This window comes from Beta vulgaris, chromosome 5 (genome assembly GCF_026745355.1).
Source record: "Beta vulgaris subsp. vulgaris cultivar EL10 chromosome 5, EL10.2, whole genome shotgun sequence".
In the NCBI taxonomy this organism is placed as follows: Eukaryota; Viridiplantae; Streptophyta; class Magnoliopsida; order Caryophyllales; family Amaranthaceae; genus Beta; species Beta vulgaris.
This window is the reverse complement of record NC_079206.1, coordinates 64,253,583-64,397,761: the sequence shown is the minus strand read 5'-3', so window position 1 is coordinate 64,397,761 and position 144,179 is coordinate 64,253,583. Positions and strand designations below refer to the sequence as shown.

Genomic DNA, 144,179 nt, shown 5'->3' with positions numbered 1-144,179 from the left:
CACTCAAATTAAATAAAAAGAAGGCATGTGAAGTGGGACCATGAAAGAAATTGATGTTTCCAAGTGGAAAAAAAGACAAATCAAACTTATGATGACACATTGTTCTCTTTTTTCATTAAATAGATGTTATGTGCAAGTTGAAAAAGATGTTGCAAAGGCAATTTTATGAAAATGACTTCCATTAAAGAGATAAGGCAATTGGATAAAATCAAGGAGACTTTGTTTCGTTTCATGCGAGGTATATAAGTAACAAAGTAAGTAACAATTGATTAGTCCTTTTATTATTCCATTTTTTGTACCATTTTAGTTCCAACTCTTTTTCATGACTTCTTTAAGCTGGTTGGAGTAAATTAGAAGAGTGTTTGAGAAGGATGAAGTGATGGTTGAGGAACATATCTAGAGGCTATGTTGGTTTTTTAATTTTTTGACCTCATTTATTATTTATTCTTGTTGGAATCAAATCGGATTAAATAATGATGAAAATAAATTCGGACTAGACGAAATAAGTCTTTCCTAATTTCGTATTAGTAAAAATAATAGATTTTATATTTTTAAAAATTACAGGTTGAAACAAATAAGATGTAAATATGTTATTCTGTATAAATAGGAGTAAAAATATTGTCAGTATTTAATCAAACTATTAGACTAAACCAAATTATTACAAAATCCAAAACACATTACTTTATTTCTACAACTTTTATCATATATCCAGTGTACCATGAGTCTATGAGCATGGTACATCCTAGTTAGGCTATTTTTTTTCTCATTACTCATTTGAAACCTCTAATTATGCAAAAAAAAAAAAAAAAAAAGAGTTACAATAGGGAGATTTCTAAATAAACAGCGAATAACCTTCGGTGTACCATGCACATAGAGCACCCGAGTGTATAATAAATGAACTCCTTTATTTTAGTTGAAGAGAACTAGCCTAACATCACTAGAAATCTTAGGGAAAATAATGTTTGAAATCTGCTCCAATATACTATATCCATTCCCAAATAATAGTTCACTTTGACTTTTGATAATATTTATAAATTTCAATTTGACATCATTTGTTATTTATGGGTAAAGAAGAATATAGTCATGTAGGATCCTTGTTTGATTCGTCCCAAATTCCAATATGTACTTCTAATTTATACAAATACAAATGTAGATATATTAATTATTGTTCAACGCTTTATATTATCATGTATGAAAAGTGTAAGTTTAGCTATTATTTAAAAACGGAGGTAGTACATACACGAAAAGAATTAATAAAAAATAAGTCCTCTTTGATGCAAACTTCGCTATGGTTGATTACTAGGCAGCTTTGATGTTGCTCTTCTGGTTGCTCTTTTATGTTTTGACCCCGCTATGCGCCAAGGACTCAAGGAGGGAAATCTTAAATACATTATTTTCCTTGGTTGAGAGCTTGAAATGAAGGAGGGAACTCTATTGCCCTTGCTAAGGATTTATGAACGTTTTAATATCTTAAAATCACTCATAAATTAATTCAAAATGATGTCTTATTCTAGTGTTTCCGGTTAAAAAATACTCTATACTAGTCCAATTATTGTAAGTCGATCCCCATTACATCATGTACTTAACTACAATATGAGTATGTACCCAAAAGTGTATAGTCATCATTTGCTTGTCTACATACGTTAATTTTATTTATGATTTAAGAGGAAAAAAAAAAGCGAGATCCTAAGTAGAGCATGGACCACAAACTCTTGTGAAATGTAAAGTGCTACTCCTTTCATTTCAAAATATAAGACATGTACGATGTTTGAGGTCACACTTTGAACGTTAATTGCTCTCAATTTACGTGGATAAAAAATTTAAAAAATTAATGTTATTATAGTATTTTTCAGGACGAATCCAAAGGTATAATTTTTAGAGAACGTATTGTGTCGGACTCGTCCGACCATAATCTTGGTCGGACGACTTTCAAGTGGTTCCAATTTTTTTTCAGGTAGTCTTCATTTTTTTCAGGTGGTTCCAATTTTTTTTCAGGTAGTCTTCATTTTGTTTTCAGTTAGTCTTCTTTGTTTTTCAGTGGGTTTTTGTGCTTCAGTTAGACTTACTTGGGTTTCAGTTGGTCTTTATTCTTTTTCAGGTAGTCTACATTTTTCTTCAGGTAGTCTTCATTTTGTTTCAGTTAATCCATTATTTCTTTCAGTTGGCCCATTATTTCTTTCAATTGGTCCAACTGAAAGAAAAGAAAGTCTAACTGAAAGAAAAGAAAGTCCAACTAAAAGAAAACAAAGTCTAACTGAAAGAAAAGAAAGTCTAACTGAAAGAAAAGAAAGTCCAACTAAAAAAAAATAAAGACCAACTGAAAAGAAAACAAAATACTAACCTCTGCTTTCTCTCACTTTCTCCTTCTTCTTCATTCCTCTTAGAACTGAAAAAATTCAAAGCCCTGGTTTTCCTCCAAATTTAGTGTTTTCTGCTCACTCCGAGAAGACGGTACGAGATCTGATTCCAAGTACTTGAATAATCCATTGTTGAATGCTCTTATCGAGAAGTCGAAGCAAAGTCCAGGAGATAGTACTATATCTATCAAGTGTGAGGTAGTTCTCTTCGATCACCTATTGTGGATGCTTGAAAATGGTGATCCTAATCTTGCTGCCTATGATTCCTTAGAAGAACTTGCTGAGCTTTATTTTCAGTAATCATAAGTTGGGTGCGTTCTTAAACATGGGAGTAGCAGGATGAGAGGAGAGAACTGGGCTCAGCCCGTCTGACGAGAATATTAGGTCAGACGGTCTGACCCAATACTTTCACTAATTTTTATTTATCATATTATGAGAGATATTTGTGGTTAAAGCAAATTTTCGTAAAGCGTGAATGTCTTATATTTTGAAAGGGAAAGAGTACATGATATAGGTTATATTATGAATGTAAAATTAGTCACAATAAGTAATAATTATATTGATTCGAAGAATGATAACAAAATTCTGGAGAGTATTTTCTCCAGTTTCCTCATATTTATCCTTATTTCTTTGTTTTTAAAAGTAATGAAAACTAAAAAAAGCAACGAACCCAAAATACTTTGCTTTATTTTAGAAAATTATGTGTTTCAAAAGCTCTTATGTAGGTTTTCTAAAATTTACATTTATAAGTATGTGGATAGTACATGCATTGATTCTTAATAATATGGACGTGGAGTAATATTCATGTAAATTTAATACTTATTTATACGAGCATTTTTAACCTTAATACACATAAATAAAAAATTACATTAATAAATGAGGATTTGAAAATTTCACTCTTATGCCCTTTTGTGTCTAGCATATGGATCATGTTTAGTGGAGTTAATGAGTCAAATTGAACCCGAGCATGGGGTTGCTCACTTCAACTCGTAACACTTGTATTACCTGAACTCAAATCGAATCTGAAACATTTTTTAATTTAAAATTTCAAGTTCAACTTCTTTTCAAACCAATTTGAGCTTATCATATTCAATGAGATTTTTCGATTAAACTTATCACCAGTTATTTGAACATTTTTATTGTTAATTTCAACTTCAATCTTATTTTTCATAAATTTAAATAAACAAAAAGAATATTTCGAATACGTTTACAAATTTCTCGAATCGAACTTTGTTAAACTCGAGCATACGGCTCATGAAAATTTCGAATAATGTCACCAATATATGCAGCGAAATTGAGCATGAAACGATCTCAATGTGTAGGGAACATCAATGGCATAACATGTAATGCAAAATTGAAATACCTCGAATTTGAGACGTACGCATTAAACTTAATATTGTAGAGCAAAAGTTGCTTTATAAATTAGTATCAAGTGGATTCTTATATTAATAGTTAAAGGCCCGAGACAACGCAACTATGCCGTCGCTTCTTCCTACCTTTTACCAATGAATGTCCTCACACTTCAAAGTTGCAACAACTACCATTTTGTTGCCTTTTCTTCCTATAAACTTCAAGCTAATATCAGAAGTGCCAAAATAAGGGAACGAAGTTTTTAGTAGGCACTTTAATGGATTGACGAAAAGATTCTAACTTTGTTTAGTTATTATATGTATATCCCTATTTAAATTTCCTATTCTTCAATGATAATATCATTGTGTAGGGTACTAGGGTGATATATGAATTATGAAGTCATGAATTTTTTTTTCAATGGGAAGTAAAACATATGACCACATTCATAGCAGGGAGAAAAAAGAACTAAATGATGTTATATGATGGATCTAAAATACAAACATAAAACATAACCTTTGAAAAAAAACCATATAATTTTTAAAAGTTAAGTGAAATTTGTCAACTATGTGCACACTTTTATACGACAAATCTAGCATTACTGATAGAGTATTAAACTATTTCTAGAACTCCAATCATCAGCTTAAGCGTTTGGTTGAGTTGGTCCTTTGACATGGTATCAGAGCCAATGAGTTTGTTTGTACCAAAATTATAATTTTACTTTTACATAATTATAATACATTCATAAATTGTAATGAGTTGTCTTTGCTCACTTGACCACTTTATCTTTCTTAGAATGAACACTTTTTTAAACGCGATAATAGTTCGAGTTTATTTGATATACAATCAAATATATACGTAAAATCAAATACAAATAGGAGAAGTATACAGAGTTATAAAATATTAACTATGGGCCACTATTTAACTATGGGCCACTAGTCCCCTCTAAATCGTAGAGTTAAATCATTTAAAATTATTACAAAAAAAAGTATACATTTTCTATATTATAGTATCTAAATGTATTTTGTATGTAGTATTTAAAAATTATTTTCTTATTCATTTGAAGAGTTTCAAATAAACATATAAACATAATTATATACGAGATAGTTTATATTAGAGATATTTATTTGAAATATGAGAAAAATAGTTAATGTAGTCTACCTATATGTGTGCCCTATTATGAGGTCATTTGGCCCCAAACTATAAAATGTTAAAGGTACTCCTATAAAGAAGAGAGTTACAATAGTAAAATTTGATAAAATCCATGCATGAATGGGGGTCACGACTCAAGACCTAGAAGGACACAAGTTGCCCTACTTGGCTTTTACACGAAAGACGATCTTTTTATGTGAGGTATACCTATCTACTTTTTTTTTACATCATTTATGATTAAAATGTGGGGGTGAAATAAAGCTGCAAAAAACCATGTTAGTGCATGATACAAAATATGACTATTCTTTTACATGATCTCCTATACAAAAGGCCTACCATCTACTTTGTCTTGATTAATGATGATGAATATGTAGGCGTAAAAAGCTACTGTTACCTTACCAACATATGTTAGTGCGTGAAGAATCTTTGAAAATGGAGAACATATTGATGGAACGACGGGAAATGTGTAACCAAATTTCTCAATTTTTAGATGATGTGATTACGAATTTTAGTCAGAAGTAACGGTATAATGTTCCCTGCCATTTCGAAAAAATAAAATATACGAAGTACTCCCTCATCCGTTCATTTTTTTTTTTTCAGATTTTTCACCAAGTAGTTTTAAAATTTTATGAAATTTATGAGAGACTGTTTTTATAAGAATTAATTGAGTATTTCTTAAGTTTGTATATTGTGTACCATATATCTTTAAGAATTAATTGATGTTGATTCTGTTAGTTTAAATGACCTTAAATCACTTGAACTCCGGCCTAATTTGTATATTAACCTAAATTATGCCAAACATGTCCTTTTATAATGATATAAATCCTTTTTTTTCATGCGATCAAAATAATTTTAACAATAATTAAAGTAACTATTAGAAAAATTTTCTGCTTTTAAAATACTTTATTGGGTAATGTATGAAATATTAGGAGAATTAGGATAGAGCGAGGTCAGCTGATTTTAGGTCATTTAGTAAACATAATCAACACTAGTAAGTTATTCAGTGTGTTTAAGGGGTACCTGGTGAAAAATACGTTCTTTTTATTTTTACTCCCTATATACCACTAGGGCACTAAAATTAATTAGGCAACAGAAAATAGGTAACCCGTCCTCTTGTCTTCTCTTGTGAAATCTTCGACTCTGAAAAATCATGCGTCCTAACTTAAGAACAGCAGACAGTTCCTTGAGGAACTGTTGAACAAGAAATGTAGTCATGAATCATCGCTTAGGAACTGTTGTTGAGGGTGTATTGATTTGCCTGGAACATTTGCTCCATGCTATTCATTACTCCACCTTTGGAACTCGTTTAGACAACTTGTTCACTAACATAATTTCATAGCAGGAACGGTTCCTTTGTTCAAAGGAATTTATTCAAAGGAACGGTTCCATAGTTCCAATTCAATAACTTCGTTCTTCTCTTAGAGTTCCAACTCAGGAGTTTCACTTATTATCTTTATCAAGCACTATTATTGACTCATGAACCTTGCACAATATAAACCTTGTTAGTTATTACTTTAGTTTGTCATCATCAAAATCACAGTGGCTCAACACAAAGACTTTATTTTTCCTTTTTGTCGGATTAAGGAGCTCACTAGTAGAAAAATGTTGATTTGCGTCGCACAGCTGAAAAAGCGACGCATAAACATCATTTGCATCGGATACTAAGGAGGTCCGAAGCAAATTATAAGTCATGTGTGTCGTACATATGGTGCATTCGATGGATCACATGAAAGCAAATGGTTACGATTTGCGAATCCTACGATATGCGTCGGATATACTTAGCCCACTCGACGCAGATCTTGGGCCCAATTATAAGAGGAACTAACTATGTGCGTCGAATGTAAAGCCCATCCGACGCACATCGTCCCTTCTCCTTTTAATTTTCGAGGCTTTTCAAACCCCTTACACCATCTCTCTACTTTTCAAACCCTAACCTTACACCATCTCTCTCTCTCTCTCCTTCTCTCCTTCTCCCACTCTTAACCGCCGCGTCGCTCCACCTCTTCTACTTTCTCTATCTCCCTTAGTCCCTCCCCTTTTTCTACTTTCCATCTTCTATCATCCAAAACTTAAGAACAGCGAACAAAATTGAAGATCTTGAGTACAATCGCGAACAACGAACAGCTTATCAGCTTCTTCGTGCGTCTCCGGCGACTTCGTGCATCTCCGGTGACTTCGTGCGTCTCAGACTGGCTTCTTCCTTCTTCAACGAATTTCTATTCTTCCCTCGTCAAACGCCCATTTTCATGCAAACCTATCATTTTCTCTCTCTTAAAACTGTCAGCAAATCAATTCCTCTCTTTTTTCCCAAAATCTCTTATTCTTTCGATTGTTTCCGATCTCCTTGATTAATTTCGGTAAGATCTTCGACTTTAATTCAATTTCTCGCTCTTTCCTCTTTTTGTTAATTTTGACATTGGTAGAATTTTAATTCTAGTTTTCTTTAGTTAATTTATGGATTTACTTGCTATTTGTATTAGTTTTTCAAGAAGTCTACAGCAGTACAAAGTTGAAGAATGAGATTTTCAAGCAAGGTTAGGTTTTGTTTTCATTTTTTAGGAAGTTTCTAGTATTGTACATTACTTTCAATTTTTTTCTAGATCTGGTAAAATTGTAAGCCATATGTGTAAATTACATTTTTTATAATGTAATTAAGTTACTTTCATCTTTTCTTTCTTGATTTTCTTGTAGTTACTGGATTTTTTTTCTTTTTGAGATTTGATAAAACAAAAGAGTAAAATTCATGGGTTGATAAGCCTCATGTGCATCGGTTATTGCACTACATGCGACGCACAAGAGTGGGCTAGGCTGTTGGCTTGGCCATCTGTGTCGCACTTTACTCTTCATGCAATGCAAATGATTCTTTTGCCTCTGTGACAGGGGCGAGGAGTCATCTGCGTCGTATGGTAGGTAGGGTCCAACGCAGTTAGCTAATCAAATGTGTCGCGTCGTGTTCCGACGCAGATCCTGTATCCTGATCTGCGTCGAGCCCTGTGGCATCGGCCTCTTGTCCGGCGCAAATAGACGTCTCGCATCTGGCGCAAATCGTTTATTCTGTACTAGTGGAAACTGTTTTGCGCAAGCAGAAGGAAATGGCGTTGTTGGTTTGAGCACGAGGGTAAGGGAGAGGTGCAAAGAGGGGGGATGCGAGTGAGAGAGAAATAGGAAAGAGGGGGTGAGAAACATATGATAATGAGGGTTTTGGGGTGGATGGGTGGCTAGGAAAGGGGTAGTGGTTTTGGTGGGAGGAGGTTGTATGGTGGGGATGTGGGGAAAGAGCGAGGAAGTAGAAACAAGTTTTAGAGGAGACAGAAGTCTAAGGGGAAAAAAAATTACCCATTGTTTAGGTTGTTGATTTACTGTCACTGGTCACTGAGCTTAAGAAAGCTAATATCTTCTCAAGCTTTGTTTATTTTAATTTAATCAAAATCAAAGTCTAACTTGTTTTAAGAAGACATGTCAAAGATTGACTTATTCTTGGTCATATTTTTAAGAAGACGAAGACAAGTAATTCTCATACTGTATAAATAAAGATATATGAGAGACATAACTAACTTTGAATGAATTTAATGATTAATAAGAAACTGCCTTCAAAATAAATATGTACTGATTAGTACCAAAATCTGCGTCTATAATATTGGGTTTATGAAAGAAAACAATGCGTGTATCTTTCATATTTTAAAGCTTCAACATTCATTGTATTTTCTTAATTTGAACTTATTCTTGTTGTACGGTTTAGTTTGGTGCATTCGTTTAAGATAATTTTGAATGCAACCTAATTCAAGCAACTACTTATTTCTTGGGACATATCGTAATACGTTAGTACACTGTTTGCAAATTCAACAATTAGCTAGAAGTAGAAGCATACGACTTGGTTGGGCTCAATGTGATGAAATATTTTATTTTTTGGCATAATTCCTTAGGCCAAACATATTTATCAGGGTAGAAACAAATTATATCGAGGACTCTACTGTAGTCTATTAATTTCTCCTGCTATGTCTATTGAGTTCCAAGTTTTTTTCTAATAAGGGAGTAGTGTCATATAAAAGTATTGAGGGATCGGCAACTATAACTGTGGTGGTAGTTTTTAGTTGTGGAAGTAGTTGTTAGCTTATTGGATAATATTATAATATTATCCAATAAGCTGTGCTGGTAGTTGTTAGTGGTTGGTGTGTAACTGTTAGCTTTTAGCTGTCCAAGTAGCGGTACAAGATATTGATGTTCGGTAAAATAGGTTGTCAAAGTAGTTGTTTACAAAGTAGTTGTTACTCAAACAAAACTTTATATATATAATTTATGAGAACGTATTGTGTCGGACTCGTCCGACCATAATCTTGGTCGGACGACTTTCAGGTGGTTCCAATTTTTTTCAGGTAGTCTTCATTTTTTTTCAGGTGGTTCCAATTTTTTTCAGGTAGTCTTCATTTTGTTTTCAGTTAGTCTTCTTTGTTTTTTAGTGGGTTTTTGTGCTTCAGTTAGACTTACTTGGGTTTCAGTTGGTCTTTATTCTTTTTCAGGTAGTCTACATTTTTCTTCGGAGTGTCTTCATTTTGTTTCAGTTAGTCCATTATTTCTTTCAGTTGGCCCATTATTTCTTTCAGTTGGTCCAACTGAAAGAAAAGAAAGTCGAACTGAAAGAAAAGAAAGTCTAACTGAAAGAAAAGAAAGTCCAACTGAAAGAAAAGAAAGTCCAACTGAAAGAAAACAAAGACCAACTGAAAAGAAAACAAAGTCCAACTGAAAGAAAACAAAGTCCAACTGAAAAGAAAATAAAACACTAACCTCTGCTTTCTCTTACTTTCTCCTTCTTCTTCATTCCTCTTAGCTGATACTCCATACTCATGTTCAGACAAAAAATGTGGTAACGGCCGGAATCTTTTACTAGAAGAATTGAATAGAGTGAATGAAGAAAACCCTCAAGTCCCTAATACCCAAATGTTGTGTGGTATAGGAACCTTCCATCGCCTCGCAATTTCGAACCCTTTGGATTCTTGAAATGGGGAAGCTCTTTGAAAAATCTTCACTTTTTGTATTGTGTACACTTTCAGACTCTGAGAGCAAGATCCTTCTTTCGTGTTCTAATAATAGATTAAAGGTGTAAAGATTGTGAGGACGTGTCATCTGCTTGATCTTGATCGCCTTCATGACAGGATCGTGGGGTTGAAGATTTTGATGAAATCCCTAGCTGATGATCCTTGACTTCCCTCAACTCTAGTTGGTATTTTGCTTTAAGCCATCTGAGCTCCCACTGAACTTCATTTTCACAATCATTTGTGAGGGGATTGTGCAATGAGACGGTGTTTTGAGGTCACCGGGTCAGCCCGTCTGACAGTAAGTATTTGGTCAGACGGACTGACCCAATACTTTCACATAATTTATACACCACTGTTTACTATCCCAAAAGCTACATATTGAAGCTTTTGACAAGCACTACTAAAACAGTACTTATACCACTAAAAGTTACTTACACCACCATCTTACCAAACACTAGTATTTTCTTTAATTAGTGTTTTAACCGAGTCAAGACACAAAAAGCTACTTAAAAAGCTTGTGCCTTTACATGCCCATAGTTAAAAGTCGTCGTATAGACGTATAGTAGATATACTACTATCCTCTTCGATTATTATTGTCGTTCAATTTTACGTCCCAACCATTAAGCCATTTTTCGTGTAATGGGGTGTAAGCTCTATTGTAATTTGTACACCAAGGCCTATCTAATCTTGGCTAGAAACCAATAGATAAATAAGGATATTTTGTCTAGTGGTTAAGATTGAGGTACTGTGGACGATAGGTTACAGATTCAAATCCCCCCCTTCCCATTTTTTGTACTGTCTTTGTAGTTCATATAGATAAATGAGTATAATTAGTCCATAAAATAACGTTGGATGTCCTAATTAGTAATTATGCCTTAGATATGTACACTTGAGTCTATGACGTGGACTCTGTAGTTTTACTAATTAATCTTCATTTTTCTATATTTGCTTCGACGTAAGAACAATTTTTTAAGAAAATCAACTACTATATTGTCTTCATCCCTTAACAACCTTATACATAATCACTTGTAGACCTAATGTAATAAATTAAAACTATGTCTACCCTAAGATCCTTTTTTTTTTTCCTAACCTACCTTATAATGAGAGAAATGATCAAGAGCGTAACCAAACTTCTCAGAATTTAATTCATAATGACTTATTATAACTCAAACTTCTCATAAAATTACTTAAACTTATCTTATATGTATATATCGAAATTAGTTTTTTTTAAAGTGAAAATTCATTCATTAATATGAAGTCATATAACATCTAAAATAGAAGTTATAAACTAAAAGGTTGATCAATCCCTTCAAAAAAAAAAAAAAAAAAGGCTGATCAAATTGAAAGAAACTTGATTCGAATTGGCAAAACCACGATCATTGAGCAGAATAACCTTTCTAAATACCCTTTCTTTCACATCGCTGTCTGATTCAACTTTCTACAAGTGAGTCTAACGATCTAATGTAGTTTTTGATGTAGAACTAGAGTTACTTTAATCGATTGTAATACGCGAAATACTGATTGTTGCAATCCCGCACAAAATCATATCAACAAATCAAAGTTTGTAAAGTGTTCTAACATTATCACTTTGCATATTTTTGACACATCAATTTTTCATAATTCTTTCTAAAAGATGATTAGATATATTAATGGTCAAAATTGTAGGTTGACAAATATATTGTTCAAACCATTGCAATTAATATGAGACGAGAATAGTACATAATAATAATAATAATTTCTTGTATATACAAATAAAAATAAGAAAATGTTATGCACATTCACACATAGTTTAAATTCTCGCCCTTTGTAAAGTTGGATCCAAATTCTCCACTTATAATGGATATTCGTCTTATTAAATTACTATTTTGATACTCTTTATGAAATTTGATTGCCAAGATAAGCTCAAATGCTCAATAATACGGGTGTTACAAGGAGTTAATTTTCTTTCCACATCACAGAAACTAAATACTCATTTTTATACGCCACACAATCACTCTGGACAGAGCTGACTGATCACAGTAAGAAAGAGGTACTCTTCACTAAAAGACAGATTCAGGTGTCAGCTTATCGATTAATCCCACACGAAGAGGGAACAATAAAGTAATGATTGGTGCTTTTAAATAAAAAAATATGTAGTAAAAATTTGAAAAAAAAAAAAAGAAAAAAGAAAAGGATGCATATTAAGGAAATCTCAACTTGTCAAGAATGAGATTGATCCGAGATTTTCCTGAAATTAAGAGGGAAGCTCCAATCACTAGGCTATCATTCACGCTGATATACACTATTAACTGCATGTCTGCATCATAAGGATAGTTACTATTTACACCTTACGTATAACGTATAGAAATATATGCCCCCTTAATTAATATATATTCTCTTGCAAACCAGAAAAAAAATCGTTTATGCTTTGCATACTCATTAAAAAATTCTTTTTTTGTGATTTAGAAATATGTTTGAAGGTTATCAATTTTCTTGGAATCCAATAGGTGACACATACTAATGTGATTCACAGTTAAATGGCTTGGTTAATAAAGTTAGAAATAAAAGAAACAGTAATTCGTAAGGTCTATTCCGTAAAAATAGCTTTTAGTTTTCATCTGTGAACTGTGATCTCCTAGTTGTGGAGGTAATTTTTAGCTTTTAGCTGTGAAATTGATTGTCTAAAGTAGAAGTGTACGGTAAAAATAGTTATTGACAAATTTTTTAATAGAAGAATTCGTAGTAAGCTTTGATTTTGCAAAGAATAGAAGAATTCATAAATGAAATCCCATTGAAAATTTTACAATGAAATCCCACTGAAAATTTTACTTTCCTTGCATGATAAATATAACGTGTACATTTTTTGTAAACAAAGAATTAATTGTTGGACTTAAATGATCTTTCGGCTTTTTCCTAAAGAGATCGATGACATTACATGACTATAATATATGAAATGGTATAGCTTTCAAATAAAATGATGTGGTTTGGTGGTAAAATGATTATCCTATTAATATAAGTAAACATTCAAGGGATCAAAACTTGCTAAACATTTTTTTTTTTGTTTTTGCAAATTGACAAATATTCCAATATACTTTCACAAACTCCAATACAAACTTTGACTATTAGTATCGCTAAAAATATATCACTTGATAATTGACACTGATTATATATATTTGAACTAGCAATTTACGCACGCGATGCGTGCCTTATTTTTTTAAAACACAAATTCTACCTTTTTTGGGCATTAACAAGGGTAAAATTCGATCCATGATCCCAAGATTGTAACCGAAAGTATAAACTAATTTAAGTTTTTTTCATTGTCTAACTTCTAAATTTTGTTTTCACACGTTGATATTTAAAATTTTCATAATTTTTAATTTTGTCCTTTTCTAAAATTTAACATTTTTAGCTTCAATTATATTTGAAATCAAATTTTAAATTTTTCATACACAATTTGATATTGAAATCGGTTTTAGAAAAATAAAAATCGTTACTTTTCGCAAATTAATGTAGTTTTTTTTCTAAAAATGGATTTTTGCAAAAGTTCGCAAAAAGTTTGATATTGTTTTGTTTTTCCAAAAATGGATTTTTGAACATGGATTTTTTGCAAAAGTTTTGGGCAAAAGTTTTAATATTGGCATTTTTTTTAGAAAAAACGAAATTTGTTTTTATATGAAAATGAATTAAATATAAGTCTGATTGTATAAAAGCCCTTTTGAAGTCATTACTATCATCTCCATTTTTTTTTAACTACACAACAGTCGACTAAGTTGCTATTGTTTATTTCAACTAATGTGAAATAATTTTGAAGGTTAAAAGAATTATTTATCTTTTTGGAAGTTCGCAAATTGTCGATGAATGAATGTGTGATATTGCTGTGAAAATCTTATGTTTTTCTCAAATTTGTGTTTATAGGTAACTTTTGTGAGTATGTAATTGTGAATGGTTCTTGAGAATAGTGATTTGTAAGTAAATTTTTGAAAATATTTTTTGTATGTATTGACATTCTAGGTTATTGGTTTTAGTTTGTATACTCCCTCCGTTTCCTAAAGATCTTCCCACTTACTGTTCCCACAGATACCAATGAAAATCAAGTTGTGTGGGGCATGGTGTGAGTAAAGTAGGAGAGAGAAAGGGGTTAAGATAAATAAACAAATAAAAAGGGGTTAAAGTAGGAGAGAGAAAGAGAGTAAAATTGAATTAATAATGTAATGGTGGACCATATGATAGTGACATGAGAGGGTAAATAGGGAAATTTGTTTTGCCAAATAAGGAATAAAGCAAAAGTGGGAAGATCTTTAGGAAACACCCTTAAACGGAAAGTGGGAAGATCTTTAGGAAATGGAGGGAGTATATGTTAATTTTAAGTTTTAATAAAGTTTTCTGATTATTTGAGTGATTTGCGTGATTTTCATAACGTGATTTTCTCAATTGTGTGAGTGATTTGTAAAGTTTATTCTTTTAAGTGATTTGTAAGTAAGTGTTGTAAATTAATTTTCGGTAGTTTTCTTTGATTGCCGATTTGATTTTGACATTCCTTTTGTAATTAAGAAAGGGAAGGGGGCAAAATAGGCATCTCAAAAGAGGACACCATTGCTCATCCCTTCCCTTATATAATAGATATATTAATGGTCAAAGCTTATTAAGTTGACCATATAAAAATATGTTTCAATTAAATAAGAACGAATGAAGTACCTTTTTGAAAAAAAATTATAATACAATTGATTTAAATCTAGTACGTAGGAGTATAATGTCAATATTATTTTTTTTATGAGATGGAATATACAATATAATGAATAGTAGATTTTAGTAAAATAAAAAAATATTATTTTTGATTAGTAATTTCGATTATCAATTATTGCATACAACCTTATGAAAAGTAGTATTGAATATTTATAGTAGATAATATAACATTTTAACAGAGGACACTTCTCTTTCAAAAGAGTTGTCAAAGGTCGACTCGTGGTTAAATCTATTCAACTTTACATTAAAAGAAAAAGGAATTCTTGATCATATATTATCCAATATAACTTGTAGCTTAATGTTCCATTATTTTGCTACTTATGGTGCAAATAGTAGTTAACATTGTCAATGCCATATGGCTAAACCATATATATAAGTGGCTGAAAGTAAATCTAGTTGGTAAAGTCTTGTATAGGTATACCCTGAGGTGAAATCTCATTACATTATTGCTTCATTACTGTTCTATATACCTTAAAAATATTATTGTGCGGTTTTCTTAATTAGACTAAGGTGTTTTCTCTTCGCCTTAAAAAATTATTTTCAAGTCAAAATATGATTGATTAGGTCCAATCAAGCTCAAACATAAGGTTAAATTAGGTGTGATCAGGCTCAACAAAACTTAATAAATTTTGTTCAAGTAAAGAGAATCACACATATTTCGTTAATATGCTTCTTTTAAGTTTATTAAAATTCCGCTCCCATTCTCAAATAGTTATTTGATTTACTTTTCTAACTGTATTAAATATACGCATTTGACCATAGTTTTTCTAACAAAATTGTTAAACCCAATTTTTTTTTTTTAAATACACATCAAGACAAAATCATCCTACACACTACGTTTGGACATATTTCATGGACTTAAAATTACATAAATACTTTAACCTTTAAAAATTAAACCAAACAATTATTTAAAACCCGACGAAAATATCTTCTAAAATTAATTTTGAACCTTGAATTATAATTTATACAAATATGAAAAATTAAGTAAATGAAAATAAATTTTTCACACAAATTTCCAAACAAAAACAAAAACTGAAAATGACCCACCTCTTTTTCTTTTTTCTTCTTGGTGGGGACTAATGTTAATTGACACTCATCATCTCCCCTTTTTATAAAGGCACACCCAAACTGAAAAACTCCTCACTCTTTTCCAAGTTTTCTCTTCTTTTTCTTTAAACCACCAAAGTTTCTCTCTTTCTCTCTCCTCTTTTTCATCTACAAAAATTCAGCACATCCGTGGGCAGTTTCACAGGAAAACACAAAAATTAAAACAAATAAAAAGCTAACAACTGAAAGTGGATAAACTCACACCTGCGAAATTTATGGGTTACTGAAAAAACCCACCAACCAAATTTTAAGAGAGAGAAACCAAAAACAACAAAAATAAAAATACAAGTAGTAGTAGTAATAATGTTAATGAGTGTTTCTTTTTATTGGGATCAGGAAAACTAAATTCTGCAACTGAACAACAGCAGCAAAAACTCAGAAGAGAAGAGTTTTTATTTTGGTTTTTGCAGATTTTTTCAGTACTAATACTAGTAGTAAAGCTCAAAAATTTTCTCTCACATGGGTGTTTGTAATTGTATTACATGTGAATTTAGGTGGTCCAAAAAAATGATTCTTTGATCTTGGTTGATTAAATTAGAAAGAGTAACAAATTAAAGTTTTGATCTTTCAATCAAAGCAACCATTTTTTTTGGTTTTATTCAGCTGAATTTGTCCTCTCATTTTGGCTGTTTCTTGGGTTGTTGAAAGATTCAATCTTTTTTGATCTTGAGCTTGATTTTATTGTGATTTTTGAGGGAGAAAAAAAAGGAGCTTTTTTTCCATCTCAAAAAAAAAAAAAGTTGAGAAAAGATCATATTTTTTGGGGTGTAAACATCTGTAATTTCCCAAGATTGCTTCTTTGTTCAAGGTAAATTTAACTGAATTTTAGTTTTTCTTGCTTTCATAATAATATTTATTTATACTAATTATTAATTAACACAAAGTTTATGTTTTTTTTTTTTTGTGTTTTTAAAGGTAATGCTGAGGAAAAGATCTAGACCAGTGACAAGTACACAAGGAATAGTTGGTGATCATAGCAACAATTCATGGATTTCTCCTGAAAAATCAACAAAACCCACTTCATATTTCTTCAATTCTCCAAAATTTTTCAAGTGTTTCTTCACTTCTTCTTCTACTTCATCATCAGCTCCTTCTTCTACTGTGAATGATCCAATAATGAGTCCTACTTCAATTCTTGATACAAAGGCATTTTCTGCTTTTGCCAACTCTTTTTGGGTTGTTGACAACAAATCCTTCAACAACAACAACAAAAACCCAAAAACTTTGTCTACAAACTCACAACACTCATGGGAACAACCAAACAACACAAAGGGAATTGGCCTTGCTCTCATTGATGAAACCAACAACAGCAACAACAATATCATCAACAATAACAACAACATCAACAACACCAACAACTCAGAAACCAGCAACACAACAACTTTCAAACAACAGAAAAGAAAACTTGTTGTTTTTGGTTCTCAACTCAAAATCCAAGTACCTCCTTTGCCTCCTTCCTCTGTTTTCCCCTGTTTTTCACCTGAATCACCTAGAGAATTTGGTATTAAAACTCCAAAAAACAATTTATGGCCTTTTGGAAACAAGGATTCCCAAGTTCATCCTGAAGAATTCCCTACTAATAAAATGATTCCAGGGAATGATAACCTTTCCTTGAGTGACATGGAATTATCTGAAGATTATACTTGTGTTATATCTCATGGTCCTAACCCTAAAACCACCCACATATTTGGGAATTGCATTGTTGAAAGTTGTTGTGGTGTTGTTGGGTCTTCTTCATTTTCAGCAAACAGAAATGGGTATTTGTCCAATTTTGGGAATTCAATTCCTTCACAAGATAATTTCCTTAGGTTTTGCAACCATTGTAAGAAGAAGCTTGGTGAGGGAAAGGACATTTACATGTACAGGTATAGCAATTCATTCTTACTACTTGTCTCTTAAAATTCTCGCATAAAAGACAGAAGTGTTTCACATATTTCAAAACGGATGAATCATATTATATATATGTTCTTGGTTGTTAATGTTTTTAGATATTGTTTCTTAACTTTTGATAGAAATATTTAGTTAATCATGAATTATGTGCTCCTTATTCAAGAATTACCTTAGATTTCATGCCTCATAAAAAAATGAGGAGTTAAGGATAAAAAAAAAAAAATGTGATCTTGAGCAATAATGTTAGGAATTACTCTAAGTCATTAATTAATAAGCATAAATATATTTAGTCTAGGATTAGATTTGTATTGGTAGATTAAGTTTTATTCCTATCCATTGTTCTTCAATTATCATGTCATGGTTAGGAAAAAATATGCATCTTGTAATCAAGCTTGTCATATACTCTTACAAGATGCACATTATTACAGTCTTTGTCCATATTGTTGATCTAATCAATCATTGCACCTTTTGGGATTTGGGCTATTGATCTAGGCAAGTAGGCTAGCCATTGTACATGGATCAGTACTTCTTCAACAATTATTGGCAGTTGATGCTAAACATATACTTAGTGGATAATTTACCCATTAAAAGAAATTATATAACGAATTAATGCTACAACTTATACTTCCTCCGTTTCTAAATAAGTGCAACATTTGCATAGTATTTACTATTCACAGTTTAAACTTTAATTAGCTTTGGTGATTTACATTTTAGGAAAAACATAGTCATGTGAGATCTTGTTAGATTCGTCTGAATGTGAATTTTTTAATATCAACTTTTTATAATTTTTACTTATTGATAATTGAAGATATTAATGGTTAAAATGATGCATTGGCAAACGTGCAAACAAGAAATGTTGCACTTATTTAGAAACGGAGGAAGTATATGTTTAGGATCCGTTTTATTCAACTTATTTTGTCTTATCTTATCTTATATTTCATCCGTTCCATAATAAGTGAAATATTTCTCTAAAAAAGCTCTCACATAAAAGAGAGAAATGTTTCACTTATTATGGAACGGAGGAAGTATGAATTTATCTGATCTAATCTTATCTAATACAAATATATTAAAAGGCGTGCGAGAACAAGAAATTGTGTCACGTGGTGCTCTCCCTAGGGAGTTTTAGTTCATGTAATCCATGTACAATAAAAAAAATTAATAAATTGCACAGTATAGAATTTGATCCCGAGACCTCAAGTACATATACAAAAAGTTTTAACCACTAGGCTAAGTTGTATTTAGTGTTATTATCATAAAGAATTATATTAATAAATGAAATGTTTTCTTACCCGAGGCATAGCCCGAGCCTAATAACTAGTTTTTTTTCTTCTGAATTGAGTGAGGATAGGTTAACAGAACATATGACATGATATGGTCAGATCTTATTTTATCTTATCTAGATCTTAAATAAATTAAAATAAGTTGAACAAAACAGGATCTTAAGAGATAATTCACCCGTTTTAAAAAGACATTTATTGTTGGATTGGTTTCAACTTTCAACTAATCATTAATAGAGAGTAATTTATCTAATAGGTGGATTAAGCATTTTTTTTCCAATAATGCTCCATTTGTTTGTTATTAAACGTTCTAAAGTAATTATGAATCGTATATGACTTTATTGTAATGTATCAAACTTTATACTAAAAGTACTCATGTAATGATGATCATATGAGAACACTTTAATAAGATCGACCTCGAGGGTGATATTTTTCACATCATTATTACATATTATGATCAAAAGACAAAGTTACAAATATTCTTTTTGTGACAAAAGTTTGATTCAAATATGCTTTATTGTTATGAAACTTGTAACAAAAATAACTAACGTTACACTGTTTTTTTCATGAATGCAGAGGAGAAAAGGCCTTTTGTAGTCAAGAATGCCGCTGCCAAGAAATGCTTTTAGATGGAGTGGACAACTAGAAGTTTATTCTCAAAGAACTTCAAACCAAAATTAGCTACCTTAAAAAAAAAAACCACCCAATTTTCCTACTATTTTTTATTATATAATGACCTAGTTGTAAGTTGTAACCTTTTTTTTTGTATTTTGTGTATCTCTATTGTCTCTTAATTAGAAATTTTGTTTAATTATCAAGAAGAGAAAGAGAGAGAGAGAAGAAGAGAGATGCTGAGGTATGATAATTAATGTGAAGGAAAAGTGTAGAGTTGATTTTCTCATGAAAGTGATGACTTAATTTTGATTCTCAATCTTAATCTTAATTTTAATTTTCATAGTTTATTTTCGCTTTCAGTATAAGATGTTGATAACAAGTTACGATCCTAAAGCATCTTTACGGATGATATATAGGATGGTATATAAGATGTACGTTGATGTTACAATTTTGAATTTTTCTTCTTTTTTGATAGAGTATAGATTTATTCATGGGGCCTCAACCATCAGCTTAAGCTTTTGGTTGAGTGTCGTTTGACATGATATCAAGAGCCAGCGTGACAAAAAGGTCACGGGTTCGAATCTCATCAACTCTTGCGTGAGGAGACATGATAGAGTATAGATCTATTCCTAGAATCTCAACTATCAGCTTAAACTTTTGATTGAGTTGGTCCTTTCATAATTTTGTCTTTGAATTTGTTTATTTTAATGCTCAATCATGCATTGTGAACATTATATATATAGGCATAATGGGGCCCTTAGTAACTTATTCCATTAAAGCTATGGCCTGTCTTGTTTGTCCATCTTCGTTGATCAATAATTATTTCTAGAGACTCATACATTATTATTATATTTTTTGTCGATTTTACTTTAGTTGAGTAATCATCCAAACAACCACCAATATTGATAAGAGCCAAAAAAGATGACATAAACAGGAAATTCAATTATTTGGTTTATGATATGATTGAGTAGGTAAAAAGAGACGTAAACATTATTCCCTTTAACAATTTTAACGTTGTAGTAAGATATATTTTCAGATAACTCATTAAGAAGAATTTGGATTAGTCTTAAATGTAAAATATGATGTTTTATTAACTAGTGTTTATCCAGATCTAACAAAAGTCACCCTTATGCCATAACTCAGTTTCACTTACATGATCTAATCACTGATTTTGACATAAGTGGAAACTGAGCCAATTTATTGATATTAATATGAGTTATATAATTTGATCTATCATAATATAATCTAATTCACAACAAATTTGAGTATGAGCGATTCGACTTGCATATTAGTGACTTATTCAACGCAAGATTGAATAAAATAACTCATCATATAATTCGAACGACTTGTTAGCGATTACTCTAACTATCTAATTGTAACGCTTCTATAGTATCATGTCACAATCTAAACGAATCCAAATAAGTTTGTGTGTGTACCCTTACTTTTAATATTTCAAGTATATGTCTTTATAATGTATTTCATTATCAAGTACCAGTCAAGTATTGTAAATTTAGACTAATAGTAATCTAATATACAACGTTAAAAAAAGAGTTGTAACTATATACACCTGTATGATATGATAGTTACGATATAAGCTATTAAATTACGTAAATTACAAAGACCAAGAACCTTAAAAGTTATAGACATCGAATTTCATACGACATTTATTTTAGAATGAAAATAGTATATGTTTCTCATGGAATAATGTTATGATCCTTTTGATAGATTTAAAGGAATAGTAAACTTTTATTATTGGCAAATTCATACTAATAAAGCATCACAGCTTTCGATTTCTTGTAAACATTATATATTGTATTGTAATAGAACTTAAAGAGGTATATATACTCCTTGTATCCTCTATACGAAAATGAAAATCAAAGGCTAGATACTTGTTTGGGCCCATTAAATCCTTCCAAGGAAATCATGCCACGTGGCACCGCCACCTAAGGATCGTGGGTCCCACCAGAATCATCCTTTGAAAAGGTATCATCAATCCCCAAGTGAGCTGTCATGTCCAGCACACCACTTTATAGAAATTCTCACCACTATAAATACCTCTTGTCCCATCAATGCAAAGGTATTGAATTCTCACCTAACTAACTTGAGTTTCTCACTCTAGACTCTCTCTCTACCTCAATCATCAACTGACTTGAGCGTCGGAGGGGCGATCCCGGAACAACCCCCGGGGTAGTTTTTCTGTGTTTTGCAGGTTTCCGGTGAACTGATAACCAGCTCTGCTCGGACTTAAGGACTTGTTCAGCACAGATCATTAACCTCAATTTCTAGACAGAAACAATACTCATATAATTGACTTCTACAAATAAGAAATTGACTCCATGAGAAATTGAATAAAAAAAAACTAATTTAGCTAATTTTTTGCACGAGACATTCTCACATTTACACAAAAACCTGCACGCAACGGGTGTATTTTAATTTTATACAATATGGTACCGTTTATATATACTGAAACATTTATAGTTAAATGTTTTCATAGGTTATATATAAAATATTTATTATTTTATTACACGAGGTTGATGCGGTTGAATAGCGATATATTATTTTTCACCTTGTATCCTAAGATATAGGGATCGAATTTTGTTAAGGTGTTAATTCATATGTGAGCTTATGCCACATTAAAGAAAGAGAGGGAGCATGACTAACATATAAGCTTAATAGGCTACTTCTCCTATTTTCAATTGGTTTTAGGATGGAATTATCAATTAACCTCATTTGAGCTTATGTGTGGTCACTCTCTCCTCAAGTGTGGGCATGTGTGTGCAGTAAGCTTAATAGGTTACTCCTCCAAGTGTCAATTGTTTTTAGGATGAAACCTCATCTGAACTTATGTGTGGTCACTCTCTTCTCAAGAGCGGGCTTGTGTGTGCAAATCCAATTACGTATTCATCATCATACGACTCATTTGAGGGGGAAACTTCCCCTCAAATGAGCCCTTTTATCTTAAAAATAGAATATTTAATTTATTCACTTGGTGTTCTAGAGATAAGTGTAATAATAAATAAGAGGATTAATTTAAATTTTCAAACTTCAATTAGGTGCTCTCGAACTTCTGTAGTGGTTACCTATTCGTATCTCATAAGTATTACCGTTATAATTGTTCTTATGAGTCGGTAAATAACTTATAGGAAACCGTATCTAAAACGTTTTTAGAAGATCTTTTATCCGGTTGTTCATTATTATATCCATATAATTTTAATTTGTAACAATTTTGTCCCTCCTAATTACAAATAAAATTATCTTTGTACAAAGTTGTCTTTTCTAATGTGATTAAATTGATTAAACTAGTTATAATGGTACAATACCCATACACCTAATATAATCTACTATGTAAAACCCATGGTTACAGTGTAGGCGATAATAAGTTGTAATTTTTTTTATGAAATCAATGGTTTGAATTGCATGTTTAGTAATCAAGGTCCACGTATTAATAATTTAACATATACAATCAATAATTTGTTGCGATTGATGCTCTATAAAAAAAAGTTTAGATTTTTATTCTCCTCTTGATGTATAGCATTGTAAAACATTATAGTAAGCATTGCGTCTTGGTCTCTTATTCTTGAGGGTGCAACCTTTCATAATTACATACTTGCATTACTTAACATTTGACATGAGTTATTGTCTTTACTTGAATACTTGGGGAATTTAGGTTTTCATTCATTATAAGTTGATATAAAATTCAATTTCAATTAATGTAGATTTTCTCGATATAAAAAAAAAAATCAATCAACTACCTCTTAAAATCTAAATTTCATTAGGTCTTAGGCCAACTATTTGGTGGGTTATTCCCCTACATCACCAACATAATATGAGCTATAATAGCTAGCCTTTGTTCAAGGATTAAGGGATTGGTAGCTCCAAATTGTTAGCAAACTTGTCCTACATATCAATGTCTAGTCACTTTAACTTGAGCTTTGCAAATTATTGTGTTTTGGCCTTTCATAATGATCCTTGATGGGAAATATTTTTGCTTTCGTTCCCCTTCTATGATCATATCATCTAGTGGGCGACGGGCATGAGTGACTCGTCTAACATATAGCTTAAGGGCACATTTGAAGCTTTCAAATGAGCAATAAGCAAGAAAACAGCTTTGATGGTGAATCTAAATTTATAAATAAAAATATATAGTGAAAAATGTTATCTTGACTCTTGAAGAGCCTAAATTTAATCAAAACGTTCTTAGTGTTATCTACATCTCCTTGAGTACTCCTTCACATTACTAAGCTATATCTACATCCTTTTTCTCTACACAAATCATATGTTGTCACCCAAAACAACAATCTTTTTCCAATTTTCCATATAATAGATTTTTTTTTTCTTTTTTTATATTTTTTGCATATAATAGATCAATAGGAGGGGTATCAAGAAAAGTGAAATAAGATGGAGTATGTGCTATAACCACTTGATTTTCCATACATTCATACACCTAATTAACGAAAGATAAACACTTAATTTTCCATAGCATCATGAAGCCATATATGAATCTTTAAACAATGAAGAATTGAAACTTTAGATGATGGACATGTTCCTAGCTTATTTCCACTTCAGTTCAATTTAGTTCAGTTTAATTCAGGTCAGTTCAGTTCAACTCTGAACAATACTTTTGTTCTCACATATCACTATTCATTTCAGTTCAATTCAATTCAGTTCAGCTGTTTTTGCCGAAGAGAACAGACCCTATGTATAGAAATGAATATATTATTAACTCCTAGTATTAATACATTTTATGTTAGGAAAACAAAAATCAATCTTCATTAATTTAATTAAGATTATGAGTTATATAATTGTGAAATCTACATCAATTAGGTGTGGAAAATACCTCTCAAGTCCCACCTTTATTGAAGTGGTCCAAATAAAATGTCTCAATCTTATTACTACATCAAATACTTAAAATGATGGCTTCCCTTGCCCAATTTGGTAATTACACATCTCAATTATCATTTATTATTCTTGTTATTCTTCTATATAATGACTTATTAGTTGAACCATATACTTATCCTATTGGCCGCCTACTTAAGATTTAAGACTATACATGTCTTAAATATCTCTATACTTCACAGATAAGTCATGTACCAAATTACATCATTTACCACCTTAATTAATCAAGATATATAGTTGTTTTTTAGGCTCATCCCATGTTCATTATTCACTATTAAAGCAAACTTGGTGTCATACAGCTTGATTAATATTCCAAAATACTGTACTTGATAGGAATCCTTTTATTTTACATTATACTCGTATTTGTCCTTAGCATAAACAATAAATGTATACTTAGCTTTCGTAATGACCTTCAAAACAAAATTTAAGGAGACTATTTGAAAACGCAAGCAATTCTATTAGTTTTAAGTACCCTCTATTTCACATGTCTTGAAATGAGATCGTTTATGAACTCTATTGAGCTCATAGAGTAAATTTACAACTTTTAATGGACATTCGAATAAACTGTGTACATACGGTAGAAATAAGATTACATTTTGTTAAAATTTTGCTCATTTACCAAATAAACAAAGAAAATACACAAGAAGAAGGAACTACAAATGAAAAAATGACTTTTAAAAGACCTTTGACTAGGCCTGGACATGGGACAGGCCTATTCACGAGCTCGGTCCGCGGGCTTAAGGAAATGTCGGGCCCGAGGCCGTGAATTTCCAGATTTTGTGTGTCGGGCCTGAAATTTTCAGATTTTGTCCACGATCCGATCCAAACCCGTGGGTCGGGCTCGTGCCTTTTGCGAGCCTGGCTCGTGTTTTGTGTTGTCTTTTTTGAATTTTTGACAGTTTTATGCTAAAAAACAAAGAAAATGGGCGTTCGGCTCACAGGCCATCTAGACGGGTTTGTATCGGTGCGGGCATGAAATAAAATTTCTTGACTGTGACAGGCCCACGTAGCGGACAATGGGTCGAGCCTCGAGCGGGCTCATGCTGGCCCGACCCAAGTCCACCTCTACCTTCAACAATCAACATCTCATGTCCTCTTTACGTCCGAGTGTATTGTGAATGTGTTGAGCCTTTGACATTCATAAAGCTTATATTATAGTGGCAGGCACCTAGCTACTTGGTCTCTATCGATTAAAAATGTCGATAAAGAAAGAAAGATTCATCAATATATCAATCATTCTCCTTCTTGACGTGCTAGAATTTTTAATCACCAAAGAGATCAATTGAAAAGAAATGGAATCAAATGGTAATATGTATAATGTGGTAAGTGTAACGCAACCATCAACAAATTAATTAGGTTGTACCATTGTTTTGCCAAGTATATATCTTGGATTTGACGTTTGAATACAGATACGTATCAGACAAACTAACACAATAGTTATTATTAGTATTTTCAACGATGATATATTGATATCGTCCTTTAAAATAGATTAATTAAAATACAAAAGATATTTTCTTTTTGAAAAATACATATAAACAAGTTGAGGTGGCTACGTGAAAACATATTATTATACATTTTAACTTCTACATTTTTAGCTTCATTTTTTCTAAGGAACGATGCCACGTGGGGACTTCGCGTAGAGTATTTTATGTTATGTAATCCACATTATGTAAGATTCGATTTTGAGATCACAAACATATATACTAATGTCTTAACCACTAATTCAAGTAATACTTAATGTTATTATTTCAAAGTAAATATTATTAAATAAAAGATATAATTACCCGGGGCGTAATCCGTATCTAAAACCTAATTAAAATAATCAAAAGTCGAATCTAAAAATACAAAGGTGTATTATTAGTATAGATGTTTCTTTTGTTTACTAAGACAATCATTACAACTCTACAAGTTTGCTACTAGCTCTTGAGGTCAATTTTAAGCTTTGCCAAAATACATGTCATTTATATCCTCAATAGTCAATACCTATCTGTTCGAATATGTAGTTTCTTACCGATAGAGAAAAGGAACAGCGTCATGAAAAACAAAGGAGAGTTTTGAAGATAAATGAAACCCTCTAAAATCCAAATTTTGTTTAGTTGGCAAGAAGAATAACATAATAAAATTGCCTTTAACAATGCTTGTTTCGTAATTAATACTCCTCTATTTATTCTATTTATTTATTCACTTAACTAACTTTAAGTTTACATGCGAAAAAAGAATTCCATATATACCATCTTTTCTTTAGAAACCTAATTTATACTATTAATGTTTCTTAAAATAAAATAGTCTCATAATTAACATATTAGATGATATATTATATTCCTAATGTTTCTAATACCCTTTTGTAGAAGTAACGAAAGTAACACAAACGATACATTTCAAGAATATTCTTATATCGAAGTCGATGTGCAAATAATTCGCTACGATCACATGATCATGTTGTCAAATGAACCAAACTCAACGATTTGTTTATTTATTTTCTTGATGAGAATTTTATTCCTCCCAAACCCATCATATATTTGTTGAACACAAAAACCCTTATTTTCAAACCTGACAAAGTTTAGTAGAATAGGAATGACATTCTTCTCAAATCTCTTGTCAAATGTATTAGTCGAATGCGATATAATATCCTTTGTGGGCATCTTCTCAAATATATTAGTCAAACAAGTGACATTAATCTTATCGAACTTCTTGTCAAATTTGTAAATCGAATGAAATGAGAGACGCCATTCTTTTCAAAACTCTTGTGAATTATATCAATAGTTGATTATGAATTTTGAGTAATGATTTGGTTAAATTTGAGGAGGGGTTTTAGTTTCATGGTTTGATTTTTTTTTTTTCAATTTTCTGAGTAAATCGTGCTCTTGCTTTCAATTTAATTCTTGAGGCCAACTAGGCATAATGAACGTTGATAAATCAACTAGGCTCTGATACCATGTTAAAATAGATTGAAAGGGAAAAGTTCACATTATTATTAACCCAGAGGAGATATCTATAATACATCATATAAAACCTAACTTAGGTAGAACAAGAAAAAGATATCCTAAACTAAATATAATACTAGTAATATATTTAACTAATATCATAAGGAAATTATACTCGTTTTCTTAGTAGTCTAGGATCTAATATAATATACTTACCATAACTCTAACTAGTTTTTATATGCACGCGATGCGTGCGAAAATAAGTAGAATTTTTTTTAAGAAATGTAGAAAATTAAATTAATTGTTAATTATTTAATAAATTAGGGATATTTGAATTGTTGATGGTTTTCTTTTTGTAATGCCTTTTTTTATTTTTTTAATTAATTAGGTAGTTTCCTTTTTATTTTTAAATTAAAGTAAGCAGTTAGAATAGATATGTAATGAGGATAAAATGGGATTTTTAATATTTTGGTGTCCTACCTCTCTTCTCATATAGAATAGAGATACTCCCCCTCAATCGTAGGGTACTAACACGAACACTACAATTGAAAAATAAATAAAAGAATTACTAGAAGATCAGTAAGACATGAATCAATAATCAACGCCATCAATAACCACCCTTTAGGATTACGGACAACCAATAAACACCATTTTGGATTAGGAGACAACCAAGAAATACCCTTTTTAGATTATGGACAATCAATCAACAAACCACCCTTTAAGATTAGGGGCAACTAATAAATACCATTTTGGATTGGGGACAACCAAGAAATATACCCTTATTGAACTAGATATCCTAACAACTCTACAGATAGGGATATAATACAAGACTCCTACTAAACATAATACTCCAATAAAGATGTCAAAATTTGAATTGTTGATCTCTATTATATAAGCCAAGGGGGGAGTTATGATGTCCCCCTTTAAAAAGTCATTTTTGTCCTTAGCTAAATATATAATTGGATATTCAAATTTTCTACAATATATCCTTTCCTAATTTAAAGACGGGGTCAAAATTCTAATGATAAATTAAACTAAATAAGCATTAACAAAGTAACTTGATACAATTTAAAAAATGGTTATTTAATTAAAAAAAATTAGAAATTTAAATTCACTATAAGACTTTATATCTAAATGTTCATTACAATTTCTAATTACTTTACATTAGTTTGTACAACAATAATTATAAATCACACTTCTAAAATTATATTTAGATAAAAAAATTTAAGAACATATCCATAAAATCGACGCATCGCGTGCATAAAAAGCTAGTTCTTCTATGAGGCTCGCCAAGTTTGATGCAAGAATCGGATTGATAATGTCTTCGATTACAGATAATATTAAGATGATCCTTATACGTGCAACATTAGCTCATGCCCAATAACCAAAATAAGCCTGATTCATATATTCGATCGAGATCAATCTATATGACATTGGAAAACAAGCCCAATTCATGTATTCGTACGAGATCAATCGATTATGACCTTGGGCCTAGCACAAAAAGCAGTTTTGCATGATGATTAAACTCTCTTCAAATTTGACTCCAAGAATAAGGGAGTACATGAGATGAGAATACCTCTAATCTAATCAAGATCTAATTGGTTAAAATTCAGTCAAAGATCAACTTGAGTAAGCTTAAATCGAATCGAGCTTGACTTGAGATGTTTGTGATCTGAGTTGAGCAATACAGAACTCAACTCGATAACTCGTGACGAACTCGTTGGAAGCTCGTAACAAACTCAAATACCTAATTATCAAATAGTATATATTGCAGAATTCTCAAATACAACATATCATTTAGATTTGGATGTTAATAAGATAAGTAGAACCTAGTGCTCGTTTGGTTGTAGGCAGGCGATAAAAATTACCACGGTTTTCTCATTTAGGAAGTTGTTTGGTTGATAGGAGGTTGATAAAATGGGTGCAATGGAAATTTCTTGGGAAATCGAAATTCCCACGAAATGTGGGCATTTAATTACCCTCCCCTCCCTTGATCAACCAAAATTTATGGGAATTTACCAAGGATGTCTTGACCTAGTGACTAGTGGTTAAGATTGAGGTGATGTGAACGATAGGTCGCAGGTTCGAATCCTCCCTCCCTTTATTGTACTTTATACTGCATTTATGGTTCATATGGACCCAAAAAAAAAAAAAGAATTCATGGGAATCTGCAAATTCATTGATGTCAACCAAACAAATTTAGGCCATTTTCTAGAAATTACATAAGGAAAGTAATTTTTTAGGAATTGAAACTTACTACGTGAATTAGATTATCATATATACCAAACGAACACCTAATCTAGTGGCGACTGGCGAAGGTACTTCTTTTCTACAAACATGCTCATTTATCCAGCCTGATTATTATAACATGTTTTTTCTAATTTGTTTGCATTTTCTCCTTGAGTTAAATGCATTAGTAGCGCTTCAATTACCTTGTTTCGTTCTACAGTTTGTTCTTACCAAATTACAATCAACCTTACTCGTACGTTAGTAATGATAATGCCCCTTCATGAAGGACCGACATCTTCCAATAACACCTTTGAGAAAAGGGAATGTTAATTACCTTTCACTGTCCTAATACCTACTTGCCAATCCAAATTGTCCTTCTATCTGTGATCACATTACTTATTATTAATTACTCCCTACTAAAGACCCGTTCGGCATTACATGATTCACGTCAGTTTTCAATTTTTAGTTTTAAGAATATAAAAATCATATGATATAAGAGGAATAATTATTATAATATCAAACATGTTCTGAAAATTGACAACAGAAAATTGAAAACCTTTTTTTTCTGATTTTTATATTTTTGTTTAAAAAAATGAAAAGTGAAAAGAGAAAACAGTAACGAACAAGCCTTAAGATTAATGTGAGATCCAAAGACATATAGAAAAACCAGATCTTCATTATAAAGACAAACATTTAGAAACCAAGTATTGTGCTATATTTTCTTCAATTTATTCCAAAAATCAAATCAAATCAGACCAAACCTTAAATCAACCAAATCTAAGAGATCCAAACCACACTAGACCAAAAATATTCAGACAAGATATTTATTTTTGAAACTTATCACCATTATAACTAGTAGCAATAGTTACAGCATCGTCTTGCTCAAACAAAAAAAAAAAGTTGAGATGTCATAGTTTAAATCATTACCACACCAATAATAAAAACCAGCCCAGATATTTTCCTACGAAAGCTAAAAATTCAAACAAAAACATATTATTTCAAGTGAACAAAACTTTCATTCAGACTGCCATATAATGTGACAAGTAACAAACCTCAAAGGATCAATAAATTTCCAAACATAAACTCAATTATTTTGTCAAATTACCAGTCATTAGACCTCTTAACAACTTTAGGCAGTTTCGGAGACAATGAACATCTAGACAGCCTAGACTGTACGGGCTATATATGGGATATATTGGGTCGTCAATGCAACCAGCTATAATTTGATAATGCGGCACCTAACCTTACAATTACAATTATGTTAGTGGGTGCAAGTTATGTGAATTTGCTCATAAACAAAACAAATCCCATTCTAATGGAGAAAATCAAAGCAAGTCCTTTCAGGTATATCCATATGAGCCATGAAAACAGTACAAAGTACAAAGAAACGGAGAGGAGATTCGAATCTGTAACCTATCGTTCACATCACCTCAATCTTAACCACTAGACCAAGACATCCTTGATTAATAAAATTGAATATTGATAGGCCTGTAAGAATATAATTAACCAAACTCCAATTTTACTTGTATTGAATGAAAGGTAAAGCTCGGTATGCAGCAAAAGTAACATTTTTCTGCAAATAAAAAACTTCCAATTAAGTAGCAAATTCAAATGAACGAGTCTCTTGTCAAACTGTCTAACCGATCAAACCACCAAGTAATGGTACCATCAACATTAGGTGAGATCGTGAGACTGTTGTAACAAATCTGAATATAGACCATCATAATCAACATATCTCAAGCAGAATTGTAAAAAAAGTCTTAGCATAAACTTTATAAAAGCAAGCGTCTACAATGATAACGATACTTGATCTGAGAACGTAAAAGAAAGTTCAACTACATAACCAAGGAAGAAGCATAAGAAACATAGTTCATACGACAAACTAGGTATACTGAAGATACGAAGTACACAAGACGAACAGCCAAAACAGCAAAGCGTACAACAGACCATTCCACGTGGTCTACGTAATTTTCAAAAGCACGCTCCAGATCCTTCCTTCACCAACTGATTCATCAACTGCATGAGAGGAGAGAAAACGGTACTTAGTAATCACACGACTTGATAACATTTGTAAGTGTTAATAACCAATAGAGGAGTAAGTGTACCGTTTATCTTACCTTTAACGAATGCTGTAGATTGCCACGAGCCATACGAAGAAAGGAAAGGAGGTAGCATCGTCTGCTAAGAAAGACTAGAAATTGAGGGGAGGAAGTGCGACTGAAGCTAACAGAAAGAAGTTCAGACTGCAGAAGAGAGACTACAAGCATTTTTCTAAGTGCTACGCCATCTTTACCTCTCAAAAAACCAGTAATGAAGGCGTGCACAGATGACCTGACACTACTGTTAACCAGAGTAAGAAGCTAACTAGAAGTAGAATATAATAAGAACTAAAGAGAATATCCACAAAAGGATAATGCAAAGCTACTTAAGGCTAGGAAAAATAAAAGATTTAGCTACAGAGGAGTATGGTAAGAGTTAAGAAAATTATGAACCTAGAAATTATCAGATGAAGAAGAGAAGAGAGAATTTTTGAGTCAATGAGGATAAAGGGTATAAGAAGAAAGTCAAGAGATCAAAGAAACCAGTATGTTCAGAAGTCTACAACTCTACAATGTACACAGAAACGTTAGATTTCGAAACTGTAGCTAAGAGTAATGGTCAGAGTAACTTGACGTATATTAGATAAAGAAATTATCTAGACTTGGCTAAATCAAGCTAACCAAGTCGAAAAGATTTCCCCTCACAAGTCCAACGGACAAATGAGCTTGCTAATTCACCCACCTCTCATAGGCGTGGAATAAATTGTCACATCTTTCACTCTTCTTCTACCTCCGAAGTTCCGGAGAAAATTAATCACCCAACAATGCCACACCCCCTCCACAATTACTTCCTTCTACAATCAAACAAGTAAAACTACATAAACCACCACTTATCAGTAAGGAACTTAAAAGCCTGTTGACTACCAGCTGCAACTGTGTGATCTTGTGCCTTTTCTACCATAACTACTAGAACTTGAAATCAGCCTAACTCAAAGGCAGTTTATTTCCCTATATATACACATCTATTACTATAGATGTACTTAGCGCTGCATACCAGCCTCTACTCAATCATCAGCAACATCAAGATTGAGGATACGGCGAAGTGTCTTAGTAGCGGAATCATCATCGCGCAGGAAACTGAAGGGTGATCGAGTAGATTCACGAGTCGGAGAAGCAGGGGCCGACTTAGGCATTGGCTGCAAGTTCAGATCAGACTCTAAAGCAGGCAGCTCAAGTGACACGGTTCTTTTTGGTTTCACAGAGAACTTGGGCATGGGCAGAGAACTCGGAGGGGGTGAGTTCGAGTAAGCAGGTCCTGCCCACAGCTCCGAGAAAGACAGACTTTCCCTCGCCGATGTCTCCTTCTTACCATCCCCCTTCAAGTTTATAGGGATCGGGCTACTCCTCACCGTGTTTTTCAAAATCTTGACATCCTCACTCTTCGCTTTCCCACCACTCTTAGCACATGGGGTTAGCACTTTTGGCGACACGAAACCCCGGTTCATCACCGGAGTGCCGTAACTCTTACAAGGGCTAGGAAGTAAACCCATCCCAGATTCAAAAGTCCTACAATTAATATCCCTAAATCCACCAGTAGGTGATGAACCAAACCTCATTGGACTGTTACCCTTTCCTCTACCACTGTAATATTGGTTCCTGTGGTGTGCAACAACTACTAGGGTTTCCATCTTAAACAGCAGAAAACTCACACAAATTTCACCAAAATCACTGACAAATTTCCTCCTCTTTCTCAAGTTACTATGATCACAAATCTGTTACAAATCTCTTTATCTTTATCTTTCAACAAACTACTGTCAGATCTAACCAAAATATAACCAATTTCTAAAGCATCAAACAACAACTTTCAAGACCAAATAAACAAAACCCGGAACAGAAACTTCTAGATCTCGAGTATTCCACCACAACAACCGGAACAAATTTACCGTTAAAACTCAACCAAAAATCAACAAAGTTACCCAGATTTTGGCCGGTTTTTTTTCCTGATCAGATCCAGCAAACAACCCAAAAATGAACAGATTCAAAAACTGCAAAAAAAAAAAAAAAAAACAAATCAAGATCAGAAAAATCAAAACAAACCCACATCATAAAAACTCAAATTAAACCCAAAAAAACAAAATTCACACTCACCAGATCTAGGAGTGAGATGAGAGAGGAGAGAGAGAAACCCTTTGGGGATCGTAGCAGAGAAAGATGGAAATGGTTATAGTTTTGTGGTGATGGTGGTGTTACTTTAAATATGAGAGTGAATAATGAGTGAGTGAAAAAACAGAGGAGAGAAAGTGAGAGTGATGGAATGAAAGGAGAAATGAAGATATGAAGGAAATGGAAGGGTTGGAGACTTGGAGGGTGGTGGGTCTGGTCAAGAGTGGTGTGTGGGGTGGAGAGGAGTAGGTTTGTTTTTGGTTACTAATTTGAGTATTTTTTATTTTTTTATGTCAGTCATGAAAAAATCATAAAATTATTATCGGTTTATATATCCTTCGTTTTTTAGATGACTCGTTTTTACTTTTGATACAATTCACGTGTGTGAGCAGCAGCCAGTAGGTGATAGCCTAGTGATATTGGCATTACCTCCAATCCCGCAAGGGACTTCATCTTACCTTAAAAAAAAAAATCACGTGTGTAATTTGACTCTTTTTTGTGATTTATATTTAACAAAAAATATAGTCGTGAGGGATTTTGTTGTATTTGTTTTAATGTATTTTGTCATAATATAATTTTTTTGTAATTTTCGCTTATTGATAATTAGAAATATAAAGTTTTAAAATAGTGGATTGACATATTTGACCAAGGGAAAAGGATCAACTAAAAAAACAGATATACCGTTCACAACACATCAATCTTAACCACTAATCCAAGACATCCTTGGTGATATTTTATGATTTGTAGAGACCTTATATTAAGGATATTTTTATTGGCTCTCATTATCTACTCACTATTGTTGATAACCAATCTCGTATGTATTGTACGTAGGTTCACTTAGGGATGTGTACAAATCAGTTCGGATCGGATTTTCTGATTCGGTTTCCGGTCCACCATCCGGTCCATTCCAAACCCGAAAAATTCCGATCCGGGTCGATTGGACCAGAATTTCTATTATTTTAGAACTAAGAAATTATAAGGTATAAAATTAGAAATTTAAAACCTACTATTTATTCTTTTAGGATTATTTTTATTAAAATTATTAATTTTGAATATATATAATTTATAAATATATTTAAATAAAATAAAAAAGATTTTTAACGGTCCAAGAGGTCCAGGATCGGAAAGATTCCGGTCCCGATTCAAGAATCCCGAATTCCAGTCCATCGGTCCAGCCGATTCCAGACCGGTTCTGAACCGACGCACACCCATATGTTCACTTACTTAAAGATGGTGAAGCACTTTTTTGTCTAAGTAAATTTTGTGCAATGGTCCAAAATCAATTTGCTAAGTGTGCAAATAATAAGAGCTGACAATAATACATGGGATTTTGATGCATGCATAAGTTTTTTCTAGGGCCTCCCTTCAACAAAATGGTCGAGTATGATGAGAGCAAGCATTCTACTATTTTAAAAGTGATCTCAACGCTTAGGTTTCAAGCATCCCTTCCAATTGATTTAAATTTTGGGGATAATGTGTACAAGTTATTGTATGTCATATATCAGACTTTTGCCATGTTTTTATGATGGGAAAAATATCCTTTGAACTATTATTTGGTTTCCCTCATTGAATTTGTTAAGAGAGTTTTCTATTGTTTGCATTTGCTCATAACAACAACATGATCAAGGAATTAATTTGACGGAGAAAGGGAGTATTAGGCTCCGTTTGGTAGCGCGTAAAACATTTTCAGTGTAAAATGATTTTCATGAAAAACAATTTACAATGGAAAACACAATTCCAAAATTAGTTTTCCGTTGTTTGGTTCGATGTAATAAAAATGATGAAATCAAAGGAAAATGAAAGGGAAAGTAAGGAGGTAGTGAGAAGAGTGTACAAGAGAGATAAGGAAAATAGTTTCCCCTTCATTTTGAAAGGAAAATGGTTTTCCATCATTGGGAGAGTAAATTTACCCCAAAGGAAAATGGTTTTACACTCTTTTGCCAATCAAACAATGTAAAACTGAAAATAGAGGAAAACAGTTTTCCGGAAAAACGTTTTACGCCCTACCAAATGGAGCCTTAGTGTTGCTCTTAGGCGTGGTCTTCCCAACTTATTTTCAGTTCAGTTGCAATTATTTTAGTTCAGTTGCAATGGGTTCGGTTCATATCCGATTATCATTTTTATTAGTTACAATATAATTCATTTCAAATCAATTAAATTGCAATCAGATCGATTCAATTCAGTTATTTTGTGCCTAAAGAGAACATATCCTTAGCCTCTATTAATGCACGCAGATGAGGTTGCTCCCTCCTCCGCGACTAACATGGCTCCTAATCTTACTATAAATGTAATCAAAAGAGACAGTTCTTAATTGAGTGGAAAACATCCTGTCTAAGAAATAATCTTACTGTAATCCAAGAAGGGCCTCCTTAATAATGTGTCATGAATTCTTGCTTGCTTCTTTTTCTTTTTTTAATCATAATAATAATTGCTTTTTTACGGTGACATACAGCTTAAACACGTTGGGTGGGGGACTATAGTCTATAATTGTGTATAATTGTGGGAACAAGGGTAATCTTATAATATGCAGCTAAGTTACGAAAGTAGAGTAAATTGGAATAGAATTACTCCCTCTGTTTCAAAATATAAGTCATTTACGCTTTACGAAAATTTGCTTTGACCACAAAAATCTCTCAAATACGATAAGTAAAAATTATAAAAATTATACCGTTGGATTCGTTTTGAAAAATACTATAATAATATTATTTTTTAAAATTTTATATCAACATAAATTGAGAATAATTAACGGTCAAAGTTCGACCTCAAACATCGTGCATGCCTTATATTGTGAAACGGAGGGAGTACTTTGGATTGAGGTTCATATAGTCTATAGAGTATTAGACTATAGTGATAGTAAATGGCATATGTTGTATTACTAATTACCCATTATGGTGATAGGTGGATCTACTTGTTGATATGTTAATTTTTTAAAGAGAAATTTCATTAGTTGAAGCCCAAACGACATTAAAATAGGTGTTAGAGAAAAATAAGATACAATTAAACAAGGATAAATCAAATTCGTCTTCGAAAAAATTATAATGAACCAGATCGAGTAATACAACGCAACCCCCTTGTATTTGCTGAATCAAACAACTATTGTTGAGGAAATTTATCATTATGACATAGTTTGGTGAGAGTATCCATGATCGAACTAGAGATTTCAATACTTTCATGTTGAGTCTCGAACTTCAACAAATGAGAACAATTTCTCATACTTAAAGACAAAAAAAATCATACTCACAACTCCATAAGGAAGAAGGAGATTTCCACAATAGAGTTTAAAATCTCTACAATAGGGTTTTAAAAATCTCATAAAGAAAGAATAATTTATTTAAGAAAATGAACTGAAAATGAATTAAAAATTAAAAATAAAAGGGGAACCAGGGTTTATCATGGATGAATCAATGGCAGCCCCTAACTGATGAAGAAGGGGTAAGGGAGAGTAGGCTTTGAGAGAGAGGGGGCTAGGGTTGATATGTTAACTTTTATCATATTTTTAGTGTATTTTTTGCAAAATAGCATGAAAATTTGATATTTTTTATTATTATTTTAATACATAGTAGTAGAAGGATGGTCATTTAGATTAGAGCTTCTTGATAAAATCATTGTCATTCTTTAGGATAAGATATTGGGTTTTCAGAGTGAGAAGAAAGATAAGAAAAAATTTTACTGGTAAGAATCGCAACTAGCTAGTTAAATTTACTAGCGTATGTAATTTTAAGGTCATATGTTGAAGCCTGTATCCATTATGCCAGAGTTTATTTGATATACAATATATATAGACAATATAGTATTCCATTTAATGTAAAACTAGTTATTAGGCACGAGCTATGTCCCGGATAAGAAAAAAAAATCATTTATTAATATAATACTTTATAATAATAACACTAAATACAACTTAGTCTAATGGTTATAACTTTAATATATGTACTTGAAATTTTGGGATCAAACCTTATACTGTCCAATTTCTTAATTTTTTTATTGTACATGAAGTAAAACTCCGTAAGGAGAGCGCAATGTGACACAGTTTCTTGTGTTCGCACGCCTTTTAATATATTTATATAGATGAATGATATATCAACCAGTCAATATGTGTTTCCAAATGGCATGACATAAGAACAATCCCCTAATTATTTTACTCCATTTCTTTACTTGTTTCGAAACGAAGTAAGGAAATGGTGCATATATTATAAAACATTTAAATAAGAAAAATAGTATATGTATTATAAAATGGATGTGACATAGAATATTTTTGTCGATCGATATGCAAGAGATAGAGAGAGGATGGCGACCTAAACATGGCGGTTGTGGCGAGATGCTCAACCTAGGGGTGTAAGTTATTTGGTTAAAAACCGAAAACCAAACCAAACCAAACCAAATTAGTAATTTGGTTTGGTTTTTTTTGAAATTCGGTTTGGTTTGGATTCAAAAAAAATATTTTTTCGGTTTTTCGGTTTGGATTGGTTTTGGTTTTGGAAAACCGAAAAAACCGAATTATTGTCTATTATTTTTTTGTGTTCTTTTTTTTTAATATTAATTACGAAAATACAAAAATATTGTCACTTAAAATACAATTTATCAGAAAGTTTGGTTTAAATTCGGTTTGGTTTTTATCTTGGTTTGATTTAATTTCATTTCGGTTTGGTTTGGATTTTGGAATATGAAAAAAATTGGTTTGTTTTGGTTTGGATTTTGAAAGATAAAAAAATCCGGTTTGATTTGGTTTTTGGTTTCATATTTTGGTTTGGTTTGGTTTGGATTGAGTCGAATTTCGGTTTGGATTTGGTTTGGAAATTTCAAAACCGAATTTATTTCGGTTTGGTTTGGTTTTGACCTAAAACCAAACCAAAAACCGAACTTACACTCCTAGCTCAACCGGTTGCATCCGGTAAGCAAAAGTAGTGAATAAAGGGGACGTGTTTCCATTTTGGGGGCCTCATATTCTGATATTCATATTCTGAAAAGACGCAAAATTATCAAAGTTATAGCCTATAACTTATAAGGGGTTCTTTGCTTGTGGCATGTGGGGGTACAAAAAGTAGAATACTCAAATTACTCATAGCTTGTAGTCTTATCAGCTTTAGCTTTTGTAATTCGCACGCCGAAAGCTACACAAAACAACAATTTCATCTTCACATCTTAACATTTTTAAATGAAATTATCTCATAGGTTAGGGTTAATTTATCCCTCAAATTTAACTCTAAATTGAGATTATGACATATCAGTTTTCTACTAATTTTTGATTTTACACTTATTTCAATTTTATATTTTACTACTCATACTTTTTTTAGACTCATTCTACAAAAAAAAAAAAAAGATACATGTCATTTTTTTATTGGTCAAAAAAATATTCTTTGCATGACAAGAGTCTTGAATAGCAAAACCCAACTCAAGACGACCTATCAGAGACTTTGCCCAAATATAGTCGAGTCTTGTTGCATTTTGCCATAAGACTCCTCTCAAAACTCTCAATATTCTTACCATAAAGATATTGAGCTTTTTAAAGATATCTCTTTCTTTTTTAGTACTCTACATGTTACTCCATTGTTATATACTTTAATTTTCTTAAATCCTTTTTTCACGTTTTTTTATTCCTAAATAATGGAGATTCAATGTCATTAGCTCCAAATACAATTATATAACAGTTATAGGAGATTAGGAGTAATACTTTTCATCAAAGAATCAGTAAATTATGAGTTTAGTATATTGATAAAACTCAATTTCATAATTGCTAGTCCTTACTTCGTTTTGTAATGGTTGTTGCGCTTTTATGTACATATTTGTTAAGACATAACTTTTTATCATTAATATAAAGTATAATTTTCATCAATAAAAATAATAAAAAGTTGATTTAATTATCCTTTTTATAAGCCACATTAATTTAATCAACTCATTAATCCTAACAAAGTATGTAGCACTACTATTATGGAAATACTCTTGATTAGCTCACGAAGTATAGCCATTTCTCATACTACTATGAATACTAGATATACGCCATATGTACATGTTTTTATTCTATAACTAGTTATTAGGTCCGGGCTATGCCTCGGGTAAGAAAAAATTTCATTTAATTTATTAATATAATACTTTATGATAATGACAATAAATACAACATAGCCTAGTGGTTAAGACTCTAGTATATGTACTTAAGGTCTTGGGATCAAACCCTATACTGATGGCTAATGCAATGGATATGTTTAATAACATTAACTAATTACAACACATATTTGTAGTTTTGTGAAAACATGGATCACTAAGAGATGTTTGATGAGATTGTGATTCTTTGAAAATCCTTACATAAGGTAAGGGGCTCGAGCCAGGCTTCAACATATTTATTTTTAAATAATGACTGCTTGACTTTGTTGGTTAACAGACACGTGACAAAATTATGGTGGCCAGAGGAGGATGCCACGTGGCGCATCGATGTTGTTACGCACGCCTTTTAATATATTTGTATAGACTAGTATTTTGGTCGGGACAATGTCTCAGATCAGTTACAATAAACAAATATTTACTCAATTCTTTTTTAAATGAAACACATGACCTCTACGCGGGGATGTATGAGAGGATAGAGATAGAGATGAAGAAAAAAAGGGACTCATGTGATGAGGAGAGAGATATATAGAAATGAATACCAAATAAAGTAATGTTTCATCTATTTTGAAATGGTCTAAAATGCTAAATGTTTTAAAACAAAGGAAGTATGTTATCATTTTAATTTAAATTTCATAATTTATTTTGCCACTTTTTGTATTTTATCCATTAAGAAATCGAAAAGTTTATGTCATGACGTGGTAAGTAAAAAAATTGAAAGGTTTAAGTTTGAAAATAATAGCTTAAAAAGAATTGTGGTAAGAATATGACATCAATAGTCTCTTGTTGGTTATATAATAAGAGTATTCGAGATTTATATACTTGTTTAAGCCTTTTTAGTCAAGTATATTTATTATAAGACTTTATCATATTTTATTTCAAACATTAAACAATAAAGTCATACTGTATAACTGTATTGATGGTTAAGCTCTTGCTTTTCATTTCAAACATCACGTGCTTGATACCTTGTAATTACACAATATTTGTATTTTTTAAAATTGTGAGATACACATGGACATAAAACATTTGTATTAGAAGTTTGAATATAATATCATGTGACACATAAACTTCTTTAAACACAACTTTTAATATATTTGTATATATTTGGAACCTTTATCTCCATTTTCTTACCCCGAATCTCTTTTGTTGTTGCCTTGTGACTCTATCTCCTAAAATCATGGCCATGCTAGGTATATAGAGTTTTGGGTACCAATTAGAGGTTTCGAAGTCATTTTAGATCATTGACCAATCAAATCCCCAATTATTGGTATTTGGTAATTAAATAGAGAATTGATACAATAGTTTTTACTCAAAATGTTATTTTGATCAGAAACTTGTGGGAGATATTTTCAGTGATGGGGATTTGATATATTGAGATAAAATGACCTTTTGCGAGGGTCCCTCCAAAAAAAATTTGCTTCTATTTATTAGCTATTTACTAAACTCTTTAATTTTATACAAACACCTATAATTATTAGCTAGCTCGTTAAATCAAATGATACAAGTCATACAATCAGTTATCAGTTTTAAACTACTTGTTTTCTCCTAACCAGTTCATAGTCAGTCATAGTGATGTGTAGTAAAAAATAAAACCCAAAAAAATTACTCCTATCATACATGTATACTATTTATATATATTGTCGTTAAGAGAGCACTATTTTCCATCTTTTGGCAATAAAGTTGATTTTTTTCTCCACTGAGAACCCCTTTGGTAAGAAGAATGATTCTATCAAACCAACATCAACTCAGGTACACAAGTCAACGCTTGAAAGTAAAGGGTATAAGAGAATCCCTACTCCCATGCACTAGTAGGTAGTGGAGTTTGAACTTGTAACCCCCAAGTCATAAGGTGAGTTCCTCACCACCTCCACCAAGCAAGATCGATTACATAAAATTGATTCATTACAATGATTTGTGAGTATGTATTATCTTTCAAATATCTAAAGGTGATACGTATGGTCATTTTAAGTATCTAATTAAAGGTGATATGATTTTTTTTTGAGGGAAGGTAATATGGTCATTTTACGGCTCTATTTTATTCAACTTATTTCAGAAAAAATATGATCAAATAAGATCAGATATGATACGACGTTAGACACAGAGAATAAATTATCTTAATTATAAGATAAGATAAGATAAAATCAAATTAAATAAGATCATATCATATAAGATTTATAAGATCTTATAAGATAAAATAATATAAAATGAATTGAAGCAAACGGATCATAAGTGTTTAAAAGGTAGAAAATGTGAATTGCGAAAACTTTTAGAACGCTATATTGAATTCTTAAAAAAGAAGACTAATGTAACTGAAAGTAACGTGATTGAAGATTATGGATGGAATAGAGTTCTTGCCTATAGATTTGTATCACTGATAAAATAGCTTTAATTATAATCAAAGTTTAAACTGATCTTATCTATATGACCAGCACAATTTTATCCAACTGATGACAAGGCACATGGTAGATATATATGATTATTATATATTTATTGACTAGGTGAAAAAATATCTTATGAGTTCCAAATCTTGTACAATGTATTAACTCGTCTAACTTTGGCAAAAACAAAAACAAAAAAAAAAACTTGAGAGGCAAAATTTAACTGAGAAAAGTAAGAAAAAATACCACAATTAAAAGGTTTCTTCTCTTTATTTTGTTTTAAGAAGAAAACAAAAATAATTCAGAAAATTTCAGAAAAAATTAATAAAAATTTGGAGACTTCATAAAAAGCTATAAAAATTATAGAAAAGTTTTTTTTTAAAAAGAAATGATCATACTTTATAAGAAGACTTTAAAAAAAATCCTTCCGTTTTTTTACATGTTACACTTTCTATTTTAGTAAGTTTCAAATTAGATGTTACACTTTTATTTTGAGTAATAACTTCTCTCTATCTCTATTTTATCACATGTTCACATGAGACCCTTTTGTTTTTTTTTTCTCTCTTTTTCCTCTCCAAAAATTGCCTAGAAGTCCGTGACTTTGAAAAATATAACATGTAAAAAAATAGGAGTATTATAAAATAAGATAGGTAAATCGGAGTAAAAATAAGGTGAAGATGAATAAACCCAATATGCTTCTAGTAGAGTATGATCTTACAACTTTAATTTAGTAAGATTTAAACATTCATTACTATACAGTCTGTCTGTACTTGATAAATGATAAGCCTCATATAGATATATTTAGGAGTGTGCAGTTTTGGACGGGGACCGGAATTTGATCGGGTCCGGTCTGGTCTCCGGTGCATGAAAAGTTGTGGATCCGGGTTTCCGATCCGGTTCAAATCCGGATTTTTTTTAATAAAAAAATACAAATTCTGATTCACCGATCCAACTGGTCCGGTCCGGTTTTGAACTAATGCACACCCCTAGATATATATCCTAATATCTGTTTTAAAAAATAGTATATCCTAATATCCGACTAAACTATTAAGTTCGAGAGGGAGTAGGTCAGCTCCAAGATATTGATTCAGTTGAGGTCTTGAGGATGACATTCACGATCGAAGTATTATACTAGCATAATATTGTCCCTTAGCTTTCAAGTTCCAAATAACTAGCTTAGTTAATTATATAATACTACTAAAATACTCATACTACGTAAATGTTAATGCATGAGATCATGAGAATGCGACGTTTTTAAGTATTTTTTTAAATTTAAAAAGATAATTGATTCGAAGACTAACTCCTGGTCTCCTGCTATACTATTGACTGCAAGATACACCAGTTCAGAGGCTGGGTACAAGACTAAACAGTCCATAAGTAAATACCCCAATATATTATTGGGATGAGGATTTGAACCCTATGCAACGTGCGTCATAAAATTTGGGGTCATACTCTACTGAACTATCACCTTTCTTGTTTTTAAGTATTCTTTAGTTTGTAAAAATATTTTATTTGCTATACTCGTTATAAAAATTCGTAACAAACGATTACTTGGCGGAGTTTTTTTTGATATGTCTATCTGAACTCATTTGCATGAAAATGGACCCATTACATATTTTCCATATGTAGGACCAACCTCTTCATTTATCTCAGGTCTTACTAATTAAATTAATGCTATGTTTGGGAATGAGCATTTCATTTCTAAATGTGGAATTGGACCAAATGACATGTTTGGGAAATCCAGAAATTTGGAATTGGAATTGGCCCAATTCCAACCAAATTCCAACCACTATAATAATAGCCCAATTTTAAGAATTCTGAAATTCCATGTGCAAGGGTGTGATTTGCAAATTCTAAACCCTAACTATTTTCTACTTTCCTCTTCAAGTGTTCAACATATTCCTAACTTTCTCTCTCCTCAATTATAAACCCTAACTTTCTCTTCTCCATTAACGAATCTCTTAGCTTTCTTTTCCTCCATTAACGAATCTCTAGCTTCTAACTATTTGATCTTCTCTCTTTAAATTCTATGGTAAGTCAAACAATGGAGATGGATTTGAAATCCTAAATTTGAAATTCTTAAGTTTACCAAACAATGAATTTGATTTTAAATTCCATGATTTGAGAATACAAATTTCAAATGAATCATTTCAAATGAAATGCTCATTCCCAAACACTACCTAAAGAACTTGTGCGGTTGCATGTAAGGGTGTAAATGAGCTTAGCGGGCTTGCAAATTGTTCGAGCGCAGCTCGAAATTTTCTAGAGTCGAGCATAGCAAAGTTTAATCCGAAAAATTCGTGAACAAGCTTGAAATGTGTTTTAGCTATACTATTGTCATATTATAGAAAATAAATGGAAAGGTATATGTAAATTGTACACAATACTTGTGAAAAACACAAAGTAAGTAGTTTAAACCTATATATATAATATATTATAATTTTTTAACTCAAATTGATTGTTAAGATAAATTGAACTACAAAATTTAAACTCGAAAAAGTTCAAGACTTGGCTTGAGTTCGATTAAAGGTGTTACAGGCCGAGCAGGACAATCGTAGGCTCGATCTTTGTTCGATTCGTTAACACCCTCCTACTTCCATGTAAGAATTACTATTTCCTTGAATAATCATTTCTTATAAAGTGATAAAGGTTGTTTTGTTTGATAATGGGAAGAAAAACTCCCCATGAAAAGTTGTACTTATCTAGCGGGACATATGTATGTAACTTCCTCCATTAGTACATTTAATTTTGTGGAAATTAGAACTTTCTAGAAAATAAAATTTCCTACATTTTTGTCAACCAAACAACTTTACTTTATCTTACCTCCCAAAATTGATTAAGGTAATAATATAGATTACAAAGATTACAAAGATTACGAGGGTGTTTGACAAATAGAGTTTTGGAGCATAAATAATGTTTGGTAAAAGAGAGTTTTGGAGTAAAATCTCTCAAAATGAAAAAGCTCATAATAAGAGTTTTTTCTTCAGAGAATTAGGTAAAAGACTGTTCAATGAATTTTTTGCCTCTAATAATAATACTGCACAATACATATGATTAGTAAAGTGAGGTTGCGTTTACTAACCCATAAAGGAACATATGGAGAAAGATTCTACTACATCGACTACTATAATAGCTATTGCCGTGATATGTCATGTTGGTAACGGGTTAGGCTACAACTTTTTGCGTGCCAGTTATGAAAAAATTTGCCCATGCGGCAGGCCCATATAGTGTATCCACATTCAGAACCCCCCCCCCCCTCCATCCTCAACCCAATACAATTCTGGCTCTAACCCTCCAGCCCCACTACAAAAACTATGATTAGTTCATGTCAATTGTAATAGGAATGGTTAAGCGAGTAGCCCATTGATAGTTCTTAAACTACTTCTAGGAGAAGTTATTTGGATAGTCCTAAGATCCATGATTTTGTCATCTATAACATTAACTAGTTCGTGTTTCGGGCAATGCGTTCCAAATTGTTTACCAACGTGCATTTGCAATGTACAAAAATTAATATGTCATTGTGTCTTTAAATGATTCCCCCCCCCCCAAAATAGACCAACTGAGTATTGTAGTGTAGTTGGTTAGCACTTTAGCATATCAAATGAGAGGTCAGGGGTTCGAGTATTAAAACACACATTTTTATTGTTTAATGTCTCATTTGATTGTGTGAAGGAGGGGAAAGTATATATAAGACTACTCTAGAACTCTTGTTCAAAATAGGAATAAGCTAATTAAGTTATGAGTACAATTCCTTTCGTTTCATAATATAATGTTTGTTTCTCACTGAGTGGCATATGAAATAATAAATAAATAATATTGACGGAAAAATTAATTTTAGGAGAGAGAATGGAGAATAATGGGTGAAAAAAATTGAAAGTGTAACTACTTCAACACTTGGGTTGAATAAGAAAAGGAAAAGCAAATCCCAAAGAGCAAATAAATGATGGTGGCATGGTTTCTAAGGCAATTCAACAAAAATAGGTGATAAAAATCATGTGGGAGCCCAATGTTTGGAGCTCCCACCTCCCAATCTCATGGTCGGGAGTTCGATTCTCATCAACCCCGTATTTGGGGTGTTTGTGTGGATTTATGCTTCTGGGTATAAATCCCTAATTTTCAGTCTTGGGAAGTTTCCTTATAGGACTTTGTACAGATTAGACCTTTGTGAATTTGAAATATTAGGTTATGTATGAACAAGTCCCACTTATCAGGAGTACATTTATCATACATTCGGGTGTACCATTTACACACTCAATACTATTTTTTGCTCATTTAGAGGATTTAAAATGAGGAATAAGAAGAAAAAAAACTTGGTTGTTACATAGAGGTGGCAAACGGTGCATAAAGATTGTATGCCAGTCAAATCGTAATTGGGTTGAGTTCACTCGTGTTCCTGTGGCTTGGGTCCGTTTTATTCCGAATTGAGTCCATGTTTGGTGGCTCAGGTCGGGTACTTAGAGTCAGGTATGTTCAAAATTCTTTTGCTTTGTGACTTTAGCAATTCCATAAGTTTGGAGATTGTTTCATACATTGCCCAAAAAACTATCAAGTTTTACAATTCATAACTAACAATATATTAATAAGAAATCTATATATATCTAAAACCCAAGACAAACCAATGTCATGTTGTCACATGTACTCTCCCTTCCCTCACACAATCAAATGAGACATTAAGCAATAAAAATGTTTGTTTCAAGACTCGAATCCATGACCTCTCATTTGATATGCTAATGCACTAACCAACTACACTACAATACTCATGCTGGTGTTTGCGAGGGAAAAATCATTAAATACAAGATACTGTTTCTAATTTTAAAGACTTCAAATGCATATTGATGAATAATCAGGGGCGTATCGCCTGGGACAACCGCAAGAAATTGATGAGGTCGTAACTTGCTTCTGTAATATATTCTTTAGTTAATAGGTACCAAGCACATAACTGATATTGAATCCGGGGTTAGGATCAATAGATTTGGTTCAGGTTATCTCCAAGTACATGTCATATTCAAGTTTGGTTACTTTCGGGTCGAGTTTAGTTATTTCTAGTTTTAGTTCCACTCCCGATTGTTAGGGTCTGTTCTCTTCGGCATAAACCAACTGAATTGAACTAAAATGAATAGTGATATGTGAAAGTAAAAGTACTATCAAGACCTGAACTGAACCGAACCGAACTAACCCGAATTGAATTGAACTGAAAATAAGTTGGGGAGAACAAACCCTTATTTTCGTGTGGAACTAGGTCTCAGGTCAGGGGTGTTAAGGTCAAGTATCGAGGTACATATCCATTTTGCCAGTTCCGAATGGACCACGCGCACGTTACATACAAGTTCGAGTATATGATAAAAGTTGTACCTCTTACATTTTCATCATTACATGCACTCAGGTGTACCTCGCAGCATGATATACAACTATTATCTAATTAAGCTTGTTTTACTTCTCAAAATTGCTATGCATCTTGGTTTTTTGATGTATTTTTCTCATTCTTCATCCAACTTTATTTGGTCATCAAGCAAGTCTATATTTTTTTTACTTTTGAAAACTAATTTTCTTATTAAAATAATTAGTATTATTTATTTGTTTATTCTTAAAAAATACTTTTTGCGTTCCATAACAAGTGAATTACCTACTATTTTAGAACGTTTCAAATAAGTGAAACATACCTTAGATGGAAAAAAATAGTGACAAATGACAAGAGTAACCATCACAAACTTGTGTGGTTTGCTTTTCTCTCTTCTTCTCTTGATAATAAAAAGAGTATTTTATAACTTTTTGGCTTTTAAAAATGCGTTTAAAAAATACTTTTTGTGTTCCATTATTATATTTCACTGATTATGAAACAGAAGAAGTATATAAATATTATTTAATCATATGAGTTCATGACAAAGATTTCGTCTTGTTGCAAAGTTGCATGAACAAGCAAAAGTTAAAGGTCCCACCTCCTCAAATTCCCAAAGGATCATATCATAAGGAAATCACAAAAAAGGCCCCATTTTCCCTATAAAAATAAAATAATAAACAAAAAAAAATCTATGTGTATATATTATCCTACTTTTACCATATCTATTTACCAAGTATAAATTCCTCTTTTTCGTTATCTCCTATAAATTCAATCACACACAAAAAAAAAAAAACACCCAATGAAATCCCCAAATCTCCAACTTCACCCATAATCAGTTAATCACTCTTAGACTTCTTCCCTCTTTTTTATTCCCTTTTATCGATTATCAATCAAACCCTAATTTCAATATTCAATCTCCCCAATTTATCGAAAATTAACATCATCTTCTACAAATTAGGGTTTCCAATTTCCTCCAAATGAAGGTCCACCCAATTCCAAAGAAGCGCAACATAACCCTACGATACGACATCGCATCATCATCACCAAATTCATTAACAACACCTTGTAGAGGTCAAAAGAAGCTTCGAAGACTCCCACACATCTTCGCGAAGGTTCTAGAACTTCCCTTCTGTTCCGACGCTGACGTGGCAATCGAAGAATCCGTCGACTCGTTCAAATTCACGGTGTTTGACACGGATGTGGGGTCCGATGTGGTGGCTGACACGGTGGAGATTTATCCAGGTGTCACCAAGATAGTGGTCAGGAGTCATTCCATTGCTGACGTGTCGATGACGGAGCTTGAACTTGATTTATGGCGGTTTCGTCTGCCAGCGTGTACTAAGCCCGAATTAGCGACTGCCACGTATGATGGTGGTGATTTGGTGGTGGTCGTTCCTAAAGAAGAGGAGGAGAGAGAAAATGGGAGGGAAGTTGTTTGGGGTGAGGGCAATCTTGTCATTGTACAGTAATAATGGTGAGAGAGCTTTAATTCTCAAGCTTGGTTTTTTTTTTTCTTGTTTTGATTTATCTCTTGTTTGAATCATATGTAATGTGGGAAAATTGAAGTTTGAAATTCCAATTATGTCCTCAGTTTATTATTGTTTGTGGAAATTGGTGCCGGATTCTGACGTGGGTAGATTACTCGCTCCTAATAGACTACTAAAATAATAATAATTGTTGTCGATAAGTTGGATTCCACCCTACATTACGATTTAAGACCCATTAGGTAAACTAAGTTTTATTCTTAATTTTCTTTGTATGTGATTATGATTGATTAAAGAGCAAAAAGTAGAGTATACCCTTTTTTTTATGATGGATTGTAAAGTTCATAGGCTTTTTAGTGGAATAATGTTTTTATTCTCATAGATTGTAGTAGTAGGCATATTATGGTCTAGGCTTTTTAGTTGAATAATGTTTTTATTCTCATAGATTGTAGTAGACTAGTAGTAGTAGGTTTAGGCCTTCTTCTTTCGCACTTATTTTCAGTTCAGTTTCGTTGAGTTGAGTTCAGTTACTCTCTGCATTTCAGTTCTCCCAGTCCAAAAGAATAGGGCCCTATTATGGTGGTTAACTGGTTGTACAGTAAATTGGTTGATTGTTTTGAGGAAGCTTAAGGTTGTTATAGTAGAATGCCCACTGACAGCGGTATCCATACTAGGTTGTTATAGCTGTTATAGTTTCATGTTACAAGGGGGAGATTAAATATGGGGCATTGGTGTTGTTATACCTCATGCCCTCGCTTACAGGGTAAGTGTTGAAAACTGTCAAACATAGTTAGCCCACTCGTTTCACTTGGCCATGGGCTACAAATTTGATCAGGGTGGCATGTTTTTTCCCTGCTGCTAGACATTGGTACGGATGTCCTGTAATCACGGTGGCATGGGCCATCGCGGTGAAATGGTTCGCCATTTATTGAGCAGTAACATGTTGATTTGAATTTGAAGCCGTTGGTTTTTGCATGTGAGTGGAGCCTTAAAGGTGTGAGGTCACATATGGGGTATCTATCTTTGATAGAAAGAGATTTATGGTTAGATGCCATTCATCTATAGAAGTATTAGATAGGAATAGGTTTTTGGCTAGATGCTATTCCCTGTCGGAATTCCAACTTTGTTTCAATGTCCATGTTTGTGATCCTCTGTATTCAAGTGTTGCATTATTGTGCATGATGTTGGTAAAATCTTATCAGTATTATTGTATGCATTTGTTATGATATGTGTTTATGGTAAGATTCGAAGATTCTGCTTCACAGAACCTGATTTCATTTGTTGCTTGTAGTATAGATATGTCACTCATGTTTGGTCAGGGAATTTGTTGTCTTGCTCTGTTCCCCTGTTCATGGTGGCTGATTAGTGATTATCAAGCCTTTTGTAGTGTTTGGAGATGCTAAAGGAGAAAAGTGCCGAATGCTTGAAAGTTGAAGTACGTATGGAAGATTCTCTCTCTTTTTTTGGTTGCTTGTGTTATGATTTTCCTTTAAGAGTTTCATCTTTGTCTTAAAGGTACTAATCACATTTCTTAATCTTAGTGCCATTAAGAGTATCTATCATGTGATGCTTTATGTTTTCTATGGAAAGATTGCCTTTTCTGAAACTCTCAATCCCAAACGTTATGACTTATGACCATTTTGTATCAATTGTGGGGGAGTTCTTGTTATGTTGCCATTACTTTATGCTCTGAAATAGTGAAATTCCATGATGCTTTACTTTTCTGAATGACTTGAGGCTCTCCCTCTCTCGTTGGTTTTCCGGGTTTCGTCATGTTTGTTACAAGTTTCTAGTATTCGAAGAACTGCAACGGTCCCGTAACATGTACCGCAACGGACATCGCCTTTTTCACTACGTAACTTGGTGACAATGAAACAAAAGTAGAGGTGGTCCTTGGTTGCCAAACGCTCTATTCAGTATTCATTGTTACAGGAAAGCTAGAATCCCTGACCCACCATTTCTCAATCTATCACAAATCACCATCACATTTATCTTCCATTACATGATCTTCTGGTGAAATGACACCATATGTTAAATAAAATCTTCATTTCTTATCTCTCTTTTTTATAGTATTTTGGCGTTTCATTGTTTGAGTTCATATGCTGTGGAGAATTCCTTGGTAAAGTTTCTCAGAAGCTGCATTCTTTGGCTGCATCCTACTGTGTGTGACATTCATGCTTCTTTTCTGGGTCCCTCATTTAATCATCGTTGCGATTGTTTAATCTTTTACTTAATACTTTAATGATATCTAATTATGAGGATGATCTTTTTTTTTTTTGCTTGTTGATTATATATGTGTCGTTTTTGATGGACGGTTATAGGTCAGAATATATTAGCTATATCTTGTACTTCATGCTTATTTTAATTTTAGTCAAGAGTTGTTTAGTATGTCTTACGTTTTTCCTCTTTTAGTTCGTATATGTGTTCCACGCCATTTCTTTCATTTGATAGTAGGCAAAAGATGAGAAAGTCACTATCTAGTGGACTAGTGGTAGTCAAGACTCAAGAGCAATTTACTAGTACGACATTGGAATAATAATTTGCAACCTCATTCCAATGTGGGGTCGGTTGCATGAATTAAGATTTTGTTTTTGGTGATCGTCCACAAAGATTGCGTGCCTTAATTTCATTTTCTTGTCAACTAATCTATGTCCTGATTCTTGATAGATTTAATTACTATCAATTTCAATGCTATAATGACAATTTTATGTTATTCTTGCTTTTTTAAGGTAAGATGAATATCCCTTGCATAAGTGGGGGGAAGTGAGGATCTCACTTTTAAAGGGGAAAGAATCAAATTCTTGTTACAAGGGTGGAATGAGGGTTTTTAACTAATTGGGCCAACCTTGATTGTTTTTATACTATCCTTACGGACTTAGTTGTGTTTGTATTTTCTGGTTGGAAATGCAATCAATTCTCTCTTATCTTATTTTCAGTATTCACCACTCGAACTCCAACCTTGTTCTAGATATATCATTCTAATTTATATATATTTGGCTTCACTCTTTTCATTTGAAAAACCTTTACTTGACTACTTGAGTTTGTTAGCTACTTCTATTAGATTTATTTTCCCTGATAGAAACTTACTTTATCAAATCGTTCTTTTACGAGTTGAACCTGGTGTACAACTTATATGAAATTATTGGCATACGAGTTTCTCCAAAGATCTAGACTCGTTGCCTCGTCGGCCCTTAGTTTTCTTTTTCCCAAAACTTGAAAGTAACGGAAGCTGAAAAGAACAAAGCCTTCCACATCAATGTGGCTTCCTAGTAAATCTTGCTCTTCAATCCTCACCTTTGTAGTATACAACAGGACTGTGTCAGTATATGTGTGTGGTCTTCCTTTTAATGTTTTCACTTGGCTGGGTTGATAAAACAACACTCTTTTAAACGTTTCTTAAGAAAAAGCTCTTTGAGATATGGACATAATAACCAATGCGTGGGGGGAATCAGGTTCTGTCTATTATGGATTTATGGGTCCGTAGAAATTTTGGAAGAGAACCTTTATTCTGTGGATGCATTGTATCATGACAATCATCATATCTTCTAATTTATGCCTATCTGACATTGTATCTGCCCCTTCTCTGTTCTGGTTTCTCCTGCTGGCTTGCTGGTTGTGCAGTTGTGGCTTACCTTGAAGGTTAACATATGTGCTGTGTAGAGGTGCAGCACTGCGAGGTTATGTGGGTTGATTTTAGCCAGCTATTTTCTTGTCACATGAATCCGTGGGAGGTGCTTTTGTAACTATAGTACTTACCTAACTAAAATCTAGCCAACTAGAATCCGACAAACTCCCACATGACACGACAAATATTACATATTGATTTATTTGCCAGCTTGCTCGCTGTACTTCGATCGAATGGGCTCGAATTTGCAATGCTAACTCATGGTAGAGAGTAATATAAGATCATGGAGAGCCGTTTAGCAATGTTCATTGGCATGAGTCAGATGATTTGAGATGTCCTTTGGGTGAAATCAGTAGGTCAAGTCATTTTATCTTGATGATTCCTGGGATGGGTCAGTGCGTGTGACATAACACATAAGAGAATAAGCCAAAGGATGTAAGACAATGGTTGGACTATCATGGCTACCGGTTATCTACTAAATGCATTTCTACCCGTTTCTTTAATTCTTGTTGTGATTTTTCCATTTCTCTGCCTTTTATTGTATCATATGTACACAGTGCAAGACATTAATAAACAATTAAAAAGCTGAAAAGCCAATAAAAAAAAAAAAAAGTTTAAACAAGTTTTGGTACGGTTTAGTTAAATAAGAAAATACATATTAGGTGTGTCCTTCCTGTTAATATGTTATCTAGCTTGTCCTCTTATTTGATCGTAAATAAGTATGAGGAAATACATGATTGAATGTTCATGTGAAGGTCCAGTTTTGGTCTTTTTATTTCATTCTGAAAACTTTTTATTTATTTTTGTAAGAACTATGACTGGAATGGATATTGAACAACTTATATTAGAGAAATCGTGGCGTGAAGACACCCTTAGTTGAATTTGTCTGGTTACGAGCACACAAACTCTTAACAAACAATTTTCAAGCATACACGACTATTATTTTTCCGGTGTAGTAAAGAGAAGCAATTTAAGATTACTTTTGTTTAAGCTTGGATATGGAATCAAGATATCAAATAGCAACTCAAGATGTGTATTTGGGAACTTAGTAATGACCTCCCAAAAGAATATAATGACATCTAAAACCATTTGTTTCTGTTATGTTCTATGAGCTATGACTAAACAATCATGAAATAATCATAAGCATTTTTATTAGTTGATCAGTAATTTAGTATGTAGGACACTAAAACGATTCCTCAACCCACATACTCTTTTGGAGTGTATAACTCCTTGTTGACCACCTACTACAATCTTCACCTCCATTGATTCCATCAACACAAATATATACCCTCATTTTCGAATTCGATGGCAGTCTCCAGCTCTAGTCTCCAGAATTAAACTTTGCTAGATCCATAATATAGTCACATTATAATTATTTGGGATTTCAAGGAGGATATATCATCAACTACAGTTTTTTCCATGTTGTTTGGTTGACAATTTAATTCATGGTAAGTCTAATTTTCAAGTATTACGTAATATCTTTTCTAGAACGCCTAATCGCTATATGACATTCTATTGATGTCAACATCTAGGGGAGATTCCAAGCACCTTGGAAGATTATACTGCTTACAAAAGATACAAATCTAGACGTCTAATGCCTGTGTGATATTAACATTTCAGTATATAAATCAGGATGCAAATCAAATTGTCGATTTTGTTGCAAACTAGGCCACTTTCATAATTGAAAAACACACAAAAGTTTAACTAGGCGAGTCTCATATGTTTGACAAACCTTGTAACTTGCAAGTTCAGTCAAACTAGATGACTTCAAAAGAAGCGGTTCTTAAAGAATCTGAATATAACTTGATCTGAATAAACCTGAATCTGCTTAAGGAACTTATCGCAGAAAAGAGACTAAATATATATGGACTAAATTAAATTGACTACTTTGGATGTGATAAGGATGACACAATTGCTAGATGCACACGATACATAAAGCATATACAACAAACTTACCCATATATTATACACAAGGTAAAAATCAAAGTACAAAAATTAAGAGCCATGCACATTTTGACATACACCCACAAATGAAGTACAGGATCTTTACTTCCCGCTAGATCCACCTTGATTCTTGAAGGTGAGATTTTTTCACCCTCTCCCCTCTCAAGTCTCAGCTTTGCTTGAACTTCACTATATTTTTAATTCCTGACATAATTTGGACTTGGACTCGGGTCCATATTACCACCAACTAGGGCTGTGCAAATACCAGAGTCGGACCAGAATGTGGATCGGATCAAAATCTCCGGTCCGGTCCTCGGTCCACAAAAAACCTAATTCCGAGTTTTCGGTCCGGTCCAACTCGGAAAATTTCAATCCATACCGATCGGACCGAAATTTCTATTATGCGCAAAAAAAATATAGGTTAAAAAAAAATAAAAAATTTTAAACCTACCATTTATTACTTTAAGACCGAATCAAATTTTAAAAATTCACCGGATCCGAATTTTTTTAATCCTGTCCCAATCCAAAAAAAATATAAAAGATGTCTAGGAGGCTCTAAGTTAGGTAATAACACATGCACCAAGTCCAAATGGTACACATAACATATACACACACTTTTTTCATTAAAAAATTGTACAAACTACGCATATGGCCATACACACAATGACACAAGTCACAAGTGGTATGTGACTATTGAGTGGTGTGATACTCGCAATTGTAAAATAAGAATTGCAACTCCCATCGATGAACAACGCATCCACGTGTAGCAAAAAGTTGCAGTCATAATATTCTTAAAGGGACACTAAGCACACAAATGAAACCTCCACTTGTCAAACGATCACCCTGCCTTCCTTATTCTATTGCACCACTTACAATATCTATCTTAATTCTTAACACTCACTCACTCATATCATAGTACACAAAAGTTACATTCCACAAAGTTTTTCATACTATCATCAGATCACTAATTTTTGAGCAACAAATTTACAAACTTATCAAGCTCAACAAAATATCAACAACAGGGAAAGTAGTTAAAATGGCGCATGATCAGCAACGACGAGGAGAAGGGGGAGCTATAAAGTACGGTGATGTCTTTGAGATGTCGGGCGAGATGGCGGAGCAGCCCATTTCGCCGAGGGATGCTGCGGCGATGCGGTCGGCCGAAAATCGGGCTTTCGGAAAGACTATCAAAGGTGGTCCAGCTTCTATTATGCTTGAAGCTGCTAAAAAAAATGTTGAAGCTGGTATTGTTGGACCTGAATCTGATGATGCTCATACTTCTCACCAAGGCCTGGTATTTTCTTTACATTCCACTTTTTTGTCTACTCTATATCTAATGCATTATGCATGCAACGATGTCAATTAATTGGTTAAAGTATTGGGAGATGGACGATGGTACTCAAGATCTGTTATCAAATTCCAATTGTATCATTTGCATGTATATGTATAAATGTATTATTGAATAATCTTCCTTTTAGAAACTGTGAAAATTTTGGATGATAACTAGCCTAGTTGGTTAAAGTCTTAGGAGGTGCCACCCAAGACATGGAATCAAATTTCGTCTATGTCATCCATTGTTCTTGTGGCTCTATCTATACCCAAAAAAAGAACTTGTGAAAATTATTACTTCCTTCGTTTTTTTTAAATGATCCGTTTTGACTTTTGATACTATTGTCTATTGACATGTATAACTTTGACTACTTTTTGTGATTTATATTTAAAGGGCAAATATAGTCGTGGGATTTTGTTAGATTTGTCTCAATATATATTTTCATAATATTAATTTTTTATAATTTTTTCTTATTATAATTAGAGATATAAAAGTTTAAAATAGTACATTGGTACGTGTGCACAAGGGAAATGGGTCAACTAAAAAACGGTAGTAGTATATGAAATATATATTTACACGCCCAAGACTAAATATAGCGTTTTCCTTACAAGTATATACAAATGTTACTATGGAACAACTAGAAGTAGAACGAAGTTACCCAGGGGGCAGGACATACCAGGGTCTTGCAAATGAGTATTGACTATTGAGAATTGTGGGATTGCTAAACTTAGTTCGAGCCTCGAGGCAACATAATATGGCATTGATGTCGATGCTGGTCATTTTTTAGGGTCCGAGGAATGCGCAAAAGCTAGTACTATTTAAGTACATTCCATGAAGGGAGATCGAATCTAGGACCTAATGTACTTCCTAAATCAATCTTTACTACTCATCCTATTCTAAAGGATTAGCCATGTATTCTCATCAATAAATAAAAAGTAAGCAGTGTATATGTCACTGTGAAACCTCTCTCAGACTGTCTCCATGCTTTCAACGATATTAATCGTCAAATGTAGATTTCGGAGGCTGAAGAAAACAAAGCAAATGGGCTTCCCCCCCTGTTGGAGTATGAGGTTAAGATTCCAGTAATGATCTCAACCATCCTAGGACCTTGGAGTGACTAAGACCTCGAAGTTGGATAGTCTTGAGAATTTGATCATTCATGAATTTATCTTTCCCGCATGCTTGTATATGAAGTAAGATATATACTGTTGCTGTGGCACAGTTTTAATGCTGAGATACTGTGTTTTTTATGCTCAAGGTAGAGGGAAATCCATGGCATGAGTCCCAACCATCACACGCGCAGATGGAATCAGCTCTATCAGTGGAAGGAATGGGAGATATTGGTGCAACTGGGGTAACCATGGGAGAAGCATTAGAAGCAGCTGCTGAGGCTGTAGGGGACAAACCTGTCGATCACTCTGATGCAGCTGCTATACAGGTCGCAGAGATGATCGCCACAGGAACTAATGCTGCTCTTGGTTCCGGTTTAGGCGCTGAAGCCCAGGCTGCTGCCACTGTTAACGAACAAATGATGTATGATGAAGACAAGACCAAGCTCTCTGATATCATCGGGGTAAATTCACATTTACAATATGTTAACAAGTAGTTTCAGTCTTTCAGATCAGTGGGTTCTTCTTTATTACTACCTCTGACCACAGATAAATATAATGATCTGATTTTACTTTTACAGTTTCCATTGCATTACCTCGATCATTAGTTAGTAAAAATTGTGAAGAATCTAGTTAGAAGTTTAGAACTAGGATGTGAGAATCTATAAGTTCAAAACATAAGGTCGAGCGAGACGTTGTTTGTGGATACAGAGAGTATAAGCTAAATGAGCTCGAAACAACTTCTTTATCCAACTCTTAATTCTGAAAAAAAATATTATGTGTCTAGTGAATTGTTCTATCCATGAAATGAACTTTGTTGCATGAAATGTTTTTTCATGGTAATCTAATCTCTGACTCTCTGAGTACACATATAGGGAGCCACAAATAGTCTTACCGACGATAAGCCAGTAACAAAGTGGGATGCAGAACGTGTAAAAGCAGCTGAGCTGAGAGGTAGTGCTGAAGGGGTGATAGGGTCGCACCGCGGTGTTAAGCAGTCTACGACTCCTGGTGGTGTGGCAGAGGCTGTGGAAACTGCTGCCAGGATCAACCAATCTGCTAACTGAATGTGCAGCGCTTAGTACTGATGGCTATGCATATACATGTTGATCACATTTTCTTTTCTGCTTTTTGCATTTTTGTTCTCCACATGAGATGTGGATATGATGTGATATATGTAGTTAAATGTTATCGTTCAACAGGGGTATGTTGTATGAATTGGGGCTTAAATGTGTTTTCTGATCATCAATGGTGCAGGCCATGAATCACAAATATGAACTGTCTAAACAGATTGCAAGATTTGCACTGATGGTGTTGATTAGTGGTGATCAGTTACACGGTCACACCCAAATGGCTCTATGTTAGTTTTACGGAGTTGCATAAAGTCGCGATGACATAATATGAGAGGTCACCCTTCGAGTTCCGTCTCTGCTGGTGCAGCTCTTGCAATGTAGTCTCCTCGTTGTTGCACTGCAATGACCAACAAATGCTTGGAATATGAGGCAAGGGACTCTACCAATTTGGTCTTCTCGACCTGTATCCGATTTTATTGGGTGGCTCTCAAGAAGCGCTCAATCTGCAACTGTGACTGTTCTCTTGCCCCTGTTTTTAGGAAAAAGAGAGATGGTTGTAAGTTCTATTGACTATCAATTTAAGAATAATATCAAACAATAATAGAATATCAAATAATAAAGCAGGAAAGAACACACCAGAACTTTTACGTGGAAACCCAAGAACTGGGAGAAAAACCACGAATCTGCACTAGGAATCGATGAATATTCAAGAAGATTCAATAAAACGTCAAGACTCTTCTCATATGCTTTTTCTCTCTCTAATCTGTGTTTAAAGATGAAGAATACATTAATCGTAATTAGGGCACCTATTTATACCCTCATTAAGAAAAACCGGAAAAATAACGCGTCGTACTTTTCCCCACAAAACCGCGAGTCGCGGAACTGGCCGCGAGTCGCGGTTCTGGCCGCGAGTCGCGGTCAGCTCTCGCAGTTTTGCCAGTTTTGCGTAAAACAGTCATAACTTTCTCGTTTCTCACCGGAATTGGACATATGACCTATCGTTGGAAAGCTCTCGGAACAAGCTATCACCTCCACTTTGAATCACCTCAAAATCATTAATAGATTGAAAGATATGCCCATTCAAAGTTAGCCTTATGTCTCAAATGACGTTTTTTCTTTTACGCAACCTCATCTCCATACCCATACACCTCCATGAGTTTCATATCACGCCATATACCCAACAATGGTTAGTCTAGTAAAGGAAGTGAACTTTTCGTTTTCACAGTGGGACTGGATATGATTTGTAGTTTTAAGTCAAGGAGCTGGAAGTTTGGTTTGTGGTTGTGCTATTGTCTTAAAATAGAAATTATGGGGTAAATCTTAACCAAATATGGTGAATTCGAGTTAAGACTTAGGGGATGTTGTTAAGAGTACAATTAACATGTGAGTTATAGAATAGTTGTCGGAGTTTGAAAAATCAAAGAAAAAATGACTAACATACAGATTAGTGGGTTTTATTATTTATCATCAATTGATTTTAGGATAAGAGTGTCAACTTTGCATGTTGTCAGACTTTCTTCCGGTGTGGGTTTGTGTTAGGCTCAATAAAGTGATGTATTAGCGAGTTCACGCAATTGGATCCTCTTACGCTAATTTGTTCATAAAAGAACATAATGACAATTGAGCATGTGTTGTTTGTGGAGTTATTGAAAAGGGAAATAAAGAACATAATGACAATTGAGCATGTGTTGTTTGTGGAGTTATTGAAAAGGGAAATTTCTAACAGTAGACTTCTATTTTTGAGAATTTCCCATGTAGATTTAACTTCTTTTTTATTCTCATTATATTGTTGGGCTTTAGGTTTTTCAATTTACTCAAATGTAGCATTAATTAGGTTTAAATGTTAATTTCATGGTTTGTTCTGTTAAGTTTTGCCTAAACCTACTAATCATGATTTATTTAGGTCTAGACTTTTAACTGACTAACAAATTTTTTTCCCTCTAATTTTAATTTATTCCTCCAGCCTAACTTCCATTATGGAATTCGTTGCCTTATTAGTGTCACTCACCTTCCTTGTTCTTTTTTTAAAAAAAAAAAATAATCCATGGCAAATTCATCTTCTTACTTCATTACTGTATAATATTTTTTTTCCCTTGTGTATGCATTTTATATTGCAGAAGTCTAAAAATAATGAACTTTACTTTATTAGAAAAGCACATGAAGAGTATGCATATTACTAACAGTTTACAGTATACTAAGACATGTTAGTATTTATCATAAAGATTAATATTGACCTACTATTTGAAACTCTCAAAAATAAAAGCGAGGCCAAAGGTAACTTAGATAAAGAGTATGATTTTAATTATTAAGAGTGATTTGAAAAATTAAGCTGGAAGATCAATTGAGTATATAGTCCTTAATAAAAGAGGATGAAATTGAATTAATAATATGTATATCGTTGGATGCTTAGATCAAATTCTATTCAACTTATTTTTTTTGCTTATTTAAACTTACTAAATCTTATTAGTTATTATGTAAACTTATATAAAATTCACTTGTTTATTTTTTTTTTCTTTTGACGAAGGTTATTATGTTTTTTAAAACGAAAGAAAAATTAGGGAAGATCTAAAGAACTGGGCTATGATCAAATTACGAATTATCCGGAGAGTTAAACCAATAAGTAAGATTAGAAGCAGTGTGCCCCCATTGAGCCATCCAGTCCTCCGTGCTATTCGCTTTCAACCATGGTTGATTCACACCTCACCAAACAATTTTTAATCTTCACCTGCATATAAAATAAGCAAATTAATAGTTCAAGGATTTTTCTAAAACCTTTTTACTAAATACCAGTCAAATTATCACCTTCAAATCAAATTTTAAGTCCAAAAGAAATGGCACCTTTGATACAATTTCTTAAACACAAAGCTTCAGCCACAATAAAGGAGAAACTCGGGTTTAGAGAATTAGCCCCACTAAATCTAACTTCACAATTCTCATATCTAATAACAAATCCAAATAAAGTAGTACTATCTTTTATTTTGACCCATCAAAATCCAGCTTCTCAAAAAAGGAGGAGGCGACCAAACATTATCCTCTCGGACTTGAACTTTGGCTAAAGAAGGAACATAACTACACCTCAAGATTTTAACTAAGCTTTCCCCATCCGTAACAAGTTTATCCACAAAGGTCCTGATCATAATCCCCAACTTGGGCCGATAAAAGCATACCAAATAAACCACTACACAATAACAAACCGACCTATTTAAATTCATCATAGGAACAAACAAATTTAAGATTAAAATAATACTCAATAAAAGACATATCAACCTAAATTGAAGGAGGGATAGGATAGACCACCCCTAACGAACAAAAAGCTCCTAAAAAACATCAACATGAAATGGACAAGAAAATATTTAGAATGAAAATTGTAAAAAATACATTATAATGAAAGAAAAACATGACTCACTTCTTCAATCTCATGGAATATAAAGTAAAGAAATGGAGCCGTTTCAGAGTAGAGGTGGGCTAGTAAAATGAGGACACTTGTAATACAAATACTACCTTCCAAAGAGCACACTTGTCAAGTCCTAGTAGCTAGAGTACAACATGGTAACATACACCTTTTCTCTCTTGATAACCACCTGCTATTCTACTAAGTTACTAACCTAACATTAAATTGTTCCCAAAAACTTATTTCTTCAAAGTGATTTACCACATGTTATGTTACCAGCTTTCTCAACAGAACCACATTTTCTCTTAACAAAACTTGAAATTAAAGTCCGATCTAATTAACATATTTTAGCAATTTTTGAAAGGAAGAAAAATGGCACACGAAGAAGAGAGAGCAGCGATCACAATAGGAGAAGCACTAGAAGTTGTCGCAAATCTCGTCGGCGATAAACCCGTCGACGAAAGCGATGCTGCCGCCATACAAGCTGCCGAGATGCGAGCCATCGGCGCCACTTCTCCTCCTGTTACTGGTCTCGGCCTTCAAGCTCAGTCTGCTGCTATGGTCAATGCTCGCAGAATTTATGATAAGGACAAAACTACCCTTGCCGAAGTTATTGGGGTTAGATTTCAATCATCATTCACATTTTTTTGTTTGTTTATGTGTGGGTTTTGATATATGGGGCATTACGGCGTTTAAAGTCGGACATAACTACATTTACTCACTGAATAGATTACCCACTTCTAATATATTACCGATGTTAAGTTTAATTTACCCGCTTGATTAACCAAGTTTTACTGTTAGATTGCATATAAACATTAAATATGTTTTTTTTATAGTAGTGGTAAGTTAGGAATTTATAATATAATAACTCATCGTTGGAGATGAGTAATGCTTATATATTTGATTGATAGTTTATTGGGGTTAGATTTCAATCATCATTCCCACTCTTTTTTATTTATTTATTTGTGGGTTTTGATATATTTAGGGTTGAACATAATTTTATCTATTTACTGAATGACCAGATACATTACCCACTTCTAATAGATCATCAGATTTTATGAGTGATGGGTAATTTACCCGCTTGGTTATCGGTTAAGATTGCATATAAGCATTAAATACGTTTTTTATAATGCATCAATGGAGATGAGTAATGCTTATATATTTGATTGATAGTTTATTGAATATTACTAGTTTTGAATAAATTGAATATTACTGTAAACGCTAATTAGGGATTGTAGAATTAATTACTAAATGTTGGGGTGTGTAGAATGCAACTGAGAAGCTAGAGAGTGATAAGCCGGTGACAAGGAGAGATGCGGAGAAGGTGAGAGCGGCGGAGTTGCAAGGGGATGTTGAAGGACTCGTTGGATTTGGTGATGCTCCTAAGGAAGCTGTCACTCCGGGTGGCGTCGCCGAGGCGATTGCCACCGCTGCTACTATTAATCAGCCTCTGTAAATCATAATGTTCTCTTATGTTGGTTTATACATTTGTTTTGTGTTACATTGTATTTTGGTATGGTTGACATTGTGGAGGATGAGTTTGTTGTGGTTGTTGTTTCACATGGTTTTTGTCAAGTGGAAACATTTTGGTGTTGGAGGTTGTATCGTTGCCTCGTTGGTAGTTTTCACTATCGTCTCTTGTGTGATATGTTGCACGCTTTAATGAATTAGTGGACGTTCTAGTAAGATGTATTTAATGACCGTGATAACCTCGTATATGCATTATCAATAGGCTCATTTGGATATCAAACGACAATGTCTTTCATGTCGAAAATTCACATTGGTCTCTCCAATAATCAATAACTCAAGATTCATTTGAGATGCATATCAACCACCTAATGACTATGAAATTGGAACTCTTAGCATCATTGATCATACCAAACAAGGAACTTATGGTATATTTTGAGCACACTCGAAATCGATTAAAAACCAAAATAGATCCGATTTATTGACTAGAATGATAAGCTCTTCTTTCATTTGTTGAAACTTGAAAGCAACATTTAGTTTACTTAAAGAGTCATTGTTTCTTTTGTTGGTGTAGAGAAAGAGGTAAGGGTGGTTACACGTAGGTGATTCAAAGTTTTCTGCACTATTTTTCAAAACTTATGACCAAATAAATTAATTGACATTCACATTCCAAAAAATCATTCTCAAGAAGTATCACATAAATTTCTGGCAGTAATGATGGTGTACTGGGCACGGGCCCATTTATGTTGCTACTATGATGAGTGGGCTTTTATTAATGAAGTTAATAGGATCTGACCAATAACTGATTCTGATATGGGCCTCTCTGTCGATGTTGTTATAGGGAAATGACAAAGAGAGAATATATCCCAACTCTCAATCAGGGTAATGGCATATCTATACAAATATTTAAAAGACGTGTGTGATAACGTATACACGTCACGTGTTACATCTGTTACTCCATTAGAATTGTCCCATGTGTATATAAGTCATGTCGATTAACAAAAGTAAAATTAGCTTGCAACAAGATTTGAACCTGTGACCTATTACTATTATAACATGACACACTTACCATCTCAACCAACTTTTAATCATATTTTAAGTGTCCACAATAAAAATTTAAATCACCATCTAGGAAAATACATAATACAATAAGAAGTCACCATAGAATCAACCCTCTTGGTAAAAATAAACCTGGAGGCCATTGCTTTGCATTATGAAAAAAGAAAACCTCACTTACAGAACTACATAAGTGGAAGTAAGGATGTGTAAATCAATAAACATTAAAAAAATCAAAAAATTTATTTAGCATGGAAACTCTCATGAAGATGATGTTTCTCATTTCTGCAACTTGAGAGGACAAAACTTCTTCGAAAGACCAGCGAGCTTCCTGCCTCAATGATCTTCAGTCACAAAATGATATTTTCCCGACTAAAAATCTCTTAGCTAACTCTATAGTCTATGGCCTATTATATACATCTTTTGTCGGTAATAAACAAAATTTCAACAAATTTCTATGCAACAATAGTTATTTCATCCTAAATTTTGGGTTTCACAAGAAATGAACAAATGGAGTGTTCAGAGGCTTTTTCGAGGCAACACAAATGTGCCAAACACCTGCGCAATGTTACAAGTCACATCGGCTTTCTAGGAACGTGTCGGGAGAAAATATGACCAGGCCTGGAGAAATCAACAAATGTCCCAAAAACAGCCAAAATTGAAGGTTATAACACACATTTTCGGATTTTCACGGGGCTAGAGCTCCAAACGCCACAAGATGCCTCCTACGGACATGGCAGGTCATTGCAAAAGAGTCATGTGAATTGGAACGAATATGTGGATGCCTTTATGTTCATTTTGAGAAAATTTTGGGTTTAACGAGAAATGAACAAATGGACTTTTCGAGGCAACACAAATGATGCCAAGCACCCGGGCCGGACAATGTTACAATTGATGTCGGCACTCCTAAGAATGTTTCGGGAGAAAATAATGACCAGCCCGAAGAAGTCATAAAATGTGCCAAAAACACCCGAATTGAAGGAATATACGCTTTCGGACTTTGCCGGGGCCCGAGATCTGAACGCCACGGGGTGCCTTGTAGGGACATGGGAGGTCATTGGAAAGGAGTCAAGTGGATTGGAAGAATATATAAATGCTTTTACGTTCATTTTGAGGCAATTTTGGATTTCACGAGAAATGAACAAAATGCGGTATTCATAGACTTTTCGAGGCAATGCAAATGGTGCCAAGTACCCGCGCAACGTCACAAGTCCGTCTACTTTCCTAGGAACGTTTCGGGAGAAAATATAAAGAGGTCAGGAGAAGTCCTAAAATGTCTAAAAAACATCCAAAATTGAAGGTTATAATACACGCTTTCAGACTTTCCCGGGGCTCCAGCTCCGAACGCCACTAGATGCCTCCTAGGGACATGATAGGTCATTAGAAAGGAGTCATGTGACTTGGAACGAATATATGAATGCTTTTACGTTCATTTTGAGGCAATTTTGGATTTCACGAGAAATGAACAAAATGCGGTATTCATAGACTTTTCGAGGCAATGCAAATGGTGCCAAGTACCCGCGCAACGTCACAAGTCCGTCTACTTTCCTAGGAACGTTTCGGGAGAAAATATAAAGAGGTCAGGAGAAGTCCTAAAATGTCTAAAAAACATCCAAAATTGAAGGTTATAATACACGCTTTCAGACTTTCCCGGGGCTCCAGCTCCGAACGCCACTAGATGCCTCCTAGGGACATGATAGGTCATTAGAAAGGAGTCATGTGACTTGGAACGAATATATGGATGCATTTATGTTCATTTCATGACAATTTTGGGTTTCACGAGAAATGAACCTATGGGGGTGTTTAGAGGCTTTTCTAGGCAACACAAATGGTGCTAAGAACCCGCGCAACGCTACAAGTCACATCGGCTTTCCTAGGAGCATTTTGGGAGAAAATGTGACCAGCCCTGTAGAATTCCAAAAATGTCCCAAAAATAGCCAAAATTGAAGGTTATAATACACGCTTTCGGACTTTCCTGGGGCTCAAGCTAAGGACGCCACGGGATGCCTCCTAGCGACATGGGAGGTCATTGAAAAGAAGTCATGTGGCTTAGAACGAATATATGGATGCCTTTACATTCATATAAAGGCAATTTTGGGTTTCACGAGAAATGAACAAATGAGATGTTAAGAGGCTTTTCGAGACAACACAAATGGTGCCAATCACCTGGGTCGGGCAATGTTACAAGTGATGTCGGCACCTAAGAACGTTTCGTGAGAAAATAATGACCAGCCTGGAGAAGTCCAAAAATGTACCAAAAACAATCAAAATTGAAGGTTATAATACACGCTTTTAGACTTTCCCGGGGTCCGAGCTCCGAACGCTACGGGATGCTTCCTATGGCCACGGGAGGTCATTGGAAAAAAGTGATGTGGCTTGGAACGAATATATAGATGCATTTACGTTCATTTTGAGACAATTTTGGGTTTCACGAGAAATGAACAAATAGGGTGTTTAGAGGCATTTCGAGGCAATCCAAATGGTTCTAAGCACACGCGCAACGTTACAAGTCACGTCGGCACTCATAAGAATGTTTCGGGAGAAAATATGACTAGGCCCGGAAAAGTACAAAAATGTCGCAAAAACAGCCAAAATTTAAGGTTATAATATACGCTTTTAGACTATTCCGGGCCCGAGTTCCAAAAGCCATAGGATGTCTCCTAAGGACATGGGAGGTCATTGGAAAGGAGTCATGTGACTTAGAACGAATATATGGATGCCTTTACAATCATTTCGAGGCAATTTTAGGTTTCACGAGAAATGAACAAATGGGGTGTTAAGACGTGAGAGGCTTTACGAAGCAACACAAATGGTGCCAAGCACCCGCGCAACGCTACGAGTCACGTCGGCCTCCCAAGGAACGTTTCGGGAAAAAATATGACCAGACCCGGAAAAATCCAAAAATGTCCGAAAAATAACCAAAATTGAAGGTTATAATATACGCTTTCAGACTTTCCTGGGGTCCGAGCTCCGATTCCTCCGAGGTACATGGTAGGTCATCAGAAAGGAGTCATGTGGTTTCGAACGAAGATGTGGATGCCTTTACATTTTTTTCAAGGCAATTTAGGTTTCACAAGAAATGAACAAATGGGGTGTTAGAGGCTTTTCGAGGCAATCAAAATTGTGCAAAGGACCCACGCAATGTTACAAGTCACGTCTGCACTCCTAGGAATATTTCGGAAGAAAATATGACCAGATCCGGAGAAGTTAAAAAATGGCCCAAAAACAGCCAAAATTAAAGGTAATAATACACGATTTCGGACATCCCCGGGGCTCGAGCTCCGAACGCCATGGGATGCTTCCTGTGATCATGGGAGGTAATTGGAAAGAAGTCATGTGGCTTGGAACTAATATAATGATGCATTTACGTTCATACCAAAACAATTTTGGATTTCATGAGAAATGAACAAAAGTGGTGTTTAGATGCTTTTCGAGGCAATGCAAATGGTGCTAAGCACACGCGCAACGTTTCAAGTCACATCCTCACTCCTAATAATGTTTCGGGAGAAAATATGACTAGGCGCGAAAAAGTAAAAAAAAAAAGGTTAAAAACAGCCAAAATTGAAGGTTATAATACACGTGTTCGAGCTTTCCCGGGGCTCGACCTCCGAACACCACGGGATGCCTCCTAGGGCCATGGAAGGTCATTGGAAAGGAGTCATGTGGTTTGGAATAAATATACGGATGCCTTTATGTTCATTTCGAGGCAATTTTAGGTTTCACGAGAAATGAACAAATGGGGTGTTCAGAAGCTTTACGAGGCAATGCAAATGTTTCTAAGCACACTCACAAAGTTTCAACTCACGTTCGCACTCCTAATAATGTTTCAGGAGAACATATGACCATGCCCGAAAAAGTCCAAAAATATCACAAAAACAGCCAAAATTGAAGGTTATAATACCCACTTTCGAACTTTCTTGAGACCCGGGCTCCGAATGCCACAAGATGCCTCCTAGGGCCATGGCCCAAGGGTGGTCAGTGGAATGAGTATACGAATGCCTTTAAATCCATTTCGAGGCATTTAGGTTTCATGAGAAATGAACAAATGAGGTTTTCAGAGGCTTTTCGAGGCAATGCAAATGGTGCTAAGCACCTGCGCAATGGTACAAGTCACGTCGACACTCCTAGGAATGTTTTGGGAGAAAATATGACCGGGTCCGGAAAATTATAAAAGTGTCGCAAAAACAGCCAAAATTAAAGGTTATAATACACGCTTTTGGACTTTTCTGGGGTCCGAGCTTCAAACGTCACGGGATGCCTCCTAGGGACATGAGAGGTCATTGAAAAGGAGTCATGTGGCTTGGAACGAATATATGGATGCCTCATGCGTTTACGTTCATTGCGACGTAATTTTGGATTTCACGAGAAATGAACAAATGTGGTGTTCAGAGGCTTTTCGAGGCAACACAAATGGTGCCAAGCACCAGCGCAACTTCGCAAGTCACATCGACTATTCTAGGAATGTTTCGGGAGAAAATATGACCAGAAGTCCTAAAATGTCCCAAAAAAAGCCAACATTAAAGGTTATAAGTAGTAAAAATTAAAGGTTACCGAATCCGATTAAAATTTAGCCGAACTAATACTACTTCTGTTCTTTTTCTATTACAACAATGTGTTTGGACACAATTTTTAAAGATTTAGGACAAATGAGTAGTTTAGCATAAAAGTAATTATAACTCTCTAATTAACTAGAGTAGGAGAGAATCATCCTTAGAAAAAAAAAATTAGTTTTATAAGGCAAAGTAAGTAATTAATGATGGTTTTAATAAGATAAAGTAAGGACAATATTGTCAGTTAAAGTTGCTTTTATACAAAAATTGGAATTGTTGCAATAGATGTGAAACTACCCAAAATAGTTATTATTGTAATATAAAAAGAATGGAGGAAGATATTGTAACCTCGTCTCATGTACGAATCTATAATATGTAAACTTTTGTGTATTATAGGAGGTTTAATTTTGTGCTTTACCATTTAATACTACCATACATCATCAATTCTAAAATAAGTAAGATGTTGATGGAGATTGTGGAATTAAAGAAATTAAAGACATAGAAACAAAAAAATTTGGCCTATGTGCATAAAGAGTGGGTCTTATAAAGACCATCTAATTTTAATAAAATTAGGCTTTTTTTTTTTTGGTAAGATGAAGGGGACTCACTTGAGGGGGATATGGAAATTACTCAAATGAGTCTTATGAGGTTTGATCCCTATACCTCAGGGATAACAGATGGGAAGCAATACCACTACTCAACCACCTCAACCTCAATTAGACAACTATTCAAGGTCAATATTAAGAAGAGAACCTAGCACTTTTTGAATACAGTGAATAATTTAAGCTATGTCGATCAACAAAAGTAAAATTAACTTGCAACAAGATTTGAATCCGTGACCTCTTGCTATTATAATATGACACAATTACTATCGCAACAAAATTTGAGCCCATGACCTCTTGTGCTATTATAACTTTAAATCATTGCCTCGGTTGTGTTATAAGCGGCTAGCAAAGTCGGAATAGGAGCATTCATCTTGAGCTGGGGAGTTTAGATCCAGTAGAGTTAGTAAATAACTCTACCACGTAGAGTTTAACAAATCATAGCCATTGATTTTAAAATCAATGGTTTATATATTCTTTCCCAAAACTCCCCCCTCTATTTCCCCCAAAAATCCTCCCCCTCCTTATCTCTTTCCATAGAATCTGAGTCGTTGATTTTAAAATATAAGAATAGGATTCAACTCCACTATGTAGAGTTTTCATCAAACTCCACTGAATCCGAATCCTGAGGTGGGCTTACTACTTAGAGTAAGGCTTTTAGTTGTCAGATTATCTATAATTGTGAATAATGTTAAATGTAGATAAAAATATATAAAGAATGGATCAATCAAGAGATAATAGGATGTATGTGCCATATGATAGAGATGAAAGTAAACTTGACACTTGTAAAGCAAGGAACTAGGTGAGAGTCATGCTGGCATCTCAAACTTAGCTCCCGAAAGTCCACATGTAAAATACTCCATGTTTCTAGGCATACCGTTTAAACTTCGCATGTTTATCTTTCACCGCTTATTATATTAGATCACCCATACAACTTACTAGTTAGTACATGGTACAGACTACAGACTACAGAAGTTATAAACGATAACACAAATAATCAAAAATTAAAGCCCAAGTAAAAACGTAAAAAATGGCTCAAGAGCAACCCAAACGTAGTGGCACAGAGCAAGATCAGCAGCAACCCATCAAATATGGGGACGTTTTTTTGGTGTCTGAAAAGATTGCTGATAAACCAATTGCCCCACTTGATGCTGCTGCCATGCAATCCGCTGAGAACCAAGTGTTGGGACATACCCAAAAAGGTGGTCCGGCCGCTGTCATGCAGTCGGCCGCCACTAAGAACGTCCAAGCCGGCGCGTTACCTCGTGGTTCCGCCACTGATGTAGGGAGAAACCAAGGCATGACTGTTACTGAGAGCATTGTTGATGGTCAGCGAGTTATCACTGAGTCTGTTGGTGACCAGGTACTATTTACTGAGAGCATTGTTGATGATCAACGAGTTTGCCTAGATATGTATTTTCGTAATATCAACTACTCTCTCCGTTCGAAAATATAGTTTTCATTTTTTTTCACGGTAATTTATGCAAGTAGAATTTAAGAGGAATATTAAAGATTTTTTGTTTATTTAAATAAATATTGTATGAGAAAAGATGATTTTAGGAGAGAGAATGAAGAATAATTGGTGAAAGAGCATTAATTGTAACATTTTGCTTGAATAAATGAAAGAAAAATCAAAATTCAAGAAACAAATAAATGATGGGATACGGTTTTCTTAGATAAATTACGGAAAAATATGGAACTAAATTTGGAAATAAGAATTATATTTTGGGATATCCAAATTGGAAATGGGAACTATATATTTTGGGATGAAGAGAGTATTTATATTTTTATTAAATAAGAAATTAGGAATATCAGAGGTTGAAGGTGTGTTTTGGAAATCGGGTAAAAAGGAAAAAAAAAACATCATACTTTTGATAAACATCATACTTCTTTCATTTTGAATTCAATACAATAATTTTACTATTTAACTATTTACACTCTTTATATTGACTAAGATTTGTGATGTATACATAACAAAAAATAGTTAATTGAGACCTTGTTAGATTTGTTTCGCGACATACTTTTATAAAATATATTTTTTATAATTTTTATTTATATGTAATCATGGATATTTGTGATCAAAATAATGTCATGACATATGCAAAAATAAATTTGTTCCATTAATTCGTAATGGAGGAAGTATTCATATTATATGAGACAAGAGTATATTTTTTAGTTAGTCAATAGGAAACAATGACACACCATGATACCACATAAGTGATATACAAAATGTGGAACAAAAGATTTGAACTAGGGGATGAGGATTGATTACTTCACCAGGCAACTTCTTGTTCTTATCATTTCATTAATGCATGATACATCTACGTACAGGTTGTAGCTAGATACGCCAACCCGGATCCAAATCCAATCCCGGAGAAGATGGTGGCTCCACCATCAGCACTGGACCGCGACGCGGTGACCATAGGAGAAGCTCTAGAGGCAACTGTAATATCTGCCGGGGACAAGCCCATAACCCAAACTGATGCTGCTGCCATTCAAGCCGCAGAGATGCGGGCCACAGGCCGCACCGACACTCCGCCTGGTGGGCTTGGAGCGGAGGCGCAGTCCGCTGCCACCAGGAATGAACGAATCATGCGTGATGAAAATAAAACCACCCTTGGAGAAATTCTTGCGGTAAATGTCATACTCCTTCCTCAACATTTATGTTATAGGTGCATGTAATTTTCGTGGTATGTAGCATTCTTAGTTATATATTACTTCCTTCATGACATAATATATCGCCTATTTGCCTACTTCATTTTGCTGGGTCAAATTTTAAAACCTTTGACTGAATATTATCATTTCGTTATAAGGTGTAATTTCATAATATTAATTTTTTATATTTTTTAATAATACAAAATTAAAGATCTTAAATTTTAAAGTTACATTTCGGAGACCGCGTAAAAAAAAACAACTAAGTACTATATTATACGACGGTGGGATGGTGGGAGTAGTAAAAGTTGATTCATATTGAAAATAAATATCATAACGAATCTGACTGGTTTTGTTTAAAGTTTGATCAAGTTTTCTTACTTGTGAACCTTATTTTTTATCTTGTACGTGCTTGTGAGTCATGATTATATTCAAATATAGTTACATATTAAGCTCATAAAACATTTTTCATTAGATTTCATTAAACATTTTGTGGTAGTCATATAATATTAACATACATATATATGGATTGTTATTAATGTACTATCCTTCCATTTTAGAGCAACACCCGAACTTTTCTTTCAGGGTTTAGCTATAACTGAAAATATGTTGCTAAGGAGCTATACTTATATAAGTATATTATATGAGTATAACGAATCTAACTAGTTTTATTTAAATTTTGATCAATATGTTGTGAATTACTTTTATGAGTATATTAAAAGCTAATATGCATTAATTTTTATTGGAAACTATTAGATGATAATTTTGTGTTGATTTTCCGGAACAATGGCTCGCAAGAAATCGGAACTAAATTTACATTTGAAATTTGTGTGAGTAACTATTAAGATTTGGATGCATGCACTTAATAGGATGCAACAACAAAACTTGGAGATGATAAACCTGCAACCATACAAGACGCAGAGAAGGTGATTGCGGCAGAGATGAGAAATGACCCCAAAATGGCTACCAACCTTGGCGGAGTTGGCGAATCAGTGGCGGCGGCAGCGAGGTTGAACCAACAGAAGTTGAAGGAATGAATGGCGTTGCTAACAAGCATTGTCTAGGTAGAAACTAGTATCACTCCCATAATGCAGCGTCCGTGGTACAACAATAATGGTGTAAAATATCATCAACTGTGTAGAAACTATGCAAGTTTTTGGAGTTGTGCAAATTAGCCTCGGATCAGCTAATTGTCTTGTTTTAGGCAGTGGTAATAATCATGTATGTACGCTAAGTATGTAGTTCCTTCGTATAAAGTGTACGAGCTTTCACTTTATTGTGTATATATAGCAATACTTTTGGTGTTGACAGTTATTGCTAATGCTGTTTCAGATCTTTGCAATATATACTTGGAGTCGAGCAAATGACCAATGATGTAATACTTCTAGGTGGTATTACTTCAATATTGAGCAAGTACTGTAGCTTGAAACACGTACCAATGTGCCATGTATTTACTACTCGGGCATTAAACGTAAACTTAAGCCTAGCTAGTTGACTATTATCGCATGATACGAAACGGGCCGTGCCGGGACGGCCCACGTGCCAAAACCGCGTGCCTCGTGCCACAACGTGTCGTGCCGTGCCAAAATGGGCCAAGAAATGCTCGTGTCGTGCTGTGCTCGTGCCAAGTTGTAAAATTTAAGGCCATGCACGACCCGACCCACGTGTCGGGCCGGACCGGCTCGTGCCGTGCCATCGTGCCTTATACAAATTTGATATATTATGAAATTTTAACTAATATAAGCGTGCCAACTTGTGGGCCGGCCCGTCGTGCTCGTGCCGGATTCGTGCCAAACTTTTAGAATGTTGTTCATGCATGGCCCACGGCCCGCCACTCGTGCCGGTGTGCCGTGCCGTGCTCATAGCGAACTCGTGCTGGCCGAGCTCAAATTGTGCCGCGCCGAGTTGGCCCTCGTGCCGGTCCGGCCCATGCCCAGCTCTAAGTATATATCATCTATATCCAACAACTTATATCCAACAATTAAGTTGTTGATCTTTAAATGAAGTTCATTTTCTCGCTAGGTTCGCATATGATAAGAGTGTATAAGCTTTGGTAGTTAGGTAATATGGGCTATAAATGATGCATGTACACAAGGAATGTCTATAAAGAAACAACAATAAATCGTTTTTTTGACCTTTTTATCGGATGGTTGCAAAAAGAATTTTCGAAGAAAAGAGATATTTTGACTTATAGAAGTAACACGGCCACGGGTAACCAGTGTTACTGGTTACAAGGGGAAGTACGACTGTAGGAGAACGCCTGCCTCTACAACATAGAAAGCTCGTAGAGAAGTTTTAGAAATTTATGGGGGAAATTTTAGCTAGAGAGATGTTTGAGAGAATAATGGAGAGAGGAAAAGTTATTATTGCATCATTGATGAAATAAATTATTACAACAGCATAATAATATATTCCCTCCGTTTCCTAAAGATCTTCCCACTTAATGTTCCTATAGATACCAAGGAAAATCAAGTTATGTGGGGCATGGTGTGAGTAAAGTAGGAGAGAGAAATGGGTTAAGATAAATAAATAAATATAAAGGGGTTAAAGTAGGAGTGAGAAAAGGAGTAAAATTGAATTAATAATGTAATGGTGGACCATATGATAGTGACATGAGAGGGTAAATAGGGAAATTTGTTTTGCCAAATAAGGAATAAAGCAAAAGAGGGAAGATATTTTGGAAACACCCTTAAACGGAAAGAGGGAAGATCTTTAGGAAACGGAGGGAGTATATAGTACACAATCTAACTAATCAATGGTGATGTGTACAATTTTTCTAACAAACTTAACAACTTTGTAACTAATTGCTTAAGCTAGGAAATAAGCTGCTGATGTGTGACATTCATTACCTCGTTGGTATTCTAACTCGGTGGTTTGATTATAAAACATGTAATAATACGGATTAAAGTATATATGTTGCATGTATTTGTTTATTTAATTCATGAAAAATAATTATACTCGACATATATCATTTTTGTGGAATTGGCGTATATAAATTTTTAGTCAAGAGACATGTGATCTAACGAAGATAATGGTAAGGAGAGCACCCTTCCAACCTCAAAGTTGGGGGGTTTAATTCCCACTAGAAGTACTTTGAAAGTAGGGATTCCCCTTACTCTTACCCTTCCCCCTTACTCTCAAGTTCTTGGCTCATTACGACCCGAACCAGGTCCGGGCCACTTCTTCTTACCAAAAATAAATAAATAAAATAAATAAAATGTGATCTAACTAAGACAAATACAACACGATTTCACTCATTTTTCTATAAATAGAGATGATGAAGCATATGTAAGTGTGTCCAAAAATTGGGTACCCAAACTCATGTAGATTATGAAAAATAATTCTATATCATTTTCCTTTTTTTTTAATATAATCCCAATAGTTTTCACTTTTAACCTATAATTATTTTCATCATTTCTCTACAGAATCAACACAAAACTCTTAGACAAGAATGTATAGTTCACGTGACAACAACTATGACCTAATAAAAGAAAAAATTGTCATATAAGAACAGTAACATATATACTTAAACATCAATTATCAAACACTAATTTTGTTTAATAGGAAAAAGAAACTTATAGGCTGTCTTACATAAGGCCTTACGTCCATTACAACCATACACCCCAATCCTCCCATTCCCCTTCAATTTCAAGTAAATGTTTGGAGTAGGAATTGAACTCTAAACTTTGTTAGGACAGACTGCAAAGCTCACCACTTAAACCAACTCCAATTCCTTACTGCATTCTAAATTAGCCAAGCAGAATGTCTTGCCTTTTGACACTTGCCCTCCTAGACCAGGTGTCCAATACAAATTTTCCATATCTTTATCCAACTTTCATTACAAACTAGCCTATGTCTTGCATATATAAAAGACTAAATACATGCATGAATGAAAAGACTACAATTTTAACTCTTTATTTTTAGCTGAATTAAGTTGTTATAATCAACATGGCCTTACCAGGGAATAATGAGAAAAGCGCTCCAAACAAAAAGCTATATGAAGTCGAAGACCGAGAAGAAAAGAAACCCACTAATCTTGAAGAAGAAGCATATGCAACTATGAGAAGAAAGAATGAAGGCAAAAATCAAGAAAAAGGAGGCCAAAAAGATGTAAAAGATATTGTCAACCAAGAAGTTGAACACCAAGTGTTCCCTTATTCTACTAGCACTTCTTAACTAAAATGAGATTAGTGGTGCATGCTTTCTCACGTATAAATTTTAGAGTAACATAAATTTGTGGGAGTAGAAAATAATATGATATATGCTCTTGTACTTTTGGATGTTACATAATATGAGTAAAGGCATGTTGTTCCTACTTTATTTTCTATTTTAATTTGATTCAGTTCAATTAAGTTACAATCGGTTCAGTTTAATTATAATCAGTTCAATTAAGTTATTTTATACTAAAGAACCGACCCTAATTAATGGATTATGAATAGAATATATTACCTCCGTTTATTTTATAATTATTTAGCAAAATCATATTATTTATTTTTACATTTCTTCAATAAACAGATTATATATAAAAAATCATATAACATAGTGAACTAAGAAAATAATTCATACTACTGATTTTTAAGGAGATAAAAAGTAAGATGGAATTAATATATACTTACTACGGTGAAATTATATATCAATATAGCAAAATGTCTTTAAGTAATATTATGCTATTTTACCAGTTATGTTTTCCAAATATTAAAATAAATAGTTAAACCTAAATTATTGAAAAAGACGGTCTAATTTTAATATAAAAGTAGACTTAGTCATCAAATAAAATAAACTAATGATCGAAAGAAATTAATTTAATCACTATTATTATTTTTTTTTTAATATTAGATCTATCAGGTCTTATTTTAATTTAAGGGTTATGTTAGGACTATGTATATCATTTTCATTAATTTAAAAATATGCGATGTCTTGTAAAACAACTCTTAAACCTATGCATTAAATCAATCTTGACAAAAACTATGGTATTTTGATCCAAAAACACTAACTGGCCACATGTTAGATTCTGCAATCATCCTAGTGTCCACAATCAATAGTCTCAAAGCTAAAGAAGCCAAGTGTTACTCATACTTCACCGTCTTAAGTTCTTTGCAAGTATACTATAAAGCTTTCTCTTTATTCTTTAGCTAACTAGAAAATACTAATAATCCATCCTTTCAAAAAATAAAATCCAGAAAAAGAACATATATTAACTGACAAAATGGCCCAAGAGCAACCACGAAGAGAAGCAGTTGGGCCAGAGCAAGAAGAGCCCATCAAATATGGAGATGTGTTTTATGTATCAGGTGAAGCAGCAGAAAAGCCCATTCTACCAGAAGATGCAGCCGCCATGAAGTCTGCCGAGGAAATAGTTATGGGCCATAGCCCACTTGGTGGCCCGGCCTCTCTTATGCGATCTGCTGCCCATTCTAATGTGCAAGCAGGCCTTGTTGACCCGAATTCACGTCGGACTACTGAGGGTATTCGGGTCACTGAGTTTGAGCCCAAGAATCATGGTACTCGGGTTGTCACAGAATTGGTCAACGATGAGGTTAGGTTTTTTTGGTCTCCTCTTACATGTTTAGTTTGGAGTTTGTCTAGGCAACCAACCGTTTGAGTTTCTTAGGGGATTCAAACGGGGGCAATTTGGTCATTTTAAGCCTTAAAAATTTCACACGCGTGTTGTTTGGTACCAATGCTAGGTTAGATTGGTACTATTGTCCGAAAATTTTGATACCAAAGTAAGGTTGCTTGGTACCAATCCTGATAACAATTTGATACCAATGCCAGGTTATAATGGTACCATTGTGTAACTTTTTGAGTGTTTGAGTCTTTTTTGGACTCAAACAGTTGGTTACCAAGGCTTTCTCGTTTAGTTTGGGTGGAAGAAATACACCGTCTGTTACTCTGTTTCTATTTTGTTCTATGCGGGTATGTAAATATATTTTTTTATGTTAAATATTTTTCTTTATATATTAGTAAAAATTTATAATAATTAAATGTTAATAAAATTAGGACCGTTCTATTTTATAAGTTCGGGGCGAAATAGAAATTTTTAGTCTCTTGTATATAGCCTAGTGGTAGAGTTTGGATTTTACACAAATAATATATTTTAAGAGTAAATATAGTATTTCATGTAAAGTTATGTTAGCTTATATTTAAGTACATGGCATTGGTACGTGTTTAAGTATTTTATTTATGTTCGAGTGTCAATGTTTCGATACATATACTTGAGATAAAATGAGGAGAAAGTAAAAATTAATTTAAAACTAAAATTTAATAATTCATAACATATTAGAGTGGTCATTTGTCATAGATGACCCTCCAAAGCGGGGTCATTTGTCATAGATGACCTCTAAAAGGGAGTTATTTGTCGTAGATGATCCCCTTAAAAGAGGTCATTTGTCATAGATGACTCCCCCAAGGATAGGTTAGTTTTTTAAAATTTTTTGTTGTATTTAGTTTTTTTTTTTTTTTTGGCTAGCATACCCCTATGCTAATACGAGGCAACATTCAAACAAACAGGTAGTAGGGCAATACGTTGAACCAAAATTTGTGGGAGTCCCTCCTACTGAAGGAGCAACAACAGTCAACAAGGGGGGAGTCACAATTGGAGAAACACTAGATGCTGTGGCACGCTGCGCCGGTGACCAGCCCATTGACAGAGCTGATGCAGCCGCCATTGAGGCGGCCGAGAAAAGAGCAGTCGGCAATGATCTCCCACCGGGCTGGGGCCTTGGAGCTGAGGCTCATTATGCAGCTTGTTGGAATGCTCGAGCACCCCAAGAAGGATATATGACTACTATTGATGATGTCCTTAAGGTAACCTATATTCCTTCCATCTAGAATTAATAAAATCAGATTATGTGGGTTATACTGACTTCGAACATGATATGTTAATTTATACTCGAATTTAACTACCTAACTAATACTCCATGTATAGGGTCTGTGATGTATTGCTCAAACTGGTCCATTATAAAAAGCAAATAGAAAGTTCAATTGTGTAATGATATATATGTACGAAATGAGTTCATAAAATTAATTGTATTTTTTCTGTTGTTTTTTTTAAAAACCAATAAATTAGAGAGGTTGTAATTGTTTTTTTAGTTGAGGGTATAATAGAGTTCGAACTATTATATAGGATGCTAGTCACAAATTGGTGCGTGATAAGATAGTAACACGTGAAGATGCGAAAGAGGTATTGGAAGCTGAAGTCAAGAATGATCCAGAAATGGCAACAACCATTGGTGGCGTCGGAGAGATGATGAGTGCAGCTGCAAGGTTGAATCAAACTTAAGAATCATAAAGTTAGTGATGCTATTCTATAGTTTATGTGGGCTTTTCTTTATTTTTGGTAGTATAGGTTCACATGTTCCTAAAGAAATAGTCTGTATTTTGCGTTCATAGAAAGCATGAGAGTCCATGTAACTTTCTTAGAAGGATTCTTATGTACCATGTATCCTACGAGTACTAGGTGTACGTACACATGCCATGCACAATCTATTTCAAGTCTTTTGCTTTTGGTGTAGCAAAGTCTCGTTTATCAGTGATGCTACATTGTCGTTACAAGGTGTTAGAGCACAAATAGAATGTGAAATAAGAGTAAAATTTCCATCCAGATATAAAATAAATCTAATGAAATTGTAAATTTTAAATCGGTAATTTTGACAAAGCACATGTAAGGAAGCAAGAGAACTTGCATGAAAATCTTCTGCTTTTGGTGTAGCAAAGTCTCGTTTGTCACTTATGTTACATTGTTGTTACACCGTCAGAGCACACGTTAGAGGAGAATGTAAAATAGGGGTAAAATTTACCTCAGGAATAAATCTAACGAAATCGTACATTCTAAATTGACACATTTGACGAATTACTTGTAAGGAAGCAAGAGAACTTGCATGAAAATCGGGAACAAAAGAAAGCAAACCACGATGAAACTATAAATAGAAGAACCTAAAATACAAAACCAAAATCATAAACTTTGGTACCAAACAAATTCCATTTTTGCTACAACCATAAATTAAGCAAGCATCTACTTGCACATTTCACGGCATCTAATTAGAAGCGCAAAATAAGCTACATGTCAAACTTATACACACAATTTCACAAATAAATCCCAACATATATACCAAAAAATAAGGTTTGATCTCATTGTTTTCTTTATAGGAATAATCTTGCATCATAATTAGGAAATTAAGCACTTTGTGTAGTATAAATGTCTAATGAACAACATCAACGAGATGCAATAGCATCAAATGAAGAGCCTATAAAGTATGGTGATGTGTTTTATGTATCGGGCCAAGTATTAGCCAATAAGCCCATATTACCCGAAGATGCGGCCGCTATGGAGGCAGGAGAGAGAACAGTTATGGGCCAAATCCCACTTTGTAGCCCAGCCTCCGTTATGGAAGCGGCGGCCGCCATCAATGTGCAATCGGGCTCTATTAGCCCGAATTCGGGCCCGGCTAATAAAGGAATTCAAGTTGTTGAGACTGATATGAATGGTATTCGGATTGTCACAGAAACAGTTGATGATGAGGTCATTTCTCTTACCTTGGGAAAAAAATGTGCATGCTTAGATATCATTATTGATGGTCAATAATAGATTATTCTCATTGGATCATCCGATTTTGACTGCATTGGATATAGTCAGAAAAAGTAAAAGGATCAACATCATATTTTTCTAAGAAAATAATATAATTTTTTTTGGAGCCCTTTCCGAAAACCTCATGATACAAAGAATTTAACTCTGGGTTGTTTTAGCACGGATAGTACACTCAATTAGAGGCCCACCAAGCACTCCAACCTCCTCCCCTTTTCCCAGCATTAGTGAAATAATGCTTCCATCAAGATTTGAACATGTGTGAGAAAGGAAGCGATACTATTGAACTCTAAGGATCCTTGATAAGAAAATATATATTATAGGCCAGTATAACCAAGCCGAATTCAAGTACATAAATCTATTATATTTGGTTTAAAGTGAATAGGTTATATTCAATTATCAGTTTACCAACTCTGTCTAATGGAAGATATCTTAAATAATCGAAGCTAGTTTGGTGTTAAGACTTCGCATAAACACTAATTCTACTAAATCGTAATTGATATGTAAATTTAATAGGCATTCTTATTTGTGCATGACCTGGTTATTGGGCGGGTCAGGTCAGGGTCAGTGCGGGTCGGAAGCGGGTCGGGTCATAAGAGGGTCGCCTCATAAAGGGTCGGTAGCGGGTCAGGCCAAATGGATAAAAGGCTTATAGCGGGCCGATAATGGGCGGGTCGGTAAACGAGCAAGAAAAACAAGGAACAAGGCAAGTATAAATGAATGCGAATCCGAATATGTAATTGTTTTTACAAAACTTATTTTATTTTTTGAAATTATTGGGTTTCTTTGTTGACCCTATAATGGCACTATCCAATAATGACCCTGTCCAATAAAAGCCCTGTAAAATTGACCCTAACCCTTTAACCATTGGGCTACCCTGTCCAATAACCACGTCTATTTGTGCATTAATCATTATTCTCATTTATGCTAATGAGTAATCTATGTTGTCCTATTAATTATTAATGATGTGACAAGTTGCATTATAGTAGAATTTGTAATTGGAGTAGGTAAAATTCTCAAAATAAAATTCGTGATTTATTTTGCCTTTCTGTTATATCGAGTCAGGTAAAGTTCACCACTTGAATCGACTTGAATTATGATATAGGCTTTATTAGATTTAGCGCATGATATAATCCAATATCATCATTAGAATTTTATTATCAATTACCATAAAATGAGTAGCTAACTATTGCATATTAACAAATGAAAGGTTTGATTTGCATAAACAGGTAGTAGGGCAATATGTTGAACCGAATTTTACAGGAGTGAATTTGACTCCTCCGGCACAAACACCTGAAAGAGAGTCGGTCACAATTGGGGAAGCATTGGAAGCAGTAGCACTTTCTGCCGGCGACCACGCCGTCGATAGCGCTGATGCAGCTGCCATAGAGGCTGCCGAGAAAAGAGCTCTCGGCACTGACACATTGCCTCACGGTAGCCTTGCCGAGGAGGCTCACCATGCAGCCGCTTGGAATGCTCAAATATTGCAATGTGAAATTAGAACTACTATGGATGACATCCTAAGGGTAAGTACTAGAACACAATTGTTTATTGGCATCACTACATGAAAAAAAGTTAAGAATTATGTAGGTTATTCTTTTACAAAAATCTCCTCTTTATGGTTGGCTTAATTTATTTAGCCTCCTATTTACTTGATTGTGAATAATGTAACTATAATTATCCTATCGTAACAAAGTAAATTAGAAAATGAGCTCCAAAAAAAATAAATGCGTCTTGTTAGTATAAGTATCTTTGTTAAATTCTTTTTAAAGCTAACAGATATTAAATAAATGGTTTGAAATAAATTTATTGTCTAATATCTAGTTTGTGGCAAAGCGTGTTATCTTGATGATTGGACCTATATGATTTTATTCTTCTTTTATTGCAGACATATATATGTGATATTAGATAAGTTATGATGGTATGGATAAGACGATCGATTTCTTGTTGTTTATCATAATGTTACCAATTCGAGGTTTGCAAGAACTATATTATTGATATAGGAAAGAATAATAATATTACGTCTTTTTAACATAACAAACTAGTTATTAGGTTCGGACTATGTCCCGAGTAAGAAAAAATTTCATTTATTCATATAATACTTTATAATAATAACACTAAATACAACTTAGTCTCGTGGTTAAGACTTTATTACATGTACTTGAGGTCTTATGATCAAACCTTATACTATGCAATTTTCAAATTTTTTTTATTGTACATGAATTACATGAACTAGAACTCTCTAGAGGAGAGCGCCATGTGGCACTGTTTACTCCCTAGAGGAGAGCGTCATGTAGCACAGTTTTTTTTGTTTATGCACGCCTTCTAATATATTTATTTATATAGATATCTAACGTAAGTTATTTTTATAAACACGATTAAATTATCCTAAACACGTGTGAAAACATTATCATTTTTCTTATTACATAAATACTTTCTAATAGATCTAGTTTAGTACAAGTGTGAATGTAAAAATAAAACAATTCGATGATTATGTACTAATATAGATGTGCTTGATACATATGTAGGATGCTAGTGATAAATTACCGCATGATAGACCAGTAACACATGAAGATGCCAAAGCAATATTGGAAGCCGAGGCTCAGAATGATCCAGCAAATGCTATCACTGCTGGTGGTGTGGGTGAGATGATGTCAGCAGCGGCAAGTTTAAATAATCCTAAATCTTAATTAGGGTATTTAAGGGATTGGTTAATCAAATTTTAATTGTGGTGTATATTTATGCTGTGTTATATACTTCATATGTACAAATCAAATGTTTATTCTAACAAGCACATCTTTTTATTAGAAGCTTTCTAGTTCTTTGGCTCTTTTTGTATCCCAGTTGATGATGATAAGTGTACAAATTTTAATGATTTAATTTTGTGTATCTTGTTTTCCTCATCCGCTTTGTTGGTACAAAATCAGTTTGTTGACCTTGCAAATTAGTTAATGCACATCCAATAGTTTGATGCTGAATGTCACGTACGGGAGGCTTAATCCCTGGTGGTTACCGATTTTAATTCAATAAAACCTTGCTAAAGTACTTGTTGCAATTTAATTAATGATTAAACTACAACGTGCATTAAGTTCAGGCGAAATACAATAAATAGAGCAAGCAATAATTAATCTTTTAATTAAACCAAAACCTTCTCATACATACTACAAACTTTAAGAGATTTTACAACACATTTGAGGATAAACCATGCCCGGACAGCTAGAGGGAGAGCACAAAGATAGTTACCTCCATGGTTTCTTGCTTCGATCGGAAGATTATAAAACTTGGCGTCAGGACATATTCTAAATCTAATGGATTAAATATAACTCCAGAATGGGATTGGCTTAGTCTAGGCTACGCTAAGAAAAAAGAAAATGCAAGTTGTTGCGTGATGTTTGATTATGTGGTTGATGTGAAATACCAAAAATGTCTTGGCCTAATGGTTAATATTGAGTTGATGTGAATAATTAGATCATAGATTTGAATCTCCCTTTCGAATATATTTTAGATACTTCAAAATGTTTTAAGCTGTTACACTGGAGAGTGCTGGTTCCTTTTTATCTTTGTGATAGAGTATAAATCTATTCTTGGGGCCTCAACCATCAGCTTAAGATTTTGGTTGAGTTGGTCCTTTGACATGGTATCAAGAGCCAGTGTGACAAAAAGATCACGGGTTCGAATCTCATCCACCCCTCCTTTCGCAGTGGAATATTTAGCGCCAGGTATGAAGGAGACATGTGCTGCATCCACACTTCAAGCCCAAAGGGCTCTTGCGTGAGGGAGCGTGATAGAGTATAAATCTATTCATGGGGCCTCAACCATCAGCTTAAGATTTTGATTGAATTGGTCCTTTGACACTTTGTAATTGGATAAAAACGAGTACCATAATTTCAGGAAAATAATTGCAATCATGCATAGTTTTGTATGCTCTTGACAGATCTTTCAAATAGCAATATAAATATCACAAGATAAGACAAGACTCAATATTATATTTTGGTTATAAAGCTTTAAAATGTTATAGCTAAGCTAGTATACCGTAGTCCACTCATTGAACTCATCTAATTCCACAATTCACAACTATATTTCCTCCCCTGTCTGTTTTTAAGAAAATAATTGACTTTCAGACTTCCACTCCTCCTTGCTTTGATTTTTGCCAAGTGATACACTATGTATGATAGTTTTTGAAACTGAAACGATCGATACAATACGAGTTAACAATCTAATTAAGTTGATGTTGAAATTTATTGAAAGTCTACTTGTGAGTGTCCTATATTGGAAAGAGAAGAAATTGTTACGTTTAATAAGGTAGAGGGGTTACTCCTATTATCACCAATTGGTTTTAGTATAGAACCTCCTTTGGGCTTATAAAATGGACCGAATCTCTCCTCCTCCTTGTTCGGATCACCCAGGCCCGTTTCATATTGTTTCTGAATTTAAAATGGTATTAGAGTTCGGGTTGCGGGTCTCGTCTAAATTGGGTATTTGATCGCTACTGGATAGGGATTAACCTCGATAGGATGAGTCCCTAAGAGGATTTATTGCTCTGGCCTTTCTGTCTTGGCCTAGTGGTTAAAATTGATGTGCTGTGAATGATAGGTCACAGATTCGAATCTCCCCTTCCTTTTTTGTACTTTGTATTGATTTCGTGGCTCATATAAATCAATCATTCTTTTGAATTACTTACTGATTGAAAAATTAACATCCTACAGATAATTTTGGCCGGACTTCTCAATTAATTTTTAATTTAAGACCATAATGTTCAATTTTTTAAAAGTTACCCACCTCAATAGTTTTGAATTTCAACTATGAAATAACAATCCATTATTATTCTGAAACAAACAAAATGTACTTTTTATTAGCCAAGAATTGATACACTTGCAAATTTCAAAGGATCATCACATATGCTCAAAAACATATGTGGAACCAAATAATAATAAAACAATTTTCGTAACATTGAACATTCAACTCCAATAACCATTCATGTATGGCTGGCTGACCTACATTATTAAGCTCGAAAGACAACTAAGGATTTTGGGATCCCGCAGTGTTTCCAAGCCAAAACAAATCCACAAACAAGATGCTCTGAATCTTCTTTTGTATTCATTAATTTGATAGTATTGTTGTCAGTGCAAATCAGATGAAGCTCTGAATCTTTATGTCTGTTACTAGTTTAGCTGTTTCAGATATTATAATCAATTTAACTATATACTAGTAGTAGTATATAATTAATATCATGGTCATTTCCACGCCTTTTCTAGGTAATTATTGGCTTAATAACTCCATTAATTGGATGATCAATCATTTTAGCTAGCTAATCTCTGATTGTATACTCTAATATGCATGCATTAATATAAAATTTGTCTTTGACACACACTGAGTATATAAGTAATCTATCTATAAGGCTATAAGCCTATAACTATATATATTTGTCCCATCCTTCATAAGTTATAGGGTTTTGACTTTCGTGCTTGTCAGATCAAAAACACAACTTTGACTTTCAGTATCTTTAACTTTGTTAATTAGTAAAAAAAAATTGAAACATAGTAAAATTTATATATAGCGTAACATATTACGAAAATATACATTGATACAAATCCAATAATATTTTTTAAAATAACAGTATTTGTTTTGAAATACGGTCATGTTGAGATATGTGAATAGGTAAAAGTCAAAATGTTATAATTTTTAAAGAACGTGTAAGTATATATTAAGGACTTTTCTAACTTATGCCACAAGGAATAGGTTTAGAGCATAAAAAATCTCATATAAGATATCATTATACAAAAAGTTTTCATCACAACAAGAATCCGCCTTTGTAGCGTCTGAATTTAGCGTCCGACAGTATAAGCGGACGGTAAATTCACAATTAGCGTCCGATGTATGACAAACGCAAAATAGCGTCCGCTTTCTGAAATGTAGCGTCCGTTCTTTTAAACGAACGCTAATTAGCGTCCGTTGAGTAAAATTACCGTCCGACAGACGGACGGTAAATAATTGATATAAATACGCGCTTAACTACCTCAAGTCGACCAAAACGTTTACCCTAAGCCCACGCGGCCCATGCTTCTCTCTCTTCCTCTTTCCACGCCTTTCTCTCTTCCTCACTCACGTTTCTCTCTCTCTCTTTCTTTCAGATCTCACGTTTCTCTCTCTTTGTTTTAGATCTCACGATTCTCTCTCTGTTGTTTCAGATCTCACGAAGCCCACGGTTCTCTCCACGTCCGAAAGAGATCACGGTTCTCTCCACGTCCACGTTTCTTTCAGTGAAATTTAGTGAGTAAATATGTTTTTTTTTTTTTGTTTTGATTGTTGATTATGGAGTTTCTCTCTCTCTTTTCTCGATTTTCTTTGTTTTTTTAATTTCGTTTTGCGTTTTCTTGTTCTTTGTTTTTCGGTTTTTCCTAGATCTGAATTCCATAAGATTTTTAATTTTTTTGTTTTTCGATTTTTCTTTATTTTTTTGAGTTTTCGGATTTCTGAAATTTTACATGAGTTTAAGTACCTTGAGTTTTATTTGGTTGAATTTCGGATTTATTTGTTTAAATTTGGGAAATTATGGTTGAGTTTTTTAGAAATCAGTTTTATTTGTTTTTTTTTTTTTCGTTTTTCGTTTTTAGTGCTGGGTTATTATTTGAAAAATATCAGATCTAGTCTCTATGGCAGTATGAATGCTTGAATCTACTGCATAACATTAATCAATTTTAAAATTAATTAGTTTTATTTTTTTTTGGTTGATTTTTTTGATTTTTTGGTACTTATAGGTTTCTGGCGCGGCGGAGTGGTGGCTGCGGTGGCTGTCGCGGTGGTGCGGTGGCTGTCGCGGTGGTGCGGTGGCAGACGCGGTGGTGCGGTGGCAGACGCGGTGGTGCGGTGGCTGTCGCGGTGGTGCGGTACATTGGCAGTGGGTCCGACTCTTATTAGATTGAAGTTTTTGTATTAGATTTTATGTTTTTTAGTTACATTGTAATTTTAGATTGTAATTATATATATTTATTTTAAATAAAATTCTCATTTGTTTAATTCTCAATTTTTGTTATTCTAACATTGTTCATTTTGAAATAATAATTAAAAGTTAATAAAATGAATATAAATAAAATAATAAAAGTAAAACCTTGGGCAAAGTGAAAGTTCATAATACTGTCAAAAAAAAAGAAAAAGGAAGCTCATACAGCTCATAATACCTGCTGGGCTAAGTGGTTTAGCGTTGTGGCCTACTGGGCATTTAGCGTCTGCCTTCTTCTTTTAGCGTCAGAAATTCAGACGCTAATTAGCATCTGACATTTCGGACGCTAATTAGCGTCTGAAATGTCGGACGCTAATTAGCGTCAGAAAATCAGACGCTAAATGGAAAAATCGGACGCTAAATCTTTAGCGTCCGCCTCTCGGACGCTAATCCAAGTATTAGCGACCAGGGGATTTGCATCAGACTTTCAGCGTCCGTTGTCGGACGCTAATTATTTTAGCGTCCGATTCCGCGTTTTTAGCATCTGATTTTTGCGGACGCTAAAGGCTGACATTCTTGTTATGCATTTCAAAATCCAACCAAACTAAAAAAATCTTATATGATTATTTCTATCTTATTTTTATTATCTCCAAATAGAATCTTGTTGTGTTATATTTGGACCTGTGATTTCAAGTATAAATAATCCATTAATCCTAGGTAACATTACAACTCGAACCCCTCAAAGCTATGGGTATTAATCGAGCGAGTCAACCACGGGAAGGCCCTGCTTGACTCGACTCAACTAGAAAACTTGTTAAGCTCACCAAACTCTTGTTCGACTCGTGCTCGTTAATTCTTTAATTTGCAGCTCGACTCGAAACTCGACTTGACTCGATCTCGATTAGCTCAAATCAAGCTGGATTAGCGCGACTCGACTATTCGAAAATTATTTTTTAAAATTTGTTGTTTCTCTTAAACTCGTGTTACTAGTTTATGAAATATGACCATAGTCACATGAGGTAAATTTTAATTGGGATTGGTAACTTCGATCTTATTTGACAGAAAAAAAAATCATAGACAAATATATATAAGAAAAAATTATTAAGTAGTTGCTCGCGAGCTTAACGAGTCGACCAGAACCGTGCTCATTAAGGTTTCGAGTCGAGACGAATTCGAGTCGAGTTTTGACCAAGCGTTGACTGAGTCAAACTCAAGTTGCTTGTGAGCTGCTTGACTCGATTAGCATTCCTACTCAAAGCAAAATACAATGGATGACAATATATATGAAATCGATAGATTAAAAAATAAAGAATAACTACAATCAACTATGGATCGTATATCCTTTCGGCTTTCAGTTATGGTAGTAGCTTCCGTACACCCTCCTAAGTCCTAACAGTCTAATCATAAGTTATAACAGATCAGCTCAAGGAGTTTCTATTTGATACGATCATTGATTAAGCTTTAATCTTCTATTTCTTTATTCTCTTAAACGTGTGGTCTTATTTTTTATAATTGTGTTTGTATACATACTAATACATAATCATATTGTTATAACTTTGGTTAAGTGAGATAAATCAGAGGAACGTTCCTTATAGCGGTGGGTATAGCCATGTCGGGCATGCAAATCTAAAATCTCCACTTACATGAAGCTTCCCCATGATAACATCAACGTACTTATTAATTAAAAGTTAGTTAAGTGATTGTAGAATAGATAAGAGTAGTATTTAATATATCTTGATGATAATATGATCATACGCAAACGCAAGAGTATACTACCTCCGTTTCTTTTTAATTGTTACACTTACACTTTTCACGCATGTCGATGCACTACTTTAAGCCTTTATATCTCTAATTTTGTATTTGTAAAAAATATAAAAACTACATATTAATAAAATACATACTAATACGAATCTAACAAGATCCCATATGACTATGTTTTTATTCACGTATAAATCACAAACGAGGGTCAAAGTGCAATATGTGAATAGTGTAAAATGTCAAAGTGTAACAATTAAAAAGAAACGAAGGTAGTATTAACGATAATTTTAATATTGTGCATGGAGCCACATTAGCTATGTGTAGAAATGATACGTCTGTTGGCCAAAAAGAAAATGATAGGTCATATTGTACATTTGTACGTATGATTTAATAGCTTTTCGATATTCCAAATTTGTATATCCTAGCTATCGAGCATACTTAATGGATTAAGTACATCTAGGTTCTACCATGTCGTCTTTGGCCATGTGTAAAAGTTGTGTTAGTTCACAAGATATTAATTGTAAACTAGTTATTATGCTCCGGTTATGTCTCGAGTAAGAAAAATTTTTATTTATTAATATAATACTTTATGATAATAATACTAAATACAATTTAGTCTAGTGGTTAAGACTTTAGTATATGTACTTGAGGTCTCGGGATCAAACCCCTATACTACGCAATTTCTATAAAAAAATTATTGTACATGAATTACATGAACTAAAACTTCCTAGGAAGAGCGCCACGTGGCATAGTTTCTTGTTTATGCACGCCTTTTAATATATTTGTATAGATGAATATGATCAATTTTGATATAAAGTTATGGCACTATAATATGCATTGTGTATTAACGAAAATTGAGATTTCGAGATTGAGTTGAAGCACACTGAGTAAGCGGATAATAAAAGGCAATGAGGACGCAAAAGAGTTTTAATAACGTGGTTCAATCTATACTCCGGACTAGATCTACGTCCACCAAATCCACTAATAGCAAATTCCCCTAATACCTCACTCAAGGTAAAGTCCCCACTACTGACTCTAGTAGTGCTCCCCAACACTTAACTATAAGCATTTCTAAGTTGAATCAAATACAAACTCATGTACCTAACCCAACACTCTCTATAATAATGTGAAAATAAGCAGATGCTATCATGCTATGCATGTTCAGCTTTTTAAAAGACAATTTTGAAGATCAATTTCCTTTTTAATTGATATGATCCTATCTCACGGAGTATCTAAGGATGTTTTTTCTAAAATATTCTTAAATTATCTTCCTAAAAACTTATCTCTTTCAATGTATTTTTGCAAAGATATTTATTTCTTTTTCATAACAAATTAGATTTTAGAAATCTTGTATCTTTAAAAGAAAAATAAGATTTATCAAATCCCCTTTTTTATTTCAATGGAATTTTATGTAATTTTTATTATTGTGTTATTTATTTTACTAACTCTAGTAAAATTAAATAAACACAATAATGTCATATTACATGATAATTCTTCTATAAGTGCACACATATTTTCAAACATACTAATTTGGTTACTTATTACATATCCGCCTTAATTAGAAGTCTAGCATTCTTTCATAGTTAGCAATCTTGATCATCCAAACTTTGATTTTTTGACAATTTTGTACCATGAAACAACCAAACATGCTATATACAAAAATGTCTTTATCATCATCAAAATACCTATGGATATAGAGTCCTAACATGTTGTCACACGCTCGTCATAACTCATACACACACTAACCCTGAAGCACGTGTACATTACACGTCATCCACTCATATATGCCCAAGTTATTTGAGCCGAGCATAGCAAATTAAAGTTTGTTTCGGAAAGTTCGTGAGCATGCTTGAAATATGTTTTAGCTACATTATTTTCCATATTATAGAAATTAAATGAAAAATTATACTTAAATTGTGCACAATACTTGTGAAAAATTCAAAGTAGTCTAAAGCTATTTACAGTATATTTGTAATATAATTTTTTATCTCAAGTTGAGTTTTAAAGTAAATTGAATTAGAAAATTTGAACTCGAAAAAACTCAAGACACGGCTCGAGTAAAAGTGTTACGAGCCGAGCCAAGCAACCCCAGACTCTGTCTCGATTGGGCTCGTGAACAGCCATAAGCCCTAGTGTACAAAACAGGCATTAGCCTCTAACCATGTCAACAAAAAAATCACCAGTTGGCAGTAGTGAATTAATGATGAAACCCACATGAGATATAATGGAAGCTAAACAACCCATGGTATCTAACGGCACTAATTATGCCACTGTTTTTCTGTTGCTCGTATATGTTTGGATCTTTGTTTCCCAGTGGCCTCACTCCTCCGAATAGGATCAAATACATGAAACTGAAAATTTGGCAGTAATATATGAAAGAAAAAATTACGTACAGTAACTTGAACATATATACATAAAGCAATGAGAGTACAGTACTTGAATTTGGTTGCTAATCGCATGCAGGATTCAGGAACTTTCATGTCGACAGTGGACAGGACAGTCCAACCTGAATTATAGCAGTTGTACCTTATGGTCTTGTACAACGATATTTTTATTCTTTTCTAATGGTAGGGGGACGACTTGAACCAAATCTCAACCTTTATAGCTTCTTGATTAAGTTTTTTTACAACGAGAAAACTTACATTAATTAAACAACGAAGTACAACCTAATGTTAATATAAATAAATATAAAACAAAGTAAAACTTAAAGGAGCTTATTAGCTTTTACATGCCATAAAAAACAAAAACAAGTAAAATCGATAGAAAGTCGCATGTTAAGTAGGGTGTTGCTAAACAATTGTGTTGGTGGAGTCAAAGCTCTTATGGCTGATGGAACTGCGTACGTGGTAGGAGAAGCGAATGTCGTTAACGATCCGGACAACGAACAACCAATGACGAGCTTCGCATCTCGCTGCATGAGCAATCATAACGATCTTCATCAGTCACCTGGGATTCTTGGTTCACGATATGTTGAAGAGTCACGTTCCTGGGTGACTTATTACTCTCTCTCAAGAGTATTTCAAGTTTCTCCGTTAGGTAAGAGAAACGCTGAAATCCACCAAATGCAGCTGGGGTGCTGCCTTCAGATTTGAATTTTTCAAGCAAGGACCATTAAGATTAATGTCAATCTGAAAAGAGAGCTAAACATTACGAATTCTCAAATACACCTCCGGCTTGTAAAAGTGGAAAACACATGTCCAAACCATGAATATAGTTCATTGCCTCGACCACGCTCACACTTCTCATCCTCTTGAGTCACATGTTCCTTTATCAAAGATTCCAAAAAAGCTACATATTCTACTACTACAACATTAAACCACCATCCCTTATCCAAGTGGCAAACATTTTTTAATTGTCACAACCAACTACGAACAACAGCCTTAATTAGCAAATTGAAAGAAACAACTTACGTCAACTATTTGACGACTTCCCACACATACTAAGAAAAAACCATCATACTTATATCTAACATAGCTAGCGAGGGGAGCCCAATAACCAGGATGGAGGGAAAGGGATGCTTGAAAACCAAAACTCGACCAACGAAGGGGGAAGGAACTCGACAGTATAATGCGAACAAGGGATGGGGAGGGGAAGCCCAACAAACGAAAATAGAGAAGGGGAAGGGAATACCCGGCGAACAAAACTGGAGGGGGAAGGGAAGCCCGACGAAGTTAACAGGGGAGGGGGATGGGAATCCCGACGAAGTAACAGGGGAAGGGAAAGGAAGCTTGACAAATGCAACAAGAGAGGGCGGAGGTGGAAGGGACGATCTTAACGGAAAAACTTAACGTGTGCCAGGTGGATACGACAAACTTGAAAACTTCAACGAATTGAAGAATACAACTAAAAAACCTTGAACTGATAACCATAAATCTAACATGGGAAAGGGAAGGGGAGGGGATCAACGACCACCTTGCCCAAGCGGCTCAGGTGGTCGGAGAGCCCCTAGGGTTTCATGCTTCTTTTGAGGATTCACTGGAGAGGAGTTTTTTTGTTGTGAGAAAGCGGCTAGTGCTTTTTTTATTAAGAATTTAAAGACTAAGTATTCTTGATAGTAGGGAAAAGGGTTTAAACCTCATATCTCTAGAATATAAGGTAAATACCTACCAAATGATCAAATTTTGTTTGATCTACGCCCTACGGTTACATCATCTTATGTGGTACTTGAATGTTAGTATAATATTGCTGTTATTTTAACTTTCTTTTTAACTTTTACGTTAATGTGAAGCCTTCATCAATCATCATACTCTCATTTTCGTATAGTTGTTATTACGATATGGACAATTCAATGTTAAAGGACAATCATATGGTGTACTTCACCAATACTAATAATTTTGACCATATTCAACATTCACACATATGACTATGTTTCACTTTGTTAAAACATTTTTGCTTGCCCAATTTTGTCTTACATAAGTAAATATAATTGTAATTCAGTTTGTTTTCTTTTGGACTTCCATTTAGTTGATATTAACAAATTAATTTAATAAGTAAGTTTCACTAAGGCTTTGTTTGATTAGACACAAAACAACTTCACAAAAAAATAATTTTTGATGTACTTATTTTTCAAATAAACATACAATTGTAAATTAATTTTACTTTATATAGTTTGGTATCTTCTCAAAATATGCTTCGAGCCCCACTAAGGGCCTGTTCTCTTCGGCATAAAACAGTTGAACTGAACTGAACTGAATTGAACTGAACTGAATTGAAATAAATAGTGATATGTGAGAATAAAAGTATTGTCAAGAGCTGAACTGAACTGATCTGAACTGGTATGAACTGAATTGAATTGAATTGAACTAAATTGAATTGAATTGAACTGGACTGAACTAAACTGAAAATAAGTTGGGGAGAACAGGCCCCTAAAAAAAATTAACTATTTGGGACAATTGATTTTGTGTGCAAATATACCGACAATAACACAGAATAAAGAAGAAATAACTTGAAAATCCGATAATTGGGAAGATAAATCACCAAACTAAATTTGCACAAGAAATTTGAACAATGTAGCAGGAGATGATAATATAAGACTCTTAAGATCTTTGTATATCTTTCTAAAGTATTGTATAAGCCTATCAAAGTTTAATCCTAATAAACATTCATATTTTGCTCAGGGTTTTAACAACACTTCAAACTTAGAATCATGTTTTCGAATAGCTATACACCGTACTCATATTAGGGCACAATGCTTTTACAATCCAAGTCGATATATGTTTCACAATCCAAGTCAACAAAACTAGCTATATGGAGAAAACAAGCTTACAAAATCGTGTAGTATGCTCTTGACATTTTTTAAAGTGAGGAGAAGGCGCCCTAACCAGACCGGAACTTCATTCAGGTCAACCTGGTCCGGGTTTGCAGGCAAGGCCCCTTGGGAGTAGGGGGTATGGTAAGGGGAAATCTCCACCCCCAAAGTGCCTCTAGTGAGGTTCGATCCCAAAACCTCAAAGTTGTAAGATACAAACCACACCACTAGATCAAGTACTACTCGGTATGCTCTTGACATAAGGCACATACAAAGAGTTGGGTCTGAGGAAAAGTATTCTTGTACAGGTCTCCTAGGTTACGAGATTCAATCCTTGTACATAGGGGTTTGCAAATAAAGACTAAGGTCGGACCTGAATTTAGACCGGACCGGATTAGATTTTGGACTGGACCAAACCTGATTGATGATTCAGGTACGGTCCTTGGTCCGCGTAAAACCCTGATTACAAGCTTCAGGACTGTTAAAGTTGATGCCTTGAACTCGACAAAATACTATTTTGCAGGCCCGCTCGACCAAGCCCGCAACGTCAAAAGCTTTGGAGAAATTGACCACCTGATCGGGCGGCTTAGCTTTTACGCGATTTTGACTATTTCTATTTTGAGTTATCTTTTAGGGTTTTATACGGAGTTCCTTATGTTATAAAAGGCCTCTTTGGTGTTATTTATTAGATACAACTTATGATACACTTTTAGCCTCTAGAATTTAGGACTCCTTGTATTATTCTCTCCGGTTTATCTCCATTATAGTGAAAAAGCTCGAATCCCCCACCTATGGACGTAGGTCTATTTTGACTAAACCACGTAAATCTTTGTCTTCTTTGTTTGCTCTTCGTTATTGTTTCTCATCCTTATTATTTCATTGATTTTGTTCCGCATTTACAACACCTTAATTCCTAACACATACAGGAAATCCCAAATTTTCGTAGTTTTTTTTTACTTATTCGATCCCCTTCCCCAGCCCTAAATTCCATTTAAAATGCTAAGTCGTTTCTTTAACTTTCCACCTCTGTTTTCCTTCCTCTAAGAAGCCTAATCAAATCCAAGAAAATTAAAATCGAAAAATAGGTCAAAAGATGATTTATATATGGCTATTTGATTTTTTTCATAAAATAGGTCGGAACTTGATTTTTCCGGCCAATCCGGTCTCCAATTTAAAAAATTCAAGAATTTCGGTCTACAGGTCCAGCTAGTCCTGGTCCGATACGGTTCAGGACATGTACACAACCCTACAGTTGTACGTGCCCCCTATTATCCCTCCAATATAATAATGAACCCAAAACTCGGAAGATTGGACCTAAGTGGGAGGCTATTCCTTCCAAAATTGAGAACAATATATTCCTTTATTTTATGGACAAGGGAATTGAGTAACTCAATAAGTATATAGAAGTACTAATTATAATCGTAGTAAATAAAACAAATGGATATGGTACATAGTGACTGATAGTCTCAACACTTGTAATCGAAGGCCACCACCCCCATAAACCCAATCCTCCCCACAAGTCATGATCATGATAATTTCTATAATTTTTCTGAAATATCAGGAATGTAATAAATTTGTTGTGAATTGATGTAGACCATGTTAGTTGGATATGTACATGTACATTACAAGCTAGATGTGGAGCTGTTTTATACTCTCCCCACCATGTGCTCCAATTTTGCAACCCTCGTTTATTTGTTTCTCAAATATAGTTATAATTTGTTGTAATTCATATAGTATGATAAAATAACGTCATTTTCTGTTGACAGTTTAGATAGTACATCCGATTCTTTTCCATTGACGTCTTTCTTAAGTTGTTGCATAGAATTAGAAAATAAGTTGGCTTGCTAATTCAATCTAATATCTTGTTGTGGATGTATATGGAATTACTTATAAACAGTTGTTATGGGTAATCTGTAAATATAGTAGATTTGGACATGAGTCCTTGTAATGATGGAACCACCTAGGTAAAATTAACTATAATAGGAATTACTTAAAAGGTAATTTATCAAAGGTTTTGTCAAAACTTATGAAAATTTGCAAAATTGTGTTCTTGGGATTGTGTGTAAATTATTCTACACTATGTAGGGATATGCTTTTGATTAGCTCGTATGATTTGGTGGGTTTGCACTTTATTGTGAATCATCTTAATAGATCAATTATAGTAAGCCAACTACTACCTTAAAGAAAATATAAAGAGTAAATAAGACCAACACATTTACCATAATTATGGGCGTGTGTGCATCTGAGTGACATGAAGTGAATGACATGTGTGGCGCGTGAGGTGCATGCAACATGCGGATGTGTGTCGTCGTATCCGTGTTAGCCAGCCCGCCAATACTTTTTTATTGGGAAAGATTATTGGTCCGAATATCAACCACTGCTAGGCTACTAGTCTGCAGGGAACACCAGCTCAGAGGCTGGGTATAAGGCTAAACAGTCCATAAGTAACTCCCCGACATGTTGTTGGGATGAGGATTCGAACACGGGACAATTCCTTGTAATTCAAGGTGGTACTCCACTGAGCTACCACCTCTCCTCAAATTACCGTCAATTTGAAGTAATTAGACAACCGCTATGGCTAGTAGATAGAATTCGTAGTCAGATTTAATTAGTCATGATCTCCAATAGTATATTGAGGTTAAGTTCATTTAAAAAGTTCCCAAGAAAATGGTGGGAAGAACAATAGTTCTTGCAAGAGAAAAGTACTTATTGATCTAACATTCGGAATCTAATAATTGTGGATATTTATATTGCTAGAAACAAATGTACATTGCGAAGGTACGACTAACTTGAGTCATGAGGTAACTGTATGATTGTCTAAGGTAAACTAGCCATGAAAATATACTAGCTACATAGCTGGATTTGGGTCTTTCAGCGAGGTATGAAGTTCTACGAGAGCATTCATTATACACACTGGTGTATCAGCATTATGTGCATGGTATATTTAAGAGGTTTTTTCCCTCATTTGGAGCTTTAATTTTACTATTATGTGAATTTTGCTTATTTGGAAGTTTCAAATGATCAATGAGCAAAAAAAAAATAACCTTAGATGTACCATGCTCACGGTACATCCTGGTGTATAATAAAAGTAGTAAAAGCTTTGATGATGTTCAAAAAGATAATAATCAGCATAATAAAAGTTGGGCCATGCATATACAATCTCGACCAACCACGGAACAAATCGCATGCCAACGAACTGATGAAATTGATTTGCAAACTCAACTTACCCGATTCTGTAACAAGTTAGTCCATTCCTCAAATGAAAAGGTGGCTGATATATATAGAAGAAAAATCATACCCCCTACCTTTTAAAGAGTAAAATGTTTAACAAAATTCTTAAGTTTCGAGATTAATTTAATAATAATATATACGCATCAAGGATTGTATTTTTAACAAATGTATGGTCAAATTGAAAAAGTTTGATGAACTAATTGGAGTGAAAAAAAACCACATATCCTTATTGTAATATCAATTTGCTAAATTGTTCAGTAATACCATTATATCCGTTCTATGCATTTCAGCACTCTTGAGATAGAAACCGGTGCTAGAAGCGGACACCACCGAGCACCAAGCCCTATATGAGGCCCAATCACCCCATGGCCCATGCACCCCGCAGGCTCCCGGATTCATGTAAAATAATTCACGATTTTTTCAGTTTTTAGGCCATTTTTCGACTTCCCGAGGCTACGCGAGTTTTTTCGTCCCGGACCTCTCTAGGGTCCCCGGGGTGCCTGAGGATCCCCCATGGGGGCTCAGACCTTCATTTCCTTCCCACTTTTGCCTTCCCTTGGCTCGCTTGGCACGACCCTAGCTAGGCCTAGGAGGACCTCCAAACGGCACCACATGACCCTTCCACGGCACGAGTGTGCCTCCAAAGGGTCTCCCACGGTCCCGTGCTGCACCCCATGGGCACCGGTGCCTGGGCCCCGCGGGCGCCAGGGTTCGTGTATTATAATCCACGATTTTTCCAGTTTTCGAGCCATTTTCCGACTTTCCAGGGTCCGTCGAGTTTTTTCGTCCCGAACCTTGCTAGGGTCCCCGGGGTGCCTGAGGATCCCTCATGGGGCCTGAGACCTTCATTTCTTTTCCACTTTTGTCTTCCCTTGGCTCGACCCACGCTTGGCCTAGGATGGCCTCCGGATGGCTCCCCATGCCCCCCTTCTAAGGCACAGATGTGATTATTTATATGTATATATAAGGTTTTGATAGATTGCGGAACTTGGAATGCAACTTCTAAGTAAGATGATCCAGGCTTGTCCATGAAGATCGATTTATCATATCTCTTCCTCCAATTTCCACCATTAGTAATTTATATTTCTTTTAACATGGTAAAATATGATAATTTCAATTTACTTAATTATATAAGAAATATCAACACTAACATATATAAGTACATAACCCCACATTAAATTTGATCTCGTTTTTCAAATTTAAACTCTTGTTCCTCTTAATAAATGCAATATTCTCAAAATTCATGTAGAGCAACTTTTTTTAATCACATCTCAATTGGACAAGCATCATATCAGGTTTTTTGATGAATTAATTAATGAAGGTTTGTCAAATATGTCTCATACTTTGCCCCATGTGTCTAATTATTACTGTAGATCACCAAAACAACAATTGTATATATGAAGACCTTGATCATCTAATAATTAATTTTGCTCTCCTAACCTCACTTTCCTCTCTCTCTCCTCCTACCAACACCCTTAAATACAGCTCACACACAAACGTCTCTCTTTACAAGCCAAATACAATCTCACACACACATAAATTCACAAACTCACACTACTACAATCTAGAAAAAAAAATACACACATACACTATGCCAAACACACTAGGCAAAAACCTCCACTTATGTTTCTCCCTAATAAAACGTCCACAACCCCAAATAACACATACCCCACAAACCACCTTAAACAACCACCAAAATCATAACTCCCCCTTCATCAAAAACTACAACTCCCTCTACGAAGACAGTAACAGTAACAATAACAGTAACAGTAACAATAACAGTAACAATAACAATAACAATTCGGCCTCCCCGGCCTCCCCATCCTCCGCCTCCACGGACTACATGGAGACGGAGGACACAGGCTCCACAACACCGGACCTCGCCACCGCCTACGCCTCTCGCCGGTTTTTTATCTCCTCCCCAGGCCGTTCCAACTCGATCGTCGACTCCCTCTCCCTCTCCTCCTCCTCCACCTTATTATCTCCCTTAGAGGAGTCTACCCCGGCCGAGGCGGCCGGGGGCGTGGCCGTGCAGACTTATTCACCTGACCCGTACGTAGATTTTCGACGATCCATGCAAGAGATGGTGGATTCACGTGATTTAGGAAGCTTGGAAGTTAAAGAAGCATGGGAATATTTGCAAGAATTATTGTTGAGTTATTTGGGTTTGAATCCAAAGAACACTCATAAGTACATTGTTGGAGCTTTTACTGATCTTGTTGTTAGTCTTATGTCTCCAAATATTAATTATGAAGAAAATGAACTACCTTCTTCATCATCATCTTCATCTCTTTCTTCTTCTTATGGTGGTGATCATATTCATAACAATGGTGGTAAATATGTATGATATTAAAGTATTCATTATTATTATCATATCATTCAATAATCAATATGTAACTAATCCATTAAATTTTTTTTTGTCTTTAGTACTTGTACATTATTAAATTGTATGTTTCATATTTTATTTTTGTTTTTAACTATTACTTAACCCCACTACATTTTGTACAACTTGGGAAAACCAATTATTTGATGTGAAATTAATTATTGAGAAGAAACGACTAATTGGTTTGGTTGGTTTTTGAGACAAGATCGGATCGGTTGGCTGGCTTGTATTGATATATATTGTATATGACACTTTCTACCATAAATTTTCTCAATCGCTTTTTTTTTTTTTTTTTTTTTTTGAGGGGATTCTCAATTGCTTATATTAGTCACATCGAATGATACTTTTTTCTTCTCTCTTTACTTACTATAAAGAGTTTTTCTTGAGATCGCTTACTTTAAAATCAAAATTAGGCAATAATAAGCCTAATATTAAAAAGAGAATTAGTCCAATAATAACTAGGTTAATTTCTTTCAGTGACTAGTTTAATACATTTAGTGATTAGGTCTACTTTTATATTAAAATTAGACCGTCTCTTTTAATCATTTTTTTTACTATAAAAGCTTTTTTATTTGGTTAAAGTTTATTAAACTTTAACTTGCATTGAGAAATATTATGATATGAAATTTTATTAAATTTATCTTAAAAAATTATAATATCACCTTTTTATAGCGTTTTAGAATAATATGCAGATAAATATAGAAATTGTCAAATGATTATCCTAAATATTGTAATGTAACAAAAATAACAAAAGTTGCCAAACTAAAATGTAATATTTCTTTTATTTCCTCACACTTTCAAATGAATGTTAGATAGTCATATTCTTGTAATTTCTAGTTGTGAAACTGTACTATTTTTTTTAATAGCGAAAAAATTTGCATTAATTAAAATAAAAAATACTTTTTCATTGATATATATATGCTACTGCTACTACTACATTAGAAAATTCTGCTACTCCACCTAAAACAAAAAAAATTTATAAATGTCAATAGTATCATGATTTGTTGGTTTATATGACTTTTTAGCACTGAATCAAAGAGGATAAATAGTATCACTGTCCCATGCAGAAAGGGACTAATCACACAGACCTCAAAGATAAAGGTAAAGCCATTGCTATTGTAGTGTTTTTATTTCACTACAGTTGTTAATTCTCTCATATATATATATATATATATATATATATATATGCAAAATTTTAGGCAATCTCACTTAACTGCGATCATATATTCATGAGTATTTGTAATCTTTTAGAACATAATACCTGTGTTATCATTTATAACCAACTATGATATTCTCTCCCATTCAAAATATAAAAGTCGTTTTAAGGAATTTGATCTAAATGTTAAGAACTAAGAAGGTTGTTAAATTTAATTACATATGAACTGATAGTATACATTAAGTGATATTAATCGTATTAAAATGTAAATAACATACTACTATATAGTAATTCTATATTGACTTTATAAAGTGACGTTTAATGATTCTCTATATCCATATAATAAAAAATATGTATTTTAGTATATCTTAGATCAAAATAAGATATACTATTTTTAAAATGACATTTTTTTTCAGTACATTAGTGGACCCTACCCCCGATTGTCTATCTCAAATATGTAGAACGAGAATCAAACCCCGCGCCACAGGATAGGGATGGAGTTCAAGGACCAACTCATCTACACATGATTCTCTTAAGAATAACATATTCACTCCTAAATTTGAGTTTTTTTGTTTGTTTGTTTTGAAAAGCCAAAATTTGAGTTTTTGTTCTTTTAATTAATTAAGAAAGATAATAAATTTACCGCAATTATTTAAAAGCTATTGATGATGTGATAATAGTGAAATATTTTTAATATTATGGAATACTCTTTCTAGTTTTTTATCATTCTCATTCCCCTGTGCGCGTCTCCCAATGCACCTCTTTCAACTTAAATATCTTTCATTATATATTAGTAAATATTATAATAATTAAATATTAATAATGTCTTAATTGAGACGAATCAAACAAGACCCCACATGACTATATTATTTCTTATAAATTGAAAAATAATATTGAGAAGATTTTCTCTAAGTATGAATAGTTGTCAAGATTTCAAATAAAGAAGATATTAAAAAAATAGAGAAAGTACCTTCTCCAAGGACTTTTATATAATTTTCTCATCTTCTTGTAAACCAACATATATATACTTTTTGTTTCCAAACAAAAAAAAAAATTGAACTTATAAGCGACGTCACAATTTAAAAAATGTGGTTAGTTCAAGATGGAACAAAATTTAAAACATGCAATCTCGATCCAAGTAATAATTGTTGTTTGTCTCCAAAGTACCTGATGCTGAAAATATTTTTACTTAACATCTACTATTATGAGCTTTAGTTTACTATTTACCACCAATATAAATATTGCGAAAGATCCTTTATACCAAAAACATATTATCTGATCTTACAATTCTATTAGACAATTAAAAATTACACCACAAACTTTAATCTTTTTATGTATATATATATATATATATATATATTATATATATATATTATATATATATATTATATTATATATATATATATATATTATATATATATATATATATATATTATTATATATATAATATATATTATATATATATATATAATTAAAGTAGCTAAAAATTCAAACATCAAATTTGATCTATCCACCTTAGTCTTAATCATAAGTTCAATATCTAATTTATTGTCAAAAGACCAACTCAAACAAGAGTTTAAACTAATGATCGGAGCTCCAAGATTTGTTTATATGTTACCGAGCCCCTTTTCGTGAGACTTGAGAGTTTACTGGAGCTTGAAGTTTGGATGCAAAATAGGTCAATTGATACCCGACATTAAATGATCCGCTATAAAAAGGAAGGATGGATGAAATTCGAACTCATAACCTTCTTGTCACGCCGGTTTCCATGCCATGCAATGATGCAAACTTTTGCTTGAATCGGTCCGATCCATTAACTGTCGGAATTTCGGTCTTTTTTGTGATTATTATAATAAAAATAATTACTTACATATATTTATGTCATAATATAAGTCAATTTGTATTCCTTACTACTCCCTCCGTTTCTTTTTAATTTACACACTTTGCTTTTTAGTCCGTTTCTTTTTAATTTACACAATTTGCTTTTTAGTCCGTTTCTTTTTAATCTACACACTGCTGTTTTTGCTATTTTTGGTAACATATCACATCTATTTTCTCCTCCTTTTCCATCCATATCATTCACACTTTTCATATTTAAGCCCATTTTTTTGTTTTTCTCTCTCACTTTTCAGTTTCTCTCTCCATCTTCTCAGTTTTTCTCTTATACACTTGTACTTCCTCCTTGATTCTTACCCAAAATGAAATAAGTAAATTAAAACGAAACAGATGGAGTATAAGACGATAGTGATGTAAACTATCACTACATCAAGACTCATCTAGATTCTGATCTAGACTACCAATTGAGTTGTGCCACCGTCTTACAAGCCGACGCAATTTTCCCATTTCTAGTAAGGATGGGAAGCTTTTTTTACTTTCACTAGAAAAAGTCATTCATGCTTACTACAAACAAAATATACCTCATACAACCAAACAACTTAAACATAAACATAAATAAACAATTTCAAATCATACATTTTAGAATTTGGAGTATGCATAGGCTATAGCCAATAGGCATCTACCACGTCTTAGTCTTTATCATTAAATAATCAGCTACATGGCTTCTTATTGGTTTCAAAAGATTTTGGCTTCCATTTTTTTATTTTTTTGTCCTTAGATCAACTATTTTTGTTGACTCTCATATAAAGTAGGTTTCTAATAATATAATAATATTGTGATTTAAGTATTAAATCTAGTATATATGTTTCTCAATACTCATGAAAAACTCGTTCGGATTTTCATTTACTAATCTTGGATTTGACATATAGCCAAAACAAGGACAGATTAGGAGGAGGAGAGAGAAAATGCAATTGTATATCATGTAATTATGACCTATGTTATTAATATGTTTGGTCCATTATATGTAATTGCAACTAATTCGATTTATTGCAGAGAGTGAACTGCTGAAAATGATTTATCAAAATATATATATATATATATATATATATATTATAATATATATATATATATATATATATATATTATATATATATATATAGAGAGAGAGAGAGAGAGAGAGAGAGAGAGAGGGAGAAGCAAGATCACATGAGAATGCTCCTTACATAAGAAATGAGAATAAATCTCACACAACGATTGGTTTAGAGTTATAACACTTATTCATTAGAGTTATCCCTCAAAAAAATTTAAATTCAAAAAAAATTATTTTTTTTTAATTTTTTTTGTTCAAATATTTTATTTTTGAGTTACATCACTTTTCATTAGAGTACATCACTTATCATAAGAGTTATAGCGTGAAAATCATTCTCTTTTCTCATATAAGTATGCATTCTCATATGAACTCATTTATATATATATATATATATATATATATATATATATATATGAAAATTTATAAAAAAAAAAACCTTTTAAAGCATTCTTTACAAAAAAAATCACAAACTTATTTTTCTTTGCAAGATTTAACCTATTTCCATTTTCCAGTATGGTTTTTCAGATGTATAGAGATGGCCCTTCTAATCTTCTTTAATCCCTATTTTCATTAACTGCAGCACCACCTCTATTCATCTCAAAAAATACATTGTAAAATGGAAATAGGTTTCATCCTGCAAATAAAATTAAATTTGTGGTTGTTTTTTTTTTTGCAAAAAATCCTTTCAAAGGTTTTTATTTCAAAATTAAAATTATTTTACAATTATTTATATATATTATTAAGAGACTCATAAATCTAAAATTCTATTCATATTTCTTATATTGATACATGATATTATTAAGGAAAATTCTAGATGACGACCCTTAATTTTGTACGAAGCCACTTTTACGAGCTTATTTCTAAATTTCGTTAATCAAGTGTAATCTAATTAAGAAAAAAAAAATTCCCCTTTTCTGTACAATTTAAGGCTCCGTTTGATAAGGTGTAAAACATTTTCAGTGTAAAATGATTTTATAGAAAACCATTTACAATGGAAAACAGAATTTCAAAATTAGTTTTCCGTTATTTGATTTCATGTAAGAAAAATGATGAAAGGAAAGGAAACTGAAAGGAAAAGTATGGAGGTAGTGAGAGGAGTGTATAAGAGAGGTAAGGAAAACAATTTTCCCTTCATTTTGAAAGGAAAATGATTTTCCATCATTGAGAGTATATTTAAAATGATTTTGTACTCTTTTGCCAACCAAACAATATAAAACTGAAAATAGAGGAAAACAGTTTTCTAGAAAAACACAACAAGAATGTCAGCCTTTAGCGTCCGCAAAAATCAGACGCTAAAAACGCGGAATCGGACGCTAAAAGAATTAGCGTCCGTCACGGACGCTAAAGTCTGATGCAAATCCCCTGGTCGCTAATACTTGATTAGCGTCCGACAGGCGGACGCTAAAAATTTAGCGTCCGATTTTTAAATTAGCGTCTGATTTTCAGACGGTAATTAGCGTCCGACATTTCAGACGCTAATTAGCGTCCGAACTGTCAGATGCTAATTAGCGTCTAATTTCTGACGCTAAAAGAAGAAGGCAGACGCTAAATGTATGCCAGTAGCCACATCGCTAAACCACTTAGCCCAGCAGGTATTAGGAGCTTTTATTATGATTATGAGCTGTATGAGCTTCCTTTTTCTTTTTTTTTGACAGTTATTATGAACTTTCACTTTGCCCAATGTTTTACTTTTATTATTTTTATTTAATTCATTTTATTAACTTTTATTATTATTTCAAAATGAACAATGTTAGAATAACAAAGATTGAGAATTAAACAAATGAGAATTTTATTTAAAATAAATATATATAATACAATCTAAAATTACATTGTAACTATATACTAATACAACAACTTCAATCTAATAAGAGTAGGACCCACTGCCAATGTACCGCACCACGCGACAGCCACCGCACCACCGCGACAGCCACCGCACCACAGCGACAGCCACCGCACCACAGCAACAGCCACCGTACCACAGCGACAACCACCGCACCACAGCGACAGCCACCGCACCACCGTGACAGCCACCGCACCTCCGCAGCCACCACTCCGCCGCCAGAAACCTATAAGTACCAAAAAATAAAAATAAACCAAAAAAAAAAATAAAACTAATTATTTTAAAATTGATTAATGTTATACAGCAGATTCAAGCATTCATACTGCAAAGAGACTAGATTGATATTTTCCATAAAAAACCCAGCACTAAAAACGAAAACGAATAAAAAAACTATAAAAACTCAACCATAATTTCCCAAATTTAAACAAATAAATCCGAAATTCAACCAAATAAAACTCAAGGTACTTAAACTCGTGCAAAATTTCAAAATCCGAAAACCAAAAAAAAAAAAAAAAAATCGAAAAACAAAAAAAATTAAAATCTTTTGGAATTCAGATCTAGGAAAAACAAAGAACAAGAAAACGCAAAACGAAATTAAAAAAACAAAGAAAATCGAGAAAAGAGAGAGAACCGTGGGGTGAGATCAAGAAACTCCATAATCAACAATCAAAACAAAAAAAAAAACATATTTACTCACTAAATTTCACTGAAAGACGTGGAGTGAACCGTGGGCTTCGTGAGATCTGAAACAACAGAGAGAGTCGTGAGATCTGAAACAAAGAGAGAGAATCGTGGATCTGAAACAAAGAGAGAGAAACGTGAGATCTGAAAGAGAGAGAGAGAGAGAGAACGTGAGTGAGGAAGAGAGAAAGGCGTGGAAAGAGTGAGGAAGAGAGAGAAGCATGGGCAGCGTGGCTTAGGGTAAAACGTTTTGGTCGACTTGAGATAGTAAGCGCGTATTTTATCACATTATTTACCGTCCGTCTGTCGGACGGTAATTTCATCTCAACGGACGCTAATTAGCGTTCGTTTAAAAGAACGGACGCTACATTTCTGAAAGCGGACGCTACTTTGCGAATGTCATACATCGGACGCTAATTGTGAATTTACCGTCCGCTTATACTGTCGGACGCTAAATTCAGACGCTACAAAGGCGGATTCTTGTTGTGAAATGTTTTATACCCTATCAAACGGAGTCTAAATGTGGTGGGATCTCTCTTTAGACTTTAAACTCTAATCTTTATAATCAACCGTTGACCATCTTTATAAATGCATAAGAAAAAACTGGGAGCTTTGATGAAACGAAGGCTAACCATGAAGATAAGAGCTACATCACATTGAAATTACACAAAGAACACAAATAATAAGTACTCACTCTATCCCAATTTAGTTGCTACGTAAATTTGTTTTATCACAGTTTACGAGATGCAACTTCAAACACCAATATCTTGAGCTACATATATGAAAAAATTATAAAAATTATATATTTGGAAAATACAAATTGGGGTGAATCAAACAAGATCCAACATGACTATGTGTTTTACTATGTATATGGAGTAAAAGATAGTCAAAGTTAGGTCAAAATGTAGCAACTAAATTGGGACAGATGGAGTATATATTTTTTACTCTGTGTATACACTGTACAGTGGGTGCTGACCCCTCCTGTCTTCCAAAGCAAAACTAGGAACTTTCCTGATAAAGTATTGGATTCTCCATATGTAGCAGTAATTATTTTTGGCAAAGTATAAGTAACTATAGCATTAATCATTAGTGACGTAGCTTACGTACGATTGTGGTCTAACAACTGTGCTACACAGCTACAGTTATATGGTGCACACATACATGATACATCACGTAAGCCAAACCTTAATGGCTTAGTAAGACTTGTAGAGTAACCTTAAGACATAGATATATGAACAAATAATTGCTCTAGTTTCCTAGGAGTATTAATGTAATAATGTGATTATAAGGTATAATATTGGTGATGGTCCATCCATTATGTATTGGTATTTTTCAAGACTTCAACTCTTCAAGTATTGAACTAGTGATAGGCCATTAGGCCGTCCATATACATAAATACATAATGGGGCATTTTCTTCATAGGTTGATAGGAGGAAAATGGTACTCCGTCTGTATTTTTTGTTCTTTCTGATAGAATATGTGAATATTCTAGAGTAATCTTCTGTATAATATCTTTGTATAGTAGTTTGACTTAGTTTCCTATTTTATAGGATCTCTTGACTCATGTATATAAACTCTTGTGTACTGTATTTTGGAGGTTAAGGAATGAATCATTTCCAATATGGTAATCAGAGCCTAGGTCAAAGAATATTTTTTTCTTTCTTCTTCCCCTAGCCGTCCTCCCCCCCATCGGCCCTCCATGACTGCCGACAGAAAACTGCTACCCTCGGCCCTCTCTTAATATCAAACATCACCTTCCCTCACTCTTGATCTCGAAATGTTCATTATTCCTCTTGGGCCGAATTATTCAAGATCACGCTCGGGCGCGAACCAAGTTCTTGATCCAAATCATTCCGCCGGAAAACCCACCGGAAATCAAGGACAAAGAATTATGGGCTCGGCTCGACGCCGTCGTCCTCCAGTGGATCTACGGCACTATCACCGAAGACCTTATGCTCACCATTCTCGAGCCCGGCTCCACGCACAACAAGCGTGGGAACGCTTACGTGACATTTTCCAGGATAACAAGCACTCTCGTGCCGTATATCTCGAACATCAATTTTCTCACACTCATCTGGAGAATTTCCCGAATGTCTCAGCCTACTGTCAAAAACTAAAAAGATATCCGACCAACTCGCCGGCGTCGGCTCGCCGGTTTCTAACCAACGACTCGTTCTTCAACTCGTCGCCGGACTTACGGATGCATATGACAATGTCGCCTCCATCATTCAACAAAGCGACCCTTACCACCATTTATAAGGCACGGTCCATGCTCACTCTCGAAGAAACCCGCAAGGCTCAGCAGTTGGGCCCCCCCTCCAGCGCCCTTGTTGCCTCCTCCGACACCGTCGGCTCTCCTGACGACGGCAGCCCATCTCACAACCCCTCGACGCACCATCGCACCCCTACTAAGGAATTTTGCGTTCCGCTTTACCGTTCTGAGATGAGGTATAGGGACAAGAGAAGCGAAAATACATGCCATGTTGCGCACATTGTTTTTGGAAGGGAGAGTTATCAAATTCTCGACCATTGTCACATTGAAAACTTTTAATGGAGCGTTCGAATTGAGTTTGGATAAATTGACGAAAAGTAATAAAAGTGGAGAGGACTTGAGATTTGTTAGTAAGGGGAAAAGTCCAAAGAAAATTAGTGAAATCATCCAAAAACAATACATAATAGCGATGTCCAGAGGAGCTCAAAGTAGGGGAGGTCCAAAGATCACTATGAACAATATCAAAAGGTGCAACAGTATTATTTGTAGAAGCATAAAACGGCAATTTAATATGTTTTCCAAGTTGACAACCATGACAAAAAGAAAGATCACTAGAAGTACAAGAGATCAATTTAGTAGACTTAAGGGAATTAAAAACAGGGGCGCCAGGGTGGCCAAGTCGGTTGTGCCATGTAGTGGTGGAGAGGGATGCAAGAGCAGTAGATGAGTGGTGAGTGGTAGGTGATATAGGGTAAAGATCACCAGAGCTATCACATCGCATAAGAATAATCCCCGTCTGAAGGTCCTTCACATGAAAACCAAAGGGGTCAAATTCAACAGAAACATTGTTATCAGTAGTGAATTTCCGAACAGAAATGAGATTTTTAATGATTTGAGGAGCATGTAACACATGTTTGAGGGAAAGAGGGGGGTTAGATGCGGAAATAGAGGTACTACCATGACCATGAACAGGAATAGTGTGACCATTACCAACTAGAATATTTTTAATATTGCTTGAATTAAAATAAGACGTAAGAGTACCTGAGTCACCCGTCATATGTGAAGAGGCGCCGGTGTCCATATACCAACTATCATCCGGAGGAGTGAGTGTCATGGTGTGAAGGGCGGCTTCGATATCCGTGGGAACCGGGTCATTGTATGGCTCGGCCGAAGCAACAGGAGGGGCGGCAGATGCAGTATAGGCCTGCGCAGGCCGTGGGCCAAGGAGGCCGGGTGTAGCAGTGGGCCGAGGAGCAGCCTGATGAGGCGGTTGCACAGGGTACGGACAAGGGGCAGTGGCCCAAGGGTTAGGTGGCCCATACATAAAATGAGGATAAGGCCATGGGCCGTATGAATAATGAGGAGAGGGATACCTGGGTTGCTGAGTATAGGCAGTTTGCGGGTAGGATGCTCGACCACGACCACGGCCACGGCCACCTGGGGAGCGACCACCACCGCCACGTCCACCACGGCCGCGGCCGCGAGAGACGTTAGTAGGGGTGCGATGGTGCGTCGAGGGGTTGTGAGATGGGCTGCCGTCGTCAGGAGAGCCGACGGTGTCGGAGGAGGCAACAAGGGCGCTGGAGGGGGGGCCCAACTGCTGAGCCTTGCGGGTTTCTTCGAGAGTGAGCATGGACCGTGCCTTATAAAATGGTGGTAAGGGGTCGCTTTGTTGAATGATGGAGGCGACATTGTCATATGCATCCGTAAGTCCGGCGACGAGTTGAAGAACGAGTCGTTGGTTAGAAACCGGCGAGCCGACGCCGGCGAGTTGGTCGGATATCATTTTTAGTTTTTGACAGTAGGCTGAGACATTCGGGAAATTCTCCAGATGAGTGTGAGAAAATTGATGTTCGAGATATACGGCACGAGAGTGCTTGTTATCCTGGAAAATGTCACGTAAGCGTTCCCACGCTTGTTGTGCCGTGGAGCCGGGCTCGAGAATGGTGAGCATAAGGTCTTCGGTGATAGTGCCGTAGATCCACTGGAGGACGACGGCGTCGAGCCGAGCCCATAATTCTTTGTCCTTGATTTCCGGTGGGTTTTCCGGCGGAATGATGTGATCAAGAACTTGGTTCGCCCGAGCAGTGATCTTGAATAATTCGGCCCAAGAGGAATAATGAACATTTTCGAGATCAAGAGTGAGGGGAAGGTGATGTTTGATATTAAGAGAGAGGGCCGGAGGGTAGGCAGTTTTCTGCTCGGCAGTCATGGAGGGCCGATGGGGGGGAGGACGGCTAGGGGAAGAAGAAAGAAAAAAATATTCTTTGACCTAGGCTCTGATTTTTCTACTTAGAATTTTGGCACTATTTATAATTACAGATTTTTTTTAAAAAAAGAATTCAATATATAAGACAAAATATAGTTATGTGGGATCGTGTTTGATTCTTCTTAATGAGTGCCTTATTAATATTTAATCGTTATAATTTTTATTAATATGTAATTAAAAATATTTAAGGTTAAATGAGTGCATTGGCAAAAGTGCGTAGTTAAAGTAGGAAAAACAAAAAAATATAGAGAGAATACTTGTTAAAACCATGATTATTCATATAATTTGTTGGGTTGAGTGAACATATCTAAGTTAGGATTGAAGTTAGATGTACCAAGTGATGGAGTCGAAAGTGAACTTATTTCTATTTATATATATATTAGTTAATCTAAAGGAAGGAATTACAAATAAAGCATGAAATTAAAACTCAACAGCGTAAAAATCTAATTTGAAAATATCATGTATTGAATTCATTATGAGGTGTACTTTATAATTTGATTTCTCACAAAATAGATAAAGCTACTTATCTAGTTAAAATTATTTATGAGAAGTTTTTCTTCCTAGTAAAATTATTAAAAGAGACGGTCTAATTTTAATATAAAAGTAGACCTGGTTATTAAATTGATTAAGCTAGTCACCGAAAAAAATGAAACTAGTCATTGTTGGGCTAATTCTCTTTTTTAAATTGAGCTTATTATTGCTTAATTTTAATTAAAAAATAGGCGGTTTCTTACAAGATAAATTCTTCCTGGTATGATCTTTATAGTTGAGTTTCCCAGCTACTTTACTCAATCCAAGATAAAGTTTACCTTTGTCTGATTCAATCAACCAATCACTTGACTAAACAACCTTGACCAATTGACATTTAATAACTAGATTTTATTAAACAGATTAATAAGTACGTAGCAACTAATTACTAGCACATGCATTGTGTATCAGAGTTTTGATTTTAACCATTGTTTTTGAATCAGTATACTTTATGCTCAAGATAATGATAACTACTGTTATTATAGAATAATAATAGTTTAGGTTGTACTATCATATGATAATGAAATATTATTACTGTTTAGTTTATACTCAAAATTTATTGATTAGCGCAAATTATGTGCATGTTGCAACCAGACAAGGCAATCCCAAAGATAATAAAATGAGATCATCAAACACTAGACAAAAATCAGGAATCCTTGAGTTTGTTGTTTTGTGCATAAAATTTCTTTTTCCTTTTTCCAAAATCTTGACAGAAGAGAACTTAGATATATAACTATAAGTTAATCTTGCGTGCAAGATTCTGTCATGCCCTCAAAAAGTTAAAATTTATGTCAATTATACATTTAGTTATCATAGATGCCCATAAGCAGCTTGGTGCTAAAAATATGGTGAAATTTATTATATATTGTCCTTCATAAAATGGGATTATAATTATTGGAGGGCATAAAATCATATCGTACTAAAGATGTATAACATATATATTTCCTCTGTTTCATAATACTCGCTACACTTTTCATTATGGGAAGTTTCACATTACCTGCTACACTTTTTTTTTGGGTAATAAACTCTTTATATCTCTCTCCGCCTCTCACATGGGTTCCTTTTCTTTTTACTCTCTACCTCTTTTTTCTCCAAAAATTACCTAGAAGTCTGTAAATTGAGAAAAAGTGTAGCGAGTAATATAAAATGGAGGAAGTATGAGTCATAGATACTTAGGTATCACTAGTAGTCTAGTACTTGATGAAGCTTATGCCACTATGTAATACATGTGAGTTCATGTGTTCTAAATCTCGTCACCTCTCATTCATCACCATTATCATCAATCAATGTTAGTACAAGTGGTCCAATTAATATACGATTTGTATGGGGATACTAGTAGCATCAAAGATGACGAGAAAATTTAGTTAACACAACTAAAATTAAGAATTGTTTGTAAATTGATGTGATATCTTTAATAATATGAGGTTAAGATACTGCAAGACACTGACCATTTTTTTTCAAACAAAGAGAGTAATAGATTTCACTTGTGTAAAGTAATAGATTTTTAATAACTAAAACGCCTTATACATATTGTTTACAAACATCTTGGATCTAACACATAACTCTTGACTTGGAAAAACTCAACATATATCCAATTTGGACGTTGCTGACCATTAATAATTGTGGACAAACATATTGGTGACATATATATGTTAGCTCTTGAGTCATTATATACATAAAATTAACATATATATTGAGTCGGACGGTGCTGGTTATCAATTTTATAAGAGTAGCTTACTCATTGGATAGATTTAACGATCTCCGTTAAATTGTCACGACGGTGTAATTCCTTGTCTACATTATTTGATTGCAAATTTTTTTACCATCAATGGTTTCTTTCTATACTAAGGGTGCGTTCTATTCAACTTATTGGACCTGAACTTATTGGAACTTATCTGAACTGAACTTATTGAACCTGAACTGAACTTATTAAACCTGATTGGACCTGATTGGACCTGATTCAACTTATTGGACCTGATTGAACCTGATTGGAACTTATTGGACCTGATTGACCTTATTGGACCTTATTGGAACTTATTGACCCTGATTGAAACTTATTAGACCTTATTGGACCTGATTGAAACTTATTAGACCTTATTGAACCTGATTGAAACTTATTTGACCTTATTAGACAAAAACATTGATCATGAATAACATAAATATTACTTAAAAAAGAAAGTTACATTTCCCGGTGATTGTTACATAAATATTGATCATGAATGGTGAATTGTGGCTTGCTCTTCCCGATAATGAGTATAGACTCATTTTCTTAAGAAAGAAAGTTACATTTCCCGGTGATTGTTACATCCCTCAATTTGATGATTAGAGTGATGTTCGATTTCTTATTGCACCTGATTGGAACTTATTGCACCTGATTGGAACTTATTGGACCTTATTAGACCTTATTGGAACTTATTGCACTTATTACACCTTATTGCAACTTATTTGAACTTATCTGAACTTATCTGAACTTATTGGACCTGAAACTTAATTTTTTAAGTTGAACAGAACGCACCCTAAGGCTTCTATATAAGTACGCACTTCAATTCTCCTAAACTCAACCTGAACTTATCAAAACTTATTAAATTGTATATATTCTCCAAAAAAAGTACAATAACCAAATGTAATATTATGGCGTCCAATTCTTCATTGTTTGATAATAATTAATTAAAATAAATTGTTTTATGTAAAGTAAATAAGAATTCATTTAACCTCCCAAATCTCATATACCTCAGTGATGGTATGGCAAGTAATATGGCAAAATTTTATATATACTTTTAAGATTTCCATAAATTATACCACATTATTTGAGAGCTCAAAATTAGAGTTCATCGTCATCTAATAAGTAAATATTTTCTCAAATGTACCTAATATTTTGTCCTCACGCTCTAAATCAGTCGATAATTACCTCTAAGATATATGATTAATATATCCACAAAGAAAATGGTAGTAAACTTCAACGGAGGTAGTCAGGTAGCATTTAGCAACAGTCAAACAAAACCCCAAATCACGGCCCACGGGTTTGTTTCTTGAAATCTATTGGTTGATTGAAACCAGTCACGAGCTATTAAAGTATAAACTAGTATTCGCACCCGAACGTTCCGTGGTTGCCTGGTTGGTATTGTGTTTCCGAACTTGGTATGCGTTTTTTTCCATTCCCACTAAAATATATTGAGGAAAACTTAACATTTAAAAGATATAAATATAATAATGTGGACACTTAAAACATGATTAAAAGTTGGTTGAGATGGTAATTGTGTCATGTTATAATAGCGAGGTTATAGGTTCAAATCTTGTAGAAAGCTAATTTTACTTTTGTTAATCGACATAGCTTAAAATATTCATTGTATTCAAAAAGTGGTATGTTCTCTTCTTAATATTGAACTTGAATAATTGCCTAATTGAGGTTGAGGTGATGAAGTAGTGGTATCGCTTCCCATTTGTTATCTCTGAGGTATAGCCGTATAGGGATCAAACCTTATAGGACTCATTTGAGTATTTTTTCATATCCCCCCTCAAGTGAATCTCCTTCATCTTACCAAAAAAAAAAAAAAGTCTAATTTTAAATTAAAATTAGATGGTATAAAAAGCAACTTTAATTGATAATATTGCCATTATTACTTTATCTTATTAAGACCATCATTAATTACTCACTTTGCCTTATAAAATTGCTTTTATTTTCTATGGATTAATTAAAGAGTTATTTTTATGCTAAACTACTCATTTGTTCCAAATCCTTAAAAATTGTGTCCAAGCACATTGTTGTAATAGAAAAAGAGCAGAGGTAATATTAGTTCGGCTAAATTTTAATCGGATTGAGTTACCTTCAGTTTTTACTACTTATAACCTTCAATTTTGGCTGTTTTTGGAACATTTTTAGACTTCTCTGAGCTGATCATATTTTCTCCCGAAACATTCCTAGGAAAGTCGTCGTGACTTGTGACGTTATGCGGGTGTTTGGCACCATTTGTGTTACCTCGAAAAGCTACTGAACACCCCATTGTTCATTTCTCGTGAAACCCAAAAATTACCTCGCAATGAACGTAAAGGCATCCATATATTCGTTTCAAGCCACATGAATCCTTTCAATTGACCTCCCATGTACCTAGGAGGCACCCCGTGGCGTCCGGAGTTCGGGCCCTGGAAAAGTCCGAAAGCGTGTATTATAACCTTCAATTTTGGCTGTTTTTGGACTTCTCCGGGCCTGGTCATATTTTCTCCCGACACATTCCTAGGAGTACCGACGTGACTTATAACGTTGTGCGGGTGTTTGGCACTATTTGCATTGCCTCAAAAAGCCTCTTAACACCTTATTTGTTCATTTCTCGTGAAACCCAGATTTGTCTCGAAATGAACGTAAAGGCATCCACATATTCGTTGCAAGCCACATAACTCCTTTCCAATGACCACCCATGTCGCCATGAGGCATCCCGTGGCGTCTGTAACTCGGGCACCGAAAAAGTCCTAAAGCGTGTATTATAATCTTCAGTTTTGGCTGTTTTTGGGACATTTTTGGACTTTTACGGGGTTGGTCACATCTTCTCCCGAAACATTCCTAGGAAAGATGACATGACTTGTAGCGTTGCACTGGTGCTTGGCACCATTTGTGTTGCCTGGAAAAGCATCTAAACACCCCATATGTTCATTTCTCGTAAAACCCAAAATTGCATCAAAATGAACGTAAAAGCATCCATATATTCATTCCAAGCCACTTGACTACTTTCCAATGACCTCTCATATCCCTAGGAGGCACCCCGTGGCGTTCGAAGCTTGGGTCCAGAAAAAGTCCGAAAGCGAGTATTATAACCTTCAATTTTGGCTATTTTTAGGACTTTTTCGACCTTGACGGGGCTGGTCACATTTTCTCCCGAAACGTTCCTAGGAAAGCTGACGTGACTTTAAGCATTGCGCGGGTGCCTGGAAAAGCCTCTGAACACCCCATATGTTCATTTCTCGTGAAACCCAAAATTGCCTCAAAATGAACATAAAAGCATCTATAAATTCATTTCAGACTACTTGACTCCTTTTCAATGACCTCTCATGTCCCTCGGAACCACCCCATGGCATTCGGAGCTCGAGCCCCGAAAAGCCCGAAAACGTGTGTTATACCTTCAATTTTGGTTGTTTTTGGGACATTTTTGGACTTCTCCGGGCCTGGTCATTATTTTCTCCTGAAACGTTCCTAGGAGTGCCGACATCACTTGTAACATTGCTCGACCCGGGTGCTTGGCACCATTAGTGTTGCTTCAAAAAAGCCTCTGAACATCCTATTTGTTCATTTCTCATTAAACCTAAAATTGTCTCTAAATGAACGTAAATGCATCCATATATTCGTTCCAAGCCACATGACTCATTTTCAATGACCTCCCATGTCCTTAGGAGACATCCCGTTGTGTCCGGAGCGCGGGCCCTGAGAAAGTCCAAAAGTGTGTATTATAACCTTCAATTTTGGCTTTTTTGGCACATTTTTGGACTTCTCTGGGCCTGGTCATATTTTTTCCGAAACATTCCTAGAAGTGCCAACGTGACTTATAATGTTGTGCAGGTGCTTGGCACCAATTGCATTTGCCTCGAAAAGCCTCTAAACACCTCTTTTGTTCATTTATCGTGAAACCCAAATTTGCCTTGAAATGAAAGTAAAGGCATCTACATATTCGTTCCAAGCCACATGACTCTTTTCCAATGACCTCCCATGTCCCTAGGAGGCACCCCGTGGCGTTCAGAGCTTGGGTCCCGAAAAAGTCCGAAATTGTACATTATAACCTTCAATTTTGGCTGTTTTTAGGACATTTTTGGACCCTTACGGGGCTGGTCACATTTTCTCCCGAAACGTTCCTAGGAAAGCTAACGTGACTTCAAGCATTACGTTGGTACATGGCACCATTTGTGTTGCCTAAAAAAGCCTCTAAACACCCCATATATTCATTTATCGTGGAACCCAAAATGAACGTAAAAGCGTCTACATATTCATTTCAGTCCACTTGACTCCTTTCCAATGACCTCTCATGTCCCTAGGAACCACCCCGTGGCATTCGGAGCTCGGTACCCGGGAAAGTCCAAAAACGTGTGTTATACCTTCAATTTTGGTTGTTTTCGGGACATTTTTGGACTTCTCCGGACCTGGTCATTATTTTCTCTTGAAACGTTCCTAGAAGTGCCGACATCACTTGTAATAATGCTTGACCCGGGTGCTTGGCACCATTAGTGTTGTCTCAAAAAGCCTCTGAACATCCTATTTGTTCATTTCTCGTGAAACCCAAAATTGTCTCGAAATGAACGTAAAGGCATCCACATATTTGTTCCAAGCCACATGACTCATTTCCAATGACCTCTCATGTCCCTAGGAGGCATCCTGTGGCGTCCGTAACTCAGGCCTGGGAAAAGTCCGAAAGCATGTATTATAACCTCGAATTTGGATGTTTTTCGGACATGTTTGGACTTCTTTGTGCCTGACCATATTTTCTCTCGAAGCGTTCCTAGAAAACCTGGCGTGACTTGTAACGTTGCGCGGGTGCTTGACATCATTTATGTTGCTTCGAAAAATCTCTGAACACGCCATTTGTTTATTTATCGAGAAACCCAACATTGTCTCAAAATGAACATAAAGATATCCACATATTTGTTCCATGCCCACATGACTCCTTTCTAATGACCTCGAAGGTCTCTAGGAGGCATCCTATGGCGTTTGGAGCTCTGGCCACGGGAAAGTCCGAAAGCCTGTAATATAACATTCAATATTGACTGTTTTTGTGACATGTTTGGACTTCTCCGGACATGGTCATATTTTCTCTCGAAACGTTCCTAGTAAAATCGACGTGACTTGTAACCTTGCGCGGGTATTTTGCACCATTTGCATTGCCTCGAAAAGCCTTTGAACACCGCATTTGTTCATTTCTCGAGAAACCCAATATTGTCTCGAAATGAACATAAAGGCATCCACATATTTGTTCCATGCCACATGACTCCTTTCCAATGACCTCTTAGATCCCTAGGAGGCATCCTGTGGCTGTAATACTCCGTATTTTGAGAATTAATTCGTATTAATTAAGAAAATATAAAGAAGTTAATAAAAAGGTATTTTAATATTACTTACAGAATAATAAGAATATAATAATATTAATACGAGTCGGTTGTGTTAATTTCGGGTTTATAAAGGTTAAACCGAGTTCACCCGATCTAGGGTTACCACTTTTGGAAGGGGTATAAAAAGGGAAAGTAAGAGGAGAAATTTCAGAAAACCCTAAATTCTTCCTTTCCTCCTTCAGCCGTCACCTTCCTTTCCTTCTCTTTTCTCTCTCGCTGCTCTCCTCTTCTCTGTCGCTGTTCCCTCTCTTTCTTCGTCTCTCTCTCGCCGTGTGCTGCTGTGCGAGGCTCGCGTGGACGAGGCTTCGCGAGTCCGAGGCTGCAGGCGTGCCGGTGTGTGCGAGACGAGCAAGGGACGAGGTTGTGCAATTGGGCGAAAGGCGCGCGACGAGGGAGCCCGTGAGTGTTCGAGGGGTGCGAGGGCTGCGAGCGACAGATCTGCGCGAGGTTGCTGTTGCTGTTGTGCGACGAAGCTCGAAGTACGAGTCGAGTGGTTCGAGTGTTGAGCGAGGGACGACGAAGGCTTGTGCGAGTGGTGCGAAGCTCGCGTGAGCGACGAGGCCTGCTGCTGCTGTGCGCAGGTGTGTGCGAGGTGCGGTGCGAGCCAGGCAGGGCTGTGCGACGAAGTTGCGTGCCGTTGCCGGAAATCGGTCGCCGGAACTTAATTTCCGGCGAGCTTAACGGTATAAAACTTTTTTATATATTGAATATATTATATTAAGTTTGATTATAATTTACGTTTTCATAATTATGTTAAATTATAATTAGTTAATTAATAATTCAAGTTAATGAGTTTACTTTACTGATCTAAGTATAATTGCGGATCTGACTTTCGGACAAAATACTGGATTGGACCTAAGACTTTTGGACATAAGACTTTTGGACATAAGATTTTGGACATAAAACATGGTTGGGCTTAAGTTAACTGGTTTGGTAAAGATAGTGGACTAATGACACTAACTAATATTAGTATGTTCACTAGCTTTGACTCCTAAAAGACGTTAAACTCTTTATAATAAGAAAAGTAACGAAAATTCTTAAACAAGGGGTTTATTAATCGTTTACTTCGAATTATTAAACCGTATAGTCTTAGTTACGTAGTAGTTGTTAATATTACCAACGACGTAGCACTAAAGCTTTTATTTAACGGTTTAGGTCCCAATTTCATAAGCGGAACGTTCGATTAAGACAGCGAAAATTCTCCGTTACAAGGTACGTACGCGTACCAGTTTAATCCCAAGTATTAGTATCATGATTAGGTTGCAATCTATGTTATTGGAACCTAGAAGCATGATAGGGAATGTTTGATTGATTGAGATTGTCTGGTTAGACATTTGTAATTGAAATTGATATGTTGCATGGGAATGCGTAATTCTATCGTAGTATTTCAAAGAGCATTTTTAATCTATCCATAGTGTAACCATGTTGTTACAAGAGATATGATTTGAGCATAAGAGGACAGGTAAATGATTCTATGTATCCATAGTGTAACAAGGTTGTTACAAGAGATACGATTTGAGCATTTTAATGAAGAGAACAGGTAATTGATTCTATGTATCCATAGTGTAACAAGAGTGTTACAAGAGATACGATATTGGTTATGAAATGAATGGTTAATATTAAAATGAATTATGGCAATATCTTGTAGCTGGACTCCCTACAAGTGATGAACAATGGGGGGAGTGTGGGACTTGTCCTACGCTCCTACGCAGGCCTACTGTGACGACAGTAGTGTCCTTATATTTTGACACTCAAGTAGGCGGAAGGTTCCGTTCGATCTTGGGGGTATGCATACTAAGGTGATGGGTGTGAGACGGTCGAAACCGTATTTGCATTTCATCTAACAGACCTAGTGTCTGTTAAGGATTCAGTAGCCCGTATGATTCTAGTAAGATGACGGTGCCCGTTCGATGCCAATTAAAGATTAAAGGTTAAAGGATAAAGGATGTAACATAGTGTAGCATCATCTTAAGATTGTTCATGTGTGCATCATTTATGTTTACATGTATTCAATGGTTCATTACGTACTCAGCATAGCTGATTGTGTGTTATTATGTGTTTGATGAACTGCGATGAACCATTGATGCTACAATGGGGAGCAGACTAGGTGTGCTGGTGCTGCTGCATAATCTCGAGCATACGGGGACTAGGCTTGGTATTTACATTAAAGCATTTTGAAATAAGTATTATTGGTTTTCCAAGACTTATATATGGTTTGTGGTTTGAATGAAAGGGGTCATTGATGATTCCCGAGTTGTATTTATATTTTAATTCCGCTGCATTTTAGTTTTCAAGTTAATGTTTTAAGTTATCGTTAACCTTATTATGCCTTGCGTTCCATCGCGGCGGTAACGCCCCGAGGTCGACGCGACGCAGCAGTGGTAGGCGCGCGTGGATTTTGGGGGTGTTACAAAACTGGTATCAGAGCCAAAGGCTCTGAATTTTAAAGACGTTTTAAAAACGATTTCAAAATGGGTAGTATGGGATAGGAGCATATAGAACATATTATGTTATGTGCATTAAGTCATAGGAATGATTGCAAATGTGATTTCGTTTCGTGTCTTGAACTGAATTGCTGTTTGATTGTTCAATTGAAGTTGCGAACGATTCTTGCAATATTCAAATATGAATAGGTAAAGAGGATGTACAAGGATGTTTCAAAAATGGTGTTGAGCTAAAACCTTATTTTTGCGACAAAACTATTTACTTGATTGAAACAATCGTTTTGTCTCTTAAATATATAAATATGATATATGTTCGAAAACCTTTAAGGATACTTTATGATATTCCTTGTTATGGGTGTGACGTCTCATGTGAGATGTTTGTGTTGCAAGTCAATAAAGACTTAATATTTGTTCGTGACAACTGCTTGCTATATGTGCAATGTGTATTGGTTAAGAAAGGACAGGATGATATTGTGTCACTGAGATAGCTATTATGTTATTTTCAGCGTAGAATGGTTCGGGGGGAGGCACGCCTGAAACCTCTCTGAATATCGAGCAATCGATACGTGACTTGGTGCAAATCACTGCCAACCTAGCCCAAGGTCACAATCGTGAAGGGGATTTTCTGAAAAGGTTGCCCGTAGGAACCCACCAATACTGAATGGGAAAGGGGGACCTGAAGAATTAGAGAACTGGGTTGGGGAATTCGATAAACTTTTCTTCACCTATCTGCCCTGATGAGAAAACTGTGCCCTTAGCGAGCTACTACCTTCAGGGAGATGCTCATTTCTGGTGGACCCAAGCTAAGAGCAACCTCCTGAGTCAGCCTGGTTTTGGGTGGGAAACTTTCAAAAAGGCCTTAAGGGACAAATTTTACCCTCCATACCTTAAGAAGCAGAAAGCCCAAGAATTTATGATGTTGGAACAAGGGACTCTGTCTGTTGAGGAGTACTACCGGAAATTCATCGAGCTGATGAGATTTGCCCCGGAAATAGCACCTACTGAGGAATCTAAAGCCTCACGTTTCGAACTAGGACTTACCCTTGACCTGCAAGGAAGACTAGGGGGAGATACATTCACCTCTTTAGATCATGTGTTTGGCAAAGCTGCTCATCTTTATGCCATCAGGAAGAGAGAGGAAGGGGGTAAGCAGGGTGAGAAACGAAAAGATAATCCAAACACCTGAGGTCCAGAAGTTTGAGAAGAAGCATAATGGGAACCAAAACCATCAAGACCCTCAAAGGAATTTCGGTAATGGACCCAATAACAACAACGCTAATCCCAACAACAATAACCGCAATAACAACACCAATAATCGCAGACTTGAGCGTGTGTATAGGTGTAGAAAGTGCCCTAACAATCATTCTGGTAGAGACTGTGAGGGTAACAAGGTGGAATGTCGAGAATGCGGGAAATTGGGACATAGGGCATATGAGTGCTATTCTGAAGAACAAACTGAACCCTAATGGCCAAAAGAATGGGAATTATGGGGACAAACCTCGAAATGGAAATGGAAATGGGAATGGAAATGGGGGAAGTGCTTACAATGGGAATTCTAACTACTCCAAGCCTGTAACCAACACCAATAATCAGACATCTAATGGGAACAATGCAACCAATTCCCAAGATAAGGGCAAGGGGAAGCTGTATATGATGTCGACTAGAGAACAAGAGGCTCGAAGGGATGTTGTCTCGGGTACATTTTCTATCAACTCCACTCCTGTTAAAGTATTGTTTGATTCTGGAGCATCATTGTCATTTATTGCCCATTCAACTGTTAGGACTTTAACATTGATCGAGTCTGAGTCGATTTCTATCCTATAGTCATTCCGTCGTGAGACTGTTAATTGCTCTAAAAGATTTCTAAAAGTGCCACTGAAAATAGGAGAAGTTTCTTTCCTTCTGACCTGATAGAGTTTAACTTATCAAACCTAGACATTATTTTGGGGATGGATTGGCTTGGAAAGTACATGGCTAAGATAGATTGCGATGCGCAAAAAGTGGAACTGAGAGATCTTTCGGGAAAAAGAGTGTCATATAGGAGAATACCTCGAGAACCTGGAATTAAGGTGATCAATGCCTTACAACTTAAGAACTATGTAGACAAGGGATGGCCTCTATTTATGTGTTCGGTGAGAAGAATTGAGGATGATCCGTTAAGACCTGAGGATGTGCCAGTAGTCCGAGAATTTCAGGATGTTTTTCCTGAAGATATACCTGGTATGCCAACAAGGAGAGATGTAGAGTTCACTGTTGACCTAGTACCTGGGACTGGACCAATTTTGAAAGCCCCATATCGAATGGCTCCAGCAGAAATGAACGAGTTGAAAAACCATTGGAGGAACTACTAGACAAAGGGTATATTAGGCCTAGCATGTCACCATGGGGAGCACCTGTCTTATTTGTGAAAAAGAAGGATGGTAGTTTGAGGTTGTGTATAGACTATCGAGAGTTGAACAATGTCACTGTGAAAAACAAGTACCCATTGCCTAGAACTGATGACTTGTTCGATCAACTTCAGGGTGCAGGGATGTTCTCCAAAATAGACTAAGGTCAGGTTACCATCAATTGAGGATTGTTGATCATGATATACCTAAGACTGCTTTCAGGACTAGATATGGCCACTATGAGTTTACGGTAATGCCTTTTGGGTTATCTAATGCACCTGCAGTTTTCATGGATCTTATGAATAGGATCTTTCGACCCTACCTCGACAAATTTGTCGTTGTGTTCATAGACGATATACTGATCTATTCTAGGAGCAAGGAGGACCATGAGGGTCATTTGAGAGTCATTTTGCAGACACTTAGGGACAACCAACTATATGCGAAGTTTTCGAAATGTGAATTTTGGTTGGAAAGAGTGTCATTTTTGGGTCACTTTGTCTCCAAGGAGGGTGTGTCAGTCGATCCTGCAAAGATCAAAGCCGTGAGTGAATGGCCTACTCCAAAGAATGTCACAGACATAAGAAGTTTCTTGGGTTTAGCCGGTTACTATAGGAGATTTGTGAAAGACTTCTCCAAAATAGCAAAGCCCATGACCACTTTGATGAAGAAGGATTGTAGGTTTAACTGGAATAGGACAGTGAGAAAGCTTTCCAAACGCTCAAAGAAGGTTAACATCAGCCCCTGTCCTAACCTTGCCTAGGGAATGAGGGATATGATGGTATAGTGATGCGTCCAAGAATGGGTTGGGTTGTGTTCTTATGCAAAATGGGAAGGTCATAGCTTATGCGTCTCGGCAGTTGAAGCCATATGAAGTCAATTACCCAACACACGACTTAGAATTGGCCGCAATAGTGTTTGCCCTAAAAATCTGGAGACACTACCTTTACGGGGTGACTTGTCGAATCTTCACTGATCACAAAAGTCTCAAATACATCTTCACCCAGAAAGACCTTAACATGAGACAGCGCAGATGGTTAGAGCTCATCAAGGACTATGACTTAGACATCCAGTACCATGAGGGTAAAGCCAACGTCGTTGCTGATGCATAAGTCGCAAGTCTAGCCATAGCCTGATACATTAGTCGTTGCCGACAAACTTTGTGAGGAGTTTTCTAGACTCCAGTTAGAAGTTGTTCATGAAGGGGAGGTAGAAAGATTGCTGAGTGCCTTAACCATCGAGCCCAACTTTCTAGACGAAATAAGAGAAAATCAACCTGGGGATGTGAAGCTTGAGCGAGTCAAAGCAAAGCTTAAGGAGGGAAAAGCAGAAGGGTTTGCGATCCATGAGGATGGAAGCATAAGATATAAGGGTAGGTGGTGTGTGCCACAAAAATGTGAAGAATTGAAACAAAAGATAATGGGTGAGGGTCATAACACGACTTATTCCGTCCACCCAGGGGAGATAAGTTATATAAGGACCTCAAGAAGATGTTCTGGTGGCCTGGGATGAAAAGAGCAGTAGCTGAATTTGTTTCAAAATGTCTAACATGCCAGAAAGTCAAAAGTGAACACAAGAGACCTCAAGGAAAGATTCAACCTTTAGACATTCCGACATGGAAATGGGACTCATATCCATGGATTTCGTTGTAGCCTTACCTAGGAGTCGGGGAGGCAATAATACCATATGGGTGATAGTGGATAGACTAACCAAAACCGCAAGGTTCATACCTATGAAAGATACGTGGAGTATGGAAGCCTTAGCCAAGGCCTATGTGAAAAATGTGATTCGATTGCATGGAGTACCCACGAGTATAGTATCAGATAGAGATTCGCGATTCCTTTCGAATTTCTGGAAAAAGGTTCAGGAAGCTTTTGGTAGTGAGCTATTGATGAGTACATTTCACCCAGCTACAGAGGTCAAACGAAAGAACTATTCAGACATTAGAGGACATGTTGCGAGCATGTGCCTTAGAATACCAGGGATCATGGGAAGACCATTTGACCTCATAGAATTCTCATACAACAACAGCTACCATGCTAGTATTAAGATGGCACCATTTGAAGCACTATATGGGAGAAAGTGTCGTAGCCCTTTGTGTTGGAACGACATTAGTGAGACTGTGGTGTTAGGACCTGAGATGATTCAGGAGACAGTGGATCAGGTGCGATTCATTCAAGAAAAGATTAAGGCTGCACAGGATAGGCAGAAATCCTATGCGGATCAGAAGCGAAGGGATGAGAATTACGAAGTCGGGGAAAAAGTATTGCTTAAGGTGTCTCCAATGAAAGGAGTGATGCGATTCGGGAAAAAGGGGAAGCTAAGCCCTAAATTCATAGGACCATATGAGATTCTGGCGAGAGTAGGCAAAGTCGCTTATCGCCTAGATTTGCCCAATAACTTAGAAAGGGTCCATAATGTGTTTCACGTATCCCAACTCGGAGATACGTACCGGATGAGTCACATGTACTTGAACCGGAAAATGTCGAAATAGACGAAACCTTATCCTATGAGGAGAAACCTGTCCAGATCTAGACCGCAAAGTGCGTAGTACGAGGAATAAGGACATCAGAATTGTCAAAGTGTTGTGGAGAAATCAAAATACTGAAGAAGCCACCTGGGAAGCCGAAGATGCAATGCGTCTGAAGTACCCTGAGCTTTTTCAAGAGGTACGTGAGTTACGGGGACGTAACTTTTCTTTTAAGGGGGAAGAATGCGATAGAATTTCGCGCTTTCACCCTAAAGTATGTTAATTATGATAGTTATTTGTAATTATTGCTGATCTGTTGTGCGAACGTTAGAAAACGCTTATGAAATTTTGGGACTTAGAAGTGCAAAAGATCGTCGTTAAGACTGGCTACCTCCAAGTTTCGGGACGAAACTTCTTTTAAGGGGGAAAGCCTGTAATACTCCGTATTTTGAGAATTAATTCGTATTAATTAAGAAAATATAAAGAAGTTAATAAAAAGGTATTTTAATATTATTTACAGAATAATAAGAATATAATAATATTAATACGAGTCGGTTGTGTTAATTTCGGGTTTATAAAGGTTAAACCGAGTTCACCCGATCTAGGGTTACCACTTTTGGAAGGGGTATAAAAAGGGAAAGTAAGAGGAGAAATTTCAGAAAACCCTAAATTCTTCCTTTCCTCCTTCAGCCGTCACCTTCCTTTCCTTCTCTTTTCTCTCTCGCTGCTCTCCTCTTCTCTGTCGCTGTTCCCTCTCTTTCTTCGTCTCTCTCTCGCCGTGTGCTGCTGTGCGAGGCTCGCGTGGACGAGGCTTCGCGAGTCCGAGGCTGCAGGCGTGCCGGTGTGTGCGAGACGAGCAAGGGACGAGGTTGTGCAATTGGGCGAAAGGCGCGCGACGAGGGAGCCCGTGAGTGTTCGAGGGTGCGAGGGCTGCGAGCGACAGATCTGCGCGAGGTTGCTGTTGCTGTTGTGCGACGAAGCTCGAAGTACGAGTCGAGTGGTTCGAGTGTTGAGCGAGGGACGACGAAGGCTTGTGCGAGTGGTGCGAAGCTCGCGTGAGCGACGAGGCCTGCTGCTGCTGTGCGCAGGTGTGTGCGAGGTGCGGTGCGAGCCAGGCAGGGCTGTGCGACGAAGTTGCGTGCCGTTGCCGGAAATCGGTCGCCGGAACTTAATTTCCGGCGAGCTTAACGGTATAAAACATTTTTTATATATTGAATATATTATATAATTTGATTATAATTTACGTTTTCATAATTATGTTAAATTATAATTAGTTAATTAATAATTCAAGTTAATGAGTTTACTTTACTGATCTAAGTATAATTGCGGATCTGACTTTCGGACAAAATACTGGATTGGACCTAAGACTTTTGGACATAAGACTTTTGGACATAAGATTTTGGACATAAAACATGGTTGGGCTTAAGTTAACTGGTTTGGTAAAGATAGTGGACTAATGACACTAACTAATATTAGTATGTTCACTAGCTTTGACTCCTAAAAGACGTTAAACTCTTTATAATAAGAAAAGTAACGAAAATTCTTAAACAAGGGGTTTATTAATCGTTTACTTCGAATTATTAAACCGTATAGTCTTAGTTACGTAGTAGTTGTTAATATTACCAACGACGTAGCACTAAAGCTTTTATTTAACGGTTTAGGTCCCAATTTCATAAGCGGAACGTTCGATTAAGACAGCGAAAATTCTCCGTTACAAGGTACGTACGCGTACCAGTTTAATCCCAAGTATTAGTATCATGATTAGGTTGCAATCTATGTTATTGGAACCTAGAAGCATGATAGGGAATGTTTGATTGATTGAGATTGTCTGGTTAGACATTTGTAATTGAAATTGATATGTTGCATGGGAATGCGTAATTCTATCGTAGTATTTCAAAGAGCATTTTTAATCTATCCATAGTGTAACCATGTTGTTACAAGAGATATGATTTGAGCATAAGAGGACAGGTAAATGATTCTATGTATCCATAGTGTAACAAGGTTGTTACAAGAGATACGATTTGAGCATTTTAATGAAGAGAACAGGTAATTGATTCTATGTATCCATAGTGTAACAAGAGTGTTACAAGAGATACGATATGTGGTTATGAAATGAATGGTTAATATTAAAATGAATTATGGCAATATCTTGTAGCTGGACTCCCTACAAGTGATGAACAATGGGGGAGTGTGGGACTTGTCCTACGCTCCTACGCAGGCCTACTGTGACGACAGTAGTGTCCTTATATTTTGACACTCAAGTAGGCGGAAGGTTCCGTTCGATCTTGGGGGTATGCATACTAAGGTGATGGGTGTGAGACGGCTCGAAACCGTATTTGCATTTCATCTAACAGACCTAGTGTCTGTTAAGGATTCAGTAGCCCGTATGATTCTAGTAAGATGACGGTGCCCGTTCGATGCCAATTAAAGATTAAAGGTTAAAGGATAAAGGATGTAACATAGTGTAGCATCATACTTAAGATTGTTCATGTGTGCATCATTTATGTTTACATGTATTCAATGGTTCATTACGTACTCAGCATAGCTGATTGTGTGTTATTATGTGTTTGATGAACTGCGATGAACCATTGATGCTACAATGGGGAGCAGACTAGGTGTGCTGGTGCTGCTGCATAATCTCGAGCATACGGGGACTAGGCTTGGGTATTTACACTTAAAGCATTTTGAAATAAGTATTATTGGTTTTTCCAAGACTTATATATTTTGTGGTTTGAATGAAAGGGGTCATTGATGATTCCCGAGTTGTATTTATATTTTAATTCCGCTGCATTTTAGTTTTCAAGTTAATGTTTTAAGTTATCGTTAACCGTTATTATGCCTTGCGTTCCATCGCGGCGGTAACGCCCCCGAGGTCGACGCGACGCAGCAGTGGTAGGCGCGCGTGGATTTTGGGGGTGTTACAGTGGCAATCGGAGCTCTAGCCCGGGAAATTCCGAAAGCGTGTAATATAACCTTTAATTTGGTTGTTTTGGGGATTTTTTTGGACTTCTTCGGACCTGATCATATTTTCTCCTGAAATAATCCTAGGAAAGCCGATGTGACTTGTAACATTTGCGCGGGTGCTTGGCACATTTTTGTTGCCTCGAAAAAGCCTCTGAAGACCCCATTTTCTCGTGAAACCCAAAATTTAGGATTAAATAACTAGTGTTGCTTAGAAATTTGTTGTAGTTTTGTTTATTAACGACAAAAGATGTATATAATAGGGCATAGACTATAGAGTTAACTAAGAGATTAGTTGGGAAAATATCATTTTGTGACTGAAGATCAATGAGGCGGGAAACTCGGTGGTCTTTCAAAGAAATTTTGTCCTCTCGAGTTTCGAAAATGGAAAACATGATCTTCATGAGAGTTTCTATGCTAAATAGAATTTTAGATTTTTTTAATGTTTATTGATTTACACATCCTTGCTTCCACTTCTGTAGTTCTGTAATTGAGGTTTTCTTTTTTCATAATGCAAAGCGATGGCCTCCGGGTTTCTTTTTACCAAGAGGGTTGATTCTCTGGTGGCTTCTTATAGTATTATGTTTTTTCCTAGATGATAATTTAAATTTTCATTATGTATGCTTAAAGCATGATTAAAAGTTGGTTGAGATGGTATTTGTGTCATGTTATAATAACAAGAAGTGACACGTGGCGTGTATACATTGTCACACACGCCTTTTAATATATTTGTTTAGATATGTACGTGATTATACTTTCTCCTTTCTGTTTTAAATAAAACATTGGATAAAATGATACTATTCATTGATCAATATTGACTCCAATTTATCGCCATTATATAAAGAAAAACATAGTCAAGTCTCAAGTGGGATCTTGTTAGATCCGTCTGATGCATACTATCAAATTATAATTTTTTTAATATTTTTTACGTGTGCACAACTAAGGGCCTGTTCTCCCCAACTTATTTTCAATTCAGTTCAGTTCAATTCAGTTCAGATCAGTTCTGTTCAGACCAGTTCAGTTCAGCTCTTGACAATACTTTTACTCTCACATATCATTATTCATTTCAGTTCAGTTCAATTCAGTTCAGTTCAGCTGTTTTATGTCGAAGAGAACATGCCCTAAAGATATTGATAATTAAAGAGGCGTGTTGGGTCGCGCAAAAAAACAAACGTTTCATTTAAAACAGAACAGAGGAAGTATATCATTTTACCTCAAAATAAAACTCCTTCCGTTCCATAAAGTTTTTCTCACTTTTCATTTAAGTGTCTTCCATACAGTTCTTCTCATAGCTACTTTATTCGATTTTTGGCAATTAAATATACTAATTTTTCAACAGGTATCTCTAAAGTTTACGAGATTCATGAGTTACCCATACCGTTTTAAAAATTCATCTAATACTCCTTAAGTTTGCATATAATGTACCAGGCACCCTCAATAACTTATTGGTGTTGATTTTGTTAACTTAAATGACCTGAAATCACTTAAACCCCAACTTAATTCGCCTATTAACCCATACTATGCAAAAAATTGCTCTTTCAGAGTGACGTAAATCGCCTTCTTTCTATAGTCAAAATAGTTACCTCTTTGGCAATTTTGTCTGGTTTTAAAATACTTTGTAGGCATAATGTGAAATAATATGGGAATTAGGATAGGGATTAACTGATTTTAGGCCATTTAAGTTAACGAAATTAACACTAGTAAATTATTGAAGTTATTTGGTACATTATACCCAAACCTAAGGGATACCGAATGGATTTTTGATACTAAAGTGGTACCTCATGCATTTTGTAAAACCTCAAGTGTAAACGGTAAAAAATCCGTTAAATATATTATATTATTACCTACTTGCTTACTTTTAATACTCTCATTCTCATAACCACATTCTTCTTAACAATTATGGGCTTGTAATGAGCCTTTGGGTAGGAGCATGTGCGAGGATAACCTAAAGGAAATTTTCTTACCAATTTTTAGAAAAAAAAAAATACATACACTTTCCCATGTAGCATAAACTTCAGTTCAATTCAACCAAACGCAACCTTACACTCACTATATTATCACAGCACTTTTTTTAATACTCATCTAGAGAGTGTAGACATAAACTCTAGGCATATGAATACACTAACTTGAAACATGCCCTCGTTATATTTTGCAAACGAAATCAATAATCACACTATACATTGAAAAGTCAATAGAACCATCGCTTGAGAACTTAACACTATATTGAGATTAAGATTCAGTAACATTGTATCTTCCTTCCATTTACAAAAATAGCAGAGGCCACAGCAAAACCTAAGTAAAGACTACTACTGTAATACTCCGTATTTTTATACTAATTTCGTACTAATTAAGAAAATATAAAAGAATTAATAAAAAGGTATTTTAATTTTATTTACAAGTTAATAGGAATAAATTATTAGTAATATGAATTTGTTAGGAATTTCCGGAATTTTTAAAAAAAGAGTAACCTAATCGACCTAGGGTTACTACCTTTTGGAAGGGAGTATAAAAAGAAAAGGAGAGGGAATTTCAGAAAACCCTAACCCTTTCTTCTCCCTCTCTCCCAGCCGACTTTTCTTCTTCCACTCTCTCTCCTCAGCCGATTTTCATACCCTTCTCTCTCTTTCGAATTTTTTCTTCTCCTCTCTCTCAGATCTCCTCTCTCTCGGGTTTCTCTCACTGTCTTTCTTCGTTGGCCTCGTGCGAAACATTCCGACGAAGGTTTTGTGTGGTTCGAGCGGTGCGCAGGCGTCGTGGGTCGAGTGTGCGCGAGTGGTCGGGAGTCTGCCCGGGAGTTGGTGCGAGCGACGAGGTGGTTCGAGCGCGCGAGGGTTGGTGCTGCGCGTGGTTGGCTCGAGGCTCGTGCGATTTCAGGCGAAGCCTTCGTCCGCGGGTTCGTGCGTGTGTGTGTGGTTCGAGTGCTGCGACGGGGGTGTCGCGGTGTTCGAGGGCTGCGCGCGAGAAAACCGGGGTCGCGTGTGTGAAGTTTGGGCGACAAAGACCGCACGGGTGTGTCGCGCGAAGTAGTAGCGTGCGTGTGCGTGACAGCGAAGGCCACCGGAGTTCCGTCGCCGGAATTTTGTGCCGGCGAAAGTCAGTGGTATAATTTTGTACTTAACTTAGTATGTCAGTTTATTCATTATTCTTATATTCACTATTTTCATAGTTAAGAAAGGTTTGTAAATTATAAGTAATAATTAGAGTGTTTAGTAATTTATTAGATTGTTAACTAATTAAGTTATTGTTCTGTTTTAAGTATAAATTCTGGTTAGGTTTGTAATCGGAATAAGTTGGAAGTAGGAAAAGTGTGCCTTATTATTAGTTACATTATTACTGTTTCATGAGTAACCTGTTTCATGAAACCTGAATTTGGGACTTATGACTTACTTTTGGACATGGAACTTACTTTTGGACATGGAACTTATTTTTGGACATGGAACCTACCTTTCTGGACATATGACTTACTTTTGGACATATGACTTACCTTTTGGACATATGACTTGACTTTTGGACATAAGACAGGCTGGACTTATGACATTTTGGATTGGTAAATTAGTGGACTAATGTTACTAAATAACTTAGTTACTCACTATTTCTGACTTCTAAAAGACGTTAAATTCACTAGATTAGAATTATAACGAAAGTTCTAGAATAAGGTTTTAACTATTGCGTAATTCGAATCGTTAGATCGTTATGGTCTTAGGACGTAGTAGTTGTTAGTGTTATCAAGGACGTAACACTAAGAGCTTTGTTTTACGATTTAGGTCCCAATTTCATAAGCGGCTCGTTCTATTAAGTCAGCGAAAATTCTCCGTTACAAGGTACGTACGCGTACCAGTTTACTTTCAAAGCTTAGTATCATGTTTAGGTTGCAGTTCATGTTATTGGAACCTAGTACCATGATAGGGAACATTTGATTGTGATTGTTTGGTTAGACGTTTATAACGTGAAATCAATATGATGCATTGAAATATGTTGCATTGAAATGCGAAGTGCTATCGTAGTGTAACATCAGCATTATTAATCTGATCTATAGAGTAACAAGAGTGTTACTAGGGATAAGATTGAGTTTGGTAATTAAGAGAGTATGTAAATGACTCCTTAAAGTTATAAAAGAATGATTGGTAATAAAAGAAGGTTATGGCGATACTTGTAGTTGGACTCCCTACAAGTATAGAACAATGGGGGGAGTGTAGGACTTGTCCTACACTCCTACGCAGGCCTACTGTGACGACAGTAGTGTCCTTATATTTTGATAACTCAAGTAGGCGGAAGGTTCCGTTCGATCTTGGGGTATGCATACTAAGGTGATGGGTGTAGACGGAACAAAACCGTATTTGCATTTCATCTAACAGACCTAGTGTCTGTTAAGGATTCAGTAGCCCGTATGATTCTAGTAAGATGACGGTGCCCGTTCGATGCCAATTAAAGATTGAAGATATAAAGGTTAAAGGATGCAACATAATGTAGCATCATGCTTAAGATCGTTCATGTGTGCATCATTTATGCTTATATGTATTCAATGGTTCATTACGTACTCAGCATAGCTGATTGTGTGTTATTATGTGTTTGATGAACTGCGATGAACCATTGATGCTACAATGGGGAGCAGACTAGGTGTGCTGGTGTTGCTGCATATTCTCGAGCATATGGGGACTAGGCTTTGGTATTTACATTAAAGCAGTTTTAAATAAGTATTATTGGTTTTTCTAAGACTTATATAAATGGTTTGTGGTTTGAAGGAAAGGGGTCATTGATGATTCCCGAGTTGTATTTATATTTTAATTCCGCTGCATTTTAGTTTTAAGATGATGTTTTAAGTTATCGTTAACTCTTATTATGCCTTGCGTTCCATCGCGGCGGTAACGCCCCCGAAGTCGACGCGACGTAGCAGTGGTAGACGCGTGTGGATTTTGGGGGTGTTACAAAACTGGTATCAGAGCCAGGTTCTGAATTTCAAAGACGTTTTAAAAACGATTTCAAAATGGGTAGTATGGGATAGGAGCATATAGAACATATTATGTTATGTGCATTAACTCATAGGAATGATTGCAAATGTGATTTCGTTTCGTGTCGTGAACGCAAATGTGTTGTTTGATTGATCAATTGAACTTGCGAACGATTCTTGCAATATTCGAATAGAATAGATTAAGAGGATGTACAAAGATGTTTCAAAAATAGTGTTGAATTAAGACCTTATTTTTGCGACAAAACTCTTTACTTGATTGAAACGATCGTTTTATCTCTTAAATACCTATAAATATATATAGTATGTTTTTAAAAACCTAAAATGATACTTTATGATATTCCTTGTTATGGTTGTGACGTCTCATGTGAGATGTTTGTGTTGCAAGTCAATAAAGACTTAATATTTGTTCGTGACAACTGCTTGCTATATGTGCAATGTGTATTGATTAAGAAAGTACCGGATGATGTGTGTGTCGCTGAGATAGCTATTATGTTATTTTCAGCGTAGAATGCTTCGGTCGGGAGGCATGCCTGAAACCTCTCTGAATATCGAGCAATCGATACGTGACTTGGTGCAAATCACTGCCAACCTAGCCCAAGGTCACAATCGTGAAGGCGATTTATCCGAAAAGGTTGCCCGTAGGAACCCACCAATACTGAATGGGAAAGGGGGACCTGAGGAATTAGAGAATTGGGTTGGGGAATTCGATAAACTTTTCTTCACCCTATCGTGCCCTGATGAGAAAACTGTGCCCTTAGCGAGCTACTACCTTCAGGGAGATGCCCATTTCTGGTGGACCCAGGCTAAGGACAACCTTCTCAGCCAACCGGGTTTCGGGTGGGAAACTTTTAAAAAGGCCCTAAGAGACAAGTACTACCCTCCGTATCTTAAGAAACAAAAAGCCCAAGAGTTTATGATGCTGGACAAGGGACCATGTCGGTAGAGGAATATTACCGAAAATTTATTGAACTGATGAGGTTTGCCCCAGAGATTGCCCCTACTGAGGAGGCTAAAGCCTCACGTTTTGAATTGGGACTTACCCTTGACCTGCAGGGTAGACTGGGGGGAGATACATTCACCTCTCTGGACCATGTGTTTGGCAAAGCTGCCCACCTTTATGCTATCAGGAAAAGGGAGGAAGGGGGTAAGCTGGGCGAGAAACGTAAGGATAACCCAAACCCTGAGGGCCAAAGGTTTGAGAAAAAGCACAACGGGAACCAGAATAATCAAAACCCTCAGAGAAATTTTGGTAAGGGACCCAACAATAACCCTAATCCCAACAACAACAACAACAACCGCAACAATAACACCAATAACCGCAGACCTGAGCGTGTATATCGGTGTAGAAAGTGCCCGAACAACCACCTGGTAAGGATTGTGAGGGTAACAAGGTTGAATGCCGGGAATGTGGGAAGATGGGGCATAGAGCCTATGAATGCTATTCGAAAAACAAGCTAAACCCCAATGGCCAAAGGAAGGGAAACTATGGGGACAAGCCCCGAAACGGAAATGGTAACGGGAATGGTAACGGGGGAGGTAATTACAATGGAAATTCGAACTATTCCAAGCCCGCTACCAATACCAGCAACCAAGTCTCTAATGTTAACAATGCAACTAGTTCCCAAGATAAGGGCAAAGGGAAGCTGTACATGATGACGGCTAGTGAAGAAGAGGCTCGTAGAGACGTTGTCACGGGTACATTTTCTATCAACTCCACTCCTGTTAAGTTTTATTTGATTCTGGAGCATCCTTGTCATTTATTGCCCATGCAACTGTTAGAAATTTAACATTGGTCGAGTCTGAGTCGATTTCTATGCCTATAGTCATTCCATCTGGGGAGACTGTTAATTGTTCTAAAAGATTCCTAAAAGTGCCATTAAAGATAGGTGAGGGATACTTTCCCTCTGATCTGATAGAGTTTAACTTATCAAACCTAGATATCATTCTGGGGATGGATTGGCTTGGGAAGTACAGGGCTAAGATAGATTGCGATGCGCAAAAAGTGGAACTAAAGGACCCTTTGGGGAAAAGAGTGTCATATAGGAGGATACCTCGAGAACCAGGAATTAAAGTTATCAATGCGTTACAACTTAAGAACTACGTAGACAAGGGTTGGCCCCTATTTATGTGTTCAGTGAGAAGAGTGGAGGATGATCCGTTAAGGCCGAAGATGTGCCCATAGTCCGAGAATTCCAGGATGTCTTTCCTGAGGAAATACCTGGTATGCCTCCAAGGAGAGATGTAGAGTTCACCGTTGACCTAGTACCTGGGACTGGACCCATTTCGAAAGCCCCGTATCGGATGGCTCCGGCAGAAATGAATGAGTTAAAGAACCAGTTAGAGGAACTTCTAGACAAAGGGTATATTAGACCTAGCATGTCGCCATGGGGAGCACCCGTCTTATTTGTGAAAAAGAAGGATGGTAGCTTGAGGTTATGTATAGACTACCGAGAGTTGAACAATGTCACCGTGAAAAACAAGTATCCATTACCTAGGATTGATGATTTGTTCGACCAACTTCAGGGTGCGGGAGTTCTCCAAAATTGACTTAAGGTCTGGTTACCATCAGTTGAGGATTGTTGATCATGATATACCTAAGACTGCCTTTCGAACCAGATATGGCCACTATGAGTTTACAGTTATGCCTTTTGGGTTAACCAATGCACCTGCAGTTTTCATGGACCTTATGAATAGAATTTTCCGACCCTACCTAGACAAATTCGTCGTAGTGTTCATAGACGATATCCTGATCTATTCTAAGAACAAGGAGGAACATGAGAATCATTTGAGGGTCATTTTGCAGACACTTAGGGACAACCAACTATATGCAAAGTTTTCGAAATGTGAGTTTTGGTTGGAAAGAGTGTCATTTTTGGGTCATTTTATCTCTAAGGAGGGTGTTCAGTCGATCCTGCGAAAATCAAAGCCGTGAGTGAATGGCCTACTCCAAAGAATGTCATATCGAAGTTTCTTGGGTTTAGCCGGTTACTATAGGAGATTTGTGAAAGACTTCTCCAAAATAGCAAAACCTATGACAAACCTGATGAAGAAGGATTGTAGGTTTACCTGGAATGAGGACAGTGAGAAGGCCTTCCAAACACTCAAAGAGAGATTAACCTCAGCCCCTGTCCTAACCTTGCCTAATGGGAACGAAGGATATGATGTGTATAGTGATGCATCCAAAAATGGGTTGGGTTGTGTTCTGATGCAAAACGGGAAAGTTATAGCTTATGCGTCCCGACAGTTGAAGCCATATGAAGTCAATTACCCAACACATGACCTAGAATTGGCCGCCATAGTATTTGCACTCAAAATCTGGAGACACTACCTCTATGGGGTAACCTGCCGTATCTTCACCGATCACAAAAGCCTTAAATATATCTTCACCCAGAAAGACCTCAACATGAGGCAGCGCAGGTGGTTAGAGCTCATCAAGGACTATGACTTAGACATCCAATACCATGAGGGTAAAGCCAACGTTGTTGCTGATGCGTTAAGTCGCAAGTCTAGCCATAGCCTGAATACATTAGTCGTTGCCGACAAACTTTGTGAGGAATTCTCTAGACTTCAGATAGAAGTTGTTCATGAAGGGGAGGTAGAAAGATTGCTGAGTGCCCTAACAATCGAACCTAACTTCCTAGAAGAGATAAGAACGAGTCAACCTGGGGATGTGAAACTTGAGCGAGTCAAGGCAAAGCTTAAGGAGGGCAAAGCAGAGGGGTTTGCGATCCATGAGGATGGGAGCATACGATATAAGGGTAGGTGGTGCGTGCCACAAAAGTGTGAAGAGCTGAAACAAAAGATAATGAGCGAGGGTCATAACACGACGTATTCTGTCCACCCAGGGGGAGATAAGTTGTATAAGGACCTCAAGAAGATGTTTTGGTGGCCTGGTATGAAGAGAGCAGTAGCTGAGTTTGTTTCCAAATGCTTAACATGCCAGAAAGTCAAAAGTGAACACAAGAGACCTCAGGGAAAGATTCAACCCTTAGACATTCCGACGTGGAAATGGGACTCGATATCCATGGACTTCGTTGTCGCCTTACCTAGGAGTCGGGGAGGCAATAATACCATTTGGGTGATAGTGGATAGACTAACCAAGACAGCAAGGTTCATACCTATGAAAGATACGTGGAGTATGGAAGCCTTAGCCAAGGCTTATGTGAAAAATGTCATTCGATTGCATGGAGTACCCACAAGTATAGTATCAGATCGAGACTCTCGATTCCTGTCGAATTTCTGGAAAAAGGTCCAGGAAGCATTTGGTAGTAGCTATTAATGAGTACAGCCTTTCACCCAGCTACCGATGGTCAAACGAACGAACTATTCAGACCTTAGAGGACATGTTGCGAGCATGTGCTTTAGAATACCAAGGGTCATGGGAAGACCATTTGGACCTCATAGAATTCTCATACAACAACAGCTACCATGCTAGTATTAAGATGGCACCATTTAAGCGTTGTACGGGAGAAAGTGTCGTAGCCCTTTGTGTTGGAACGACATCAGTGAGACAGTAGTGTTAGGACCTGATATGATTCAAGAGACGATGGATCAAGTGCGAGTCATTCAAGAAAAGATTAAGACTGCACAGGACAGGCAAAAATCCTATGCGGACCAGAAGCGAAGGGACGAAAATTTCGAAGTTGGGGAAAAAGTGTTGCTTAAGGTGTCCCAATGAAAGGAGTGATGCGATTCGGGAAAAAGGGGAAGCTAAGCCCTAAGTTCATAGGACCCTATGAGATACTGGCGAGGGTAGGGAAAGTTGCTTATCGCCTGGAATTCCCAACGACTTAGAAAGGGTCCATAACGTGTTTCACGTATCCCAACTCCGGAGATACGTACCTGATGCGTCACAGTCCTTGAACCTGAAAACGTAGAGTAGACGAAACTTTGTCCTATGAGGAGAAACCTGTCCAGATCCTAGACCGCAAGTGCGAAGTACGAGGAATAAGGACGTCAGAATTGTCAAGGTGTTGTGGAGAAATCAAACTACCGAGGAAGCCACATGGGAAGCCGAAGATGCAATGCGTCTGAAGTACCCTGAGCTTTTCCAAGAGGTACGTGAGTTACGGGGACGTAACTTTTCTTTTAAGGGGGGAAGAATGCGATAGAATTTCGCGCTTTCACCCTAAAGTATGTTAATTATGTTGATTATGTTAGTTATATGCTAGTTATGTGTGAAAATTGCTTATCTATTGTGTGAACGTTAGAAAACGCTTGTGAAATTTGGGACTTAGAAGTGCAAAAGATCGTCGTTAAGACGGGCTACCTCAAAGTTTCGGGACGAAACTTCTTTTAAGGGGGGAAGCCTGTAATACTCCGTATTTTTATACTAATTTCGTACTAATTAAGAAAATATAAAAGAATTAATAAAAAAGGTATTTTAATTTTATTTACAAGTTAATAGGAATAAATTATTAGTAATATGAATTTGTTAGGAATTTCCGGAATTTTTAAAAAAAGAGTAACCTAATCGACCTAGGGTTACTACCTTTTGGAAGGGAGTATAAAAAGAAAAGGAGAGGGAATTTCAGAAAACCCTAACCCTTTCTTCTCCCTCTCTCCCAGCCGACTTTTCTTCTTCCACTCTCTCTCCTCAGCCGATTTTCATACCCTTCTTCTCTCTCTTTCGAATTTTTTCTTCTCCTCTCTCTCAGATCTCCTCTCTCTCGGGTTTCTCTCACTGTCTTTCTTCGTTGGCCTCGTGCGAAACATTCCGACGAAGGTTTTGTGTGGTTCGAGCGGTGCGCAGGCGTCGTGGGTCGAGTGTGCGCGAGTGGTCGGGAGTCTCCGGGAGTTGGTGCGAGCGACGAGGTGGTTCGAGCGCGGAGGGTTGGTGCTGCGCGTGGTTGGCTCGAGGCTCGTGCGATTTCAGGCGAAGCCTTCGTCCGCGGGTTCGTGCGTGTGTGTGTGGTTCGAGTGCTGCGACGGGGGTGTCGCGGTGTTCGAGGGCTGCGCGCGAGAAAACCGGGGTCGCGTGTGTGAAGTTTGGGCGACAAAGACCGCACGGGTGTGTCGCGCGAAGTAGTAGCGTGCGTGTGCGTGACAGCGAAGGCCACCGGAGTTCCGTCGCCGGAATTTTGTGCCGGCGAAAGTCAGTGGTATAATTTTGTACTTAACTTAGTATGTCAGTTTATTCATTATTCTTATATTCACTATTTTCATAGTTAAGAAAGGTTTGTAAATTATAAGTAATAATTAGAGTGTTTAGTAATTTATTAGATTGTTAACTAATTAAGTTATTGTTCTGTTTTAAGTATAAATTCTGGTTAGGTTTGTAATTGGAATAAGTTGGAAAGTAGGAAAAGTGTGCCTTATTATTAGTTACATTATTACTGTTTCATGAGTAACCTGTTTCATGAAACTGATTTGGGACTTATGACTTACTTTTGGACATGGAACTTACTTTTGGACATGGAACTTATTTTGGACATGGAACTACCTTTTGGACATATGACTTACTTTGGACATATGACTTACCTTTTGGACATATGACTTGACTTTTGGACATAAGACAGGCTGGACTTATGACATTTTGGATTGGTAAAAGTGGACTAATGTTACTAAATAACTTAGTTACTCACTAATTCTGACTTCTAAAAGACGTTAAATTCACTAGATTAGAATTATAACGAAAGTTCTAGAATAAGGTTTTAACTATTGCGTAATTCGAATCGTTAGATCGTTATGGTCTTAGTACGTAGTAGTTGTTAGTGTTATCAAGGACGTAACACTAAAGCTTTGTTTTAACGATTTAGGTCCCAATTTCATAAGCGGCTCGTTCTATTAAGTCAGCGAAAATTCTCCGTTACAAGGTACGTACGCGTACCAGTTTACTTTCAAAGCTTAGTATCATGTTTAGGTTGCAGTTCATGTTATTGGAACCTAGTACCATGATAGGGAACATTTGATTGTGATTGTTTGGTTAGACGTTTATAACGTGAAATCAATATGATGCATTGAAATATGTTGCATTGAAATGCGAAGTTCTATCGTAGTGTAACATCAGCATTATTAATCTGATCTATAGAGTAACAAAGTGTTACTAGGGATAAGATTGAGTTTGGTAATTAAGAGAGTATGTAAATGACTCCTTAAAGTTATAAAAGAATGATTGGTAATAAAAGAAGATTATGGCGATACTTGTAGTTGGACTCCCTACAAGTATAGAACAATGGGGGGAGTGTAGGACTTGTCCTACACTCCTACGCAGGCCTACTGTGACGACAGTAGTGTCCTTATATTTTGATAACTCAAGTAGGCGGAAGGTTCCGTTCGATCTTGGGGGTATGCATACTAAGGTGATGGGTGTGAGACGGAACAAAACCGTATTTGCATTTCATCTAAAGACCAAGTGTCTTTAAGGATTCAGTAGCCCGTATGATTCTAGTAAGATGACGGTGCCCGTTCGATGCCAATTAAAGATTGAAGATATAAAGGTTAAAGGATGCAACATAAGTAGCATCATGCTTAAGATCGTTCATGTGTGCATCATTTATGCTTATATGTATTCAATGGTTCATTACGTACTCAGCATAGCTGATTGTGTGTTATTATGTGTTTGATGAACTGCGATGAACCATTGATGCTACAATGGGGAGCAGACTAGGTGTGCTGGTGTTGCTGCATATTCTCGAGCATATGGGGACTAGGCTTTGGTATTTACATTAAAGCAGTTTTAAATAAGTATTATTGGTTTTTCTAAGACTTATATAAATGGTTTGTGGTTTGAAGGAAAGGGGTCATTGATGATTCCCGAGTTGTATTTATATTTTAATTCCCGCTGCATTTTAGTTTTCAAGATGATGTTTTAAGTTATCGTTAACTCTTATTATGCCTTGCGTTCCATCGCGGCGGTAACGCCCCCGAAGTCGACGCGACGTAGCAGTGGTAGACGCGTGTGGATTTTGGGGGTGTTACAACTACTATGTATGGCCTCCTTGACCTATGTAACCAATATTACTAGCTACCCACAAGAAGGTTCTTCAAGGAATGTACAATCAACAAAAGTCCACAAATCAATGTTCGAATCACCTGACAGTGGTGAGGCCGTCCCTAATGTTTGGTTCCGAGAGATGGCGAATTCCAGTTCCGCAAAACAAGTGGACATTTGCTGTGTTTCAGCGTCATAAAAAATGGTCAGCAACCTGCAAGCAAGAAAAGATTCACAAAGCCTTAATACTCAGTCGCTGAATCGAAAACTATCGAGCCTTGTTCACTTCAATCTTATAACATAATTATACTCTGAAAGAATCAGTTTCAATTAGTATAATTAGTTTCAACTGACATCAACAAAAATCAGTATATTGCATAAGAGCAAAAATTAACTTTAATCAGTAAATTTAGTTCTAGTTCAGTAAAATTGTGGTGAATAGGGACTGAATGCAATAGAGAAATTGTGGTGCATACCTAAGGAAATTAAATTCTCCGCCTTCCCGTCAATATACTGATAAAGGTCATTGTCACAAAACTAATACTATGCCAATATGTATACAATGTGGTAAAGGTACGATCCCGCTTGTGCTCCTCATTTGATGCTTTGCTTCTCGCATTCTGCCATAAAGGGGATAGAAAAGGAAGAAAGAAAAAAGGGAAGGGAGAACATCCAAACTACAACTTACTAACTGCACAGGCTATGAAGGAGTTGTAAGAGTGATCTGTGGTTTTGTCCATTAAACTGCCAACTAGAATAACTATACAATGGCTTTTCAATTTTCACCTTCAGATCTTTGTTCATCTCTATGACTTGGTTGGATCAACCTGCAACAGACATTGCGGAATCAATGAAAACAGCTGGGAACTTTGCATATAGGACCAATTGTATATATCCCCACAAACAACAATGTGACATTTTAGCAAGAGTCAAACTAGAGTAAAAAAGAGTTAGTATGTGAGTGTGAGACTTAACTTCAGGGAAAAGAAGAGAGAAAAAGTTATCAAGGGATCAAACCAGTAATTTGAGACACCAAAATAGAACTTGGAGCAAATAAGATTGGGATGCTCATCTCAGAAAACAATACTCTATTGTAACTTGTATTAATAAGATAGAAGTTTATTATTGTACTCATTCAACCAACCAAGACGCACAAGGACATCAAGATGGCTCCACTAGTTGGTGAATAAATTTGTACACCGAACAACGAATACCATCTATCCGGTAAAAAGTATACTTCATCCTTTCCAAAATCAAATGTAACACTTGCCATAGGAAGTTTCAAAAAGAAAGTTCAACATTTCTTCATTTGACTAATGAGTTCTTTCTACTCTCTTCTCATCACATGAGCTCCTTAAATATTTGCCTCCCCCACCCCACATATTGCTATTATTTGCGTGAAGAAAGTCTAAGTAATAGTGAAACCTGATTCTGAAACCCAAAGAAATATCTTTCTGCATAAACCATAAAACTCTGACCATTTTTAGGGTCACATCCATTTAACCAAAGTTAATAAATGGCACTAAACATAAAATGAGGCAGGCTTTATATGGAGTATTACCTTAGCAAAACCGCTGCCATGAAACATGCCAGCAACAAGGCTCTCACCAGCAGCTGAGCCCATGTTACATGAGGACTCTGACGTTACCTGCGCAACCCTTGTGCCCACTATTAATAACCCAGATTCAGAACACTCCATAGATTTAGTAGGCAACTGGACTCCATCAGGAAGAGAACTATTATCAGGGACCAACTTGGGAACTTTACTTGTCTCAACATCAGAGCACTGCAAATCTGCTGTTTGTAAAACTGGCTGAAAATCTGATGTCCCCGTTTCCCCGACCATATTTTCACTGCTACAGCAGTTAGTCACTTTCAGAAGATTATCATCTCCTCGTGTCTCATGGTCAGCTGGTTTTTGTCTATCCAAACTTGTAGCAGCAACAACACTTTCTGAATTGGAAGGCAAACTGTTATTTTTTTCCAAGACCTCCAAATTCAAGTCAGGATTTTGAGTCCTTTCCTCAGAATTTCTGACAGCAGTAGAATCCCCATTTTGATCACCATCATTTTCAACAGTACATAACCCCTTGACATTAGTCAGACCAGAGGAATTTGAGGTACTTTTTGCTACCTCGTCGGAGTGAAAAGTATCAGAACCAGGATGAGCACAAATTTTCTCATCAGACAAAGACTCATTTTCTGCAACCATATTCAAGTCAGGATGCAAGGTTTTAACCTCAGAAAAATGCATGACAAGATTAGACGCCTCATCTCGAACATTATCATTCCCGCTTGAAGTTGGCCCATTACTCATTTTGCTTTTCGCTTCATCC

General features: G+C 35.3%; 10 protein-coding genes and 2 long non-coding RNA genes across 21 annotated transcripts in view; 10 read left to right on the top strand and 2 right to left on the bottom strand.

Annotated features, from left to right (window-relative positions):
* The first annotated feature begins 15,744 nt into the window (after positions 1-15,744).
* Positions 15,745-19,816, top strand: LOC104894512 (FCS-Like Zinc finger 8). Its single transcript, XM_010680765.3, has 3 exons — positions 15,745-16,526; positions 16,634-17,583; positions 19,462-19,816. Exons 2-3 carry the CDS (start codon positions 16,637-16,639, stop codon positions 19,529-19,531), a joined length of 1,017 nt encoding a protein of 338 aa, XP_010679067.2. The 5' UTR covers positions 15,745-16,526; positions 16,634-16,636; the 3' UTR covers positions 19,532-19,816.
* Positions 19,817-31,299: 11,483 nt separating this feature from the next.
* LOC104894511 (hypothetical protein) lies at positions 31,300-33,962 on the bottom strand. The gene is made up of 3 exons (XM_010680764.4): positions 33,737-33,962; positions 31,667-33,633; positions 31,300-31,565 (listed from the first exon to the last, which is right to left on the bottom strand). The coding sequence occupies exon 2, from the start codon at positions 33,274-33,276 to the stop codon at positions 32,653-32,655; it is 624 nt and encodes a 207-aa protein (XP_010679066.2). The 5' UTR covers positions 33,277-33,633; positions 33,737-33,962; the 3' UTR covers positions 31,300-31,565; positions 31,667-32,652.
* Positions 33,963-48,304: 14,342 nt separating this feature from the next.
* LOC104894510 (hypothetical protein) lies at positions 48,305-53,172 on the top strand. 5 transcript variants are annotated; one of them, XR_007274040.2, is made up of 3 exons: positions 48,305-49,034; positions 50,432-50,479; positions 52,666-53,172. XR_007274040.2 is itself a non-coding variant. In XM_010680761.4 (2 exons), the coding sequence occupies exon 1, from the start codon at positions 48,538-48,540 to the stop codon at positions 49,027-49,029; it is 492 nt and encodes a 163-aa protein (XP_010679063.2). In that variant the 5' UTR covers positions 48,305-48,537; the 3' UTR covers positions 49,030-49,034; positions 50,432-50,772. The 5 variants fall into 5 exon arrangements, 3 of the variants coding, with proteins under 3 accessions (XP_010679063.2, XP_010679064.2, XP_057251269.1); XR_007274041.2 differs by having other exon boundaries at positions 50,422-50,479; XM_010680761.4 differs by lacking the exon at positions 52,666-53,172 and having other exon boundaries at positions 50,432-50,772.
* Positions 53,173-55,491: 2,319 nt separating this feature from the next.
* On the top strand, positions 55,492-58,351 carry LOC104894509 (late embryogenesis abundant protein 31). Its single transcript, XM_010680760.4, has 3 exons — positions 55,492-55,907; positions 57,202-57,516; positions 57,928-58,351. Exons 1-3 carry the CDS (start codon positions 55,650-55,652, stop codon positions 58,117-58,119), a joined length of 765 nt encoding a protein of 254 aa, XP_010679062.2. The 5' UTR covers positions 55,492-55,649; the 3' UTR covers positions 58,120-58,351.
* Positions 58,352-61,689: 3,338 nt separating this feature from the next.
* On the top strand, positions 61,690-63,202 carry LOC104894508 (late embryogenesis abundant protein 47). The gene is made up of 2 exons (XM_010680759.4): positions 61,690-62,134; positions 62,784-63,202. The coding sequence occupies exons 1-2, from the start codon at positions 61,889-61,891 to the stop codon at positions 62,970-62,972; spliced, it is 435 nt and encodes a 144-aa protein (XP_010679061.1). The 5' UTR covers positions 61,690-61,888; the 3' UTR covers positions 62,973-63,202.
* A 6,920-nt stretch (positions 63,203-70,122) lies between these two features.
* Positions 70,123-73,157, top strand: LOC104894507 (late embryogenesis abundant protein D-34). The gene is made up of 3 exons (XM_010680756.4): positions 70,123-70,554; positions 71,523-71,825; positions 72,713-73,157. Exons 1-3 carry the CDS (start codon positions 70,222-70,224, stop codon positions 72,878-72,880), a joined length of 804 nt encoding a protein of 267 aa, XP_010679058.2. The 5' UTR covers positions 70,123-70,221; the 3' UTR covers positions 72,881-73,157.
* Positions 73,158-76,970: 3,813 nt separating this feature from the next.
* On the top strand, positions 76,971-79,361 carry LOC104894506 (late embryogenesis abundant protein 32). Of its 2 annotated transcripts, none has more exons than XM_010680755.3 (3): positions 76,971-77,379; positions 78,354-78,650; positions 78,970-79,361. In XM_010680755.3, the coding sequence occupies exons 1-3, from the start codon at positions 77,050-77,052 to the stop codon at positions 79,123-79,125; spliced, it is 783 nt and encodes a 260-aa protein (XP_010679057.2). In that variant the 5' UTR covers positions 76,971-77,049; the 3' UTR covers positions 79,126-79,361. The 2 variants fall into 2 exon arrangements, with proteins under 2 accessions (XP_010679057.2, XP_048499951.1); XM_048643994.2 differs by lacking the exon at positions 78,970-79,361 and adding an exon at positions 78,772-78,923.
* Positions 79,362-80,040: 679 nt separating this feature from the next.
* LOC104894505 (late embryogenesis abundant protein D-34) lies at positions 80,041-83,245 on the top strand. The gene is made up of 3 exons (XM_010680754.4): positions 80,041-80,364; positions 81,657-81,953; positions 82,956-83,245. The coding sequence occupies exons 1-3, from the start codon at positions 80,041-80,043 to the stop codon at positions 83,115-83,117; spliced, it is 783 nt and encodes a 260-aa protein (XP_010679056.2). The 3' UTR covers positions 83,118-83,245.
* Positions 83,246-98,823: 15,578 nt separating this feature from the next.
* LOC104894504 (transcription repressor OFP12) lies at positions 98,824-100,100 on the top strand. The gene has a single exon (XM_010680753.4). The coding sequence runs from the start codon at positions 98,920-98,922 to the stop codon at positions 99,949-99,951; it is 1,032 nt and encodes a 343-aa protein (XP_010679055.2). The 5' UTR covers positions 98,824-98,919; the 3' UTR covers positions 99,952-100,100.
* Positions 100,101-119,261: 19,161 nt separating this feature from the next.
* On the top strand, positions 119,262-128,905 carry LOC130591652 (uncharacterized). 3 transcript variants are annotated; one of them, XR_008969642.1, is made up of 4 exons: positions 119,262-119,365; positions 119,838-119,894; positions 127,642-127,698; positions 128,591-128,905. It is a non-coding gene; the product is annotated as an uncharacterized LOC130591652 (long non-coding RNA). The 3 variants fall into 3 exon arrangements; XR_008969641.1 differs by lacking the exon at positions 119,262-119,365 and having other exon boundaries at positions 119,606-119,894; XR_008969640.1 differs by lacking the exons at positions 119,262-119,365; positions 119,838-119,894 and adding an exon at positions 122,593-122,822.
* A 10,838-nt stretch (positions 128,906-139,743) lies between these two features.
* LOC125497379 (uncharacterized) lies at positions 139,744-141,830 on the top strand. Its single transcript, XR_007274044.2, has 3 exons — positions 139,744-140,011; positions 140,669-140,725; positions 141,515-141,830. It is a non-coding gene; the product is annotated as an uncharacterized LOC125497379 (long non-coding RNA).
* An 8-nt stretch (positions 141,831-141,838) lies between these two features.
* Positions 141,839-144,179, bottom strand: part of LOC104894503 (hypothetical protein) — a 13,165-nt gene continuing 10,824 nt past the window's right edge. For 2 of the 3 annotated variants that reach the window (XM_010680751.4, XM_010680752.4), the window contains exons 9-11: positions 143,405-144,179; positions 142,320-142,670; positions 141,839-142,057 (exon numbers count right to left, since the gene is read on the bottom strand). The exon at positions 143,405-144,179 is cut by the window's right edge and continues 199 nt beyond it. In XM_010680751.4, the coding sequence (XP_010679053.2) occupies positions 142,650-142,670; positions 143,405-144,179 (796 nt within the window). In that variant the 3' untranslated portion in view covers positions 141,839-142,057; positions 142,320-142,649. The remainder of the gene's footprint in view (positions 142,058-142,319; positions 142,671-143,404) is intronic. The other variant, XM_057395285.1, reaches the window with a different exon arrangement.

Excerpts from the sequence above, each read along its gene's own strand:
- LOC104894512 (XM_010680765.3), top strand. The coding sequence starts at position 16,637 with ATGCTGAGGAAAAGATCTAGACCAGTGACAAGTACACAAGGAATAGTT. Across the intron at positions 17,584-19,461 it reads AAGGACATTTACATGTACAG|AGGAGAAAAGGCCTTTTGTA; the intron begins GTATAGCAATTC and ends TCATGAATGCAG.
- LOC104894511 (XM_010680764.4), bottom strand. The coding sequence starts at position 33,276 with ATGGAAACCCTAGTAGTTGTTGCACACCACAGGAACCAATATTACAGT.
- LOC104894510 (XM_010680761.4), top strand. The coding sequence starts at position 48,538 with ATGAAGGTCCACCCAATTCCAAAGAAGCGCAACATAACCCTACGATAC.
- LOC104894509 (XM_010680760.4), top strand. The coding sequence starts at position 55,650 with ATGGCGCATGATCAGCAACGACGAGGAGAAGGGGGAGCTATAAAGTAC. Across the intron at positions 55,908-57,201 it reads ATACTTCTCACCAAGGCCTG|GTAGAGGGAAATCCATGGCA; the intron begins GTATTTTCTTTA and ends TTTATGCTCAAG. Across the intron at positions 57,517-57,927 it reads AGCTCTCTGATATCATCGGG|GGAGCCACAAATAGTCTTAC; the intron begins GTAAATTCACAT and ends GTACACATATAG.
- LOC104894508 (XM_010680759.4), top strand. The coding sequence starts at position 61,889 with ATGGCACACGAAGAAGAGAGAGCAGCGATCACAATAGGAGAAGCACTA. Across the intron at positions 62,135-62,783 it reads CCCTTGCCGAAGTTATTGGG|AATGCAACTGAGAAGCTAGA; the intron begins GTTAGATTTCAA and ends TGGGGTGTGTAG.
- LOC104894507 (XM_010680756.4), top strand. The coding sequence starts at position 70,222 with ATGGCTCAAGAGCAACCCAAACGTAGTGGCACAGAGCAAGATCAGCAG. Across the intron at positions 70,555-71,522 it reads CTGAGTCTGTTGGTGACCAG|GTTGTAGCTAGATACGCCAA; the intron begins GTACTATTTACT and ends ATCTACGTACAG. Across the intron at positions 71,826-72,712 it reads CCCTTGGAGAAATTCTTGCG|GATGCAACAACAAAACTTGG; the intron begins GTAAATGTCATA and ends TGCACTTAATAG.
- LOC104894506 (XM_010680755.3), top strand. The coding sequence starts at position 77,050 with ATGGCCCAAGAGCAACCACGAAGAGAAGCAGTTGGGCCAGAGCAAGAA. Across the intron at positions 77,380-78,353 it reads CAGAATTGGTCAACGATGAG|GTAGTAGGGCAATACGTTGA; the intron begins GTTAGGTTTTTT and ends TCAAACAAACAG. Across the intron at positions 78,651-78,969 it reads CTATTGATGATGTCCTTAAG|GATGCTAGTCACAAATTGGT; the intron begins GTAACCTATATT and ends ACTATTATATAG.
- LOC104894505 (XM_010680754.4), top strand. The coding sequence starts at position 80,041 with ATGTCTAATGAACAACATCAACGAGATGCAATAGCATCAAATGAAGAG. Across the intron at positions 80,365-81,656 it reads CAGAAACAGTTGATGATGAG|GTAGTAGGGCAATATGTTGA; the intron begins GTCATTTCTCTT and ends TTGCATAAACAG. Across the intron at positions 81,954-82,955 it reads CTATGGATGACATCCTAAGG|GATGCTAGTGATAAATTACC; the intron begins GTAAGTACTAGA and ends ATACATATGTAG.
- LOC104894504 (XM_010680753.4), top strand. The coding sequence starts at position 98,920 with ATGAAGGTTTGTCAAATATGTCTCATACTTTGCCCCATGTGTCTAATT.